The 135760-nt window shown below is 42.8% G+C and overlaps 2 protein-coding genes across 4 annotated transcripts; one reads left to right on the forward strand and one right to left on the reverse strand.

Annotated features, from left to right (window-relative positions):
* Nucleotides 1–3868: 3868 nt before the first annotated feature.
* Nucleotides 3869–4426, reverse strand: LOC147899038 (putative ripening-related protein 1). The gene has a single exon (XM_087378194.1). It carries the CDS (start codon nt 4424–4426, stop codon nt 3869–3871), a length of 558 nt encoding a protein of 185 aa, XP_087234320.1.
* Nucleotides 4427–51162: 46736 nt separating this feature from the next.
* LOC147899039 (uncharacterized) lies at nt 51163–113459 on the forward strand. Of its 3 annotated transcripts, none has more exons than XM_087378004.1 (11): nt 51163–51652; nt 63121–63396; nt 63919–63999; nt 64180–64419; nt 64518–64703; nt 64889–65024; nt 109610–109772; nt 110063–110188; nt 112043–112237; nt 112465–112587; nt 112826–113459. In XM_087378004.1, exons 2-11 carry the CDS (start codon nt 63150–63152, stop codon nt 113012–113014), a joined length of 1686 nt encoding a protein of 561 aa, XP_087234130.1. In that variant the 5' UTR covers nt 51163–51652; nt 63121–63149; the 3' UTR covers nt 113015–113459. The 3 variants fall into 3 exon arrangements, with proteins under 3 accessions (XP_087234130.1, XP_087234129.1, XP_087234131.1); XM_087378003.1 differs by having other exon boundaries at nt 51163–51588; XM_087378005.1 differs by having other exon boundaries at nt 51163–51588; nt 64530–64703.
* Nucleotides 113460–135760: the final 22301 nt, after the last annotated feature.

Here is a 135760-nt window from a genome sequence, read left to right on the forward strand (position 1 = left end):
ATCACTCTCTCTTACGTGGACTGCAATGCCTTAGCAGAAGGCAGAACCACACTCTGATACCATGACAAAATATGAAGAGGGGAGAGGAGGAGAGGAGAGAGGGCATAGCAAGAGAGCACACCACAAATGACTAACTGTACACTAGATTTAGTTGAAAACGTAGAGTATATATACAAATCCATTTAGGGTTAGGGTTAGGGCATCTAACCCTTTCCTTTATAGCACTCCATATGTGTTAGTGCTATGCACATGTAATCACATGATGTTGAGTGTGGTCTGTCAACAAATGCCCCATTATCACCATTACAATCAATGTAATGGTGATAACACCTTTATAATCCTCCAATAGCCTATCAATATTTAGACCATTATCATCGACCTATATATATTGTTACTACCTATATTGCCCAAAGCATTGGTGCTATATTTATTTGGCTCATTGGTAAAAGATTTGGGTAATTTTCATGATATTTTGTACCAAAAATGGCCATTAAGAATGATGTATTACTAAAAATGTGAAAGCATAAACAAAACCTTGGAGGAACCTCAATTCCAAAATTCCATTCCTTAGTGCTATTGAAATGAAATCTTTCAAAACATTTTTGATGACCTCACTTTCATTAGTTTTTTAAAAATGCTTAGTTTTCTATAGCATTCTTCCATAGAAATGTCATAAATATTGATCATGGCCTATAATACTCTTTGAACATCCATCACAAAACTATTTCTCTTTGTTATTTCAAACTTTTCTATCTCACCTTGTAGTTTCACAGCTAGTTCTTTGTTAATATGACAAGGAAGTCCTTCCAAATTGAAAGCATGGTGAGCTTTATCAATGTTAGTTAGCTTTGGGAGTAGTGCCTAACTATAGGTCCAATAGAAAGAAATGGTTTTTAAAATCTAGAATATGAGATGATATGACCTTGTACTTATGCTTGTAATGTCACACACTCCTTCTATGTGGTAGTTGCATTGAATTGTTCCATAAATTCATGCATTAACTCAAATGTTATTCTTGATCTAGTTAGATTAAATTAGAGACATGATATAACAAATTCTTGCATTTCCTTTGTGAATACTTCTCCCATAGCACTAGATCATTCATAATGGATAGAAATAAGTTTTTAAATAGTCCTATAAGTTCTTACTCGATGCTTACAATGCCCACATTCTATAGAAAATTCACCTATTGGGTGAAATTTCCTTTTGGATGATTGTGCAGTGTCATTGTGTATAGTAATTTCTTTGTAGCTTAACTATCCCCATTCAAAGCTATGTTTTGAATTTAAAGGTAACAGGATCTAGAAAACTCTCTATTGTGTGGGCATTAAATATTTAAATCTTTCTATGTAATTATTGATCTTCTTGTGTAGACTAGCATGTTGAGATGTAAACATTAGGATGATTGGAGGATATGGGTCTTGGATGGAATTTGCATTGGATGATTGGTTTCCTATAAGCTAGGTGGTACCTTGTGTGTTTTTTTTGTGGATCACAAGGAGCCTTTCATTTGTAAGGTTGATAGATAATGAAATTTCTTTATGCTTTGGCTTACCTTTATTCGTTGTTAGTGTCCTTCATTGCTTCCTCATCCCACATTCAAGTGTGTTGTTGCTATCTCTTCTCTCTCCTTAGTTTCAATGTGACTAAGGCTCTTCCCCCTTCTCCCTTCTTGCCATGTATAGTCTACTTTTTAGCTTGTCAAAGTACCTTTATCATCTTGTTGCTCTCAATTCTAGATGTCTAGGCCCTTTCAAAGGAATTTTCCTCCAATTCGAAGTAGCAAAAGAGCTATTGAAGGTTCTATTTATCAAGATGACTGAAAGGAGACATATGGTTGCTACAATTTTGTTTTTTGCAAGTGTCCCTAGAGATTGATAACAATACAAGTATGAAAGATTCAATTTTTAATTGGTTGAGTAACATTTTTTGCATGAAATATGCCCTTTGTATTTTGCCTCATGCACCTTAAACATATTGGTAACTCTGCTATATTGACAGGTGATGATGATTTATAAGTAGCCCTCCCTAATAGCCTGGGAAGCACACTGAAGAAGAAAGAACCTCTTGCCCAAAAACCTAACAATGTAGGCAGGTGCAAGGATTTTGCACTCAAATGACAAAAGCTCGTGCAACTCCTCAAGCTGTGGGATCCGACTAGTAAAGAAAAGGTACACACCACCAAACGCAAGCCTCTAAAGCTTAGGTTTACCCAATTCAAGTGAGATTTTGCAATCAGACCCATGCTTATGAGAAGACTCAAAGAAACCTCTCCTCTCCACTTCCCTAGCTCTTTTTTGCATCTTTTCTTAAAAAAGCCCCAATGCCTCTGTCTCCTTCAAAGAGTTGAGAAAATGAGGCTTTGTAAAATCTAGCATGGGCGTGTCTCTGGTAAGTGAGTTTCTTATATGGAATGTGTTTTTCATGGTTGCCAACGAGGGGGCATTTGGCAAAATACATCGATATCTGCCCCACATGTCCTCTATGTGGTAAGGCTTTGGAGAAAGTGGTTCATCTTGTCTGGGGTTGTTTGAGTGTCGAGGAATCCTTGGAGAAGAGTGCAAAATGTTGTTCAGCGTGTGGGCCTTATGGCCAAATTTTTGTTGTTTGCTAACTAGAGGATGACCCTGACAGGAGATACTAAAGTTTTTCTATCTAATATGTTGGTTGCTTGTTCGTGTATTTGTGGGTCTCAATTCTATTGGCTGTTTGGATGGGGCAGAATGAGGTAGTATTTGGTAATAGGTTTGGTTCGCGATATCACGAGGAGTTTTTTCTTGGTTTACTCAAAGAATACTTGAGGGACTTTGCCATGATCACGATGTTTAAAGACTTGGTAGTTCACCACTGTTTATCTCTGGTCTATTTGCAAGCTGGATAAGTTATAATCTTGCTGCGTTGGTAGCGTCGCCTAGGCGGTGTGCCCTGCTTGTTGGACCCCCCTTGTATTTTGATGTAATGGTTGTTGCCTTCCTAATAATACAAGCCGGCACAAACTTTAGCCAACAATACAAAAACCTTAGCATAAAGTTTAGCACATGAAATAAAAACCTCTATAAAGAACAAGTCACATATAAATGAAAACTCTTAATGAAGGTAATACATTACGTATCCATAGACAACATAATACTACAAAGGTAAATCAAGGGCATACAAAACTTTAAGAAATAGAGTGTAAATTGCAGGATAGAAAACATGAACTTAATGAAGGTATGAACTATTCTTGACCATATTTATTGTATATGGCATAAGTGTTTGTATCGATGGAAAAGCTATGCTTGGATGTGTAGGAGAAGCTTAAAGGGAACCAAAGCCTTTTTGTCTTAGACGCTATTTAATATCCTTATGTAATGAGGTGAAAGCATGCTGATGTCTCAATTGGCATTCACTGGACAACCCGTACTTCTACTTTTCTAAAACATATTGTATTTCATTGTTAACAAATACCATTGATCATGTTTAATGATACCGTCAACATAAACTAACATAAGTCATGGTCCTTCAAAATCTGGATATGGGTTTAAAATGAGTGATATTTCATAGTGCCTAAGAAGACAAATAGCTAACAATCAAAAAAGCATGCAACACAATGTGCGAGTCTTATTCTTGGTAGTCGTGTGCTTGTGATTACTGCTCTGAGGGGAGAAAGCTGAGTGAGCGAGGATATCATAGTGGAGAGTTTTATTCTGTTTTTGCGATTTTATGTAGTGACCACATCGAACTAGGTGTTGGGATCTACTTCAACATAAGATGTTGTGCGCAAATGAGACTCGACGTAGCGTTTTCAGTTGCTCGAAGGAAGAAGGGCTTTTCAAACTATAAGAAGGTGATGGAGGTTATGGTTAAGCTGAGATACATATGACCACGGTCAATTGTCGGTCCACGTTATCTCGAGGTTACCATAGTCATCACCTCCGGTGATGCCGAGGGCGTCCCAGACGGCAGGCGAGGCATCGACCACGTCGTTGGGGCAGGGGGGCTGGAAGTCATGGGACGCGTCGCAGCCATTCACCGAGTCACACTCGTCGATCACCTTGGCTCGCACGAGCTTGCCATTGCCATGTATCGTGATTTGCTTGAAGCAGCGTTTGCTTCCGTTATACCACCCCGTTGACAAGGCCACAATCAACTGGGAATCGCTGTGGTACCTGCCATCGCACTCTGCTGGCGACCCTCCATCGCCTCCTGCCTCGAAGCTGTTCACTGTCAATGTGGCCTTTGTCCCGGAGGGAGTCACCGGCGGTGAGCAAGTGTATTGGTTGTAGACCTCCCCTGACTTACAGCAGTCGCTGGAGTGCGCTTGGTTGCAGCCGTGGGAATGACCGATCAGGTGGCCGCTGGGTTGGCAGGCGGCGGGTTTCCCATGTCTCTTGGCAGCGACCATGGCAGCGAAGAGAAGCACGACAGCGAGTACGAAACGGACCATTTTGCGCCTCAGGGGTGTGAGAGAGAGAGACAATGGGTTATAGATATCGAGCAAAGTAATCGAGAGGGTGCAGCCTTCTGCAGGACCTCACTTTCGGCGAGAAATGTAGTGAAGCTTCTCTGAATCAATGTGCCCAAATAATGATCGAAGCTTGAATTGGCGAGTCTCATGAAGCAACGATTTATAGGGGCTGCTGCATCGATCTAAGGCTCAGCGCACCTAGCAACTAACGATATAATGTCTCGATCCATGTATATTGTATCGACCTAAGGCATCGCATTGCTCAGCACGGCTAACAGCTATCGATTATGTCCCTCCATTATGGAAGGCCATTACTAAATGTTCTATGAGATGGAATTGGGCAACCCGGTAACGACATCTAAGCCTAGATGAGACCGATGGATGACAGCAAGCACGACTCGCAAACATAACTCATTTTGGTATCGACATTCTCATTGGTATCAACATTTCTCATTGGTATCGACATTTGTATTATGTAGGTTCAAGCCACCTCACCAACATAGGAACTCATTATTGGTATCGATATTTTCAAGTTCATGTATTATTTTATTCTATGGATCACTTTGGATTCAACTCATTTAACATTTATAAATTACTTTGGTCGAGTTGATTTCTATTCTTTTAACATTTATAAATTACTTTGGTCGAGTTGATTTCTATTCTTTTAACATTTATAAATTACTTTGGTCGAGTTGATTTCTATTCTTTTTATCACTAATTTGTACTTCCAAAAAAGATAACTTTAGATAAGCAATTCAAAATTTTCAAAACTTTGGTTGAGTTGATTTCTATTCTTTTTATCACTAATTTGTACTTCCAAAAAAGATAACTTTAGATAAGCAATTCAAAATTTTCAATAATTCATCAAGACTTAGATCACGCTTATAGGATTGTTTCATAGGGACATTCAAAACCTCCTAACAGAATGAGAGAGCTAAGAATCAAGTTATCGACATCAAGGAAGCAAGAGAATATGTACACACATTGATGTCTCCAATTGGCTTTGAGGTTCACTTTGTGATGATCGTATATGGCATCCATTTCAAGAGGGGTTTTTTTAACCCATATGTGTAAAATTTTAGCACTAATTTCAAGTTTCAAAGAAACTTTTGAGAAATTTTGAATCACCATGGTTTCAAGTAAGTACATATGACATCATGCAGCCACTACAAAGGATTTTACTCATTTGCTTTTTAAAAAAAAGTAAATTGTTTAGCATAAAGATATTATGAAAACCTAATAACTTGGGGTCTTTAAAATCAACACATTGTATGGGGTGTTTCCATGGTAATGATGCACTCCTTAACTTCCTCGATATGGAACTGTATATGCCATAGTTCCACTTAGGTACATATGACCATGCTAACTTTGGTGCCCAACTTTACAAAATTTTAGATGTATAAAAACTACCCACTATTGGTTTCCTACACACAAAAGGTGACACCCAAAATACAGAGTAAATGAAGAAACACACAAAGATAACATGATCTCAATTGAAGTATTTCAATCAATTAGGACCTGACACATGGTAGGCAACCGTCAAGGTTTATATGTCCAAGGTGGTGTACCTAAATACTTTGATTCAGGTATGGAGGGTTACATGGTAGGTAAGGTCTCAACTAGATAGCAAATGGGATCCATTAAATGGGTGACGTGGTAGCCTCCACATTAATAATAAATACCTAGGCCAAGGTACATGGGAGAGGTGCAATTGGCATCCCATGTGGCTCCCTACACCTTGACCAAGGTATTTTGAGAGATGATAGCTTTTGTGATGGTGTATATGAAGTGCATTAGATGTCATTAGCAAACATTATCAATTTAGAAAGTACATCTCATGATCACTTGGATAGGTAGGGAATCAGAGAACTTATAAAATAGGCATAAAGCCAATTCTCCCCATTGCAAATGGACCTGTGGATGCAGTAGCCATCTCATTGGTGTGCTTCTTAATGAGTTTTAAGTTCCATTTGAGCTCCTTTTGCTTCCAATTTCAATTAGTTTGCCTACATGAGGCTAGAGTTTGTAGACAAGCTTTTGTGGCTACTATTTGAAAGACCTCCTCTCTATTGTTTAAAAGTTTCATGTTAGTCAGCATCCACTTTTACTCGAAGAAAATTCTTGAGACATAGGGAATTCCTTCTTTAAGCGAGTTACAATTCTTGAGATATAGGAAATTCCTTCTCAAATTGATTTGCACAAGTGCATGTGTGTGCATGTGCACACACACACATGCATGCACACAAGGAAACATGCATGCATGCATGCACACATATGTGCACACATGCACGCACGCACACACACATGCGTGCTTGCAAAAATGTCTAACACATCTTTGAATTCAGTCACGTGGAGAGTGCACATTTGAGTCAAGATTGTCTTTTTTCATTTATCCTAGATTAGGCCCCATTGGAATCCACATAATAAAGGAGGGTCGTAAAATGATTGGTGGAGTTTTGGAAGGCCCTCATGCAAACCATAATGTCAATGAGCATGCATCTCATTAATTTCTCCTAGGGGGTTTAGGGGGGGGGAGTGAGAGGATGTGTGCATCTCATAACTCCTACCAACTCATCTATGGCCCCCAATGTGAGAGTCCATGCATTGCAAGTTATATAAAATTTATCCCGGGTCCTCTGCAACTCCATCATAGGGTCACAGGGGAGGAAGAGGGAGAGGGGAAGATAGGGTGAGAGGGAGAGGAAGAGGTAGAGGGGAAGGCCCAATGGGGTAAGGTACTATTCAAAATACAATAGGAAAGTGAGAGGGAGAGGGAGAGGGAGAGGGAGAGGGAGAGGGTAGGAGTGAGGGCCCTAAGGGAGATCAGACAACTATAGAAGACCACTGACAACCTGATCCTGCATGCTCCCTTCCAATGAGTGGTATGGGAGATAGCATAGGATACAAGGACGATGTGCCCTTTAGCATAGAAGCTATGGGGGTGCTCCAGGAGGCTACAGAGCAAGTCACCACTACTTTGCTCGAGGATGCCAACTTATGCACATTGAGAATAGGGGTCTTTGAGTCCCCTAGTGATGCACCACTATCAATGTACCAAGGATCCTAATTTGCATTGTCAACTTGATAACTGCATTTCCCCTTGGAATCACAATCAATGTCTAGAGAGACTGTGTTATTCTTTCAAGCATGTCCTCACTCACAAGATACATTGTGTTGGGTTCATTGGCATAATGACTGTGACTTTGATGTCCACCACAGTGATTTCCCCTTGCACAAAAATTCCCTCTATTGACCTCCTTGGTCATATTTGTTCTTGTAGCAATCTCATGCATAATGTCCAAACTTTTAACAAGAGTTGCATTGAATGTTCCTAACATGTTGGTGGATGCATTCCCTCTTCCTTGAAATCCCCCTCTATTGGAATGATTTCCTCTTGGATGCTGATTTTTCTCTTGATGTGGAAGCTGATGCTGATGCTATTGTTGTTGATGTGATGTCCAGTTCTTTGAGATTTTCTACCTCTGCCTTTGTCTCTTCCTCTCTCTAGGGTTGCAAATTCTTGATCAATGGAATTACCTTTCCATGCTTGAATGGCTTGCGTCCTGAGTCCCTTCGCAAGTAACAATGATTTTATCTCTTCTACTGTTAGAACTTTCCTTTGAATGGCAATACTTTGGATTAGATTATCATATCCCTCTCCTAGTCCATTTAGTATGACTTGAACCATCTTTGCAAGCTTCATAGTCTTTCCCATTGCTACAAGTTGATTGTTGTAATCCTTGATCCTAATTTACGTAATTGTGACCAGATTCATTTATAGTTATTGCAAAAACCCTGATTGATCTAGATTCTATGTGTTATAATCTTGGAAGTGTTCTTGGACTGATAAAGAGTTGCCAGCACATCCATGATTCTTTTGATGTCTTGATTGTACTAAGCTATCCTTGACTAAATGAAATGCATACTTGCCTTCCTTGTCCTAATCTGTATGTGCTTGGGCAATGGCACGATCTACTATAGATGTGGATCCAGTTTATGTAAGCATAGACCCTTTTGCTTATGCTCTAGCAATGGTGGGAGTTTCTACAGGTTCACTAGATGGTATAGGAGTAGACCCATCCACATACTCCCATTTATCTTGAAGTACAATATGGTCTCCATTCGATACTTCCATGTTACATAATTGGATTTGTCTAACTTAGTAGATGCCTCCAAATTGAGGTTGCTAGTGGTAGATAGGATGTAAAAAAATGCATTCAATGTGCCTTGCAAAAAACTCCATCTATCAACTGCAATTGGAACGGCTAGTGAAGGTAGAGCTACAATATATAACCAATCTATTATAAGGCTCATGTGACAATAAATGCTGGGAATAGCTGTGAAGGCTTTGCAAGGCTCACATAAATGCCAAAAAATAGCCAATAAGGCTTTATAATGGTGGCATGAAAAGTGCAAAAGGAAATGATGTGTGTGCGATCTACCCAATGAACAATTTGCTAATATCTCTAAACACTTTGGAATTTTCTCATTGATCTGTTGAGCTGTTGTTGACTAAATCATCGTACATGACAATCATCGGAAAATTGGATGCGAAGTCACATAAATGCATCATGGTTGGCCACAGTGAAGAAAGCAAAGCATAGAAGTTGTATGATCCCATCAACCAAAAGGTAATTATCTCTAGAGATGTAATCTTTGATGAGGAATCAGAATGGAAAACTTCAAATACACAGGAGATAGATACACCGATTACTCGGTCATCTACAGAAAAGGTTGGTGAAGAAGAGCAAGAATTGCTAGAGACACTATGAGAAGAGCAACATCAACTCAGGTGGTCTACCTATTAGATGTCAATGCTCCACTCTCGTGTAACTACACGGGAACCAGCTAACTCTACTTGTAAGCCCCCCATATGAGGAGAAGGCATTTGAGTAGCTCGGTTATCCAGTAGGTCTTGGTTTGGACACCAAATGGGAGCCATGTGTGGCCTGATGGCTGGACGGCTTTAGATAGAGTTGGCACACTGCCAACTAGGCTACATGCAAGTGTGAGAAGGCATCCCTTAACTGACCGCACTGAGGGTAGATGAAGCATTTCTCGGGGCAGCCCACTCTCGGGTTGCGGGGCCCGATTGGAGCCTCAGATGATCCCGGATGGCTCTGGGCCGAATAGAAACCGTAGGTGAGTTGCTTTGTTTTGCGCATTGGTTCTATCGTATGGTCGGTGGCCTATTTCGCGACCAACCTCCAGTCGACCGTTTTGGGCAGACTGGGTCGGTCACCCAATTGAGCCTAATTGACTACGACTGGTGGCTATATAAGAACAAGCCCGTGAAGCCCATTTCATCACTGGCTACAGCAACCCTAATTCCTTAGCATCTAGCCTCTGTCTTCTACTATTTCCAGCATGCCATCGAAGCTCCTTTCACAAGAGCACACGGTTGGGAGGCAGCGCCATCTATTGTATCAGTTCTACAGTAATCAAATTTTTTATTCTCCATACTATCTTGTTTTCTCTCTTGCATATGAGATCCTATTATCTGTTGAGCACAGATGTTGTATTATTTTCTTACATGGTATCAGAGCCTGGACTCTAGTAAGAAGATTTGGTAGTGTGTTTTTGTTTGCGAGCAGATTGTGAGAGATGGCCCAGCTTGCAAGACTGTGAATCCCACCATTTGGCGAAAGCAGAAAGTTGGATGGCTCTAACTATCCACTCTGGAAGTTCAAGATGAAGACCATCCTAAGTGCATATGAGCTTTGGGACACTATTACTAGGGTGGACGTGAGGCCGGTTGCGAGATCGGATCCCGCCAGGACAACAGATAGTACCAACTGCCGATGAGATTCTCGTGTGGACAAGAAGAAATGCAGATGCACTGTTCTATTGTCTGCAGTGTTAGTGATTTCGTCATGGCATTAATTCAACATGTCACCACAGCGGAGGAGGCATGGACGGTCTTGAAAAATCAGTACGAGACCACAAATTAGACACGGATTCAGATTCTGGAGACTCAACTTGCGAACAAGAAGTTGTCTAAGTTTGAAGCGGCAAAGAAGTTCATCACCACGGTGAAGAATCTGCGCGATCAGATGACTGCGATTGGCATCACCATCACCAGCGAGAATCTAGCATAAAGGTGCATACAAATTCTCCCACCAAAGTACGACTGTCTTGTTACAGCACTGAATACGCAGAACAAAAATCCACCCCTCAACTTTAAGGATTTCAGCGCGATGCTTCTGGAGGAGGAGATGCGTCAAAAGATGAGGACTGGAGAAGATTCGGCTTTTTAGACCGGATAAAAGAAAGGTAAGGGTAAGGACTCTTGTAACCCATCTTCTTCTAATGATAAAAAGAGAAAGAAGAAGATTAAGTGCTTCTATTGCAACAAGGCAGGGCACAAGCAAAATGAGTGCCGAAAGAAGATTGCAGATGAGAAGAACGTAGTAAAGAAAGAGTCCAGCAACAGCGCGTAGGCAGTACCAATAGATCTGTTCGTCACAATTGAGGAGATTTGCACAGAGACAGTTCATGTACCTATGGATGAACCATAGATCATGGACAGTGGTGCATCGTGCCACATGACCAGTCGGAAGGATTGGTATACCTCTCTACAGCCGGTAGGGAATGACATCCTAGTAGCAGTCGGCAATGATGCAAAATGTCTAGCAAAAGGAAAAGGTACGATTGCTCTCAAGTCAGATGGAGTTGTAAAACAATTTTCGATGTTCTTTATGTGCCAGATATCAAGAGGAACTTGTTGTTCATTTCCACGATCATAAATTGGGACCTCAAAGTTCAATTCGATAAGAATGGTGCACAGATTTTGGATCTTCAAGGGAAGATCGTTGGTAAAGGTACACAGTGCAACAAGATTTACGAACTCTCAGCTTTCAGTGCTCAAGCAGATGTGAAGAACACTAAGCTGTGGCATGAGAGGTTTGGTCATCTAAACCTTAGTTCTTTGAAGGAGATGCACAAAAGTGGAATGATTGTAGACATACCAGAAATTTCAGATCTGCTCGATGTATGTGAAGCTTGCATGATGGGCAAGCAGCATCAGCATCCCTTTCCTAAAGAGGCCAACAGGGCAAAGGCTCCTCTAGAGCTCGTTCACACAGACCTCTGCGGAAAGATGGAGATGGAAGCTTTGGGTGGTTCCTACTACTTCATGACGCTGATCGATGACTATAGCAGAAGGATATGGATATACTTCCTAAAGACTAAAGACGAGGCTTTTAGTAGGTTCAAGGAATGGCATGTAATGGTCGAGAAAGAAACAAGGAGGAAGGTAAAGAAGTTGAGATCAGACAGATGTGGAGAGTTCACATCAACTAAATTCAAAAGTTACTACAAAAGTCATGGAATCAAGAGGCAGAAACCCCCACCACATACATCACAACAAAATGGAGTAGCAAAATGCAAGATGCGCGTCATCTGCGAAATGGGCCAGAGTATGATGAAAGGGAAAGACTTGCCAAAGACTTTCTAGGCTGAAGCATGTAACACTGCAGTTTACATCCTGAATCGTAGCTACACGAAGGCTGTGAATGGGATGACTCCACTACAAGCCTTTTTTGGTAAGAAACCTTCAGTTGCACATTTCAGAGTTTTTGGATGTGATTGTTTTGTGCATGTCCCTGATGCTACCAGGACCAAATGGGAACCAAAGAGTCGGAAGTGTATTTTCTTGGGCTACAGTGAAGAGGCGAAGGGTTACCATCTCTATAACCTTGTTACCAAGAAGGTAATTATAAGTCACGATGTGGTCTTCTCAAAACAACCGCATCAATTGGAGGAGGATGCTTCCTTCCCAGACAACGAGGACCAGGATATCCATCCAGTACCACCACCAATAGCAGACCAAACTCCCCCAACGGTGCTTGGGAGGATTCAAGACAAAGAAGATGAAGAAGAGCCTACAGAACCACAACGGCAACGGCCATTCCCAAAGTGGGTAAATCCTTTGTAGCATAACAAGACATTGCTTTATGTTTTGGCTTTTCACATATTTTGCATAAGCAAGCCATGAGAGGCTCTAACCCAGGTATTGGGTAGTGTCTTCTCTCTTACAAGGCTTAGAATAACAACTGAAATGCTTCAAAATATAAGCATTTAATGTAGCAAAGTCTTGTGACCAAATTTTAAACAATGATGCTTTCACTTACATGCTTCATAGAAGTGGCTAAAATGAATACTTTCCAGTCAAAACCAGGTCTAGCAATTCAAAACAAAACTAAAGCCACACTTGTACTGAAGTTATTGAAAGCTTCAAAAAACCAGAAATGCTAGAGTAGCATTTTATGTAGCATCATTTTCAAAAGCTTGTCAAAACTGTCAAAACTCGAGAGCTGAACTTGGAGGGCTTATAGCTCACTCTTCAAAGCAAAAGAAAGGGGGCTTTCTGAGGCAAAACCCCTATCCAGACAAGAAAAAGATTCAGCTAGCAGCAGGGTTTATGTCAGGTAAAGCCTTGCTTTGGTGGAAAGAACTTCAGCCTAAGCCTGCTTTTGGACAGCAGAGAACCTCCAGCCATTGAGGAGGAACCATCTGAACACCGCCGATCCAAGAGATTAGAGGAGCAAAGAAGGGCGCAGGAACACTTGGTCAACTATGCTTTGATGACAGAAGTGATCTGTGCTGATGAACCCAAGTGTCTTGAAGAGGCACAGGGCGATGATAGGTGGATGGAGGCTATGCAGTCAGAGTATGGCTCCATAATGAAGAACAACACTTGGGACCTTGTGGATCGACCACCAAAACATAAGGTAATCAGAACCAAGTGGGTGTACAAGACCAAGTACAAGTCCAACGGCACGTTGGATAAGTACAAGGCTCGGCTCGTGGCAAAAGGATTTACACAGGTACATGGTTTTGATTATCAAGATACTTTTACTCCCACAACTCGACTAACCACAATTCGTAGTGTTTTGTCTTTAGCTTCCCAGGGAAGTTGGCCCGTGTTTCAGATGGATGTGAAATTCGCCTTTCTGAATGGAGATCTCAAGGAGGAGGTATACATGGAGCAACCACCAGGTTTTGAGATCCCCGGTTCAGAAGGTAAAGTCTGCAAACTGAAGAAGGCACTTTACGGGCTGAAACAAGCCCCACGAGCGTGGTACCAGTGAATTGATGCCTACTTTCTGCAAAACGGGTTCAGGAGGAGCCCATCTGATATAGTGAGTTGGGAAAAACTAATCCTTGAGGAGGCCATTCATCTTAGTTGCATTTGTGCTTTGTTGTGTGGTTGACTTTTGGGCATTGTGTCCTATTCTGGACAGAATATGTTCTAAAGAAAAGCTCACTATTGTGTTATTATTTTTTGAATCATGTGTACTTGTATTGTTAGGCTTGTGTTGCAATCTGCGTGCATGTATTTTTCAATAATAATATTTATATAGGGCCACATGTGAAGCCAATAGAGAGGCTTTCAAATTATACATTGGTAACTCGAGAGAGAAGATTGTTGACTGCTACTAGGTCTCAGGTATGCAATGTTTACAGTGTGAGCTCTTCACACTTTCTGAAACATATTTTTACAAATTACCCCAGGACGGAGGACAGAAGAAACTTTAGTCTAGTCTGATATGGAGAAAGTTTTATCTCCATTGAAGCTATAAACAAGCTTCGTATAGAGACCAAGGATTTAATCATATAGATTACCATTTACTGAAATTTAGAAATAGACATCCAGTGGTCCTGATACATGTCTATAGGAATATGACAATAATATGCTTAGTGAAAAAATCATCATACCTTTAGAGTAAGAGACAACAAGGAAGTAGAGTATGAATTTCCTGAGTCTCCGCCAAATCACGTCTAAGATCCAAGTGAATCCCTGATTATTTTCCCTTTTCAGAACAAGAAAATTGCATTTATGTATATACCCATGAAAAAATGGTGTATGTTTAAGAGGTATATTGGCATTATACTCACTATTACCATGCTATAAATGGTGTAAAGTACTGAGTGCTCCACCCTATCATTAGTGTTTAAAATTCAAGTCATTTGAGATAGTAGTTACCTCTTACTAGCTTGAGTGCTCCAACTAAAGTACGAAAATTTTGACCACCATCTAGCCCTTATAAAGCTTCAGCAGGGCCCAAATATTAGTGCTTCATTGATGTCAATTTGTTGCCAATGCCTCTTGAATTTTGTGATTGAACTGTTTCTCCTTCGTAACTCAAGATTCTCCCATCTATATTCTCTGGCATGCTAGCAACAATATTACGAACAACATGACAAGTCTAAGATTCTCTGCCCCTTTTGCCTTGTGTTCGAGTGGTAACATCATGATCATTGTCACTAATATATCAATTCCTATTATTGCATCACTTATCCCATCGATCTTTGCGTGTATTTTTCTTTGTGGTCCCATCTTATTATTCTCAACACAAGACAAGTCTTTTATATCAATAAGCATGTTTGAGTCACTTGCAGCACAAGACAAGTCTTCTATACCAGTGAGCCTGTTCGAGTCACTTGCAACACAGGACAAGTCTTCTATACCAGTGAGCCTGTTCGAGTCACTTGCAACACATCACAAGTCTTCTATACCAGTGAGCCTGTTCGAGTCACTTGCAACACAAGACAAGTCTTCTATACCAGTGAGTATATTGGAGTCACTTGCAACACAAGAGACCTTTTCTACATCAACATCTGTTACTATAATGTCCTCAATACCTGTGAGCATGCCACTATGATACTCTTGATTACTACTATAGCTTCTTATCAATTTGGATTCCATTTGTGTTATAGTCTTTTTCTTCTGATAATATTCCGTTGTATCTTCCATGACATTGAAGGAAACTGTCTTGGGCAAACTTGATTTCAAGAAAGCTAACCCCCATTTACAAGTACTATGAACTTGTAGTTGAGACATAGTATAATGGATGTCGAAATGTGAAGTACTATCCATTGCATTTTGAATGACACCTGGACTAGTCAACTTAATTATCTCCACTATACAAGAAAACTCTGAGCATAGCCCTTAAAGTTGCCAATTGCTAAAACTTCTCCGGAGCAAGATAACATCTCTACTTTTTCCCCCTCAAAATAAGTTTTCTTGATATCTTGAAAGTATGTCTTTGGAATAATTTTGTCTTGGTCCCAGAGTATTCTGTGTGCTTGCATATCAAATATGTCACATTGTAAGATATCTCCCAATGTTTCAAAGTCTCCATGTGGATATTTTAAATGTACTTCAGGATTTACAATGTTGGTGATTATCACTACACATCTTCTCTCACCGCAACGTTGGAAATGACACACATTCATAGGATCAAGACTATGAATTCGTCCAAAAGCCACCACTTCATTCTTTTTATATAACACCACATCCATACCCTCTGTTAGGGTGAATACCTATTTTATGTACAAAAATAGAGTAGCAACTCAAAATTAACATGATAAATAATCATTGAGCTTATTATTACTTAATAACTTCTATATCAAAACTAGCAGAGAAGGCATTAAACCTAAACCCTACATCCTAAACTTTAAATAATTAATACCAAAACATCTTAACCACCGTAAATCCTAAACTTTAAACATTTAATTCCTAAGCCCTAAACCCTAAATCCTAAACTCCTAAACAATAAATCCTAAACCTTAAACCCTAAACTCTAAATCCTAAATCTTAAATCCTAAACTCTAAATCTTAAATCTTAAACCCTAAACCTTAGCCCTAAAATACAACCAAAATTTAATGAATTTTTTTAATTTGTGCAATAGGTTGGATATATCCCCCAACCTGTTGCTTGATATATCCAACCTATTGCACAAATCAAGAATTTTTTTTATTTGTGCAACAATTTGATACACAATTGGGGAATATATCCAACCTACAACTCAAAAATTTTCTTGATTTGTGCAAGGTTGGATATACCCCCAACCTGTTGCTCGAGCAACAGGTTGGGAGGTATATCCAACCTGTTGCACAAATCAAGAATTTTCTTGATTTATGCAATAGGTTAGGGGTACCCCCCAACCTGTTGCTTGAGCATTAGGTTGGAGGCCTTTGTTGGATATATCCCCCAACCTATTGCTTGAGCAACGGGTTGGGGGGTATATCCAATCTATTGCACAAATCAAGAAAATTCTCGATTTGTGCAACACGTTGCATATACCCCCCAACCTGTTGCTCAAGCAATAGATTGGGGGGTATATCCAACCTGTTGCAAAAATCAAGAAAATTCCTTGATATTTGCAATAGGTTGAGTGCACCATTAACCTATTCGACTTGCAACAGTTTGGAGGATATATCAAACCTATTGCACAAATTGAAAAAAATCATAAAATTTTGATTGTATTTTAGGGTTAGGGTTTAGGGTTTAGTATTTAGGGTTAAGGATTTAGGGCTTAGGATTTGAGATTTAGTGTTTAGGGTTTTGTGTTTATGATTATGTTTTTAGGGTTTAGGGTTTAGGATTTAGGGTTTAGGGTTTAGGGTTTAAAATCTAGGGTTAGGATTTAGCATTTAGGGTTTATGATTATTGTTTTAGGGTTTAGGATTTAGGATTTAGGTTTTAGGTTTTAGGGTTTAGTATATAAGATCATGAGCTTAGAGTCTAGAATCTAGGATTTAGAATTGAAAAGTAGGTTTTAGAATTTAAGTTATAGGAGTTAGGGTTTAAGATTTAGGGATTATAATTGTTATATAAGTTTAAGAGCTTAGATTGTATAACCTAAGATTTAGGGAACTTTAGGATTTAAGATTTAGGGTGTGAGATTTAAGATATATAGATTATATAAAATATGCATTCTAAAGTATTTAGTTTAGATATATATAGACTATATCTTATATGCTTTCCAACGTGTTTTGTTTATAGGTATGATCCATTGCAAAGGCTTTACTTTAAGTAAGTATAAGTCTACCTAAAGTATCCTACTGATTAGGGACAAGCACATAGGCTAAAAGCACACCGATTCATATTTTCTTACATTCATGCTGCATGGTGTATCAGAAGGTACGATCCTTTGCAAAGGCTTTACTTTAAGTAGTTATAAGTCTACCTAGTCAAAGTATCCTACTGATTAGGGACAAGTACATAGGGGCTAAAAGCACACCAATTCATATTTTCTTACATTCGTGCTGCATGGTGTATCAGAAGAAATGAAAAAGTATGTGATAAGAAATATTCAGAAGAAATATGTATTCCATATCATGGATACCATGGAGGTACGATCCTTTGCAAAGGCTTTACTTTAAGTAGTTATAAGTCTACCTAGTCAAAGTATCCTACTGATTAGGGATAAGTACATAGGCTAAAAGCACACCGATTCATATTTTCTTACATTCATGATGCATGGTGTATCAGAAGAAATGAAAAAGTATGCGATAAGAAATATTCAGAAGAAATATGTATTCCATATCATGGATACCATGGATATCTTGTGGTTGCTAAAGTTAAAAAATGATATGGATGCAATGATACTGTAGTCTTCTAGATTCTATGGTTTTAAATACCTACCTTATAAATACATTATCTAATTTTTCATTCTTCGACTAACTAACAAGTATTATACACATGGAATAAAAGCATACATGCTAAAAGTAAGTGTGTAAAATTTAATATTTTCTTATTTTTTAAATTAATTCAATTCTTTTATTGACTACTTTTTGAAATTGAAAGGTTATTAGTATATAATCTACATAATTTTAAATGTTATTAATGTATAATATTAATTTTTTATATATTTATTTAAATTTATATAATAATTGATTTATATTTATATTAGTTTTTAAGTTAATAATGTATAGAATAGCAATATATTCACTAATTCTTCATTGTTTTAAGAGTAAGTATTATATAAAGCACATATGCTAGAAGACCTCCCTTTCAAGTTATATTTTTTTAATTAATGTACGTATATATTTATTTATATAATAATCATATAATATTTATATTAATTTATAGATTAATAATATATATTTTTAGCAAAATTATATTTTAACATTAGTTAATAAAAAATTATTATATTATGGAGTAAAAATATTATAAATGGATTTCTTATATTAATAAAGTGTCATGAGAAGAGTTTTTTGGAAAGATTTATGATTAAATTTTGTTTTGAAGTTGTTGCATACGCAATAGGTAGGGACATTTGAGTGGTTTTGAGGTTGAGAGAGAAATTTGTAATAAAGTGTCGTGAGAAGAGTTTTTTGGAGAGATTTATGATTAATTTTTGTTTTGAAGTTGTTGCGTATGCAATAGGTAGGGAGGTTTGAGTGGTTTTGAGGTTGAGAGAGAAATGTGTAATAGATTGTTTTTTTTTTTTGAGGAGTTTTTTGGAGAGATTTATGATTAAATTTTGTTTTGAAGTTGTTGCGTACGCAATAGGTAGGGAGGTTTGAGTTGTTTAAAGATTGAGACAAAAATTTGTAATAGATTGTTTTTTTTTTTTAATGAGTTTTTTGAAGAGATTTATGATTAAATTTTGTTTTAAAGTTGTTGCGTACGCAATAGGTAGGGTTTGAGTGGTTTTGAGGTTGAGAGAGAAATTTGTGATAGATTGTTTTTTTTTTTTCAAAGGAGTTTTTTGGAGAGATTTATGATTAAATTTTGTTTTGAAGTTGTTGCGTACGCAATAGGTAGGGAGGTTTGAGTGGTTTTGAGGTTGAGAGACAAATTTGTAATAGAATAGGTTAGGAGAGAAATTTTGAAAATAGATTGTGAGAGTTTGAGGTAAAGAGGAAAATTTATGGGAAAAAAGATTTAATGCAAAAATGGTTTTTTAAGTTATTGTGTACACACAAGTTTTTGAGAAAAGGATCGGATTTGAAAAAAATTTCAAATTTATAAAAACTTGATTCTTAGAAGTTCTTGCGTACACAATAGGTTAGAAATGAACTCGCCTCTTGCAACATTTTGAAAATTTTTGAGAATCCTGCAACAGGTTAATGAGAGGAGAGAAGCGTGGAGTGTAAACGAATCATCTTTGAATAAAAGAGAGAATGAAGAATGTTCTACTTATAGTGAACCTAAAAGAACTAAAAAAACCTTAAAAACTAAAAAAAACTGACTTGACCTAAAAGCTACCCATTTCCTATAAAACTCTACTTCTCCTCATTCTCTCTCACAACTCTCCTCATTCTCTCTCACAACTTTCCTGGAGCTCCATCACCTCTCCACCCAGGTACTCCCTCCCTCCCTCCCTCCCTCTCATCCCTCCCCTCCTGCTTCCCATCCCCTCTTCTCCCGCTTCCTCTCTCCCCTCCCTTCCCCTCTCCTCCCTCCCCTCCCTTGCCCTCCCCTCCCCCTCCCTTCCCCTCTCCTCCCTCTTCTTCTCCTGCTTCCTCTCTCCCCCTCCCTTCCCCTCTCCTCCCGCTTCTCCCCTCCCTCCTCCGGCTTCCTCTCCTCCCCTCCCTTCCCCTCTCCTACCCCTTCCCCTCTCCTCCCTTCCCCCTTCCCCTCTCCTCCTTGCCTTCCCTTCCACTCCCCCTCCCTTCCCCTCCTCTCCCTCCCCGCTGGCCCTTCCCCCTCCCTTTCTCTCCCTCCGCCTCCCCGTAGGCCCCTCCCTCCCCGCTGTCCCTCCCTTCCTCCCCCCTCCCCGTGGCCCCTCGCTCCCCTTCCCCACCATCCCTACCTTCCCCCCCTCCCCCGCCCTCGCCCCTCCCCCGCACCCCCCCTCCCCCTCCCCCACCCCGCCCCCTTCCCCTCCCCCACACCCCCCCTCCCCCTCCCCCTTCCCCCCCCTCCCCGTCGAGCTGACAGGAAGGGGGGGGGAAGGGGAGGGGCGCGGGGGAGGGGCAGGGGTAGGGGAAGGGGAGGGGCAGGGGCAAGGGAAGGGGAGGGGGTGGGGGTGGGGCGGGGGTAGGGGTGAGGGGAGGGGGCGGGGCGGGGCGGTGCGGGGGCGGGGGCGAGGGGAGGGGGCGAGGCACAGGAAGGGGAGGGAGCCGAGGCGGGGCGGGGCCCAAGGGAGGGGGCGGGGCAAGCGAGGGCAGGGGGAGGGGAGGCGCAGGGGCAGGGGAAGGGGAGGGGCAGGGGTAGGGGCAGGGGAGGGGACGGGGGTGGGGCGAGGCGAGGGTGGGGATGGCGGCAAGGGGAGGGGGAGGGGGCGGGGCGGGCGAGGGGAGGGGGAGGGGGGGCCCCCCTCCCCGCCCTGCCCCCTCCTGCTCCCCGCACCCTCCCCCTCCCCCCACCCCTTTCCCTCCCTCTCCTCCGTGCCCCTCCCGCGCGCCCCTCGCCCCTCCCCTCCCTCCCCTGGCGGGGCGCGGGGCGGGGCGAGGGAGGGGGCAGGGCGGGGAGGGGGAGGGGGAGGGCGAGGGGCCCCCCCTATTGCATGCGCAACAGGGGGGAGGGAGGGGAGGGCGAGGGGCACGGGGGAGGGGGAGGGGGAGCCGACAGGGAGGGGGAGAGGGGAGGGGTGCAAGGGAGGGGGAGGGGGAGCCGACGGGGAGGGGGGGAGGGGAGGGGCACGGGGAAGGGGGAGGGGGAGGGGCATGGGGAGGCGGGGAGGCGGGGAGGCGGGGAGGGGGGCCCCCCTGTTGCATGTGCAACAGGTGGGGGGGGCCCTCCCCACCTATTGCGCATGCAACAGGGTGGAGGGGGGAGGGCGAGGGGTGTGGGGAGGTGGAAGGGAGGGGGGCGCAGGGAGGGGGGGCAAGGGCGCGGGGGAGGGGGAGGGGGAGGGGGAGGAAAAGGGGCGAGGGAGGGGGAGCAGCCGGGGTAGGGAGGGGGGTTAACCCCCCCACCCACCTGTTGTGCACGCAATAGGTGGGGGGACCCCCCACCTATTGCGCATGCAATAGGAGGGAGGGGGGGCATGGAAGGCGGGGGGAGAGGGAAGGGAGGGGAGGGGGGGCGGGGAAGGCGAGGGGAGGGGGAAGGCGGGAGGGGGAAGGGAGGGGAGGGGGGTTAAGGGGGAAATTCCCCCCCACCCACTTGTTGCAAACGCAACAGGGGGGAGGGGAGGCGTGGGAGTGGGAGGGGAAGGGGAGGGGCACGGGGAAGGGGTGGGGGCGGGGGAGGGGAGGCGGGGAGGGGAGGTTGGGGGGGTTGGGAAGGGGAGGGGCAGGGGAAGGGGCGGGGACGAGGGAGGAGAGGGGGGTTAACCCCCCACTTGTTGCGCACGCAACAGGGGGAAGGGGGGTGGGGGAGGGGAGGGGAAGGGGAAGGGCACGAGGAAGGGACGGGGGCAAGGAGGCGAATGAAAAAAATTAATTAACTTAATTTATTTTAAAAAAATAAAAAAGTTAAAATAAATAAACCTTAAAAAAATTAAAAATTAAATTAAATTTTAAATATAAAAATAAACTAATTAATTAAAATAAAATTATTAAAAAAGAAAAAAAATAAATTAATTTATTTTATTTTAAAAATTAAAAATAAATAAAACTTAAAATAATATTTAATTTAAATTTTATTTAATATTTTGAGTTTGAAAATCATTGTAATTCTCATTTTTTATTTTTGATTGTTTTTCAGAAAACTATGGCTTCCAGTTTTGGTTCCAAGGTGTCTTTCAAATACCTTGAACATGCTTGGTATTTTATGGAGTGCAAATCAAAGTATTTTTTGGTGATCACTGCAGAGAATGTATCAAGCGTGAAATATTATACAGAGGCAGTAAGAAATGGTGGCATGGTCTCAAACATCAACATTAAAGAAAACAATTTGATAGAAGTTGTGTGCAAAGGAAAGAATGATGAGGTGGTTTACAAGTTACGAGTTACTCACAAGCACTTCTTAAAGCCCTTACCAGATACAATTGAGGGATCCCAAGAATTACTTAGTGCCTTAGAAGCATTGAAGAAAATGTGGGATGCATTTCCAAGTGGTGGTGTTGTACCTTCAGTAGCAGTAAGTGCAGCAGTAAGTACGCCATCTATAACATATAATCCTCAAGTACTACCAATATCTATGGAGATAACTACGGTAACTCTGGCAAGAGTAACTACAGTATCTCCAACTATACCTACACCATCGACTACTATAACTACAGGAACAAGAAGGAGTGATCGTGGAGTACATTCAAGTTCTACAGCTATTCCCAGAAAGAGAGCAAAAATAACTCCTACTCCATGTGCAGATCGTTCAAGTGCAAGTTATTTAAAACCAGGCGAAAAATTGGATAGCGATGAAGAGGAGGATCCGCAAGAAGAAGATACAAGTCTCGAAGACTTTTCTATAAGTGTGGCAGACTTACATCCTCCAGAGGATGAGGGATACATTTGAGGATTTTCACAATTCAGCATGGCCACAATCCTTATTGATCGAGCTTCGTTGTTCACAAATCAAAGAAAGCTAGATAAGACATTTGCACGCAAATTGTAAGAAGATACGAGGAAAACAACAACTCCAGTTGCCACTAATATCACTCTTCATCCTATGGCATTTAAGAGACTTCAAGAAGATGATCCTACATTGCTTGATGTCACATTTCAAAAGCGCGTGGACTTTCTTGATGCTTTTGAGAACTTTAGAAGGAGTGACTTTGTTCGTGGAGAGGCTTTGTACCAAAGCTGATATGGGACTGACATCGAGAAGAGATACATGCTGGCAAAGAATAGATTCTTGGAAAGATGCAGGTTTGAGCCCATTGATGGGCAACACTTTTGTGAATCTTGCAGGATCGCCCTTGATGAGGGAAGAAAAGGAAACTTGCCACAGATTGAGTGGATGGAAAAGTTTCAATGGGTCATTTGTCATATATGCATATTTAACGATGACTCAAAGTACATTCTAGAATCAGAAAGGCTGAATTTTGCTCCACTTAGGTTGACAAAAAGCTCTTCTCTTTCTGAGATCTTGATAAAGGCAAGGGAGTTATGGATGGGCTATGGAAAGCCACAAACAGTGAAGGGCAGGAGACCTACATCTGAGTACATGGCAAAGAGGACTTGGTTCTATAGATGCTTGAAAGGTGTTGTAAGCAATACACAAGGCATACCAAGTAATAAGGTTGAGGCAAAGGATTTGAACACCGATGTTGCAAGATACAGGGATGTTACTTGCATTGTCTTCCACGAGGACTCAGTGTTTCAGAGCATCGTGGATGTTTGCCAAGCATATGAAACAGGGAAGATATCCTTTGAGGCACCATAGCACATTGCAACTCAGAGGAAAGAAATAAAGAAACCGATGTCTATTGTTTGGTGGAGAGCATTAAGGTTTGTTCCAGATGCAATAACAGAAGAAGTATGCAAGAAGATCCTCAGTGGTGACTGCTTCTTTGGAAAGAAGAGCAAGCATAGCAACTTAGATGAAGTGGTCACCCGAATGATTCAAAGTGAGGCTGCTCTCTTGGCACTATTATTTTTATTGAAATCTGATGATGAGTTAGCTGGCAAGTCAATTGATGTGGATAAGCAGAAAGCACTTAGCCTAGGTCAACTCCTTGATAAGACATGGGCTAGAAAGTGGTTGGTTTCAATGGATGCAGATGCCACACCAACAAAGGATCTAAGAGCTAAAATGCCAAAGGTTGTTGAGACATAATATATGGACATCAAGAAAAAGGCCTTGCAGTCCACTACCCAAGGTAGAGCAATTGGTGGTTTAGATGATGGTTCTCCATTCAGCTTCTCCTATGATATCCTGCTATCAAAGAATGATATAAAATTTGCACACATCAATGGCATTGATACAGAGCATTTCATAACAATGAGCGGTCATGCTTGGGAGAAGCCATGCGTATTTTTCATAGATGAATTGCAAGACCTTGCAGTGTCACGGATAGTTGAACTTGTGCGGTTTATCATAGAAGGTCCTATGGTAGATAAGAAAAGATCAACGTTGGTCCTGTTCGTGACAGAATCACAAAGGTATGCCTTGTATGTGAGTTTGACATCTGCATTTGGGTATTTACTTTCAAAAGTATACCATGGTATAGTCCTACATAATCATATTACTATCTTGGAAGGCACTGCCATTCATGTCTTGCAGCCTTTCTTGATGTGCTTCTTATCCAGGGGTGGTGGCAATCTAATCCAAATTCCTTTAAGGACTCTCAAGCTTCATTACTTTGAGGACAATAAGGTTAAGCTTGATGCAACAATGGTGGATTACAGAAAGCCGATGGATCCTGATGTGATACTAGAGATGACAAAGAATTTATTGAATGATGAGTGGGAATTAGCATTGTATCGAATGGGTTTTGCTACTGAGAAATTGCTACACCAAGGTAGAAATGTAAATGTCATTGATACCCCCCATCAAATTGAGTTCTTTGATACATATTACAGTTGCACTACCTTCTTTGAAGAGGAAAATGTCAAAGAAGAGGGTAGTGAGTCTGAGGTGATGATTCTAGCTCAGGTGATGATGAGGATGAAAGCTCTGCATCCGATGACTTACGACAAGAAGAAATCCACACAAAGAATAAGGGTGATCAATTGTCAACTAGAGTCAAGGAGGTTCCACTCATCATACAGGAAGGCTCGCGGCAGCAAGAAGTTACAGTAGTACAACACGTCACAAGAAAAGGTAAGGCTAAAGAGGTGGAAGCACTTCCCTTGAAATTAAAAGTGAGGAAGGCACCCTTGATCTTGGGTGAAGGATAGGCAAGTGGATCAAGCAAGGAAGCCTTACTCAAAGAAGGTATGGACGAGGCAAAGCATGACCAGGAGGAGTTACCAGGAGGCATAGATGGTTCTTCAACGGTCATGACCTTACAAACTCCAGAGCAGCCTACTAGTCAGGAACCTAGTAGCCAGGTCCCTACTCACCAAGAACTTGGTCATGAGACTCTAGAGTAGCTTACTAGTCAGGTGCTTGGAACTGAAGAGCAAACTACTGAGGACCTTGCTACTGAGACTCCAGTCTTAGAGCAGCCTATTAGTCAGGACCCTCGTAGTCAAGGGCCTGGCATTGAGGACATTGGTACTGAGTAACATGATGGCTGACGGCTTTGTAATCACAAGTTTTGAACTTCTATGTAAAGCGAATATCTAATAAAAAGTTTACTGCTTTTTTTATTTCTTTACTCTCATTATTGTGTATAAAGATTGTTTATGAGGGCCATTTTATACTTAATGGTGTATTTTAAACTTTATGTCAAATGTATTTTTATAGTTAAGGGTGTTTTTTAATACCAAGTGTCGTGTATATGTACACCACTTACACATAAAAGGATTTATCTACACTACCTTTCTAAGGGCTTTATGTACACCAGCTTTCTAAAAGAAATGGTCATAAAGGTATGTGCACACCACTTATACATAAAGGTGTTTATTTACACCACCTTTCTAAGAGAATTGGTCATCTATCGATGTTCTTAGGTGATAGTAGCTCAATTCACAAGTTATGAAGATGTTTATGTAGACCACTTTGTAACTTTCTAAAAGAAATGGTCATAAAGGTTTGTGCACACCACTTATACATAAAGGTGTTTATTTACACCACCTTTCTAAGAGAATTGGTCATCTATCGATGTTCTTAGGTGATGGTAGCTCAATTCACAAGAAGTTATGAAGATGTTTATGTAGACCACTTTGTAAGAGATTTTTGTGAAGTTATGAAGATGTTTATGTAAACCGCCTTTGTAAGAGATTTGGTTATGCATTGATGTTTTTAGTACTTAATCATCAAATCTTTTGTTTTGAGTTGGCAAATCTAGTTCAAAAAACAACATTACTAGTATATTGAAAATTTTTGGACTATTTTTTAGTCCATTTCTCAAATTGGACTTTATACAAGTCCAAAAATTTTGAATAGTGTGTTTGAAGAGGTTTCTCATTGTTTTCGGAGGCTTCTCTGCAAATTCCACCAAAGCAACATTGTCTTCCTCCATCAATTGGTCCAAAAATAGAGATAACTGATTGATTACCTCCAAAATTTTCTCTGTATTTCACTTTCCAATCACTAAAATCCTACAACAATCATGAATGGACAGTTGCATGACCAGCAGTTTATTAGTTTCAGGATGCTCCTTGATTTCTTGCATATCAATGGTAATGATTCTGTCATGGATTCTTTTATTTAGCATAGTCATAATGGCCTGGCATCCAAGTGATGGGGCAAGTAGTGGATCCACATATCCAAGAGCCATCAAATTCTTGTGCCACAAAGAGGCCTGCTAACCAAATCCAAGTCCAACAATTAGTCATGTGATTTCTCCTACCTTACAATGGTTAGAGGCTAGTGTGTGTTTCAACCTATATTTCTACCACCCTATTTCTCAGCTCTTTCCAACATACTTGATCCATTCAGTTTCATATAACTTTAATGTCTTTGAATCCTTCATCTTAGTATTTCATTAGAAACCTTCAATTTTACTGTTTCTCATTAAAGGAAACACACCCTCAAATCCCAAGTCCTACTATTCCCCATTTAATCGGATCAAAGAATATTATATATCATGAGATTGGCATTGCTGAAAGTAAAGGTTCCATAAAGCAACTAAATATAATTTTGAAAGGGGGGTTCAAGATGTTCCAATTCCCCCATTATCAGTCCTGCTTCATTTTTGTAGAAATCCTACACCATCAAATCTAATGGAAGGTGTTAAGGTAAAAACTACAGTCTTCCCCAAGGACTTGTAAAATAACAGCAATAGCTATACATGACTGAGTTGACTTAAAATTCCATGTTTATAACTGACTCATACAAAGGACAATGTACTCCCAAAATTCTCAGATTAGCCAAAAGTTGCATCCAAAATATCCACCATTATCATAAGATGAGCATATGCATCCATCTATTCCACCGGTGTGCAAGTGTCATCTTCAGCAAACGTCATTAGCAAATCTAGTTGAGAAGTGTGCCAACTCACCTGCATCCATCCACAAAAAGGGCAAGTTAGAATGATGACCTTTTAATGTGGGACTGTAGGCTTCCATGCCAGCACACGGTTGTTATCCCTATCACCCAACGTGACTTCCATTTGATCTCATTATGGCACTTGTATCTCAAGAATGTTTTAGATATGTCAATAAGATTCCTCATTAAATAATAATAATAACCTTTAGTAAATGGTCAAATTTTCGTCAATGATAGTAAAAAATGGAGCTAAAAACAAAAGTAAATCCTTCAGTATATTATGTCCATTCTGTGAATAATCAATAAATGGCATTAAAAGATGCAGTACATGCCAGTAAATAATTCTTGGTAATAAAGATCATAAACATGAATGAATCCATCATTAATATAATTTCAGCAATGGGACGCATTCTCTTTATTAATTGGGGATATGCTAACTAATTGTATCCCTTGCATATTAGTTTAATATTGCAACACGCAAAACTATAACTACAATATATAAAGTATATATGATGATAATAGCTCCACACTTTCCCATATAATGTAATAGCTCAATCACTGAATGTAAGAAAGATTTTAAACTAATTATTTCCAATATCTAATTAAAAACTCATTGATATAAAGTATTGCATGTCAACAACAAAATAAAATAGATTACATTCATTATACAAGGACAATGAGTTTCTCTCCTTCTTGGAGTCTCCTTTAGTAGTCAGCTGGAGAAAGTACAGTAGCGAACTTCTGGTTTGAATGTGTTCAGAATGAAAGTAATCTTGTGGCCAACACTGGGTCAGCCTATCCTCCACTACTCCAAATATTAACGGTCACGTATTGTTAGTCTTACTGATGATATAAACAACAAAGTGAAAGTATCCCGTCTACATATCCAACCATGGTCTCGATACAAAAGATCCATCAATTACAATGTGGATCTGTGTGCATGAAAAAATACGTAATGCTTCTACTTCCTATGCATGAATGCTTCCCGCTGGTTCTGAATTCTTCCCTATATCCCTCAGGAACACTCAGCCGGCTTCACCAAGTGGGTAGTCACGATGCTTTGCTTCTCACTCAGTTTCTCTACTAGACACGTAAGCCATGATTTCGTCCAGAACTCGTATATATTCTATTTCTCAAAGAAGGGCATGATGAAATATAACAAATCACAACATGTGGGTCGATGTATCTCTCCTACCATCCATAGAGGAGCTCACTGCTATGAAACACAGATCGTATGTTATGCATTTTTGTACTTTCATTGTCTACTCTGTCGCATATACTCCAAGCTTTCCTTCGGCTAGTAACACCCTCAACCATCACAGAGTCTAATATGTGCCAAGCTCTCTGCAGTCGACTTCTTATCAGGCCCATCGAGTTTTCGTGGAGAGCATATTGTGGACCTATAAACCTGTGACACACATAAAAGAGGAAGCCTCTTTATTAGTATTTGTGAAAAGGGATTATATCATAAGTGTTTCTAAGTGGTTATTTTTGTGATTATCAAGGTGTTCAATGTAATTTGACCCATACTGAAATTACCATACCTATCTTGAAAACAATCACACACCAGGCACAGTGATTGCGTAGTTATGACAATTTCCCACAAAGTATAACCTAAAGGGGATAGGTCTTATCTCAATAAGAGTTATACAAGAACCTCATCCCTATATAACCTGACAAAGGTTTAGCGAGCAACGTAGCGTGTGGCATTTACTAAGTGGCAACCCAACCAAGGGTTACCAATGTGGCCCATGGTTAACTTGACCAAAGGTTAACAAGGTTTGGGTGTGTGTGTGTGTGTTTAAAATAAAAAACCTTTTAACAACACGGCACACGAAGCTCAGATAAGGGTGGATTAAAAAATATCTATTACATGTTTATTCATACAACCAAAAGTTGGTACAAAAGTGTAAAAAATAGTAACGCTAGTGTAGCCCTAACAAGAATTTCATTTACTAAAGAGGAGAATCTGCATACGTGCCACCATCCAATAAGAAAGCACGAAAAGAACTAGGTTAACTTAAGTTGGGAAGACAAGTGTCATAAACCCTTCTCCCTTGTTATCAGGGTCACAATAAACTAGAAGCTTAGCCATAAACTTAATCAGCATGGTGTAACCAATTAAGTGAAAACAAATGGGTTTGTTCAAGTGTGGATTGGGTAGAGTGTATTAGGTGAGGAACCCTGTATGAAAAGGCTATTTTTAATCATAAACAATGAGCAAATGGAAGGTAGGAATAGTAACTTGGGGTGACTAATAAAGGAAAAAACTAAATGGGTATGTAGAAACACCCGAGGTGATCAAAGTTAGGAGGGGGATACTCTTAACGTAGTTAGAAAGAATAGATGAACCTTGGTTTATAAGGGGTGATCCTTGGTTTATAAATAGCTTGGCCTTTAGAAGGGGTAAAAAAGAGGAAAAAATGGGAGGGAAGAGGGGGTGGATTAGAAGGTGAAAAAAAGAAGGGGAATTTAGCAGGGAAATTGAAGTGTAAATAATAGAGACGGGGGAGGGACAAAGAGATGAGAATAAAAGAAAATAACTTTTTAGAAAAAAAGGGGAAAGTTATATATATAGAGAGGAGGGGGTGGAAAAAAACGTGTATATAAAGAGAGTGGGAGGGGGGGCTTTTTTATAAATATTAGTGAGGGGAGAACTTTTAGAAATAAATATAACAAAAAAAGGGGGAATTTACATATTAATATTGAGAAGGGGGGAATTAGATGTGCATATATGGAAATATTGAGAAGAGGGGAGAAAAAGCAAATATATAGAACGGGGGAATATTTAGAAAGGGGGAAACATAATTAGAAGAGGGGACTTAGATGTAAATAGTAAATATATCAGAAAAAAGGGGGGGTAAAAAGAGGTGAGTAGAATTATATAAAAAAGGGGGGGTTAACAAGAGGTGAATTGCATTATAAATTTGAAAAAAAGGAAGACTGTCACTATGGACTATACTTGTCAGTCTATGGAGCTGGAGGGTTGTGCGACCTTGGCAAACATGAACTAAGAGCATAAAGAGTCGAGGGAGTCCTGCCAAACATGCATAAGAGGGACACTTAAGGATCCACAGTGATCACTGAGGCGACCGGGCAATGCAGTCGAGGATGTAAGGAGGCTTGGAGAGTCAATGACAATGGAGACTACTGAGCGCAATCAGGTGGGAGCTTTTATCCCTTAAAGATCTATAGCGGGGCGAGTGCCAGCGGTACAGCATGTGGGGCAGAGAGCAAGATCACCGCGAGGGAGGCAAGGAGTGTAGCACTATGGAAGCCAAGGGCGAGCGTGCAGAGTGAATTAGACCATGTGAGGGAGGGGCTTAAATAGGGAGAGATAGAGGTAGTCAGGAGGGTTGGGTAGGAGAGGGAAGCCACAAGGTGGGGAGCCCAAAAATTTTATACAGTCCATAGTATGCCTCGAGGTGCGCAAAGGGAGAACAGTCAGGGAGTCCAGACTTCGGGAGGTCTGTTGTTGTGTGCATTAGAGAGATAGGCTGGGGAAGCATAAAGGATGGGGAGTGAATAGCCGTGCAGGCAAAATGGCAAGGTGGCCTAAGAAGGCTCAAGTGGGACTCTTGGATTTTTTGGTTAGAAGCCCGAGATAAATGGCAGGGTGGTAGGTTAGTTAAGAAGGCAGGGGTACCTATCCTAAAGCCACCTGTTGAAGTGACAAAGAGTCGTGGGAAACTTAGGAGTAACTAATCTAGGGGAATTAGTTTACTAGAGCTTGATGAGGTTAGGGAACTAGGAATTTTATTAAGCCATTATAAGGTAGAGTTAGTAAAAAGAATTAGGATAATTAGAAAGCAAGAAATAAGCATAAGTATATCTATATACATAGAAGGTAGACTAGGATATAACTAGAGTAACTTAATATATATATATATATATATAAATTAAGGAAAGGGGGTCTTAGAAGAAAATATTGAAAGAGAAAAAGGGAAGGTCATAATACTAAACACATACCTTAAAGAAAATTAAAAGGAAAGAATGAAGATTTAACAATTTACTTTAAAGAAAACCAAAAAGGAAAATTGAAGCAAAATTAAGGAATATTAAAATTTTTTTAAAAACCAAGAGAGAGAGGGAAAGAGAGAGAGAGAGAGAGAGAGAGAGGTAGCAAGATAGAGAGAGATAGGGGGCCAGGGTCTGCTGGCCAACAGAGAGGAATGTGAACAAGAATGTGCATGTGTGTGTGTGTGTGTGTGTGTGTGTGTGTGCGCGCGCGCGCTTGTGTGTGTGTGTGTGTGTGTGTGTGTGTGTGTGGAGAGAAGGTGTGTGTGTGTGCGGAGCGCTGAGGAGCACGATCGTGCCGTCCCCGCGAGCTTGTTAAGGTCCGGTGCCTTCTAGCCATCGTCGTGACCTTTGCGGCCTCCCATACCACCTATATGGCTACCCGTACAGGTCGTACGGCTGTTCCGTATAGGTTCCAGCTTGCCTCAGCATTTCTGTATAGGCCCGCATCTACTACTGCTCTTCCGTACCTATTCTATAGTCTCCTAGGTGTGTGTGCACTGCTCGCGGTGTGTTTGTGTGATCCAAGTGAGGTGTACACCGCTCTGTTTTTTCATCCTCGCCAGGAACCCTGTGCAGCCCCGTTCGTACATCTGTACGGTCGCCGTACGGTGTCCATATGTTCGTACGATTCTGTACGTCCGTACACATATCTACGTCAGTTCTGGCCCCCCTCTGCAAAGTCATGTACATAGCCCCATACCTTTTACTTTTGTCATCCTCTTTCCTGCAGGTCTTTCCGTACACTTATCAGTCAGACTTCTCTCCGTGCAGCCCGTGTATACCTCAGTACAGCTCAGCGTCATCCGTACAGTCTTGTACTTCCTGCTATACAACTCTTTGGGTTTTTGGCTCCGGTGTCTTCCCTAACAGTCCTGTGTTCCAGCCAAAATCTTATATTTCCCTCTGCTATCTCCTTACCAACTATACTCTTCTTCTCCTCTCTTGTGGGCTTCTTGTGGAGATTTCTTTGGGACTGGTTTTGTTTTTTGGCTTCCACTACCCTTTTACAGGTACTTCATTCCTGAGCTCCCTTTCATACAATCATGGCAGAATATTCATATGAAAAAACGTTTCAAAAGGAGCGCTCGGTTCCCTGCAAGAAGCAAAAGCAGGTTGAGGGTCAGCATGACCCGATGCATGATACTCTTGAGGCTCAACCGGTATATGATGTCATGCATGAAGGATTTGCAGATACGAGGAAAGACTGGAAAGACTCGGTTCCTTCAGTTGGCCTCATGGTTGAGGTCGATGAAATTGTGGATCCAGTCAGAGAATATGCTAAGAATGCAGTCATATTATTTTTTCCAGGCCGGATGCCACCTGCTACAGAGATAGGTAACTGGTTGACATGCACTTTGGCTGGCTCGTTTGTTCGTAAAGTACACTATGCAGCCAGGGGCTTTTTTGAGGTTATCATGGTGGATGAGATACATAGACAAATGCTTTTGGAACATTCACCTCTCTTTTTTGGGCAGCAAATGGTGCATGTATTGCCATGGTCTCCCACAAGGGACTTTCAGGCTTTAATCCGACACAAATGCCCGGTTTGGGTTGAAGTTGTCGATTTCCCACAATGTATGGCCTCACTTTTGCCTAAAATTGCAGCATCTTTAGGTAAAGTGGTCTACCCACCACGGCCAAATGGCAACTCAAACAGATTTTGCATTCTTTGGGATACTGATAATCCCACACCGGATTCTTATTCAATCACGGTGAATAATGTGAACATGGGAAGTGCTTTTTATAAACTCAAATCGGGTTTATTTGCAGGGGCTTGTTTTGAGTGCAAAAATTTTGGACACATGGCTTCACAGTGTCCAATGAATCAGCATAAAATGCCTCGTACCACTTTGCTAGTTCAAATGCTTACCAAGGATGCTCCTACTCCAGTTGCCAATAAAAATAAAAGCAGTAGACAGCCTTTTGGGAGTCAGGATAAAGGCAAAGCTCCAGTGGCTCCCAATGGGAATCTCACTTCACATTCACCTCCTGCTATTCAATCCATGACCAAAGGATAGCAACCTCCAACTGATGGCTGGCAAAGTCCAAGAAAAGTTATTTTTGCTTAAAGAATTCCGCCCCCCCCGCACTTGGAATGGTGCATCTTCTAGCGAAAATACCCCAGAGATAAATACAGGATTTGGGATTACATGGGCTGCAGTAACAGCCAGCAGAACACTCTTCCCTGAAGAAGAGGTTGCTACTTTGCTGTCTACTTCTCATGTGGCTACTTCTTCTCAGGGGCGAGGCCTTGACCGTGAGATAGAAATGCAAGGCTGACCTCATAAATTTTGCTGATGTACATAGTTGTTATATTACTATAAATACCTATACATATGACTGCTCACATCAAATGTTTTACACTCAATGTCCAGGGCATGTGTGACAGTAGGAAATGGAAATCTATGTGGCTGTACATCAACAGATTTCAACCTGACATAGTGGCATTACAAGAACACAACCAACATATCTATGCAGGCAAGACAGGACACTACTATGGATATGATATTTTCTATGCTGGGGAGCACTCTTTCTCAAGGGTAGTCCTTCTGATCAAACATGAGTTTCAACCAATCATTGCTTTAAATGACAACAAAGGCAGATGGCTTGTTCTCCAATGCATTATTAGAGGAAAGGTGTTTGAATTTGCTTCTGTTTATGCACCTCAGTCCTCTAGAGAAAGAACTGCAATTTGGGATGCCATGCAACAATATCTGTGGAGATATCATGCCTACAGATGTGGGGATTTCAATAATGCTCCACAACAGGGAGACAACACCTCCAGACATGACCATATGTTATCTCCTGAAAGGCATGCATGGTCTCAACTACTATTGCATCTGGATTTGGTTGACCTTTCGAAGGAATTGCAGCCTTTGTCACCGGGCTACACTTTTCAACATAATGTTTTTTCCGCTTATCAGGCACGTCTGGATCGATGGTATAGTGTAGCTCCCCAACAAAATGGGGATTTTACATGCAAAATGTGGATTGACTATGCCTTTGTGCATTTAGACCATGAACCTCTATGGTTGAGGTTATCTTTTCATAATATGCCAGATGATAGATTGCCACAAAGGAGACATCTAATCATAAACAATAGCTATTTGAAACATGCTGATTTCAAGGCAATGGTTACTGAAGCATCTCATTGTCTATCCTCTAGCAGCCATATTCACGTTGATGGTGCCTGGGATTCTTTTATTTCCAAAATGCAAGTTGTGATTAGAGCTTATGGCAAGTCTTACATGAAGACTCTAAGGGAAACCATTGCTTAGCCCAAATCCACTTGTCAAGATCTCACTGAACTCAGCGATCGCAAGACAACGAGCCTTTACAAATAAAGGTTGCTCTTCCAAAGAATTTTTCAAAAGTTTACATTAGGGGAGAATCAAAACAGAAATTTGCAGAGTGCTTCTGCCTGATGGATCATGGACTACTTCATGGTCACAGCTTGCTTCTATTTGTGTGCATCATTTCTCTCAGCAATTTGGCTCTGCAGCTCCTCCCTTGATTTTGCTTGCACGAAATTTACTGTTGCAACATGTTTCTCCTATCATTTCCCCTACTCAAGCTTTGGAATTGGAGGAACCCTTTACCGAGAGGAACTATCCGATGCGATCAAATCATGTGGCAGATGGAAATCTCCAGGATGGGATGGTTTAACAGTCGAGTTTTTTCTAGAATATTGGCCTCTTTTGAAGCATACATTGCTATATATGGTGAATGTTGCATGGCAAAATCAGAAAATGCCGGACACATGGAAGAGAGGTCTTGTTAAACTCCTTCCCAAAAAACAAATTTGTGAGTCTTTGGCAGATTGGAGACCTATCACTCTTATGCCCGTAATTTACAAAGTCACTACCAAAATGATTGTTGATCGGCTAAAGGGGTTTTTACATGATGGGTTGTATCCTGCTCAATATGGCTTTGTCCCCCGTAGGCATATCACAGATAACATTGCTAATGCCTACATTGGAATTGAATATGCCAAATACACACAGCAGGATGTTTTGTTATTGCAAGTTGATATTGCCAAAGCCTTTGATACTGTTCAATGGGATTTTATTTCATCGACTATGCAGGCATTGGGTTTTGGCACAAAAATGCAGCAACTCATCACATGGCTATATCAAGATAGTAAAGCTGCCTGCATACTTTCAGGGGATATTTCTCCATCCTGGACTCTTGGTTGTTCTATCAGGCAAGGATGTCCCCTGAGTGCTTTACTTTTTGCCATAGCCACTCATCCACTACTTCAATATCTGGATCACCTCTTGGACACTGACCAGCTGCACGGTTTGGAGATTCTTGGCAGTCATAGCATGATTGCTCAGGCATATGCTGATGATTCATTCTTTACTCCAAAAAATACTCGGGCTGATCTGTCCATGATTATGCACGCTCTTTCTACATATGGATTGGCTATTGGCCTTCGGGTAAATTTTCAGAAATCAAAATTGCTGCCGTTACATGGACAGGAATGGCACAACCTTCTGTGGCCTAGGGAAATTGTCCCCGCTTCTTAATTCATTCGACATCTCGGTTATCCTCTAGGCTAGGGACTCACCCGTTCATAACAAACTGATTGGGTGCTAGTAAAGTTAAGGGCAAAACTTGAATATTGGAAGCTTGCAACTTGGCCATTACATGTTCGTTTGTGAATCACACAATCCATTTTGATAGCATACATACAATTTTATCTGCCTCTCACTATGTTCACTAAGGCAGATCTGGTTTCATTTATGTAAGCTATCATGGAAATTTTTTGGTGTTCAAAACATGGCAAGAAAAGGCTCAGATTACTCTCTATGCATTGTCTCTATTCTCCAAAGATGCACGGGGGTCTGAACATTCTCAATATTCAAATGCATTTACTTGCTCACAGAGGGAAAATCATGATACAATTTATGCAAGGAGATCAGCCTTGGGCTTTCATGATCCACTCTCTCTTATTACATCTTCATACATCTGCCTTTGGGAATTGGCAGCCTACTCAGTGGGATTTTTTATTTGGCTCTATCCAAGGCAAGATCAGAGGCTGTGCCCTTTTGTCTCTCATCTGCTTCTTGATTGGAAACACATCTTATGCCACTTGGAATGGCATGGCAGGGACTCTCTGTCGGGCAACTCTTTGAGGGTAGAGAATATTTTTTGGTCTACAGTATTCCACCCTCCTTTGGCCATACAAGAACCCAGACGTTCTTATTTTCTCTCCTTCAAAGGCATTTCATCTATGGCGGATGTACTTCAGGATGATGGCACAATTTTATCTTTTTCTATGGCTGCTCGCAAATATGGCTTGGGAGCTCATTATCGTCCTTTATGGCATAAAATTTTAGCTCCAACTGTACTTGCCGGTACCTCATTTGGAACTTCAGAATCGGCTTGAGGATTGGATTTTACGCTCTCCTTCCTTATACGCCCATCCTTTGAAGCTCTCACATATCACAGTGTCATCTCTGTATAAAGTGTTATTAGCTCCACCTTGGATTTCTCACCAAGCAAATATTGTTTGGCATATGGATCGTTCAATGAAGTGGTGGAGAAAAAGGCTGCATCTCCTTTGGCATTACAAAATCCCTCTTCGACAACAGCTTTTCCTATGGCGAGTTCTCCTTGGCATTTTTCCATCCGGATAGTTACTCGCACATAGACATATTGCTTCAGCTGTTTGTCACATATGCCAGCACTCTACTGAATCGGTGCTTCACATTTTTTGGTTCTGTCCACATTGCTCTCATCCGACAGAGGCTTCGAGCGTGATTTCCTACTGTTACTTTTGGCAGATTTTTCTGGTTGTTTGGTTTTCATCCACAAAGACAGAGTTTTGATTTATTTTTTGTATGGGTGTGCTATTGGACCCTATGGACTTTATGGATGGACAGAAATCATAGAGTCTTTGGTGATCCACTATTTTCATCCTTTCTTTTTTTCAAACGCTCTCTGCAATAATCATTCTATGATTGTTTTCAGACTCGTTTCATTGATCAGGATGTGTATACAGCTTATACTGAGATCTTTAATTGAGTAGTAGCTACTTCGTTTTTGAAGTAACTATGAATGTAATTATTTTCCAGCAATAAAAGATTTCTTCCCACACAAAAAAAAAAAAGTGTGTGTGTGTGTGTGTGTGAAGAGAGAGAGAGAGAGAGAGAGAGAGAGAAGTGGGCCAGGGTCTAAACAAAAGGGAGGAGGTGTAGGAAGTGTGTGTGTATGTGTGTGTGTGTGGGGAGAGAAACATAGGAATTGTGTGTGTGTGTGTGTGTGTGTGTGTGTGTGTGTGTGTGTGTGTGTAGAAGGCATTACAACACCCGTTTCCATAGTGAAGAGAAAATAATTTAAAGTAGGAATGAGAAATGTTTAATGACAAACTTTAAAATAAATAGAAAATCCACTATGAATGAAGTAGCATCACTAGAGGGTGAACATTTTTTTATGAAAAAAGGAAATGTGAGAAGTAGAGCTTTGATAAGTCGTTGTGGTAGCATCATTTTTATTGAAGAGGGGGATCTACCTACTTGCCACCATCCAACAAGCAAAATAGTAAGAACTAGTTTTGACTTTAGTTGGGAAGACAGGTGTCATAAACACCCCTCCCTTGTTATTGGAGTCACAATAAAAATCAACACTTGGCCATACACTTATCAAGCTTAAATGTAAAAACAAGATTTTGTTAGGGTAACACGATCAATATAGCGGTTAAAGAGAGAAATTAAGAACCTTTGTAGGGGGGGGAAATAATTAATGTAAAATAAAGGGGGTTAAAAAAAGGGGGGAAGGGGGGGGGTTAATACAATTTAATAGAAAAAGAGGGGGGGGTTAATGTAAAGGGGTGTGGAGGGTGAGTAAAGATGGAAAGTTTAAAAGTATGGTTTAAGGAGAAAGGGATTTAAATAAGGGGGTTTAGAAGAGGTTAAAAAGAGAAAAAACTAAATAAAGGTAAGCTAAAAGAAGAAAGAATGATTAAAAAGGGATAAGGGAAGAAAGAAGAAGGGGTTAGAAGTGTTAGACAAGCCTTACGACCATGGAAAAATTACAATTAAACAAGCATTTGAACCATGGAAGGTGGGAGGTACCATATTAAACTAAGCATTAGAAGAAGGTTTAGATTATTTAGAGTGATATAGGTAGTAGAGGTAAAGAGTAGTGGAAGGGATACATAGAATGAGGGAAGTATGATAGAGTAATAGGTGGGGGAGAAGAAAAAATATATATGATAGGAAGGGGAGGGGTAGATAGTTTAAAGAGATAAAAATAAGGGGTTAAGTGAAAAAGAGAGGGGGGGGGGGGGGGGGGAATAACGTAATGAGAGAGTTTTAAAAGAGAAAAAAAGGGGGGGTTTGAGAGGTGTTTAAAGGAGTAGGGGGGTGTTAGAGTTTAAAAAGGTAGAAGAAGAAAAGGACATGCGAGTCATGGTTTAAGAAGGTCGTGGAAGGTGCACGAGGGCTGAGATGTATTGGCGAGAGTGACTGGATGACCGCAAATCAAAGGGAAGATGTTGGCCAACAATGTGACACAACAACAAAGGTAGCGGCCCATGGGCACGGCACAGCAGCAGAGGTAGCAGTCGCCGTAGCACAGAGCGAAGGATAGTATGTACTAGGTACCTTGAAAGGATTGTGAGGGGGCCCGTAAAGGGTTTAAATACATTCACGATAGTAGTCGTTGGTATGTCAGGGAGGTCAAGGGTTATTAATGAAGTCAGGAGACCGAGGGCGTGACAGTCAAGGAAGCGTGGGAGATCAAGGATTTTGAGAGGTCTTGAAAAAAGCATGGTGTGAATTGCGTGAGTCAAACTGCGAATTGTGGATTAGTTTTGTAAGTAGCTAGGGGTTAGTTTAGGGTTGAAGTAAGGGATTAGTTTAGGGGAAGTAGTTACTTCTCCAAAAGGGGGTTTGCATTCCAAACGATCTCTTGTAAAAGGCGGAGGTTCAACAAGTAGAAGATAGTAGTTAGGGGGTTGGAGAGAGAGAGAGAGAGAGAGAGAGAGAGAGAGAGAGAGAGAGAGAGAGAGAGAGAAGCGAGGGAGAGAATAGAACATAGTTTTTTAGAAAGCGAGTAAAGAGGGGAGTTTAGGGAGAGTTTGGCTAGTTGGGGACTCTATTATGTAGAAAGGAGAGTACTTATAGTTTTTAGGGAGTGTAGTTAGGGTAATGGAGTGTGAAAGTAGAGAGCAAATTGGTATGATTACATGGTTGGGAGATCGAGTAGAGAGAGATAAAGAGGGAGATAGCATAGAAAGAGATAGAGAGAGGTTAGAGAGAGGAATAGTGAGGGGGGAGAGAGAGAGAGAGAGAGAGAGAGAGAGATGAGGGGGGTGGGGGGGTTAGAGAGAGGAAAAAGTAAAGATAAATAAGAGAAAATTAAGAGAAATTAAGAAAAAATAATTGAGAAAAACAAAAAAACAAATTAGAGAATAAGAGAAAAATTAGGAGAAAGTTTAAGAACTTAGGAGAAAATTTTAAGAGGAAACTAGATACTTAGAACAAATTAGAGAAAAAGAGGAAATTTTAAGAAGAAATTAGGGGAAAATAGGGGATAATTAGGAAAATTTAAGGAAATGAAAACTAGGAAAAAAGGGGGGGGATTAGGCAAAATGTAAACAAGGTGGGGATCCCACTATGGCCCTGCCTTTTGGAGTGTCATTATAAGTTCAAGTTTAAATAGCTCAATAAATATTTTGAATAACTTGTGAAAGGAAACGATAGGTGCAAATTGGAAGGAAAGGAAAAGAGAAAAAGCAAGTGAAGGTGAAGGAATATCAGGAAAGGTACATGAGTGAAAGAGAGGAGAGAAAAGAGGTGAAAAGGTGTATGTGTGTGTGTGTGTGGTGGATGGGCCATTAAATAAAAGTGGGGATGAGTGCCTATTTTGGCAAAAGTAATATAAATGTGGTGTCATACAAGAGACAAAGAGAGCCTCCATCTTTAGAGAGAGATACCTAACAAAAGACAAAAGATTTAGGATAAAAGACAAAAAAACATTTAGCACCTCCACAAGCAAACAAAAACCTTAAACCCTAAACACATTAGAAGTTGTTAAACTTCTACTAACCCACATTTAAGCCTCATACTAACCATAATTTAAAAGGTCAGATTGAACATATGAACTAACTTCAAAACTATGGCCCTAATTAGCAACTCACTAACCAAGTCATCCCATAGGACCCTTGCAAGGCCAAAAATTAGGTGAAAACTTTAAGAAGAAAATTAGAAAAAGTAGGAAAAATAAAGGAGAGAATTGGGCAGAAAATAGGAAAAATGGGGAAATTAGGAAATAGTAGGGAAAATTAGGAGGGAGAAAAGAAGGGAACTTAGGGGGAGGGATAATAGAAACAATTATGAGAAACCAATGAAAACTAAAGAGGTGGTAGAGTGGGACAAATTGGGAGGTTTTAGGGGGGGGAATTTAGGAGAAAGAGAGGGGAGAGAAGGGTAAAGAGAGTGAGAAAAAAAATTCTAGAGAGAGAAAAAGGGGGAAAGGCAGTTTTAAAGGAATTTCAAAGGAATATAAAGGGCAGAAAGAATAATTAGTGTGGTCAAGAGGAAAAAAGGAAAAGTGTGTGTGTGTGTGTGTGTACCCACCTTTGCCCCAGTAGGATACAATAGACTAGGTGAGACAATAAATCATCACCTAGTGTGATGACCTACTATCTACCCAAAAAGGTAAAGAAGTAATGAGAAGTGCCAATTTAAGGAATGGAAAATATGTACTTGAGTAAGGTAGGTAAAAATTTAGCAGTGTGGAAGCAAATAGATTAAGTTAAGGTTTTAATAAAAGCAATAATAAACAAGGAGAGGAAAGTGGGCAATTCTGGCATTTGTTTAGGTTTGAAGAGTCCTTAAAAAGGTAAAAATAAAAAAGGTAAGTGGAGTGAAATAGTGTTTACTCATAAGAGCAATAAAAAAGGCCAGGGCCATGATGCCTTAAATGTATTGGTTAGGAGACGGGAGTGAGTGTCGGAGTGGGTCCTTGATTCGGAGTGGGAGTTAGAGTTGTTGAGGGTCTTTGATTGGAGGGAGACATCCTAAGAATGTTTCTGAAAGGAAAAAGGGAGAAAAGGACAACCAAGTTAGATCAGGGAGTCAAAAGGCCAAAAAAAGGCCTTGATGACTTCAAGGTCCTATGTGCAACCGTCCAAAGTTGTAGGGGAAAGCGTGTGTGTGTAGAAGACATTACAACACCCCTTTCCATAATGAAGAGAAAACAATTTAAAGTAGGAATGAGAAATTTTTAATGACAAACTTTAAAATAAATAGAAAATCCACTATGAATGAAGTAGCATCACTAAGGGTGAACATTTTTTAATGAAAAAAGAAAATGTGAGAAGTCAAGCTTTGATAAGTCTTTGGTAGCATCATTTTTATTGAAGAGGGGAATCTGCCTGCCTGCGAGTCATGGTTTGAAGAAGGTCGTGGAAGGTGCACGAGGGCCGAGATGTACTGGGTGAGAGTGACTAGTCGACCACAAATCAAAGGGAAGAGGTTGGCCAACAATGTGACACAACAACAATGGTAGCGGCTCATGGGCACAACACAACACAGAGGGGGCAGTAGCCTCAGCATAGAGCGAAGGACAATAGGTACTAGGTAGCTTGAGAGGATTGTAGGGGGTCCGTAAAGGGTTTAAATAGATTCGTGGTAGTAGTCGACAGTACGTTAGGGAGGCAAGGGTTATTAATGAAGTGAGGAATTCGAGGGCGTGACAGTCGGGGAAGCATGGGAGATCAAGGATTCCGAGAGGTCTTGAAAAAAGCGTGGCCTAAATTGCAGGAGTCAAACTACGAATTGCGAGTTAGTTTTGTAAGTAGTTAGGGTTAGTTTGGGGTTGAAGTTAGGGATTAGTTTAGGGGAAGTAGTTAGATAGTAGTTAGGGTGTTAGAGAGAGAGAGAGAGAGAGAGCAGCGAGGGAGAGAATAGAACATAGTTTTTGAGAAAGCGAGTAAAGAGGGGAGTTTAGGGAGAGTTTGGTTCGTTGGGGACTCTAATATGGGGAAAGGAGAGTACTTATAGTTTTCAAGGAGTGTAGTTAGGGTAATGGAGTGTGAAAATAGAGAGCAAATTGGTATGATTAGATGGTTGGGAGATAGGGTAGAGAGAGATAAAGAGGGAGATAGCATAGAAAAAGATAGAGAGGGATTAGAGAGAGGAATAGTGAGGGTAGAGAGAGAGAGGAGAGGGGGTTAGAGAGAGAAAAAAGTAAAGATTAATAAGAGAAAATTAAGAGAGATTAAGAAAAAATAACTGAAAAAAATAAAAAGACAAAATAGAGAATAAGAGAAAAATTAGAAGAAAATTAGAAACTGGGAGAAAATAACTTAGGAGAAAATTTTAAGAGGAAACTAGATACTTAGAACAAATTAGAGAAAAAGAATAAAATTTAAGAAGAAATTAGGGAAAAATAGCAGATAACTATGAAATTTTAAGGAAAAGAAAACTAGGAAAAAAGGGGGGGGAGATTAGGCAAAATGTAAAAAATTGTGAGAAAACTTTAAGAAGAAAATTAGAAAAAGCAGGAAAAATAAAGGAGAGAATTGGGTGGAAAAATGGGGGAATTAGGAAAGAGTAGGGAAAATTAGGAGGGAGAAAATAAGGGAACTTCGGGGGAGGGAGAATAGAAACAATTAGGAGAAACCAGTGAAAACTAAAGAGGTGGTAGGGTGGGACAAATTGGGAGGTTTTAGGGGGGGAAATTTAGGAGAAAGAGAGGGGAGAGAAGGGTAAAAGAGAAAAAAAAAATTATAGAGAGAGAGAAAGGGGGAAAGGCAGTTTTGAAGGAATTTCAAAGGAATATAAAGGGCATAAATAATCATTAGTATGGTTAAGAGGAAAAAAGGAAAAGTGTGTGTGTGTGTGTGTGTGTGTGTGTGTGGAAGACTTGACAACACCCCTTTGCATATTGAAATGGCTAGAGAGTGAAGCTGGAGAATGGAATAGAAAGAGAAACTTATTGCATTAAAGGAAAAGCTTGAACAAGTAGGTGAACCCCTAAATTTTACCAAGCAATGGGCAAATTTATAAAAATGATTTTGCACAAACTGCATAAAAGCAGAGCTTGGACAAGTCCTAGCAAGCATCACTTTTATTGAAGACGGGAGTCTGCATACCTGCCACCATCCAACAAGCAAAACAGTAAGAACCAATTTTAACTTTAGTTGGGAAGACAGATGTCATAAACAGTCCTCGCTTGTTATCAGAGTCACAATAAATTTTAACACTTGGCCATACACTTATCAAGCTTAATGTAAATACAAGATTGTTTTGGTAGAAGAATGAGTTTAGAGGTTATAGAGAGAGAAATATTGAACCTTTGTAGAAGGAGGGGGGGTTGGGGGGGGGTAGGTGAGAAGAGTATGGAAGGGGAGGGGTTTATGGAAGAAGTATGGAGGAGGTATAGTGATGCTAGAAGGTATAGTTATTAAACAACCAAGCCAAATTGAGTTTAAAATAGAGGGAATTTTAATTAATAGAAAGAAAAAGGGAAAAAAAGGGGGGAATTAATGTAAAATAATGGGGGGGGAAGGGGGGAATTAAGGTAAAAGATGTGGAGGGAAATTGAACTAATGAAGAAGGAAGTTTAAGTGTAAAGGTAATTAAGAAGAAAGGAATTTAAACAAAAGAGGGGGGGGGTAGAAGAGGACAATATAATTGATTAAAAAGAAATAATCTAAATAAAGGTAAGCCAAAAAGAAAAAATAAAAATAATTAAATGGGCTAAGGAAGTAAAAGAGAGTTAATTGAAAGTGGGGAAAGGGGGTTTAATTTAAAAAGGTTAAAGAAAGAAATTAAGCAAGGATATAAGAATGAAACTGGGGGGTTAACATAGGGATATGAGAGGGGGAATGGTATAGGTGCTTGGAGAGAGGGAGGGGGGAGAGGGCAGGGGGGGAGAGAATAACACATGGCAAAAAGGTAACAATGACCTCAAAGTCCATAACGTGCTGGTTGGAGAAATTGCAAGACAGTTCGATGGTGAAATGGAGGCAACCCGAATAACAAGAAAACAACCAAACGTCAAGGAGTGCTCAAGGAGTAGTCCATAAAAATCATAGAAGCTTGTGAGAAGAGAAGAGCAAGGCACACTACAATTGAGGCACCAAGACTTAGAACACAAGAAGGACGTCCGAACACACGAGTAGGGGGAACGAAGGTCGATGAGTTGATGGCGGACTAAGCACCTTGTGCAGAGGAGGGAGCCAGAAGCAGAGACTGCTCTTGTTGCATAGTATAGACACTATAGAGGCCAGGGGAGTTTGCACCATTGAGGAGGTGACAATAAAGCATGTGGGGAGCAAGGTTGCACCAATGTGCAATAAAGGAGGCAAACGAGCAGTAAAGTGTGAGGAAAGGGGGCAATAGACAAGTATTGTGAATAGGGGAGTAAGGGGATTTTAGAGGTTTGTGAGGGGTACGTAAGGCGAGCGAGGGTTTAAATAGAAGGGAAGTAAGAAGGAAGGTCATATGGGAAAATAGATGGAGCGGCAATCCCATGGGGATTTAGACAGCCAGGGTCGAGAGGTCAGGTGGGATTGGTAGAGTTAGGTTTAGGGAGAGCCATAGTGAATATATTGTGTAATTAAGGAAACAGTTGTAATAATATGAAATATTTTTACAAATTAGGAGAAAATAGCAATTTTTTTAGGAAGATAAGGAGAAAATAAGGAAACTGAGAAAATTTAAGAAAAGAAAATAACAAGAAATAAATAAGGAAAATTTAAAGAAATAAATAATAAATTGAGTAATTAGGGGAAGAGAAGGGAAAAAGTAGAAAAAAATAAGAAAGTTAAAATAAAGAATATGAAAAAATAAGGGAAATTTAAGAAAATAAAGAGATTGAGAAAAAATTAATAATGAAAATTTTAAAAATTAAGGAAAATAACTGGAGAGTAAGAACAAATAAGGGTAGTTAGGGAAAATTTAGAAAAACATTAGAGTGAGAAACAAAGAGAGAGGGGGAAGGCGGGAGAGAGACAGAGAGAGAGACAGAGAGAGACATTTACATGATTTGAAAACCCATGCTTCTAGAGGTTTGTATGATTTAAAAACCTATGATTCCAAGGCTTTTACTCAAGATACTTGAATTCAATTTATGCTCCTAACTTGGAAATTGTGTAAAATAAATGAAAAGCCCAAAGTATGGTTGTCCTCTTTCCTTCTTGTACTTTACAATATCACATGTAAAGATAGCTTCAAGATACTTGTGGTTGCCTTTGATACCGTCTTGATACCATTCAATATACCTAAATCAGTGAGTTGATTGAAAAATATTAAAGTATACGAGAATCTCAAAAAAGACAATGATTGGGGCTTTTGGGAGACATTCTTTCAATTATTCTGGTTTGTGATGTTGGGTGGATAGACTACAATCCACGAGTTGCTTCTAGATTATTATTCTTGATGTCACTAATCAACTAATGTGTACTTTAGTGTCACATTTTATAGTTGTTGGTCTTTTTAAGCTATAGAGCATAATTATCAAACATATAGAGCTTTTAGTGCTTTTTCTTTGCCAACAAAAGTAGTTTTTTAAGATGGGAAGATCACCCTCTTATCAACCTTTTCTTTGAATAGCAATAGCTTGCTTCATAGTACATGTGGGGGAAAAAAAAGCGTTTTGCTTGCTCTATTGGAAATTTTTGTTATGACATACTTGATTTCTTAGGAACACAATGTGACTTATGCACATAGATATAGGTGTACATACAGACGTTTACAACACACATACATACATACGTAAGTGCGTACGTATGAATGTACATACATATCTATAAGCATGCATACATACACACACACATACATATATACACACATGCATACATTCATACGTACATATGTACATACATAAATACATGCATGCGCACACATGCTCATTCATACATATATAAATACACACATACATGCATATGTGCATGCACGTGCACGTGTGCACAAACACACACACACTTCACACACATATATGTAGAGTGAGAGAGAGAAAGAGAGAGAGAGAGAGAGAGAGAGAGAGAGAGAGGGAGGGAGGGAGGGAGGGAGGGAGGGGGAGAGAGAGAGAGAGAGAGAGAGAGAGAGAGAGAGAGAGAGAGAGAGAAGAAGAAGAAGAAGAAGAAGAAGAATATATTATCGTCCTCTGAAGACCAAAACCGGCCTATGGGACCTGAGCAATACAATATCACAAGTACATGAAAGCTCCTCCCGAAGATGGGAGGGTGGAAAGAGAAACCACCTTCTAGGATTCAGGTGGATTCCTATGCTTGAAGAGCTTATACACAAATGTTCCTAAAGCTGAAGGTGACCCTTTATGCAGCAAATCAGCCAGTTTGTTATGTCCCTCAAGGAGGTGATTGAACTCTTCCCTAATGTGTGCATAGTGAGGGCATATCATTACCATGTGTTCTTCTGTTTCAACCATACCTTGATCACATAGTTGGCATATTCTACTCTCCCTTGGCATCTTTTTCCATCCCCCTGTTTCTATTTGCAGCTGGTGTGATCAAGGTATGGTTGAAACAGAAGAACACATGGTAATGATATGCCCTCACTATGCACACATTAGGGAAGAGTTCAATCACCTCCTTGAGGGACATAACAAACTGGCTGATTTGCTGCATAAAGGGTCACCTTCAGCTTTAGGAACATTTGTGTATAAGCTCTTCAAGCATAGGAATCCACCTGAATCCTAGAAGGTGGTTTCTCTTTCCACCCTCCCATCTTCGGGCGGAGCTTTCATGTACTTGTGATATTGTATTGCTCAGGTCCCATAGGCCGGTTTTGGTCTTCAGAGGACGATAATATATTCTTCTTCTTCTTCTTCTTCTCTCTCTCTCTCTCTCTCTCTCTCTCTCTCTCTCTCTCTCTCTCTTCTTCAGAGAGAGAGACAGAGAGAGAGAGATTAACTCTATGAAGAACAAGTTGGGGTTAAGGAGAATGTCCTTGGTGAATGCCTTTTATATAGGCATTCATCATCATAAGAGCCAAAATAGATAAGACCTAAGCAGCATGGACGATAAAAGGGAGCCCCTTTAGGGCCAAAGATCATTCCACTAATACAAATTTTTAGGAGATTAGGAGTATGGAACACAATCACAACTCTAGAGTTAGGAAGCATTTTGGTTATAATGTACCAATTTGTAGCATTTTTACTCCATTAAAACCAGGGAGGATGCATTAGTGCAAATGTTGTTGTGTAGGATTTTGGTTATTAATAATGCTTTTACTCCATGAAAACCAAGATCCACATGTTATTTACTGTATCATTCACGGTCTATTCATATCCCCATAAATTTTAGTGAATGAATTCTAGTACATCTCTAGATCTTGTTGTCTTGTTGTAGAATCTAGCTCTTCCCTATTTGCTAAAACAATATGCTTAACAAAGGTTTCCATGAATTTGAGTTGGGTTACAACAATGCCCATGTTGATTCGTGGTATGAATTCTTGGTGAAAGCCTTATATACATATTCATTAAAAGGCGACCTTTTAGTGGCGATATATAGTTTGATTGTACCAATTAATAATGTTATGAAGTTATTTAAACAAAGGAGAATGCATGAATGCAAATGTTGTTGATGAAATTCAAAAATGATGTGTCACGTAAGATTTTGGGTTCTCCTATGCACAATGCTTGATTTTAAAGTAAACTCCTACTTAAAGCTTGCACAAAAGGAAATGAAGAGATTGGCATCATTTTGGTATGACCATTCTTGTATCTTTAGAGATTTCATTTATGCTTGAACACAAAAACTCATCCAAATTCTTTGAATTTAATTGCTAAATGTATCTTTGAATTTAATTGCTAAAGGCATCTTTTTCTAAGCGTTTAATTTTGACAATTCAAGCCCTTCGCATCTTACTTTTAAAAAGTGTAAGAGATTAAGGTGTCCTAATTCATTATATCCCTTGTAGCACATGGAACAAAAAATATTTGGTCTAAGATATTTACCCTTTCTATGAACACGAATCTTAATAAAAAAAGGACTCCCAAAGTCATAGTGGACATCATGACCACAACACGTGTTTGGATGTTGTAGTTCCAAATATTGGAACATGGAGTCATGTGAAAAATGCGAATGAGATTGCCCCTTTACTAGGATCATTGTGAAGGACTAGCATATAAGAAAACAAGTCTACAATGATTTGTGCAAATGTGTGTGCGTATGTGTGCAAACATGTGCATGTGCACATACATGTGCATGCATGTATGTTTGCACAAACACGTGCATACATCCATGTATGTGCATGAGATAGCCCCGCTCTTGAGATCATTGTCGAGGATGGTGGGGGACTTCAATATAAGAGCATAAGTGCATAATAAATCATTCTAGTGTGTTTGTGCGTGCACGTGCACACGTGTGTGTATGCATGTGCACACACGCGAGGGGGTGTGCCCATGCACATGAATGCTTGCGCATAAGTGTGCACACACACATGTGCACGAGCATAATTGCATGCCTACAAGCATGTGTGCACGTGCACATGTAAATGCATACATTTGTGCATATGCAACACACACATGTGGCATGCATGCATGCGTGTGTGCACACATGTGCACGTGCATATGCCTAGGCATGCACACATTAACATACGCACGTGAGCCTGCACATGCATGCTTGTTTGGTTGTCCATGTGCGAGATAGAGAGAGAGAGAGAGAGAGAGAGAGAGGCTTCATATGTGACCTTGGAAATATGCCTTTATGAACAAAATGTAGTTGAAGATAGAAACTTGACATGTGTATCATATATACAAAAGTCACACACACAGTTTTCCTCTTCCCCTTGACTTAAAAATATATTATTTTCAAGGTACTCTTGGTATCTTAAGATAGCGTTGATGCTTGAGGTACTCAAAAATAACAATAAGGTATGGGTACATGAGAATATTGAAAATGCAATGATTGGGGTATATGGGGACATGCCGGTATCAATTTCTGTTATAGTTCAGTCCATCATTTTCTTGTAGTTTATCATTGTTGACAATTTAAAATATTTTTTGAGTACTTTAGTATCCCATCTCACAAGTTAAGACTTGCTTAATTACTTACATTACAAAGCATCACATTAGATATGCGGTGTTTCTAATGTCTTTTAGGGAGCAAGTGAATCATGATTTTCAATAAACTCATAGAGTGTCTTCTTTCAACAACGTTTGCTAGGGAACACCCTTTTATGAAGCTCAATTCTTTCTTTAATATCTATAGTGTGACTTAAAGTGAGGTCATGGTAGTTGGTTTGCTTTGCCAGGAGCACTTCTAAGTGCTATATTAATGGTGTGCTTTGCTAAGGGCTTCCTCATTATGAGACCTTGGAGGTAAATAATGATTAGGCAATTCTTCTCAAATCATCACAAATCAAGTGACAAATATCAACTGGTCAAATTTACACGCCACCACTTGCAAAAGCACCCTCACTATGGATGTCAACCAACATGGATCTATATCAAATTTTGACCATTGTTTGACCCTTGTAGCAAAGCAAGAATCCATATCAAGGCCAACACACCAAACCAAACATATTAGTAGAAGACAAAGTGGTTTATTAGTAGCCATGATGAGGAGAATGAGATACAAGGGTCTCTTGATTTTGATTTAAACAAGTCACCAATGCCACATGATAAATTGTCAATAGTTGACAACTAATTTTTCTTGGTGTGGGATTCACCCCTTTTGCCCCATTTCATATTTATATTGTGGCATCTCGAACAAAAGCATACGTGAGCTTTTTTGTAGGCTCGTGCTAGTTTCCGTTCTCATTGATTTTTAGAATGTCATATGACTCATCTATGAATCTCTCCCTAGATTGAGCCAAGTTTATATCGCATTCATTCAAGGTAACACCATCTTCTCAATGATAAGGAACAAACTATTGTGTGAGCTACCCCCCCCCCCCCCCCTCTCTCTCTCTCTATCTATATCTATCTATATATCTACTTTGGATTTATGTCCAGATACTTGGTTGAGCTTCTCCAAATATTACAATACTTGAACACGGATTGGGCTCCCTTGTATAAATCCTAATGGTGAAGTGTTAGTATTTGAAACCCTATTACTAAGTGTATATAGCTTATTCACAAAGACAAGGATCAACCTAACTTGATCCTTTTATTTTTATAGTTTTGCAAGAGTGGTGTATTCACCCCCAAAATAAGAAAATAAAAATGGAAAAAAGAACAATATATTTTTAACAATGAACATCCTCTTCTAAAACCGTCATTCTTCCAAGACCATCATGTATTTAAATAGCATAAAGCCCCTCCAACAACATCATCATCTTACCTCCTATCTTTCTCTTATACCAATTGCTGTAGGCATTTTATAGTCACATCTCTTACCTTTCTTTTAGATTAAATGTTCATGAAAACCTTGATTCTTTTTGTTCTCATTCATTTGTTCCTTACAAATAGAAGACATATTTATTGTTTTCTTGGTGTAAACCATGTTTTCTATCTACTATAGTTGGTCTCTGAAGATATTTGGTTCCATAGAATAATGAGTATCATGCTTTTGGAAATTAAAGTGCACCTCATAACCATAATTAAGCATAGAACAAGAAACAAGCCATATACTTCTAGAGTAGTTACGACAAAACCACTGCCAATTGCTAAGAGAATTGGTGATGCATTGGTGTCCATGCTGGGTATCTTGCAAAAATGTGCTATGGCTTATGGCACGAGTCTGAAGTTGTAGTACTATGGCCCGAATTGCTTCGTAGATCTTTGCCATTCATGAAAAGGGCTGCAAAACTAAAATTCACAATGGAGAATTTGATATTTATCCTTAGTTGTGCGAGACTAGAGAGTTTATGCAATTGTGTACGTTAGATTGAATTCTGGAAAAATCGATCGAATTGAAATAGCAGTGGGCGTTTGGGCTGTTAGAGAGGTAGTGACCCAAGATGCGAGAGAGTGTGTGGTAAGGTAATGCAGAATGTAATGTGATGGTGCATGCATGGAGGGGAAGGGGTGTGACGTGGAGGGGTTAGCAATATGATTAAGCTTTCAAAGCCATCGCCATAGCCAAACCTTCCAGCAGACTTCTTCTTCTTCTTGTGCTTGTTTTGGGAAGGTCGACCGTCTTTGATTCAGCCCTCGCTTTTTCCTCGCCCTCTCCACGCGTTTTCCCTTCCTTCTCCCCATTGATGCGTTACTGTGAACCGCGACGCGGAGGCTATTCTTTGGTGCGCGCGTCATCGTATCAGCATTGCGATTTCCGCGCCCTGGATGAACTGACGGCGAAGGATTCACGATCCACGGGAGCCCAGCGTTCTGCTACCTTTAAGGCAGCGGTTCATACCTCCCCGCCCCCTTTGATCGTTCAATACATTTGTCGAATACCCGGTTGGTGACTCTTGTAAGGAACGAATAGTGCGGAGGTTTCGGTGTATGGCAAGCCCAGCAATTCTGTGAGCAAAGAATTGAAGGAGGATCAAGACTTTCATTCGAACGTAGAAGGAGCAGAAACAGGTGCAATCGTGGTCTAAAGTTTTGCTAGAAGGAAGCCTTTTGTTCATTCTCTGCTGATCACTAGGTACACCTGCCAGTAATCATTCCCACATCTCTTCTGTCAGAATAAACGAATTTACAGCTGTTGAGTCCTGAAAACATCTCGATTGACTGTTCGAGCGTTCGTTGGGCCTGTGTGAACTCCAGATCGTGTTAGGCCAGCAGCCCTTGACCTGAGAATTGGTGTTTAAATGCCTTCAGAATGGTCACTTTAGCCATTACTGCCGGGACATTTTCTGTTAGAGTTAGTTTCATAGACTCCTCGAGAAAGACTGCAGCTCCGGCAAAGGATTTCTAAGTCTTTCCTCTAATGGGTTCAGCACGTAATGCCAAGGTCGTGGTCGACGCTTTCGCAGCCTATTGTCACTAAAACGTAGCGTACCGTGAAGCAGCTACTGTTTGTAATCTGTATTATAGTTTACAAAATGTTTTAGTCTTTTTCTCTACGTGTCCTCTGGTCTCCCTTGCTTTTGACAGATAATGGTATTGTGCTGTTCATTAAATTTGCCCTGCTGAGATCACATTAACCTGCAACATAAATGCAAGTCTAGCAATATTTTGAAGACGTAAATCTTCTATTCTTGTATGCAGCACTCTGGTGAGGCTTGCTTTCCCCTGTTGCTCGATGCGTCGTTTAGAGTCTCTACTGGTCCAGTATGGCACAAAATGCTTTTGTACTCCTCGGCTGGATTGACCAGCCTCCGGGTCTCAAGATCCTCCTCCTCTGTTCAATGCTATGAGATACGGTTGTTCTGTCCTATTCACACTTAAGGTTTCTGGATGGCATAATTCGCTGCATGTGATCCACGCTCTCGTAACTTTTATCACACCCTTTAAAATGTCATGCTTGATGCTTTTCATGACGGTGCCTACAAAGGGACGATGATCTAAAAGATGGGTTCTCTTGTACGATGCTTTCTGGTAAGTACCTTTTGACCCTCATGTGGTTTCAATAATGACACTTGAAACGCACTTGGGTGGGAGCTCCATCTGACATGCGACTCACTTTCTGGATATTTTTGTGGAGATTATAATACCTATTGGCCAGTTATGTGTTGGTGTTACCCTCCAACGAGGCATAGTGTGCTTGTGGAGACACTAACACTCCTTTAATTTCGTTGCTTCGCTTGGGCATACCGCATGTTCTTGTGGGCCAATTGCAAAAAGAGCTTCTAACTTCTCCAGGGCATGTCTTGTTTGCTGATTTTTTAACAGCCTCAGCTGGTGCTGAAGGCATCTCTAGCTTGTATCCATACATGACCTCAAACGGGCTCATCCCCATATGTATAATCTATTATAACAAATTATGCTAGTCCAGGCCATTTATCTCAAGGTCTCTGTTTGCCTTGCCCCATTTGTGTATCCTCTTAGACTTTTCGTCAACTTAGGATGCTATGCTGTACTTGGAGTGTAATACTCTGCCCAATGTTTTATATTTCATGCAGAAAAGGATCCATGAACTTGCACGAGGAGACCCACGGTGCTTAAACATGTGAACAATGAATTTCCAGACAAGCTGGGAAGTTGGCCACCGTAATGAGATTGATTGATAAGCATGTCAACCACCACGTATCTTTGGCCCTCTTTGTCGAAGGTAGCATTGTGATGAAAGTCCATTGTCCCCTCCCCTTTTGGATGGGCAACAACTGTGACAAACCAGCCGGAGGTTTGTTATCTACTTAGGTTTTTGGCAGGTATTTTGAGACCTTCACCACATTTCTTCCGACATGTTCCCAATGAAAAAACTCTTCTTCAAAACAAACAAGCCTCACTTTGTGAGATTGGGTGTATTTGGCTTTTGAAGATTATAGACTCTACTTGACCTGGCTGTATGTTGTCCTGACTCCGGTGTATCTTGCCATCAGAGAAGAATGCATTCTGTGAAAACCAACAGGATAATTCTAACACTTGGATGCTGCAATTCTGAAAATATGGCTGTTGCCCTCAAATTGTAACATGCGGGGATCTTCCTAACTATAGTACACTGCTTTATATATACTGCTGGCATAAATGCCCTGACTACTGTTGTACATGGGTGCCAAATCGGCATACAAACTGAACTGTACTACTCCCCTAACTGCGACGAGGGAGATGGAGCTATGCGGCTGAACCACGACACCAAAACCTCGACCATAGGATGGCTGAAAATGCTGCTGGAGGCTGGGATCTGTGTGCTGAAATGAGGGCCAAGGCTCCCTTTACATAGGGGCTGGAAGGGCCTGTTTTGGCCGACCCAACCAGCACTAACTGGCCGACCAGCCAGCCGACCTGGAGGGTGTTGAGGCTGCCTATAAAATGCACCTCCGGCAGCCCACTTACAATGCCTGTTGCTTCCCTTTGGAGGCCCCAAAACCTGCCACATATGGTGTAGGGAGCTGCGATTGGCAGACAACGTAGCCAGTTGTCACTGCAACCTGGGCTTGACCTCTGGTGCATGTGACACAAATTCTACATGTACTCATAAATGTGCCTAAATGGAAATCAAGGCTTACCACACAATTCTTAAGATGCTTTCTCATGCAACCTGACTTGTCACTCAACGTAAGCAAATGCATGTAATAGAAGATAATTACTGCCAGAAAGAGAAAGTGGAAGTGTTGTTAGAGGCAAATAAATTGTCGAGGCATATCAAAATAGTGCTAATGAATCTAATGCAAGCTCCAGTTGTCTCATATTTAATCTCAAAATCGGATCACCTTTATTTGTTGTGCAAAGTCTGCTGACAAGGTTAAGCAAAAATTCAAGACTTTGGTTTTGACAATTCCAAATTTTAGTCAAAAGAATGGGTTACTAAGATTTGTTGAAATCTGCTTTGGAGTCTACACTCAGATGTGATCTGGAGGTCCAGAAGTTTTTGTGATAATGGAGGATAGCAAAGGTTCCTTAGATTGTGCTGACCAGCTACACTGAGAGGGATGAGGATGTAAGGAGCCACTCTGAGACAGAATGTGGAGCAGTTGAAAACACTGACTGGCATGTTAGCATAGAAATTCAATGGACACTGATTTGGTTGGTACTTTCTGGCTTGTTGCAGCAGTAAGCATCATGAGGAAACAAAACTAGGGTACATTTTTTCTTTGCATATGCATGTTGAATCAGCTGCACGGTTTGGTGACATACTTTGTTCGGGTGGAGGGTTAAACCCTTCTGAACAAACAAAAGGGCAGTTATTGTGGCAGAGGCATTTGGAGCATTTTGCTTCTGTTGAAGATGTTGGTAGAAAGGACCCCTTGGCGATTGAGACATTGACTAAAGCTATTGGCTTGATGAGCCTTTCCAAGAAGGATCATAGACATGATGCTAAACAATTTTGTCAAACTTTGTGTAAGGGACTAGGAGATTAGGAGAACAGGAGGGATTACGGATGACTTGGTTAATTCAGGAGTCAAACCTGCATGGAGCTCTATACGAGCTTGTTTTTGGAGACAGCTGGGAGTTATTCTAGAGTTTCTTGAATAAGCCAATGTGTGGAGATCTAAGTGGAGAAGCGACAGGGATTTTAAGGATTGAAGTTGTGAATATTGTTGGATGTTGAACGAGTCGAAAATGGGTTGAAACCAACCCATGATGCTTAGTGCTTTGCCGGTATTTGGTATGCTCCTAGCTCTTGAGGGGGTGATGGGATGGACTTTGGGAAACTGACGAGGCTCCCCCTTCTGCGGAGCTTCAAGCTCCTGGATGACTACTGAGGTTGTCCCTGTAGTTTGTTGTTCATCAAGCTCCTCAATGACTACTGAGGTTGTTGAAGCTGTTGTTGAGCCACTTGACGTGGCTCCTGCTGTTAGAAGCTTCTGGTAATGCGGGCAATCTTTCTTATTATGGCCCGGCACATGACAATGGAAGCATCGATTCTCCTTGGCATAGAGTGCTCGTGTGGCTGTATCCAAGTACCCGCCATAGCCATTGCTATCTTTCGCCATCCAGCTCTTCTTCTGCTGCCCATTCCCACCATCACCTAGTGTGGAATCTTGGGACTTCTTACTGTTGACCTGCTTGGATCCTTGACCCTTGTGCATGAGCTCAAATTCTGAGCAAGCTCATATGAACACTCGTAATCCTGTGGCCTGAAACTTCTGACATACAACTGGATGTGTGTACACAGCCCATGGAGAAATTTGCTCAGCTTCAGACTGTCCTCCAACTGCAACTGTATAAACACCTGAGTGAACTTATTGGCATAATGATTCACCGTCTCGGTGTCTCCCTGGCGTAGCTCGTAGAACTGACTTTGGAGCCTGTCCAAGTACTGCGGTGGCAGGAACCGTGATCGAAGATCTTTCACGAATTCCGTCCAGCTATAGAGAGGTGTCTCCTCGTCTGCATCATAGTGGTCCTTCTGCCACTTGAGCCACCTGGTGATTGCCTCGTCTGTGAGGTGCATGGATGCTAGGATGCACCGCTCATTGTCCTTCGTAGGCATCACTGAAAAATAACTTTCGAACTGATTGAGCCATGAAGTCAACACTAAAGGTTCTTGCTTACCATCGTACCGTGTGAAGTTGAGATTCCCTGGAAAAGAAGGCTTGGCTGGAGGTGGAAGTCTCTCCTTTTCTCCCCCCTCTGGTCGAAGTAGAGAAATGAGAAGCTGCCGATCCCGTTCTTCCTTCTCTTCTCGAGCAATACGTTCTTGGAGCTCCTTGGCCTCTTGAGCCTCGTGGTCTCGGAGTTCCCTGGCTTCTCGAGCCTCTCGATCGCGTTCTTCTTTGGCTTCTCGAGCCTCTTGATCGCGTTCTTCTTTGGCCTCTCGAGCTAGCCTTTCGTGCTCTCTGGCGGCCTGCTCATGATCTTCCCACATCGCCTGAAGCTGGGTCACGTGGGTGAAGAGAGCCTCGGATTGTTGTTGCTGCATCTGCATCATAGCCTGCAACATGGTTGTCATCGCAGACATGGAAGTGTCTACAGGATTTTGTGGTGGGGGTGGTGGTTGAGGCATTGAACCCTCACCTCCCCCGGTGTTGGACTGCTCACTAGTGCTCATGGTGTCCTTGCTGGATCTTGTTTGGACCATAAAACAATAGAGCTGTCGCTAAATTGACCCTCCCTATCTCAGGAAAGAAAACTAAAGCTCTGATACCAATGTAGCGGAAGATAGACTATCCTCACTCTCTCTCCTGCCCAATACTAACTGCAACTGTAAGATGATGCACTCAATACACAAAGTGAGCTGTGGATGTGAGTGAGAGAATCAGAGGGAGAGAATGTAGTGGACCTCCGAAGAGGAAAATGATGCAACTGAATAATGAATGCCCAAAGGGCTGAAAACAACTGTATGGAGGGACTGAAACCCTCAATTCAAAACTAGAAGACTAGACTACCTAGAGGAGGTGAATCCTCACTAGATCCCTGAAGAGGTTGAGGCTACCCTGCTGGTCTGCTGCGGGGAGGCGTGACTCTTGTTGCTATGAAGGCTTGAAGGCGTGAGGAGTGGATGATGAATGAGGGCCAAAGGCTGCCCTTTTATAGGCTGATAGGTCAGCTTGGCCGACTTGGTCAATGCCGACCGTTGACCTGGTCGGCTGGTCAACGCCTACCGTTGACCAGGTCCGTAAAAAAAGCCAACGTTGACAAAAAGACAAAAAGTCAACGCGTTGACTTTTAGCCAAAAAGTCAACTCTGTGTTCTTAGACCTGCGATGACGTGGCGCTGACTGCCTGTTGATTGTGTGCTGATTGCTGATTGCACAGGGCTGCCTGAATGGTTGTATGGACGTCTACTGGCCGTTGACTTGGCTACTTGCGCTAGCACTAGCTAGCATGGCCACGGGCGTGTGGATGTTCGTGACACACAATGTGTTGTTGAGAGGGGGTGTTGGTGTAGACTAAGGGATGCTTGCTGTAGCAACCTCATGCAGCAGAAGGATTACTCAGTTCTCTCCAATTTCTCACTCAGATAGTGTGCAGTTAAGCTTAGATATGAACCCACAATAAATTGAAATGAACAACAGAAAATGATGGCAAAGTACCTTAGCCAATCTCTTTATGTGTAAGGAAAACTTGCCCAAAAGGGCTTGCAAACATCTAGTAGATACTGGTCAAAGATTAGCCTGGAATGGCTTTGTCAAACAGAGCACAATGGGGCGTGATTTGTACTCTTGTCTTGCCTTAAGGGCTTTAGTGGGATGTGGATGAGGGCCAAAGGGCCTCTATTTACTTCTAAGTGTACCCCTCCTTCATAAGGCAGGCCAACCTAGATAGGGCCGACCCTGGTCTGTACAGACCCGACTTGGGTATGTTGTGGCCAACCTGTAGGCTGACCAGTTCTATCATGATCTAGGGTGGCTGAACCCCCTTGCTGCCTCTGCCATGCTTATAAATAGGCCCATAGACTGACCAAATCTGGCTGCCATTTGTCAGCAGCAGGTTCTTCAAAGAGTCCTTTCCTTCCTTGGGCTTGTTGTCTTTGCTCGTTTTCTTCTTTTGGTCAACCTTCTTAGTTCTAGTCCTTGCCTGTGTGTCTAGGTTTTCTGCAGTAGAAACAAGTCCTCTTCGTTTTCTCCACTGTCGTTAGATTGCCCTTGGAATTGCTATTTCCTTTCGGCTTCCCCTTGCTGGATTTTCCCTTACCACCTTTCGCTTTAGCCGTAAATGCCTTTGGTGAAACATTTCCAGGATGACCACATTTCTACAATAAAGCTCTCATGTCTCACCACTAGTGGTCAATTTTCCAAATGAATGTGAAGTTTACTTTGTCGAACGGAGAGTTACAAGAAGGTCTACGTGGAGTAGCCACTAGCCACGTGGAGCTTTGTGGGGGCTGAAACAGGCCCAAAGAGCATGGTACCAAAGACTTGATGACTACTTTTATTTGATTGGTTTATGTCATAACCCATTAGGCACTATCTTGTACAAGGGACAAGATCTTGCTCATTACCTTGTAAGTTGAGATGATAGATTTGGGGTGAGTCCACTATTTTCTTAGAATAGAAGTTTGGCCGAAGCACAACAGCATGTTCATTTCCTAGGATAAGTATTGTGAGGAGCTCTACTCGGCTCGACAAGAGAGGCACCAACAGCTATGGATGTTGGGTTCAAGGTGAGCAACGAGGATACATCTCAGCTGATCGTTGCAACTTTGTATCCAAGGTTGCTTGGTAGTTACCTTCACCGAACCAATACCTGACCTGATATTCAAATTGGATTACTTTGTCAATTTTCTTTAGAGTCAAGGGATAGCGCTGCAAAGTAGGATTGAGAGTAGTGATGACGTCGGCGGGGATATCAGTAGCCAGTCCGTGCTATGCTTGATGGAGTTTATGGTTTTCAACCTTTGGAGTGACTATCAAGAGATTGAAATGGCACTATATGTTGTGTTTTTAGAGGATGAGTTTGGGCATATTCCTGGATTCATATAAATATATGTTCCCACAGTACTTTAGATTCTTTCCATCTTAAGTGTCCTATGAACTAGATTGTCTAAGCATTTTTGCCTAGAAATGCTTGTTTGGGGGGGTCTAAAATGAAATCGTATAGTCTTTACAAGTAAGAGAATGTGGATAAGTTTTTAATTAGCCTTCTCCTTTAGTGCTAGCCTTTGTCACCACTGAGTTTGCCCTTCACCTCTGGAGTGGTGGTGGAAGCTCAGTACAAAGAGCTTTGTATAAATTGATGCTCAAGGATGTTTGGGTGTGTGGATATGTAAATGTGAGCATATATGCACCATTGGGCATTGGTGACATTGGTGGGAATGTCATAGTAGCTTGTCCCTGCTATGCGTGATGGAGTTTATGGTTTTCAATCTTATGAGTGACTATTGTGAAATTGAAACTGCACTATGTTGTGTTTTTAGAGGATGAGTTTGGGAATGTTCCCGGATTCATCTAGGTATATGCTTCTGCCGTATTAGCGGACATGCAAATTTCACCTTGTGAAGTTTTCGTCCAAGTGCGGTCTATTGGTATTGCGATAATTCTTTCTATCTTAAATGGTGCGTTGCCCTATCAGCTAGATTTAGAGTTAGATGCTCATTTGGGAGAGACTAAAATGAAATCATTTAGACTTCACAAGAAGTTGTAGCTTGAATGAAGAGATTTGGACTACTTTATGATTAGACTTCTGCTTTAGTGCCAGCCTTCGTCATGGCTGAGTTTGCCCTTCACCTTCGGAGTGCCGACAGAAACTCAGTACGAAGACTTTGTATAAATGGATGCTCAAGTATGTGTGGGTGTGTGGATTTGTATGTGTGAGAGCATACTTTTATACTATGGTCTACACCCACTGTTGGGCGCTGATGACGTCAGTGGGGATGTCATAGTAGCTAGTCCCTGCTATGCGTGATGGAGTTTATGGTTTTCAATCTTATGAGTGACTATCATGAGATTGAAACTGCACTATGTTGTGTTTTTAGAGGATGAGTTTGGGGATGTTTCTGGATTCATCTAGGTATATAGTAGCTTGTCCCTGTGTGATGGAGTTTATGGTTTTCAACATTGATATTGAAACAGTACTATGTGTTGGGTTTCAGAGGATGAGTTTGGGCATGTTCCTGGATCATCTAGATATATATTGAGAGTAGTGGGGCATTTGAAGGATAAATGCAATGATGGTATCAGTTATAGCTAAAGTCTGGAACTGGTCGATCTTGTGCCTTGCATTGAGATGGGGATTGAGATTCACGACATTCAACTTCGGGTCATTGTCTCATAAGTGTTGTTTGATGGCTCAGGAAGAAACAGCCTTTAGTAGCGTTTTCTTTCATAGAGGCAGTATACAGAGCAGCATATATGGCTGGATGTGAATTCTCTAGCTTAGATGGATACTTGAGGATATGGATGTTTCCAGGAGAATGCTATGGCAATCATGTCGACAATCAGAGCAAATAACCTGGTGTACCATGCATAGACCGAGCACATTGATGTACATGACCATTTTATCTAGGAGCCGATCAAGGACAAAGAGGTGGAGCAGATTTATTGCCCATCTTCAGAGAAAGTTTCCAATATGTTCACCAAGGCTCTTCACAAAAAGCAAATGGAGCACCTCATACAACACTTGAGCATGGGCCCAGAGTTGAGTCAATGAGAGAGGGTGTTGGAAGTCAATGTCCCACCTATGGGGCACAACGGCAGTAGATTAGGGTAGAGAATGGGTAGAAGAATAAGGCAGAAGCCTGGTTCATTGTCCTCATCATGGGGCTGTTTAAAGGGACTGCTGCTGACAAATCGTGGCCAGATATGGTCAGCCTATGGGCCTATTTATAAATCCCAGACTAGGCTTATGCTGCCCATGCCACACCGAGGCCAACCTGGTTGGTCTGCTGGTCAGCTGGGACACAGGCTATTCAGGCCATATATATATATATAGAGAGAGAGAGAGAGAGAGAGAGAGAGAGAGAGAGAGAGAGAGAGAGAGAGACACACACACACACACACACACACACACACACACACACACACGCACGCACACATTTTTGTGTGGAATCTTCGAGTCATTATATTACAAAAAAAGCTATCCCAGAAAGGGAGAGCTATAATACATCAAGAGAAAATCTCACTGTAGGACAAATATACATCATGATCAAAGACACGAGATTGCAAGCAATCAAAAAGTGATTGCTGCAAAGAGACACACACACACACACACACACACACACACACACACACGCACGCGTGCACATTGAAGCCCTTCTGCAGGACCTGTTTTGTTCAGTATGACATAGCCATTCCAGGTGAATCTTTGCCTAGCATCTACTGGATGTTTGCAGGCCCTTTTGGGCAGGTTTTTCCCACATCTTGTGGAAGAATAGATTGTGTTTTTTTGCCCTCATTCTCTGTTGTTCATCTCAGCTTATTGTGGTTCATATCTTTTAGATGCAAGCAAATTTGGAGGACTCTTCAAACCTTATGAGGGTTAGTTCCAATATAGAGTACACATAACATTGCACTCATTTCGCCATAAGCATTTAGGTCCTTAACTATGGGTAGTTGGTTTGGCCTACTTGGGCCTTTGTTAACATTCTAGTCACACAGGGCTTCTTCCATGTACGTAGGGAAGATAGTTTCAGCTTTGTTGATCATGTTCGACCATGTTGACCAGAGTTGACTTTGGTTGCCTTTTCGCTGACTTGGTTTGATGAGTCTAAATGAGTAGTTACTTGTTACCTTAAGTCTTGCTAAAAGCTTATCCATGGTTATTTAGACCTAGTTTGAGTAGAGTTGTAACTTGTATTTTCTCAACCTTTAGTATACACATTTTGTCATGTCATATAGTGAAATTGCTTAATTTACTGAACAGTATCATGATAATTAGAGTGAGTGTGGGAGAAACCACTTGAGGCTTTATGAAGAAGTTATCGTGTGCCCTCCCATGTGTACCAATATAGTCTAATGCACACAGGTGAGAAGTCACACCTGGTTCAATGCCCAAGGCTGTGTGGAGTGTTGGGAGCGTGTCCATGTGACATGTGCCAAACCCACCTAAGACCAACCAATGATTTGGTGCCATGTGCCACTTGTCTCTTCCATGGGACCATAGCATGTGGTCCCTTAATAATCTCTAACCCTGCCAATGAGCTAGAGTCATCCATGGTCTATCCTACCATTCTAGGAACGCTTTGATAGTTCTAATTTTGAAAGGCAAATGTGCATCAGACTTTCCAGGAAAGTTATGGGAGACATGCCCTTTTTTCTCGGAGTAGAAATGTGTAGATCAGAAGAACGTGATACTAACTCAAAGCAAATATGCCAAAAAGATCCTACACCAGGCTTGGATGTATGGTTGCAAAACCATGTGATACACCCCTGGAAAGCAATGGGGACACATGTAGATCGTATAGCAGGCTTCTTGGGTATATGGTTGCAAAACCATTTGCAGAAAGCAACGTCAAATTGTCACAGGTTGATCGGACACACATTTGACAGTGGTACTTTCTCCAGTCATGTTATACCCTCCAGTCTGATGTACATGTTAGTGTGGCATTTCCGGGTGCATTTGCAATTTTGCATGACAGCATTGGAATGTTTTACGTTGGATGTTTTCACACCGTATCGGGATAGGAAATTTGAAATGAAATAGAGAATTATGATTTTACTGATTCAGGTGTGGTATAAGATCAGCAGGAACTCACAGTGGTCTCCTAAAGCTTGTGATCTTTTGAGCAAAATTGAAACTCTCTCTCTCTCTCTCTCTCTCTCTTTCAATTGGCACTCCTCTGTGCCAGGCAGAAAGTGTTGTTCTTTTGACATTTTGTTACACTAGCCTCGAGTATAGTTTTGCTCAATTTCAATTGAGTAGCAGAATTTTTTATCTTTGCAATACGTGAATTATTTGAGGTCACGTAAATGTATATGGCAGCCACAAAGGACATGACTAAAGTGTTTTTAGGCTTTTCATCCTCTTTAGAAGGGTTGCTGCATTTTATGCGACTTGCTTTTTAGAAAACACACTTGCAGATATGTGCAGTTAAGAGGCTGTTCATGTAATATGTAGCTCTCTTATCAGCTACTAGGGCCTTGCTTTGATGTAATTGAAACTCATACAAGTTATATGATTTTTTCAGATCATTGCTTATGAGAAAAGAAGTGACAAATGGGAGGATGTCTTTCAGCTCACAGTAGAAAAAGAGCAAGACAGACATCATTTGAAGACACCACCATCACGACAGGCATTTCAAATGTGTCGAAAGAGGTGAAAGATAAGGGCACCTGGGTAACAAGGAATGGCATTGGCAGGTTTCTGCAGACAGAACAAGGGACTGCACCTAGAAGAAGGCAAATTAATGATGAGGTCTGCAAGCAGCCTAAGCACAAGGATGATCCACAAGTTAGCTTGCATGGTATGCTCTGGTTTTGAATTTTCAAACTCTTACTGTCATTTAGGTAGCTGGGCATTCCTCAACATGGTTTTGGAAAAAGGAAAACCTGAGCAGCACTCTAGGCACTCTTAACACTTGCCTATTGGAAAGGACTGTATACTTTTCACACAGGCCAACTCTTGGGTGTGTTGGGTACAAGCTTGGATGGACTCCATAATCAGAAGTCGCATTTCAAAATTATTGATTGGTATTACATGTTTGGTATGCACTCCAGTTCGTAGGGTAGATGATTTAATAACCTTTTATATACCAATTATGTGCTAGCAAAGATAGTCATTCATTGAGGTGGTTAATCAACAGTTGTAAAGTCGATTGCTGTAATAACCTCTTCTAATTCCATTTACGTGTAGTAAGGCTATCATGCTTTAACCCAGTCCATTCAGAGTTTGTACATGGAATGCTCTTCTGTTGTTAATTGAAGTTGAGAACTTAGTGTGTGTTTAAGGTTGGTTGACATCTTTTGTCTCCGGTGCTGTGGGGCAGCAACCAAGGATGAAGTCTGGTTTGACTCACACCTCTGGCTGGACTCAGATTCTGATGACGATTTCAAGAGCGTGTACGGTGGTAAGCAGTTTACTCTGTGGGTTCATTTTATTTCGAACTGTCTGATAGATTTATGGTGCTGTGTGCACAATCCAGTATCTTCCTTGTATTTCTAGGAATATTACTGTGTGCTTCATATCAATCATTAGATGGAGCCACAAAGATGGCTAAAATTTGTTTTCTGGCATTTGATACTCGCAGATTCTTTACCTGCTATGGGCAACAGCCTTAGTCACCCTGGCAGCACTGAAGGAACTCCACGGCCCACATTTGCAGTACTAAAAGAGAGAATGCAAAACTTGCAGCCAGAGGTTATTCTGACTTCTGAACAGCAAAGTGGGCCAGCTAGCCCGAAGAAATTGGCAGAAAAGCTTGTGTACACATCACCTCTAGACGATTCACAGTCAGGAAGAGTAGAGCAGCATGTCACTGCTGATAAAGGTAACCAGTTTGTATTCTCATCTTGAGGATTGAACAATGTAAGTTTTAAACAACTTCTGAAATATATCTAAATATACTTCTGAAATTCCTTCTCAAAGCGCATATAGCAGGTGATCAGCAGGAAAAGTCTTCTCAAAAATCTTGTTTACCTCGAGTACTTCCATCGGTCAGCTTCAATGACAGAAAATCACCTGCTAGCCCCGGTGGACAAAAGATGAAAAACAACCTGCTTCGGTTTTCTTTCAAGCGGCGTTTGAATGATTTCCCTGAGAACCTTGATCCTTGTATGCTCTTCGGCCTTTCCCTTTGCACTTGTTATGACCAAAGTATCTATCTGAATTGAAAATAGGAAGGTTGTATTTATGTGCTGAATTTTGTTTTTGTTGTACTAAACGTCTCTTCTGTATGGATGGTGCAGCTCTTTTTTAACGGGTCATCCACTTTTGTATTGTTTTGTGTGTCTACATAGTTATGTCAAACAGCTTTGTAGAGCGGCCTGTTGCTGGATCCCAGATTCCCTTCTGTCCTGCAGGCAAATCTAGTGAAGGGTGCTGGTCTGTAGTCAGCCCTTCAACATTTAAGATTCGAGGTCACAGTTATTTGAGGTACTACACTCTTGTGGACGCTAAAGATTGCAAATTGCTGAAATTTTCTTGTACACCATATTTTATTTTGTCCAAATTTACAGCTGAACATATTTATCTGTCAAACATCAATAAGAAAAGGATTTTTCATGAATTTCTTTGAGGCATGCATCTCCCAGGTTTGCATAGAATAACTGCTGACACTTAGCTGACAGTCTCTGCTGAATCATTGTGCCCTTCCTTAACCTTTGGCAGCCATAAGAAATAATATATCCATGATAACACACTGGCATCTCATGGGAGTGATGCAAACACAAGAACCTTAATTTGAGAGCATGATTTCATGTTGATTGGAGTGTGTGATCACAAATTCCTTCAATTGTAGAATCAAATTTTATTATGAACAACAACAGGTGGATAACTGGGTTTCTCAATTGTTAGCTAATTCAAGGAATGAAAGAGTAATGATGGAGCCTTTTGAGGACATCCAATAGACTGGAACGAGCCAGGTGACTGTTCTCAGAGCTGCCATGATAGCAGCCACATAAGTACACTATGGGTTTTTCAAAGTACTCTCAATCTCTAGAACTCTCTACAACCCAATGACGTGTATGCAAGTCTTTTGAGGTGTCAAAGGCACTGTCCAAATAAATGACAGAAATTTCTTCAGCCTTGCAGCAGATAGCAATATGCCCAAGGTTTTGCCAGGCATGCAGAAGCAAAGCTAAGCTAAGAGTTTTGTACAAGGAGGCGGATATGTCCCATTGATGCCATGCCTAAATATAGATCATACACGTGCCTACGATGCTTTTGATAGTGTGCACATTTTACAAGCAGAAAAGAATCATAAGATTTCATTAATGATGCTTTGTAAAAGAACTTGCTCCGTCCCCCAACAACCTCCCCCTCCCCCCCCCCCCCCCCAAAAAAAAAAGAAGAAAGAAAAAGAAAACAAGAAAACCCTCTAGAAAATCGAGAAAGCCATACAGATCAGCAATTGTAAAAGAACTTTAAGCATGGTTCATTCTATCTTTGAAATTAACATTTCATAATTAAATAATAAGGCTATGGCCCATGGGATAGAAAATACTTCTACAAGCATCATCAAGAAATGTAATAAAGGGAAAAAATTGGCTATGTCAGCAAGGGATTAGCGCTACTGATGGAACCCTTATCCACTCTATCAAAAGCCATTTCAAAGTCTAAAATGAGAATGGCAAGGCTGTTGCTGCACCCAGTCCACGGTCTGCTAGAAGGTGAACTTGTGAAGATGTTTTCTAATATGCCGTGTTCTTGGATGTGTGGTGAATCAGGTCTAGAAGAAGCATTTGGAGGCTAAAACTGAAGACCTTGGCTAAGATCTTCCAAGCTACATTAAAAATTATGATGGGTTGCCACTAGTGGATATCTGCTTTGTGTCTCCTGTTGAAGATGAGATGATGAGACATATTCACCCTTGGCAAAGAGGTAAAGGCATAGCCTTAAGAGTAAAAGATCTCTGAGAAGGCCAAATAGAGTGGAGCACAACGTATGTCCCCAAAATGGTGGGCGAAGGTTGGTGTGACTTCTTTACTCCTGAGTTGTGCGGATGGGTTGGCAAGGGACATGTAACAGCTCCTAATGGCCCTTCGATGTTCATAGAATCCTTGGAGGAGATTGCCGACTAGGTCTCTTCCTAGGCTTCGACAACTTGGGTCTGGGCATTGGCATACTCCATCCTATCCCACTGAAGCCTGATTCTAGGCAACGCAGGGGTGAGTGAGAGCATCTTGGCTACCTATAGATTTCAGTATATCAATCACTTTTGATTGTAGTTTTACCCAGCACCTTGCTTGATGTTTGTAGCTCCTCTTCCCTTTTGAAGAAGAACAACTCCTACCACAATGCACTTGTGTCCCTACATAAAAGAAACTTTATCTGAGGTCAGCTCAGTCAAAGGCAACACTATCTCAGAATATCCTTGTCATATGCCTTCCATAAAACTAGACAAATCCCAAGAATGACTGCCACACAATCACATTTTGAGGAATTGGCCACACTAATATCGTGACCACTTTCTTTGGATCCATTTCAACCATGTCAGGTGTAATAACGAATTCTTGATATTCAAGTTTAACCATGTAGAGCACCAGTTTTCTTATATTAACAAATAGATTAGCTTTTTTCAAAGTATTGAATACTTTTCTTAAGTGTTAACGACATATATAGCGTAGTAATAGTCATTTATAAGCATTGGTAAGCCCAACCGGCATTACCTAAAATTTGTAATGCCCAAACCTGCTCCTGAAAGCTGTCTTTTGTAGTTCCTCGGCTGTAGGCCGGATCTGGTGATAGTCACTCCTAAGATCTTGTTGAAGAGTATGGCTCAATGTAATGCATCTAATCCGAGCCATCAGATACGTGTGCTAAATAGTGATATTGTTCATTCTTCTGTATTCTATACAGAGACTAACGGTATCATCTTTTCTTGCTCAATCTCACTGGCAAAACAAAAGGCGAGAAACTGGGCTGAATCTGCTCTGGCTTGAGGTATTCTTTCAATTGCCTTTGCACCTTAGCTTCTTTAGTAAACTGCTTAATGTGTAGGGAGGCCTTGGAGTAAGTTCAATCTTGTTTAAACATTCTGCTCTAGAGATAACCCGTAAGGCAACTCATCTCCAAAAGCATTAGAGAACTTCTCCTGCAACCTGATCAGCTAACTTGGCCATTTTTCCATCTTGGATAGCCTCAGTGCTAGTTGACACACCCTCGATTGACCTAAAGAGTTGACAGCTATAAAAAGAAATAAAAATTCTTTTTGAGCTTTGCGAACTTTACTTACGAAGACCAACAGTCCTTGAGGTAAATCCTTTTCGCCTCGCAGATCGTATTGCACATTGTTCATCTTGGACTAATAAATGTGTTTTTTGAATAAATGCATGGATTCTTCTTAGAATGCCATGCCTTTCCTAAGGCTATATCTTCATGTACAAAGCTCTAACTGGATTATCGTCTGTTCCATACTTTAGTGGAACTTCTAGTTGCTAATTTGACTGTATACGCATAGCTAGATGGACTAGTTTTCAGTTTCACATCTTCACGAGCTTGAGTTAATTACATTGTGTGTCGATACTGAGTGAGACATCATGGTTGGCTACTTGCCCTTATTGTTGTGAGCTTAGATAAGATGTTATCAGGTACACTATTTACTAATTTAGCAACATATGCACACAATCACATGGTACTGAGCTTTCTTCGGGTACTCATATTGAGCCCCTGCTTGCCCAAACACACTAGGCTCAACAGAAAAATAGCTACGTGTGCAGCCGCACCTACCACTAGGAAACCATAGATCCACACGTGATCTGTAAACAGGGATGGTTGCCTAGCATAATCAGTAGTTAGGTATGGATGGGGAGGCATAGCATACATATGATGGGCCTAGCATAATCAGTAGCTAGGTATGGATGGGGAGGCATAGCATACATATGATGGGCCACTACAATTATTAGGGAACCCAACGTAGCAATATCAATAGCTAATTGACATGCTGTGAAGTAGTTAGGATCTCATAAAGACCCTTGTGACCCTCACCTATGAAGGAACCTTTATGAGCTTCCAGAATCTCTTTCGTACTATGCTCGATGCCCCAATTTGTTCGATACATGTGACCAGCTATCAGGAAAAGAAATGCATTAGCTAGATGGTGATGCGCAGTATCTTCCTAGTTCAGGTCTATAGCTATTGTGCTTTTCATCTCGTTGACCTTTTGTTTGCTACTGGAAACAAAGATACAGAAAACAACACATGCAGAACTTCCCAGAAATCACAATAGCAAAGGAAGATAAACAAGCTCCAGAAGCAAGATTCTGCCACAGTGCACTGCGTTATATCTGTAGCTCCATAATGTGAATTTTAAAAATTTTCAACATACGCATGCAAGAACAAACAAGCCATCAAAAAATGGCTTCGACCAGAACAGGGGGAAGAATGAGGAAAAGAGATCCAACAACTTGCAAATGCATGAAGAAAGCTTCCCTGATAACACCATTGTACAGTTGTCAAAGCATGTTCCTTGTTTTTCCACTTTGCTCCTAAGCATTCAAACTCTCCATCCAACATGTTTGCATTCTTAGCTCAAACTTCCATCTTGATCCTGTCGTCAATAAAAAATTATAGTCTTTTACTTGCGCCGACTGAGGAAGAGGTTCAGAAATCTTCATAACTATTTCCCTTAATGTATTCGTGTACTTAGTCATTGACAATTTTTTCACGAACTCATCCCAAGATCGGGATACTTTGTTATAGGTAGGAAATGCTTTCTTAGTTGTCTCTTGAACCCTTCCCAGGTGGTAGATGCTATTTCATCCCTTTGTTGTTTAATCCACCATCTCTCCGTTGCCTCAATAAACATGTGGGTGGGCTCGCAGATATTCTTAATCATTCTTGATTTTACAAATGGCGAATGCTTCGTCCCATTTGTATACCTTCCCTGGGCACTAGTCCAGCACCCTCCTAACTTGCTCATCTACTTCACATTAGGCGGGCTCACCCTCAAAGAAACCCTCACTCCCTACTGTACATACAGGAGATGTGCTCAGCTTTTGGATGTGTGATCAACTCAAGGGAGTTGGAATGCTGTCCAAGCAGCTGTTGTGGAGTAGGCTTGGTAGACAAGTGTGCTGCGTTGACCTTCGTTGAATAGAAGGTCAATGGATAACCCCATCAACAACCTTTTCACGGACAGAGTGGTACTATATCTTAATGTGCTTGGTCCGAGCAGTGAACTCTGGATTGCTTGCAATTGCTATGCAACTCTGGTTGTGGCGCTTGATGACTGTCATATCTCTTTGTGGGAACCCAACTTCTCCAAGCAATTGCTATACAACTCTGGTTGTGGCACTTGATGAATGTCAGATCTCTCTATGGGAACCCAATTTGTCCTAGCAATCTTCGAAGCCAGAGACCACCTCACAAGTTGCTGAACACGCGGCCCGGTATTTGGAAGACAAGGCCACAATGGGTTGCTTCTAACTACTCTAAAGGAGCTCAACAGCCCCACTGGAAAACTAAGATCCCCTCTTATGTTGAGGAGCTAGATCAAGGAACCAATCAGCTTCTTGTACAATGTTTGCATCCACTTGCTCTCTGGGTGAGAAGTGCAGTGGAAATGAACGGGAGTGAAGAGGGAGAGAGAGCCAATGTCACACACCAAACAAGAAAGGAGAGAAAGATGAGAGAAACTAGTGATCTCAGGCCAAAACCCGGCTAACTGTTGGGGGAAAACCTCTGCTATAGATGCTCAACACTGCTCCACAATGAGATGGAAAACAAGGAGTGAGGGGGGGCCTATATATAGCCCCTCACCCTCCTCCAGTCGGCTGGAGCATGCTGGCTGACTCACTGCCCTACAGACTGACTCAGCCTCCTAGGGGACCGACCTCCTCAGCCCCTCTATAAGGGCTGTCACTCAGCCCTAGAGGGCTGCCTCAAGGGCCGACTACTGGGCCAGCAGCAGCCCTAGGTGGCCGACCACCTGCTGCTCCATACAGCCCTATAAAGGGCTGGCCCCCTCTGCCCATAGGCCGACTCAGCAGCCTGGTACAAGGCCTTCTCACTGCCCTCCATAGTGCGCAGCAGAGGACACACCTCCAAGAGCTGCCATGCAGCACATAGGCTAACCCAGAGAGCCTGTCCCGTGCTTGGAAACAGTGCACCTGTACATGGGACTGAAACGTGGGCCCTGAAGGACCTCTCTATCCTACTCTATCCTCATGGGGGCGAGCACACCCACAACAAGGCCCTCTCTTTGTACCCTAATCTATCCTCTCTCTGGGCAGGCACACCCACAACAAAGGCCCTCTCTCTCTATGGTGACATCGGGAGATGTTGACCTCCAACACTGGGATCATGTTGGGATAACTTTGTATTAGGATCCATCGGAGAGGAGATGGGCTTACAGTTCTCCACCTTAAATGCTTCCAACAGCTCATGAACATACCTCTGTTGGGAGACAAAGAACTCCCTCTCAGTCTGCCGAATCTCCAAGCTCAAGAAGAAACGGAGGAAACTAGATTTGTCATCTCGAACTCCTTCGATAGGGTAGCCTTTGCCTCGGCAATGTGTGCCATATAACTTACCAGTCAAATCCCTCTGTCTGCTAGATCTCCAAGCTCAAGAAGAAACGGAGGAAACATAGATTTGTCATCTCGAACTCCTTTGATAGGGTAGCCTTTGTCTCGGCAATCTATGCCACATAACTTACCGGTCAAGTTGAGATTGCCAACAGAGGATAATGAGGGTACCAGACCTTTCTCTCGGAAGATGTGTAGCTTTGGATTTGCTCTTGACCTTCGAAATCCCTTCCAAGAAAGAACGCATCAATCTTTTGATTCCATGCCTGTGGAAGCGACCGTTAGTCATCCGTGTGGTGGGGGCAAAGTATCTTCATAATCGATTCCTGGGCAATGTGCATATCCTTTGGCCACAAGTCGGGCTTTATGTTTGTCCACAACTCCATTCGAAGTATACTTGGTCTCTTATATATGTGTGTGTGTGTACACACACACACACAGATACACTTTTTTTTGTGGGAAGAAATCTTTTATTGCTGTAAAATAATTGCATTCATAGTTACTTCGAAAGTGGAGTAACTACTACTCAATTGAAAATCTCAGTATAAGCTGTATATACATCCTGATCAATCAAACGAGTTTGAACGCAATCATAGAATGATTGCTGCAGAGATCGTTTGAAAAAAACAAAAGATGAAAATAGGGGATCACCAAAGACTCTATGATTTCTGTCCATCCATAGAGTCCACAGTGCCCAGTAGCGTACCCATACAAAAAATAGGTCAAAACCCTATCTAGCTGGATGAAAACCAAACAACCAGATAAACCTGCCAAAAGTAACAGTAGGAAATCTCGCTCGAAGCCTCTGTTGGATGAGAGCGATGAAATCACAAGTGTGTGGACAGTGCCAGAAGATGTGAAGCACAGATTCAGCATAGTGTAGACATCTGTGGCAAACAGCTGGAGCAATATGTCTAAGTGCAAGTAACTGGCCAGATGGAAAAATGCCAAGTAGGACTCGCCAAAGGAAAAGCTGTTGCCAAAGAGGGACTTTATAATGCCAAAGGAGACGCAGTCGCTTTCTCCACCACTTTAGTGGGCGATCCATATGCCAAACAGAATTTGCTCTGTCAGAAATCCAAGGCGGAAATAATAACACTTTATACAGAGATGACACTGTGATATGTGAGAGCTTCAAAGGACGGGCTGAAGAGGAAGAAGAATGTAAAATCCAATCCTCAAGCCTATTCTGAAGTTCCAAACGAGGTACCGGCAAGAACTTTTATTGCTGAAATCCGATGCCATAAAGGACGATAATGAGCTCCCAAACCGTATTTGCTAGTGCCATAGAAAAGGATAAAAGAGTGCCATCATCCTGAAGTACATCGGCCACAGAAGAAATGCCTTTGAAAGAGAGAAAATAAGAACGTCTGGGTTCTTGTATGGCCAAAGGAGGGTGGAATACTTTAGACCAATAAATATTCTCAGCCCTCAAAGAATTTCCCGACAAAGAAATTCCATTCCAAGTGGGATAAAATATGTTTCCAATCAAGAAGCAGATGAGAGACAAAAGGGCAGCCTTTGATCTTGCCTTGGATAGAGCCAAATAGGAAATCCCACTGGGTAGGCTGCCAATGCCCAAAGGCAGAAGTATGAATATGTAATAAGAGAGAGCGGATCATGAAAGCCCACGGCTGATCTCCTTGCATAAACTGCAACATCATTTTTCCTCTGTGAGCAAGTAAATGCATGTGAATATTGAGAATGTTCAGACCCCCGTGCATCTTTGGAGAGCAGAGATGATGCATAGAGAGTAATCTGAGACTTTTCTTGCCATTTTTTGCACACCAGAAAATTTCCATGATAGCAGACATAAAGGAAACCAGATCTGCCTTAGTGAACATGATGAGAGGCAGATAAAATTGTATGTATGCTATCAAAATGGATTGTGTTATTTGCAAACGAACATGTAATGGCCAAGTTGCAAGCTTCCAATATTCAAGTTTTGCCCTCAACTTTGTGAGCACCCAATCAGTTTGTTGAGAACGGGTGAGTCCCCAACTTAGAGGAAGCCAAGATGTCGAATCAATTGAGAAGTGGTAACAATTTCCCCAGGCCACAAAAGACTATGCCATTCATGAGCATGCAACGGCAACAATTTTGATTTCTGAATATTGACTCGAAGACCAGTAGCCAATCCATATGTAGAAAGAGCCTGCATAATCATGGACAGATCACTCCGAGTATTTTTTGGGGTAAAGAAAGAATCATCAGCATATGCTTGAGCGATCATGCTACGGCTGCCAGGAATCTCCAAGCCGTGCAACTGGCTAGTGTCCAAAAGGTGGTCTAGATATTGAAGCATTGGATGAGTGGCTATGGCAAAAAGTAAAGCACTTAGGGGACATCCTTGCCGAATAGAACAACCAAGAGTCCAGGTTGTAGAAATATCCCCTGAAAGTATGCAGGGAGCTTTACTATCTTGATATAGCCAAGTGATAACTTGCTGCATTTTTGTGCCAAATCCCAATGCCTGCATAGTCGATGAAATAAAATCCCACTTAACAGTATCAAAAGCTTTGGCAATATCAACTTGCAATAATAAAACATCCTGCTGCATGTATTTGGCATATTCAATTCCAACATAGGCATTAGCAATGTTATCTGTGATATGCCTACGCGGAACAAAACCATATTGCGCAGGATGCAACCCATCATGTAAAAACCCCTTTAGCCGGTCGACAATCATTTTGGTAGTAACTTTGTAAATGACTGGCATAAGGGTGATAGGTCTCCAGTCAGCCAAAGATTCACAAATTTGCTTTTTTGGAAGGAGTTTAACAAGACCTCTCTTCCATGTGTTTGGCATTTTCTGATTTTGCCAAGCAGCGTTCACCATATGCAGCAATGTATGCTTCAAAAGAGGCCAATATTCTAGAAAAAACTCAACTGTAAGACCATCCCATCCTGGAGATTTCCATCTACCACAGGATTTGATTGCATCTGACAATTCCCTCTCAGTAAAAGGTTCCTCCAATTCCAAAGCTTGAGTAGTGAAAATAATAGGAGAAACATGCTGTAACAGTAAATTTCTTGTAGACAGAACCTGCTAAGAGGGAGGAACTGCAGAACCAAACTGCTGAGAGAAATGATGCACACAAACAGAAGCAAGCTGTGACCGTCCATGAACCATCAGGCAGAAGAACCCTGCAAATTTCTGTTTTTAATCTCCTCTGATGCAAGCTTTTGAAATTTTTTTTGGAAGAGCAGCCTTTATCTGTAAAGGCTCTTTGTCTTGCTCTAGTCTCCCATTTAGCCAGTTTCCTATGATCATTGAGTTGAAGACAATGTCTAGCTTGGCATAGTGTTGTTTGCTCATGCAGGGACAACGAACGAAGATGACTGAGTTCGGTGAGGTCCTGACAAGTGAATTTGGCTTGAGCAATAGTTTCCCTTAGAGTCTTCATGTAAGACTTGCCATAACCTTTAATCACAACTTGCATTTTGGAAACAAAAGAATCCCATGCATTATTAATATCAATATGGCTGTGAGAAGACAGAGAATGAGATGCTTCAGTAACCATGGCCTTGAAAGCAGCATGCTGCAAATAGCTGTTGTTCACGATCAGATGTCGCCTTTGTGGCAATCTATCATCTGGCATATCATAAAAGGATAACCTCAACCATAGAGGTGCATGATCTGAATGCACAAAGGCATAGTCAATCCACATTTTGCATGTAACATCACCATTTTGTTGTGGAGCTACACTATACCATCGATCCAGACGTGCCTGATAAGAAGAAAGGGCATTATGTTGGAAGGTGTATCCAGGTGACAAAGGCTGCAATTCCTTCCAAAGATCAACCAAATCAAGATGCATCAATAATTGAGACCATGCATGCCTTTGAGGGGTTAACATATGAATTTAGCCAGTTGTCTGTGATCATTGAGTTGAAGACAATGTCTGGCCTGGCATAGTGTTGTTTGCTCATGCAGGGACAACGAACGAAGATGGCTGAGTTCAGTGAGATCCTGACAAGTAAGTTTGGCCTGAGCAATAGTTTCCCTCAGAGTCTTCATGTAAGACTTGCCATAACCTCTTATCACAACTTGCATTTTGGAAACAAAAGAATCCCAGGCATCATCAATATGAATATGGCTGCGAGAAGACAGAGAATGAGATGCTTCAGTAACCATGGCCTTGAAAGCAGCATGTTGCAAGTAGCTATTGTTCACGATCAGATGTCGCCTTTCTGGCAATCTATCATCTGGCATATCATGAAAGGATAACCACAACCATAGAGATGCATGATCGGAATGCACAAAGGCATAGTCAATCCACATTTTGCATGTAAAATCCCCATTTTGTTGCGGAGCTACACTATACCATTGATCCAGACGTGCCTGATAAGAAGAAAGAGCATTATGTTGGAATGTGTATCCAGGTGACAAAGGCTGCAATTCCTTCCAAAGGTCCACCAAATCCAAATGCATCAGTAATTTAGACCATGCATGCCTTTCAGGGGTTAACATATGAGTATGTCTGGAGGTATTGTCACCCTGTTGAGGAGCATTATTGAAATCTCCACATATAAAGGCATGATATCTCCATGGATATTGTTGCATGGCATCCCAAATTGCAGTTCTTTCTCTAGAGGATTGAAAAGGCAAATTCAAACACCTTTCCTCGAATAATGCATTGAAGAACAAGCCATCTGCCTTTGTTGTCATTTAAAGCAATAACTAGTTGAAGCTCATGTTTGATTAAAATGACCACCCCTGAGAAAGAGTGCTCTCCAGCATAGAAAATGTCATAGCCACAGTAGTGTCCTGTCTTTCCTGCATAGACATGTTGGTTATGTTCTTGTAATGCCACTATGTCAGGCTGAAATCTATTGATGTACAGCCACTCTGTTTTCCATTTCCTACTGTCACACATCCCCTGGACATTGAGTGTAAAACATTTGATATGAGCAGTCATATTTACAGATATTTATAGCAATATAACAACTATGTACAACAGCAAATTTCATGATGTCAACCCTGCATTTGTATCTCAGGGTCAATGCTTCTCCCCTGAGAAGAAATATCCACCTGAGGAGTAGACGGCAAAGTAGGAACCTCTTCTTCAGGGAAGAGTGTTGTGCTAGCTGTCACTGCAGCCCATGTGATCCCAATTCCTGTATTGACCTCTGGGGTGTTTCCACTAGAAGCCGCACCATTCCAAGTACGAGGGGGTGGAAGTCTTCTAGCAGAAATAACTTTTCTTGACTTTGCCATCCATCGGTTGGAGGTTTCTGTCCTTTTGTAGAGGGTTGAATAGTAGGAGGTGAATGTGAAGAAACATTCCCATTTGAAAGCATTGGAGCTTTGCCTTTATCCTGAATTCCAGAAAGCTGTCTACTACCTTTGTTTTTATTTGCAATAGAAGTAGGAGCATCTTTAGTAGGCATTTGAACCGGTAAAGCTGTAGGAGGCATTTTATGCTGATTCATTGGACACTGTGAAGCCATGTGTCCAAATTTTTTGCAGTCAAAACAAGCCCCTGCAAATAGTCCCCATTTCAGTTTGTAAAAAGCACTTCCCATGTCCACATTATTCACCGTGACTGAATAAGAGTCTGGTGTGGGATTATTAGTATCCCAAAGAATGCAAAATCGATTTGAATTGCCATTAGGCCGTGGTGGGCAGACCACTTTGCCTAAAGAAGCTGCAATTTTAGGCAAGAGTGAGGCCATGCATTGTGGGAAGTCTACAACTTCAACCCAGACCGGGCATCTGTGTCGGATTAAAGCCTGATAATCCCTTGTGGGAGACCATGGCAATACATGCACCATTTGTTGCCCGAAAAAAAGAGGCGAATGTTCCAAAAGCGTTTGTTTGTGTATCTCATCCACCATAATAACCTCAAAAACACCCCTGGCTGCATAGTGCACTTTGTGAACAAACGAGCCAGCCAATGTATGAGTCAACCAGTTGCCTATCTCTACAGCAAGTGGCCTGGAAAAAATAAAATGACTGCATTTTTAGCATATTCTCTGACTGGATCCACAATTTCATCTACTTCCACCATGAGGCCAACTGATGGAACGGAGTCTTTCCACTCTTTCCTTGTGTCTGCAAATCCTTCATGCATGACATCATAGACCAGTTGGGCCTCAAGAGTATCATGTACCGGGTCATGCTGACCCTCAGTGTTATGCTCTAGCCGAGATAGCATGACCTCGGATAGATCGGTGGGCATTTTCTCTAAGATGACCAACTTTTGTAATAATTAATGCGCGTAATTAAATGGTCAAGAGAAGTAACTGCCAAGGTCCTAGGTGAGGGCGTAATGGCATTGACTAGATAGTTCTAATAGGGCTAGGGCCTAGGTGCATCTAAATGTGCAAATTGCCAAGGGGCAATTGTTTTAAAAGGGAACCCCAAGAGAGGGGTGAAAAAGGATGCATCTAAGTAAGGGCCTAGAATGTGAACATGTGGCCAGGAACTATCTAGGGAGATGTGGGTCTCAAGGATAAGGATGAGGAAAAATAACGAAAAAAAAAATGGACGTAATGAGACGAATCCTATCCTGAGAGTATGGCTGGGTGGATTAAAGAGTTGCCATCGCCCGTGACTGCACTTGCGTAGGAATTAACCTTGGAAGGGTGTTACATTTGGTATCAGAGCACAGGAATTCAGAGAGGGTTCGACGGACTTATGACCTACGACGGACAGACGGGATCCATGCTGACCTGCGACGTGTTCGACGAATAGTATAGGGGTGATTACGAAATACGACGGTAGGGTGGTTGTTGCCACTGCCGTGATTGCGACGTAGAGATTGGCGCTACTCGTGGACTACGGAGGGAAGCCATTCGTGAACGGGGAGACCTTCGACGAAGATGGTCCGTGACTGACGCCAGCAAGGGAGAGTCGACGGGCAGCAAGAAATTGATCGACGAAAAAACGGGCAGCAAGAAATTGATCAACGAAAAAACTGACGGGCTCATCCTCACCTAGACCAAGGCTGTGCGGGAAAGGAAGTCGTTGAGACTGGAGCGATGGGAAATAATCAGGTGCAGCTTCTAGAATAGACCAGCGTTGGAATTGACGATCTAAATGGTTTAACACTTGGTATCATCACGACGAATCAGATGAAGACATGGGATAATCGGAACTGACGAAAAGCCCAGGGAGCATCTTTTCCGTTCGCTTGAGTTTATCGTTTTTCGCAGAGTGGAAATAAAAAAAAAACTGTATATATATTTTCCTTTAAAAAAAAAAAAACCAGAAAAAGGAGGCAGTATATATTTTCCTTTAAAAAAAAAAAAAAAAAAAAAAAATTTTCCCTTTCAACAAAATGGAAGCAGAAGGGCAGAGTTCAAGGGTGAATCCTAGTGAGTCTAGAGCTCAATCTACACAACAGATGTCACATCACGCAGCACCTACATTGATTGGTAGGATCTCAATATTAGAGGATGCTTTACAGCAGATTATGAACCAGCAGCTTCAGGTGAATGCTGGTCAAAATGAGATTAGGGAGATGGTGCAAGCCTTGTCGGCTAGACCGTCTAGGATTGACAAGGGCAAAGCTCCAGCAGAGCCAGAGCCCAGTGTACATTCCTTAGAGCGCGCAAGGGTCAAAGTGCCTAATATCGCTAATTATAGACCGGAGAAGTACGTTGGTCGGATGACCGAGCGCAGCTCTGATGTGATCGAGGTTTGGTTGCACAAGTGGGAAGAAGCCTTCGCCATTTGTGAGATTAGATCCGATCTAAAGAAGATCCGCGAGGCCACACATCTGTTTATTGAGGCAGCGGATAGATGGTGGATAAAGCAACAGAAGGATCAAGTTGCTCCAACCACCTGGGAAGGGTTCAAAACTGAATTCAAGAAACACTTTCTCCCACCTGATGAAGAATCCCGAGCTTGGGATGCTTATAGAAATCTTCGTCAGAGGAGCTCGTCAGTGGCAGAGTACACTGACAAATTCAGGGAATGTGTTATGAAAATAACAGACCCTCTCTCTATGTCGGTTCAGTTAAAAGACTATATCTATGGACTGAACGACAAGATAAAAATGGAAGTTCGGGCTAAATATGTGACCACACTAGATGAATCTATAGCAGTAGCCCTGAACTATGAGGATGCCAGAGGTAGGTCTGGTGGATTTGTGCAGGCAGGGACTCAGTATGAGCACCCGAGAAAAGGGGGATTTCAGAGGAAATGGGTTTCAAAGACAAGTGTCTCGCAGCCAAGTGGCCAAACCAAGCAGGTGAAGCCGGTTGAGGGACCAGTAAAGACAAGTACCACCGTTGGGGTGAAAAGGAAAATAACTCCAATGGCAGCCCGGGCTTGGTCAAAGTCCTCATTGACCCCTGAACAAAAAGAGAAAGCTAGGAAAGAAGGATTGTGCTTCGGCTGCCTTCAGCGACATCAGTGGAAGGATTGTCCACTGAATAAAGACCGTCGCACGGCTAATATGATAATATCTGAATGCGACGTAGAAATGCAGGAGAGTCCCAGTGCGGAACATATGCAGATGCAACTGGCGGGACCTTCTCAGAGGTTAGTACCTTGTTTGTTATGTGTATCTGTTGCTAAGTTAGTGACGAGTGCACCTGATAACATCCTATCTAAGCCCGCAGCAACGGGGTATACAGCCTTCAATGATACGGAGCTAATCAAAATGAAAGGGCAAGTGGCCAGTCATGATGTCATTGTGTTGTTTGACTCAGCGTCAACTCACAATGTGATTAACTCCAAGCTCGTGAAGAGGCTGAAATTAAAGACAAGTCCATCTGACTATGCGTATACAGTCAGGATGGCAGATGGAAGTTCAACTGAAGTATGGGACCAAAGGGTTACCCAGTTGGAGCTTCGAATTCAGGACTATGCTGAGAAGCTTGATTTTGAAATGACCAAGCTTGCTCATGCAGATATAGCCCTGGGAATGGCGTGGCATTCTAGGAAAAATCCAGCCATTGATTGGAAAAAGCACGTATATCAATTCAAGATGAATGATGTGCTTTATGTCTTGCGAGGTGAAAGAGATATACCTCAGGGACCGTTGGTTTCCGTGATGGAAATCAGAAAGGCTCAAGTTGAGTTTTTATACCTTTGCACAGCATCGGTAGAGTCGGTAGATGATTCTTCGACTAGCACTGATGTTACGCAAAGTGGTGAGATGGCCAAGCTGGCTAACCTTATAACAGAGGAGTTCTCTGAATGCTTTAGGGATGAACTACCATATGGGTTACCTCCAGTGCGGAAAGTTCAGCATAAGATTGAACTGATCCCGGGGGCAGAACCTGTAAATAGACCTCCCTATAGAATGAGTTTTACTGAAGAAGCGGAGGTGCGTAGGCAACTGGAAGAATACCTCAAGTTGAGGCAGATTCAACCAAGTTTCTCACCTTTTGCTTCACCAGTGATATTAAAGAGGAAAAAGGATGATACGTTTCGCCTCTGTATAGATTACAGAGCATTGAATAATATCACTGTTAAGCACAGGTATCCGATGGCTCGGATTGATGATTTGCTAGATGCATTACATGGAGCCGTGATTTTCAGCAAGATAGATCTTAAGTGCGGCTATCATCAGATCCGGATTAGAGCCGAGGATGTGCATAAAACCGCTTTTAGAAGCAGGTTTGGTCATTATGAGTTTTTGGTAATGCCCTTCGGACTTACCAATGCTCCAGCGACCTTTGTCATGCTTATGAACGATTTACTACGTCCGTATATCGGAAAGTTCGTAGTACATTTTATTGACGATATCTTGATATTCAGTAAAAGTATTACTGAGCATCGTGAACACTTAAGGATAGTGTTCAGTACTTTGAGAAAAGCCAGTCTTTACGTGAATAAAAAGAAAACTATACTGTGTATGGTTAGGCTTGAGTATTTAGGGTTCATAATTACTCCACAGGGGGTAGAGATGGATCCGAAGAAAGTGGCTGCGATACTAACTTGGCCAATCCCTCAGAGTCTGACCGCGTTGCGATCATTCTTGGGATTTGTCCAGTTTTATAGAAGGCATATCAAAGGATATTCCGGAATAGTATCGCCATTGACTGATCTGACCTCAGATAAAGTACCTTTTGTTTGGGGACAGAATCAACAGGAAAGTTTTAACACCATAAAACAAGCTGTGGTCTCAGGACCGGTGTTAAAAATAGTTGATCCCCAGAAACCGTTGTTCCTAGAAACCGATGCAAGTGGCATTGCGGTAGGAGCAGTCCTCCTTCAAGAGGGAAGGCCAGTAGCCTTCGAAAGCAAGAAGCTTTCTCCCTCTCAAAGGAATTGGCCAACTCATGAATTGGAGTTGTATGCAGTTATCCATGCTTTGAAAACATGGAGGCATTATCTGTATGGTTCAGAGTTTTATGTGGATGTAGATCATGATACTCTGAAACATTTTTGTAAACAACCTGACTTGAGGGGCCGCCAAGCTAGGTGGGCAGAGCTCATGCAGGAGTTTAATCTAACGATTCGGTACCGAAGAGGAAAAGACAATAAGGTAGCTGATGCGTTGTCTCGCATTATGCATAACCTGAGTTTCACGGTATTAGAGAATGCTCTAATGACCGAGATTAGAGAAACTCAGAAGGTGGACGAGTTTGTCCAGAGCTTATGGCCTAAGGCTCATGTGTTAAAACCCGGGGAAAATGAAAAGGATGACCTGGCATTCAGAAAAGGCCAAACTTATGCAAGATATGCCATAAGGGATGGTATGCTAGTTAGAAATGGCAAGGTTGTAGTACCTGGTCAGAATGATCTCAGGCAGAGAGTCATTCGACAATGCCATGATAGCCCGTGTGCGGGACATCCAGGAGTCGAGAAGACATATGATCTCGTGAAGCGAGATTTCTTTTGGCCAAAGATGAAAAAGCATATTCATGAATATGTGACATGGTGTTTCTCGTGTCAGGTAAGTAAGGCCGAGCGGGTGAAGCCACCCGGACTTTTACAGCCCTTGAAAATACCACTAAGTAAGTGGGAGAGCATTTCCATGGATTTTATTGTAGGGCTACCTGCAACACAAGGAGGGTATAATTCTATCCTTGTGGTGGTTGATCGTCTAACCAAGATGGCTCACTTCATTCCGACTAGAGAGTCTGTTAGTGCCCCGCAAGTGGCGGATTTGTTTATTAGACATATATTTCGTCTGCATGGATTGCCTAGATCCATAGTGTCAGACAGAGATGTAAGGTTTACCGGTCACTTTTGGACAGCGGTATTTGAGACACTAAGGACTGAGTTGGGAATGAGTAGTGGGGATCATCCTGAGATGGATGGTCAGACGGAGAGAGTCAACCAGACTTTAGAGGATATGCTGAGAGCATATGTGTCATTGAGGCAACATACATGGGACAAGTGGTTGCCATTGTTAGAGTTTGCCTACAATGATAGGAAACATTCATCTACTGGGTTCAGTCGGTTTGAGCTGAACTATGGTTATAGACCAGCTAATCCAACTATAGTTGGAGTACCTCAGAAAGTGCCTAGTGCCGCGAACTTTGTAGTTCAGATGCGGGAGATGCTAGCACTTGCGAGAGCTAACATCCGCCAGGCTATGGATAGAGCCAAGGTGTATGCGGATGAAAATCGGTCTATAAGAGTATTTGAAGAAGGAGAAAAAGTTTTTCTCAGAATTCCTTCGCACTCGAAGTCGTTGGCTTCAGGAGAGTGTGCTAAGTTATCACCTCGATACTGTGGGCCGTGGTTAATTCTAAAGAGAATAGGCAGTGTAGCCTATAAATTAGAATTGCCACAGGGGTGTAAGGTGCACCCGGTTTTTCATGTTTCACGCTTAAAGAAATTTTTGCATATAGGTGACTCACTAATCGAAGGTGTGGTTTTGTTTCAGGAAATAGAGGATATTGCAAGGCGCAAACCAACAAGAATCCTGGACCGAGGAACAATGCAAATACGAAATCGGAAGATACCCACGGTGTTGGTTGCATGGCATGGTCAGCCTCTATCGGAAGCTACCTGGGAATCCGTGTACCAGTTACGGAGAGCATTCCCAGATTTCATCATCGAGGACGCTGATGCTTGAAGAGGGAAGGAATGTTATGCTCTAGCCGAGATAGCATGACCTCGGATAGATCGGTGGGCATTTTCTCTAAGATGACCAACTTTTGTAATAATTAATGCGCGTAATTAAATGGTCAAGAGAAGTAACTGCCAAGGTCCTAGGTGAGGGCGTAATGGCATTGACTAGATAGTTCTAATAGGGCTAGGGCCTAGGTGCATCTAAATGTGCAAATTGCCAAGGGGCAATTGTTTTAAAAGGGAACCCCAAGAGAGGGGTGAAAAAGGATGCATCTAAGTAAGGGCCTAGAATGTGAACATGTGGCCAGGAACTATCTAGGGAGATGTGGGTCTCAAGGATAAGGATGAGGAAAAATAACGAAAAAAAAAATGGACGTAATGAGACGAATCCTATCCTGAGAGTATGGCTGGGTGGATTAAAGAGTTGCCATCGCCCGTGACTGCACTTGCGTAGGAATTAACCTTGGAAGGGTGTTACACTCAGCCTGCTTTTGCTTCTTGCAGTGAACCCACACACACACCTCACCTCTCCACACACACACACACACACACACACACACACACACACACACACACACACACCCCACACACACAGACACACACATACACACCACTTGCTGTCCCAAAGGCCATGCAACTAGTTTCTAGACCTTGTTCTTCTCAATGGACTCAATCTTTACTTGCATGGTTCTCTTCCATGTCTCCCGAGAGAGCGCTTCCTTTAACGATGTTCCTTGTATCGCATGATCTGAGACATCAAGGCATAATTCATCTGCAGGAGTGCCTTCAGGACTTTGTTCTCTTTCATGTCTCCTGAGAGAGCGCTTCCTTTAACGATGTTCCTTGTATCGTATGATCTGAGACATCAAGGCATAATTCATCTGCAGGTGTGCCTTCAGGACTTTCTCCTTACCACGTTGTGATGTGAATGGACCTTCCTAAAGAAAACACTTGAAGAAGTCTACCAATGTGTTTTTAAAGTCTGGGAAACGCTCCTGCGAGCTTCCCTCTCCCCATCGCTAAGCTACCTCCACTCCCTAGCCCCCCCCCCCCCCCCCCCCGCCCCCTGTCTCTCCGCCCTCGCCTCCCGCTCGCTATCCCCCTCACCCGCCGCCTCGCTCACCCGCCCCCCATCCCTCCGCCTCGCTCGCCGCCTCCCATCCCCCGCCCCCTGCCTCTCCGCCCTCGCCCCCCCGCCCGCCCTCGCTCACCCGCCCCCCTCGCTCACCCGACCCGCCCCTCGCTCACCCGCTTCGCTCACCCCACCCGACCCCCTCGCTCTCCCGCCTCCATCTCGCTCCCCCCCGTCCCCCGCGCCCTCACCCGCCTCTCCGCCACTCCGCTTCGCGCCCCCCCTCGCCTCCATTCCGCCCCCCCCGCTTCCTTCCGCTCCACTCCCCCCCTTTTCGCCCCCCCCCCCCCCTCCACTCCGTTCCCCCGCCCTCCGATTCACCCCTCCGCCCCCGCCACATCACCCCCGCCCCCCCCCGCCCTCCCGCGCCACCCGCCTGCCCTGTACCCTTCACCCCGCCTCGCCCGACCCCCCCCCCCCCGTTCACCCACCTCGCTTCGCCCGCCCCTCTGCTTCAGTTCCCCACCCCGCCTCCACCCTTCGCCTCCGCCACCATCCCTTCCACACCCAGGCGCCACCCTCCCGCTTCGTCCCCCTTTTGGGGTGGCAGCCTGTTCTTCATCGGAAGCTTGCAGTTAGTCTTGGCGGTATGGCGGCCCCCTGCCCGGATCCGGAGGCCCAGTCGGACCCTCCCTCTCCAGATGCCTACCGCGTTATCCTGACAGAGCAACAATCATCTCGTGTGCAGAAGGTTGCCACTGACTTTGCCCGTACCTCTCTCTGCCAAAAAATTTTCTGCAAGTCTACAGAAACCTGATAATTCTCCGAATGAGGAGGTCTGGTGGGCGGTAGAGTCATTGGACACTCTCCCTCCAGAGTAGCCATCAGGGACTGGCTCCAGTCCACTCTCCTGCTAGAGGATGGCCATATTGAGGAGGTGGCCCTTATGGGAAGGGGCATCTTCTGGCTCAAACTCTCCAATGAGAAAGCTGCGAGCAACCTGATTGCCGGTTCCCCCACATCGGTGGATGGAAAGATTATCATGATAGTCCCGTGGTACCGTGGATTCAGCGCAGCAGATTTCGATGTTCGGTTCCGTATACCTCGCCACCCAGTGACACTAGTTTTTCCAGGGCTTGCTGCTGAGCTGCGGCCGATTGTCAGGGACTTGGGCTCCCATTTTGGATGGGTTATGCACGACACCTTCGCCGATGCGGTGACCACGGCGGAGCCCCCCGTGTCCGAGTGGCTGTGGCAGACCCTGCGCCCCTCCCCGCAGTGATCGAGATTGTGACAGATGCCGGCAGCATCACCCAGAGCATGATAGTCACCGGACAGCCAGGTCAGTGCCTGAGGTGCCACGGCTTTGGGCACTTGGCGGCTGCGTGCCCACGCTTCGCCAGTTCATCTCGACCCCCCCGTCCCCGCCTCCGCCGCCCCCGCCCCCCCCGGACAGTCACGTCAGGAGGAGCCGAGGCCGGCGGAGCCCGGTCCAGAGTTAGTGGGTGGCTGGACCGAGGTTAGAAGGAAAAGAGGAAGGAACAAGAAGATCTCGGATAAAGGCAAGGAGGCAAAGGTTACCCTTCCGGCAGCAGCACCCCAGAGACCTGACAGGCAGCCGCCCCAGGGACCTGGGAGAGCTTCTTCGTCGACGGCAGGCCGCCCTTCACAGCCTCAGATCCCCCCCTCTCCCGCTCCCCCGCCCCTTTCCACTCAGTCCCAGTCCCTCCCCCAGTTTCCCCTCCCTTCGCCCGACCCGCAGCCTCAGCCTCCGTCTCTTCCTCCTCAGTCTCCTCCTCCTCCCTCTCAGCCCCAGCTCCAGAGGCGTCCCCATCCCCCCCCTCCCTCCGCTCCCCTCGACTCCTCTACAATGTTAGCTGCACCCTCGGCTTCCCAGTCGAGGGCAGCCCCCGCTCCGCCTCCTCCACTTGCTCCGCCAGTCGCCTCCGTGGAGCTCGAGTCGCCTACCCCTCAGCCTCCTCCCCCTCCCCCCCCGCTGGCAGGACACCCGGAGTCTACACCACCACCGGAGCAGGCTTCCATGGCCGCTAGCCCCTCAGTGGCAGACTCTGATGGGTCTCAGCCTCAGGAGAGAGCGCTTCCTCGAGACTTTTACAGATCAGGCCCCTGGGACTACTTGGACGTGGCCGACCTTGGGACCTTTCCGACTTATCTCGACATCAGCATCTTCTTGCTCCGCAAAGGGGCGGATGGGAAGATTGTCGCCTTGGCCCCTAGGGATGGCCCTAGCTTCGCCTTCACGTTCCTCAGCGATGGCACCGAGACCTGGACAGACGACTCGGTTTGGGAGGCGCTCAGAGAGCAGACACACGCCCAGGTCTGTTCCTGGATAGGCCCGTCCGGTGGGCAGCTTCTCGAGACTCAGTGGTTTGAGGGCGATGTGCGCTTGCGGTGGCGCTGCGCCGCCAAACGCTTCCGACTGATTGTGATCCTTAGACCTACCCTGTCATGGCCTCTCCCCCAGGATGTCAGAGCTTGGTCCCCTCAGAAACTCCGCACCTTCTATGGGATGACCACTTCAGAGATCTCGAGCTGGCTCGAGAAAGCATTTGTTCAGGCACCAAAGGCCTCTCGCCTTTGTTGAAGGTGTTGAAGGACGGGCAGGACGATCCCGTCTCCCCCTCCAAACCTTCTCATAAGCGGCAGTGCCTCCATTCCGACATGCCTGATTCTTCATCGACTTCGACCGCGAGCAGACAGTTGTTCGCAGCTCCCCATCCCTCGCCATGAGCCTACACCTCGTATCCTGGAATGTGAACGGGTTTCACTCTTCTGGCACCCGTGGTCCCAGGAAGCTCATTTTGCGACAGGAACTTCAGCCTGCAGTGATTGGTCGTTTGGATGTACTTCTGCTCCAGGAGCACAAGCTCTCTGCGGCTCATTCCCGTAGCTGCGGTAAGGTTCTCCCTGGACGTTCCTACACTTATTGGGAGCCCTCGATCGGCGCACAGGGGAGGAGTGGGGGTGTCTGTACCTCCGTGTGCGAGCAGTTAGCCCAGGGAGTTTTCGATCATGGCACGTTGATCCCAGGCCGAGCCCTTTGGGTAGGCCTGGATTTGGAGGGATCCAAAGTTGGAATACTCAACATCTACGCTCCTACAGACCTCCGTTGCCGAGCCACTTTCTGGAGGACACTTACAGGGATTCTTCCAGTCATGGATTCCTGGATTGTTGGTGGTGACTTCAACAATCTGGAGACATTGGAGGACCAGCAGGGCAGAGGTCCGGAGTTCACAGGTATGGCTCAGGCAGAGCAGTCAGCTTGGGACTCCTTCATCTTCGCGACAGGAGGTAGGGACAGTTGGAGAGACCCGTCCTTCCGGCGTTGGCACGGGAGCCTGGACTTCTCTTGGGGCTTCCGCAGGGAAGGAGGCAGACTTTTGGAGAGGCTTGATAGATTCTATGTCAGTGATTGGACCATCAGTAGAGGCGGTCAGGCGGGTATAGTTCCAGGGACGACACTGCGACCATGCGCCGGTACTCCTCTCATTAGATTCGGCAGCCCAGACCCTTCCCCCCCGGTCATGCAGGATTCCCGATTCTATTTTCTCGAGGGAGGACGTGCGTAGCAGTATTTGCAGTCTTTGGGACAGAGATTGGGGGGAGTGCACGGATTTGGTGGACTTAGTTGCGCAGGCTCTGCAGGAGTCCAGCCAGATCTGCCAGCTAGCAGCCCTACAGGTTCGACAGGAGTGGTGGAGTAGAGAGAGAGCTCTTCGGAGGGACCTCGCATCCATTCAGCGACTCCAGCAGGCTTCCCCGGGCTCGGAGGAGCTTCGGATCTAGGCCCTTCGAGCCAGAGCCCTCCTGGAGGAGACACTCCAGCGCCGCTGAGAGTTTTCCTATCACGCCTCTCTCTCCTTCTGGGCCCGGAAGGGTGATCGGATGTGCAGGGAGTTCTTCAGGACGCATGGCCAGAGAGCTGCAGGTGATCAGCTTCGGAGTCTCAGGACAGCGGATGGTCACATCGTTACGGATTCGGGGGAGGTCCTGGGGTTGGCCACTGACTTCTACAGGACCCTCTTCCAGCAGGAGCCGCTTGCCCCTCGTGCTAGTCGTGCCCGTGAGGAGGTGTGGAGGCACATTCCATCCCTGGTCCAGCCTAGCATGCAGGCGATGTTGTTGGCGCCGTTTACCTCGGATGAGTTGCTGGAGGCCTTGATGGCTATCGACGGACAGAAATGCCCAGGAGAGGATGGGCTTCCCCGAGCTTTCTTCACTTCCTTCTGGGACCAGATCCATCAGCCCCTCCTTGCAGCTCTGCAGGGGATTTTCAGCAGCGGTTTGATGCCAGAGAGCCTCTCTTCGGGACTGATTTGCCACATCCCGAAGGGAGGAAATAGACAGGAGATCCGCCAGTGGCGTCCGATCACTCTCCTTACTACCGCCTACAAAATCCTTGCCAAGATGATCAGTGCCAGAGTTCGGCCTCTACTCCCAGATCTCATTCATGACACTCAGACAGGCTTTGTCCAGGATCGCAGTATCTTGGATAATGTCTTCACCTTTTCAGAGGCGGCGGAGTGGGCTCAGCACAGTGGATCACACCTTGCCATTCTACTTCTCGACTTTGAGAAGGCCTACGATCGCATGGACTGGGCCTTTTTGGAGGGGACTCTGGAGCGGCTAGGTTTCCCGGCAGGATGGATTCAGGGTATCTCAGCTTTGTACAGGACAGCGTCTAGCAGGATCATCATTGGAGGCAGGATGGGTGAGCGCTTTAGCCTGGAGAGATCAGTGCATCAGGGATGCCCCCTTGCTCCTTACCTGTTTCTTTTCTTCGCCGAGGCCATGACTTACTACCTTCGGGCGAGGTCTACTGGGATCCGGGGGGTTCGCCTTCCACTTCGGGAGGACACGGAGCTTCTGGACTCGGAGTACGCAGATGATACAGCTCTTTATGTCCAGGACGATGAGAGGATGCTAGAGAGGGTGCGGATGGCCTTGGAGGTCTTCTGCTCGGCCGCTGGTGCGAAAATCAACTGGAACAAGTCAGTTGGTTTTCTCACAGACCCTGGGGCGTGCTCTCAGTGGGGGCGATTTCTGGGTTTCAGATGGATTCCACGAGGACAGACAGCTAGATACCTTGGCTTCCAGGTTGGCCTAGACATCACGCCAGCTCAGCAGTTTCTCCCGGTGCTAGACTCCATCCGACGGAAGCTGGCTTTCTGGAGTACTGCTAAGCTGTCTCTTGCAGGTCGTGCCCTGGTAGTTAACCAGGTCCTTCTAGCCACGGCTTGGTATGTGGCTTCATGCTGGTGCTTCTCGAGATCCAGCGTGGCACAGCTCAGGAGGTTGGTTCGGAACTTCCTTTGGTCAGGGGAGGATGGTCTTAGAGATACCAGAGCCAGGGTTGCTTGGCAGACAGTCATTCTTCCGCAGGCTGAGGGTGGCCTGGGGGTTATCGATCCAGAGCTTCAGAGTCAGGCCTTGTTAGGCAAGCTGGTCATCCGCGGTTTGACCCCGGGGGGGCAGACGTGGAAGATGTTACTTCAGCAGGGAGTAGGATCTTGTGTCCCGCGCCGAGGTGGAGAGTGGCCACCGTCCCTCAGGTGGATCTTCACTTCTGCCCCGCTCACTCAGCCCCGCTCTCCACTCGTCCGTAGCCTCCTCATGGTTTGGAGGCGGCTCCGTCTCAGTCTCATACAGTCCCAGCCCAGCTGTCAGGAGGAGATCGATCGCCAGCCGCTCATCTGGAATGGGCAGGTCAGAGACGTCGAGGGCCTTCAGTTGGGGGAGAGATCACATATCAGGTGGGACGGCTGGATGAGGGGGCCAGCCCGGTCCCTTCGAGTTTGGAGGGATACGTACAGACATCTGGAGATGACCGATCTTGCAGTCGCAGCTGGAGGTGCACGTGGAGTCCAGGCGAGACGCACGGAGATTGACGGAGCGATACCAGCCGCTTGGTTGGCTCCACCTGAGCCTCAGGTCCTCATGCCTGGAGACACCCGTTGGCTGGGACAGTTCACCCCCCGTGGCATCCCACTGGTGGTCGCAGGACGTTTGGATGACTCCTCTATCGCCTTCTTCGCGGTTTCAGGGGATGGACGACTCAAGAGAGAGGATGCGCTCATCGACCCCCTACTCCCGTGGCAAAGGGTTAGGGTCGTAGGCCTTCTGGGGAAGGTCTGGCGTACCGACCCTAGTATCGAGCAGGACCAGTTGCAGCTTTGGTGTCTTTGGCTTTGGGAGGGGCGGGCTTTGTCAGAGCTTGAGTGGGACCCAGGAGAGTGGTGGTGGCCAGAGATTGTGACAGGACAGGGGCCGACTTCCTTCTTCGCTTACAGCACGACTCTGGGCAGGCGAGTTCTCGGGAGGATGCAGAGCTGCCCCCCCACCCAGCGACCTAGCTGGTACGCACAGGGTATTTCCAAGTTCTTTTTGCAGGCATTCTGGAAGGCCTTGTGGGAGAGCTGGTGGCCGCGGAAGATCTCATACTTCCTGTGGCTTCTTGCCCACAAAGGTCTTCCAGTGGGGAGCTGGTTGAGGCAGATAGGCCAGGACGGTTGCTGTCAGATTTGCCATGCGGACGAGGAGTCACCAAAACACTGCCTGTGGAGCTGCACGCGCGCCCAGGAAGTGTGGAGGTGGACCTTCGGGCTTCTTACCCGCGCAGCACCAGAGCTAGGTGTGATCACTTGGGGCGCGTTCTGTTGGTGCAGCACCGCACCTGGTCTTCATCACTTGTTCGAGGCATGCCAGCAGGACCCCACCTTCCTTATCACACAGGGGACGTGGGGGCCGCTCGAGGGTATCCCACAGCACCTAGCAGAGGCTGATACAGGAGTTCGGGAGAGGCAGCCAGTCTGGGAGATTATCAGCAGCATTACAGGATGGCACATCTGGACCTCGCGCTGCGCGCAGATCCTCGGTGGCACTTCCTTATCGACTGCCCAGATCATGGCGGAGATATGGAGTGAGATTATTCATACCCTCAGAGGCCAGTGGGACCAGATTCAGGGAGACTCCCGGGCTGGTCAGGAGAAGCGGAGACGCTTCCTCCAGGCTTGGGATACACAGAGCCTCTTCTTCGAGCAGACTACGCAGGGCCTTCGGTGGCACTACTCACCACCCCGATGGCTGTTCATTCACACTCAGCATATCCCTCCGTGAGAGTATGATTGATTATGCTACCTTTTAGGGCTGCGTCCGGTTTGTGAACGCAGCCCGTCAGCTATAAGCTGACCTCTTGTATTTTGTTCTCGAAGTAATATAATTAGCACTGTTTTTTCGGCAAAAAAGAATGGACCTTCCTCTCCCTTGAGCTGCTCGAAAGGAATGCCTGTCTCTGCAGAATCTGGCAAGGTCTCTATCAACCACTTGGGTACACGGTGAGAACTCGAACCCTCCTCATCCTGCAGGGGGTCCTCAGCAACGTCTAGATCTTCTTTCCGATCATCTTTTAGTACCCGCTCTAGCATAGGAACAGAAACAATAGCTTGGTCTTCCTTGTCACCTGGCTCTCAAAGGATTGGTGGCTCTTCAACCATTGTTGGTACCTGCTCATGAAAGAACACATCTTTGCTGATCAGAATTGCTCTCCTCACTAGGTCGTATAAGCTCTAACCTGTCCACCGAGAGTTTTACCCAACAAAGACTAGCTTCTGGGATATTGCATCCATCTTCCTCCTTTGCTTCTTGGGAATATGGACAAGCATCGCAGCCAAACACTCATAAATAAGACACATCAAGATTTATACCAAAATATGCCTTGCTACCTTCGGGACAGGAGTCGTTGGAGAACGATTGATGATGTGAACTGCCAGTGCTGTAGCCTCCCCCTCCCACCCATAGAAAATGGGAAACTTCATGGTGCTCCAACATGGTCCGTGCCATCTCCACCACTGCTTTGTTTTTCCTTTCAACCACCCCATTCTCGGATGAGGTCCCTGCATTTGCAAGCTCTCTTTTGATGCACAAAACCTTTGAAAGGCATTCGAGCAAAATTCACCTCCTTTATCATCGCGGATCAATTTCACGGGTAGCTCGGATTCTCTCTCAACTAGCACACCATGCTGAAAAACCAAATCTTTCTGAGCCGAGAAATATACCCATGCAGACCAGCTAAAATCATCAATCAGCAGCATGGAGTAAAGAGCTCCACCTAGGATTGGGATCTGCATAGGACCACAGAGATCTGTTGTATTATTTCTAGGGGTTTCGAAGACCACCTATCAGTCTGCTTTGGAAAGGCTTCTTTGTGCTGCTGCCCTTGAACACATGAAATGCAATCCCGTGCTTGCTGCCCACATCAGGCAAACCATCAACTATGTGCTCCCGGGTAGCCTACCGTAATGCATCCACATTCAGGTGAGCATACCTAAAATGCCATAGGTCACTGAGAAGGTTCGAGTGATGGAAGAGAGAGCGGTGAGCTTGTAGAGCCTATTTTCCACCGAGCCATTACACACAACTTGGCTGGTTGTTTTATCTTTGATGAACACATCAAATTCCACACGGTTGCCAAGTTTACACACCTCGTGGAACTGAGAGCAAATAAAGCCCAAGGATGGACAAATAATATCACGGAGGAGTGCTTCCCCCCTTTGCCATCTAGGATGATCTCGAGCCTGCCCTCCATGAACTTTGATTGTGGAAGTGCCGACGTAAAAGTCTCATGCCTTGGTCTTGAAGTCTTGGAACCTGCTAGCAATGGAGACATGTGCCGAGAGGCACCCCTATCAAGGATCCACTCCTTGGAATCACCAACCTTCAGGGTGACCCCCTCTCTGCGGAAGAAGTTGAAGGATCCAAAATCTGCAGATGTACAAAGGTTGGAGTGATAGATGTAGCCAAGGAACCGGGTACCCTTTCCTCGTGAACTATGAGGGCACTTCCTCTAGTAGTGACATTTCTGGCCACAATGGTTGCAAGTATGTTCCGCCCTCAATGCATCCTTCCTTGCATCATCACTTCCATTTATCTTTGTGCCGTCCTTAGTTCTACGGGCAGCCAAAGCCTCCGCAGCTCTTCCTATGGAGGACTCTGACACTGCTCCTTCTGATCAAGCACTATTGGCACGAGCTCTTCCCATGTGAGAGTGTTCAATCTCCCACTAGTGATAAGAGAAGAGTAGAAAGTTGAGTACTGGGATGAAAGTCGAGATAATAGCGTGATGGCCATGTCCTTGTTGGGCTTAAGGCCCTGTGCCACCTCATGTACACCTTTTTGTTATAGGTTACAGTGTGAACACGGTTCACTCCGAACCGGTTTCACCCAAGTGTCTATCCTAATATAGGGTTGTGGTGTGCCCTCGCTTCTTGATTCACACCCACCACTCTTGTGGTCTTGGTCTTGCTCTCCTCCACTCGCTTTCGCTTCAACTGGTATCAGAGCTTTAGCTCATCATCTCTATCCTGCGTCCTCACCCTCAGCCCAGAAGTTCCCCGTCTGCTTCCTGTATCAGACTGGTGGCTTCGTCCGTATAGTGTCAAGGCCCGTACGTTCCGTACAACGTGCACGACGAGGAAGTTCTGATACGGACGCTATAGCGTCAAGGTCCGTACGTTCCGTACAGCGTGCACAACGAGGAAGTTCTGATACGGACGCGTTTTATTCTGACTGCCCTACGCGTTCTTTTTTTTCGTTGGGTCGCGTTCCGCTGCTGTTCTACGCCCTTCGTGGGTCGTGACCTTGCTAATCTCGTGCGTGGGAACATCCTTCTTCGAGGTATTTAAGACGTGGTTCGTAGGTACACTTGACATTTGTCAAGTGGGCAGTTGGATTGTGTGACATTTGGTCACATTGGGCAGAAATTTGAGGATTTGGTGCACATCGTGGTGCATTCTCGGAAATTGCAGAAATTGCATGCAAGAAATTTGGGGCTTTTGACGCTAGAGTGCTTGTACGCACTTGTGGATGCCTATTCGACGAAATTTCTCTTCAATAGACGCCAAAACAAGGGGCTTTTGCTCAAATTGTTGTCATTGGCTGTTGTAGACAGTTTTGGAAGGGGATTCACATGTCTATGTGTCAAATGCATCGACAAAAGAGGAGATTTTGCAATCAGGTCAGTTTTGGGTAAATGCTTCTTGTTGTGGACAGCGCATTTGTACACTCTTGGAGAGTGTGAAAACTCAGTTCAGTTCTGAGTTTAGCCTTGTGACAGTGTTCATATGCCTATTTGAGGTGGGAGAGTTTGCCCAAACACCTGCTAAACAATCTGGGATATTTGTGTCACTTGATCATTCATTCTACAGTGACATTTGGTCACTTGTCAAGGCTCGGGGACCTTTGTGACAGTTTTTGTACAAGTGCAGGCCAATTTTGGAAGAGATTTGGGGACTTTTAGAGTTTTTTCTTTTACTGTTTTTTTTTACAGTTTTGGAGAGTGGACAACATTGCATTTAGTCACAGCACGTGACTTTGAGGCTCTCTGTGCCTTAGGTGTATTTATTTGCTTCTATTTGGGCTTATCATCATGTCTTCAAGCAACGAAGGCAACTATTGGAACATCGAGAAGTTGGAGGGGAATGCAAATTTCTCTTATTGGAAGAAGCAAATATACAATGTGTTGGTTCAGAAAGATCAAAATATGCCTATCAAGTATAAAGGGATCAAGTCCGATGAAGTTAGTGACCTTCAGTGGGAAACCATGAATGAGTGAGTACCATTCTTTTGACCATCTCTAAGAAGATCTACTTCAATGTAGAGAATGAAGCCACCGCTTACAGCATATGGAAAAAACTTGAGTCCCTTTTCGAGAGTCAGAGTGCAGCTAGTAAAGTGTTTTGGTTGAAGAGGCTCATGAAACTAAGCATGAAAGAGGGGACAGCCCTCTCACTTCACCTCAATGAGTTTCACTCTATATTCAGCCAACTCACAAATCAGAAAATGAATTTTGATGATGAGGTGAAGGCCATTTTTCTCTTGAGTACCCTCCTTGACAGTTGGGATACTTTTGCTACAGCCATAAGCAATTCAGCCCCTGCCTTCATAGGATTGTCATGCCAAGATGTGGAAAGCGCTCTTCTGCAGGAAGAGGTGAGTCGTAAGAATAGCAGTGAAAATAAGAATGCAAGTGCATTGGCTGTGGGCAGAGGTAGGCAGCAAAATAGAGGGGAAAACCAAAGTAAAGGGAAATCTCGCAGTCAGTCCCGTCCTAGGAAGGACCTTGAATGCCACTACTGCCATAAGAAGGGGCATATTAAAAGGGACTGTTTTCAGCTGAAAAACAAAGGCAAGGATAAGGAAAGAAAAGAAGAGGACAAAGATGCGAAAAGAGATGCCAAAGACACCAAGGGCAAGGCTAAACTTGAGGAGCTCAATGCAGTGATTAGCAGTGATGAAGATAATGACGATGTCATACTTGTTGCCTCCTTTGGTGATAGTTCTTTTCTTGTGGCCAATGATGGCTCGTATGCACAGGATTGGCTATTAGACTCAGGTGCATCCTATCATCAAGCACATTGATGTTAAGTACCACTTTATTCGTGAGGTATTGCATGACAAGTTGTTAGAACTTGTCAAAATCCATACTGATGATAACCCTGCGGATCTTTTCACCAAGATCTTGCCAGCAGAGCGGTTTGCACATTGCAGGGCACTGATGGGTGTTGGATAGGCCATATCTCATGTTTTGGCCTTGTACATTCTATATGTACTTGCTGTAATTTCTGATTTTTTGAGGCACATTGCCTTCAGGTGGGAGGTTGTTGGGGTTAAGGCCCTGTGCCACCTCATGTACACCTTTTTGTTACAGGTTACAGTGTGAACACGGTTCACTCCGAACCGGTTCCACCCAAGTGTCTATCCTAATGTAGGGTTGTGGTGTGCCCTCGCTTCTCGATTCACACCCACCACTCTTGTGGTCTTGGTCTTGCTCTCCTCCACTCGCTTTCGCTTCAGTCCTTGGATGGGATCTCCTGCAACAGGGAGATGGCCTAACTCACTCTCTCTTCGGGCTACTTTCTCGCTTCCTCGCCTTTCTAGACCATAGATGCTTGGCCGCTTTCATCCATGAGGTAGGTAGACATCGAGATTGCTTACTCAGATTACCGAGACAGGGATGAGATACAGTGGCAAACTCCTCTCAGAGCATGATCAGAGAGTTCTTCCAGGTAGACTGGGCGGCAAGTTACCACCAACGAGACCAGGTTCCAGCGACACGTCACACATATTAAACTTGGAGACATCCCCTCCATGTTCACGGTAGGGGTACGACTGACTGGGGTCATTGTAGCCCTGGTCCGACGTAGAGCTTTTGCCAAGAGACCACGTCCAGCAGAGCCCAGGATAGCACTCTATTTGTGACTTTATGCTACCATTGTCCCATTGGGCTCTGGGTCCTTCATGTTGTGGAGTTGGATACTGCTTGTACCCTGATGACATTTGATGATCACGGTGATGAGGAGGGTCATACTGATATGGACATTATGCTTTGGCTTTGTATTGATATGGGTGTTGATGCTCAGTTAGTAGCTCCACCTTTTAAGCTTGTTTTGTATCTGGCCTCTTACAGTCTCTTCCAAGACTTTAATAATCTTTCTTTCTGCTCACAATAATTGAACTGAAATGGAATATGCAAACATATGTGGAACTGTGGAGTGACTGTGAGACTCTGAGGGAGGAATGTAAATGGCCTCCGAAGAGGGAAACAATAACTGAATAACTGTTTTCCCAATAGGACTGAATACAACTGAAAGAATAAGTACTGTATGGAGGGAAGAACCCTCACTGCAAAAGAGGAAAGTGAATACTGTAGAGAGGGAGATCCCTCACTGTAGAGCTGCAACTGAGGGCTGCTGAAGGGTAGTCCCTGATCTGCTGCTGTATGGGACTGAACTGGGCTGAAGGCTAACCGAAGAAGGGCTGTAACGGACTGCTGGACTGCTGCAGACTCTGCTACCCTGACCCAGACCCTTAGAGCTGCTGCTGGCTGCTTGGAGGAGTGATGAAGAATGAGGGCCAAGGGGCTGCCTTTTACAGGTCCCCTTGGGCCCTAGAAATGGCCGACTGGCTGCTGCAATCCCACCGACCAGTCTTTTGCCAATACCCGACTGTTGATGTCACCCGATTGCCACGTGGCAGTCCGGATCTTGCTGACGTCAACTGTTGATGTGGTGCTGACTTGGTGCCTTCTGTCTGCCTGTGTGTACTTGTCTGTACCCTGTGGCAGTCCATGTGGCTGTTGCATACACTGCTTGGCAGCCCTTCGTGGCAGCCTACGTAGTCTACCAGTAAGACATCCTCTAAAACGACAATCCTACCAGTCAGTGTATAGGCCATAAGGCACAGCATCTGCTGTGCTGGCCGGATGCTCGATTCCACGAGATCCACTCAGAAGGTTCTCCTTCGTCTTCCGTTTCTACACAAAGCTGTAAATTCACAATAACTAAACCGAATTCCCTTTCCCTATACTAGGCAACTCTAAATAAACTGCAAAACCTGAAGCTGTACCTTGGAAAAAAAAGGAACCACAAAATTCAACAAATTTAATTCTAAAAGAATAGAAAGCTCCCTGGCTGATTTTCTCCTTTGTAGCCTCTATGGTTATTTTTTATGCAACACCATTTGCTCATCAACCACTTCCCACTAGACTGCCGCTTGCTCCTAGCAAAGCAAAGGCCCTTTATCCAAAGACTGCGTCAGCCTTCATCAACCATCACCCAGCAATCTAATACCCTATAAAACTGCCATTTAAAATTGTGCCCATCAAACGCCATCCTTGCAAATGACCCTTTGTCATTGTATTGCACTGTGTTCCCTTGAACTGATGAACATTAGAAGGCTTAATGCAGCTCCTAATCTTCCTCTGTAGAGTGACTCACAGCTGCACCAAGATTTGTTGTGTAAATTTACACAACAGTGATCCTGTAAAGCGACAATGACAAATCTCTGCAGTCAAATCGCTACTGCGTCGTTGCTGTTAACACCTATTCCATTTGCTTCCACTAGTCGTTGATCTCACTTCTCTATTTTGTGGTGGTTACTATAGGCTCAAAGTGTTACTATTGATGCGATGACAGTAGTGGCAAATTCTCATCCAATCACCAACGGCATATTTACAAGATAGCAAACGACCAATTTATTGCTTTCTTCTTCCTCTGTCTTGCGATAGTGGTAGTGACGCTTCTTGCGATAGTGGTAGCGACGCTTTCAATATAATGATAGTTGCTTAGGATCCTTACAACCCACAAGCCACGTGTCATCGCCCCTTTGATTGTACAATTGAAGCACGATCTACTATGAGATCACGATTGTGATGAGGGGGTCAAGCAATCATATGTTGTATTAATGCATTTGCTCAACCATTCAGCTTGAATTCCAGCATATGCGTGGCTCTAATACCAATTGAAACATAAAACCAATTTGATGTACTTCCTATCAAAGTATCACGGGTGATGGTAGACTATCCTCCCAGCCAACCTGTACAACCAATGTCAATAATCGATCAAAACATTATGTTTCTACATTTAGTTGTAGAGCGCCATCTCCCTAGATGAACCTAGATGCCACATGTCCAATACTTAAGGTCTTGCTTTGATGCATCCTTTTATCCCTTCTTGGGATACACTATTTATCCACTTGACCCCAGGCACGTTTTCACAATTAGGTGCACCATGGCCTTTGGCCTCAGATCTATCTAGTCCGTGCCATTCTTCTTGACCAACGACCTTGGCGTTAAACCTTTTGACCATATATTGAAAGCACAACCCTATAAATGTCGGCACTCTAAAGGATGATGCTGACCGACCCTTACGTGGTTATGCTATCTCAACTTGAGCATGACACTTCTCTAAGTAGGTTGACGCACACTTGTCGATGAATATAATGAGTTCTCCTTCCCTATCTTCTGCTTCAGTTTTTTGAGTGTGGATGAGCGTGTGTGTGCACCAACAGTGTGAGAGATTGTTTGTATTCTACTGCTTTAGGTTAAATCACTTATCAAATGTGGATTTTCAGTTAGCCATTGGATAGGAATTTACAATTACACTTATGAATTCACACAAGAGATAAATAGAGAAAAGAGAATGCACCGACACTCGATGGGGTGTAAATGAGGTACAACCCCTACCTAAGGCTAATCCCATGTATAATTCTTTTGTTCCCATGTTGCCTGACTTTAATTTCAATAGTAAAACAGGTCCGAAGACTGAAATCAATGTGGACCTAGAAGTCCTACATAGGCTGAAGTATTACATGATGTTCTTTTTAGCTCTTAGGTTTGTTCTATTTTTGGAGGTCATCCGCTCTTAGGTACCCACTTCTTTTTGGTTTTTCCCCACCCTCTTATTTTATTATTTATTATCATTTATTAAATTTAAACAAACAAATATATAAATGGCTAATTAAAAAGGAATGATAATAATTGTGTCCTTATGTTTGGGTTGGTGTTTCATTTGTTTTCTTATGTGCACATGTTTATCTTTGCTTCCTTGTGTTAGCATTAGTGTTTCTTTTGTTTTTGATATTTAACCTAACTCTCTCTCTCTCTCTCTCTCTCTCTCGTACACACACCTCGCCCCACCACTTGCACGTTGTTCACCAGAGGGGGAGTCAAGGACGTGACATTGAAACTGCACAATGGCCGAGCTAAGGATCACGAGGGTCTAGTTGCGTTGGCTTCCCCTGCATTTGGACACTCAATACCATCACCCCCATCCACAAGGCAGGGGATCACTCAGTCTGGCCTGCATCGCTAGTCTCATTGTGAAGATCGGGCCGGAGAAGATGACCCCCAAGTAAGTGTATGAGGATATGATCTCAACTGGTGACCCACCGAAAGTGAACTGCTTCCGTTGCATGTTTGCTCGAGAGGTGTTAAAGATCATGACCTTAGTCTTGCTAAGGTTAACCTCCAAATCATGGGATAAACAAAAAGCCTGCAGTGCATCCAGGTGTCGCTGGAGCCCCTCGGGTGTGGACGACAAGAGTGCCACGCCATCTGCATAAAGAAGAATCCTGGTGATGATCCCGGCAAGTGAGCAACTGGTCCCTCCGAAAGCCCCCATGAAAGTCTCAAGCTCATTGATGTAGAGGCCAAACATGGTTGGTGATAAGGAACAACCCTGTTTGACCCCTATGATACTCATGATCTCATCTGTCCAACTTGCGCCTGTCCGAACTCGGCCTAAGACTCTCATAAAGTGCCATGACTGCCCAAATGATCTCCTGATCAAATCCTAGTGTCTATAGGCGTGTGATGAGACGAGCTCGAGGTACTGTGTCAAAGGCTTTGCAAAAATCCACAAAGCAGCAATATACCCTCTCCTTCCGTGATCTTGTTAGCACCTATGTGTTGGGAGTGTAGGGTGACACCTTAGGTGTAGGCCCGAGGCACTTTTTACTCCAACTAGTGGAGGTTTTTTCCCCCGAGCTTGGCAGGAACACTTCCATGGGACCTGCAGGGTGTGCTTAGCAAGCGCAACCCTATCCATGTATATGATGTGACTTTAGTCACATCTTCTCTATCAATCATTGCTATTGCACTTGCTCACTCCTCGTGTGTCTTGTCTCTGCACCAACAAATGGTATCAGAGCACAACCTTGAGACCACTGCTCTACGTGCAGTCATCTTCTTCCAGCCGCCCCCGCCAAGCTCGTGGACGTCGCTATCACCTTGCAGCCCTGTGCCTTTGCTGTTGCTGCTCGTGAAGCTGCTAAGCGTGGAGCCTGATGCTCGGCTTTGCCTTGCCTGTGGTGATAATCGCCTGTGCATAGCCGCCCCAGCCCAGCTCTACAGCCCAGCTCTACGCTGCTGGCTGCACATCGTAGGGACCTGTATCATCCCGTTTGGAGGTAGCCGCTCCATCCAGACCTGCGCCATCACTTGCCGTTGCTGTCGCATCTGCCCAGCCTGTGAACCAGAGCTCCTGCCGTGGAGCTGTCGCTGCTGCTCCGTGGACGTGAAAGCACAGAATAGACGCTGCCTACCTCTCTGTCGAAAAGCCGTCGTCTGCTCCAGTTGCCTTGCCGTCCCCCTGGCTGTCGCCTGTGCATAGTAGCTCTAGCCTGAACAGGCCGTCGCCCGTCTTCCAGTCGTAGCTGCCTGCGTGGAAGCGCCGTCACACGTTGCTGTGCGCCATCGCCTGCCTCGTGACCTGCATCGTCGCCCTTCTGCTCAAGCGTGACCTGCAGCTGCCCTTCATTGCCTGAGAGCTGTGCCTGGATACCTGTTCGTGGTGCTGCGAGATTTGATCGTGTTGCTGCTATCCAGCCAGGCATGTTGCGGGGAGCTGTCTGCACGTGAAGCTCCGCCATTGATTTGCGTCGTCACTCTTGTGGAAGCGCCTGAGCGCTCCGCCATGGAACTGCTCCAACCCGCTCAGTGCCAATGCCACGTGACCTGCGCCGTCGACGTGCTGCCTACACCTGGCCGTTTGCCTCAGACACGTTGCCCACGTCGAGCTACCTACATGGCGACCACAGAGGGATTGTTTTGGTACGGGGAGTTCTCTATCCGTGCGATACGTGCTGGTGTTTTTTCTTTAGCCCGCGTGCCTCGGGGTATTTCTTTTTATTTCAGGTACACAGTCTTTCAGGGCAGAATTAGTGAATTCTGAGCAGAAAGCACATGTCTTATTGGTCTTGAGATCTTTGCCTTGGGATTTGTGCATTTTGGGGAAATTCAGTGCAATTATACCTACTGCAATGGCAGAAAAGGATGTATTTGGATTGCTATCTGCAGAAGATAAGTTGGATGGGACCAACTATCCTCTCTGGTCGTACATGATGCGACATGTGCTTGTGGCCAAAGGCTTTTGGGGAATTGTGGATGGCACTCAGTTGCGTCCACATGCACCTGCTCCTTCACCCAGTTCAGAGGGTGAGTCGTCTCGAATTACAGAGATATCTCATGCACCTACTCCAGAGCAGAGTCGATGGGATGGCCGAGATGCCAATGCACATGCCTTGATAGCATTATCTGTTAACAGAAGCATTATTCCTCACATCCGCTCATGCAAAACAGCAAGGGCAGCTTGGGAAAGTTTGGCAAACTTGTACCAAGTCAAGAATGAAGCCCGTGTGGCATACTTGAAGAGGAAATTGGAGACTCTTCCTATGCTTGATGGTGATATTATGGATGATTATCTCACGAAGGTAAAGGATTTACGGGAGCAATTAGCATCTGTGGATGAGATTATTCCGGATGCCTCGTTGGTTTCTACAGTGTTGCAGGCCATCCCCGACACGTATCAAAATGTGTCCACTACTATGCGGCTCTTGATGAAGGGTAATCCCAATTCGATTACCTTCGATGAGCTTGTTTCTATACTCTTGCAAGAGGAGCAGTCCAGACATAACACGATCGTGATGCGTGTGGCTGATCAGGCTTTTATTGCCAGCCAGAAAGGCAAAGGTAAGGCTGCGTTTCAGGGGGGCAGCAAGCCCAAGAAAGATGCAGGCCAGCCATGTGGCAAGTATGAAAAAGAGGGTGATAAACCCAAGAAAAAGGGGAAGTGCAACTATTGCAGGAAGCCAGGACATTACATTAATGAATGTTGCAAGAGGCTTGAGAAGGAAAAGAGCAAAGAGGCAAGCATGGTAGTGACGGATAATGTCCCCAAGTCGGATAACAAAGAGGCTGCAAATTACACTTATACATCCTCCCATGATGAGGAATGGGCTTTTACAGTGTTATGCAGTTACAATCCGTCTGTTCATGATGCATGCCTATCTGTGAGTGATGCCAATGTATGGTATTTTGACAGTGGTGCTAGCAAGCACATTACCTCATAGAAGGATTTGTTTACATCTTATGCAGCTGGTTCTCATGGAGGCACGGTGACATGTGCCAACAACTCCTCCCATCTTGTGCAAGGAGTGGGAAAGATTGTACTTACCGCAGCAAATGGTGGTGCATTTACACTCTCTGATGTGCTATGGGTGCCTGGCATAAAAAAGAATTTGCTTTCAGTTTCAGCCATTGCCTGTGGTGGCTTAATGGTGAAGTTTTTGGATGACAGATGCACCGTACATGACATTAGTGATGGTGATACAATTGTGGCTTCTGGAACTTTATGCCATGGTCTTTACAGACTTGATCACTATGAGAGTGCTTTGCATGATGCTTTGTTCACCACCACCCCATCACAGTTGGCAAATGCTGAATTATGGCATGCTCGATTTGGCCATCTCAATTTCAGAAGTTTGCTGCGTTTACACAGCCATGAAATGGTGTCTGAGATGCCACACATACATACTCCGACTCGCCATGTATGCGAGGGATGTATCTTGGGGAAGATGTATCGCACACCGATTCCCAAAGATGGGACTGTCAGAGCTGTCCGAAGATTACAGCTTATACACAGTGATGTTTGTGGTCCTATGAGGACTCCATCTATTGGGGGATATCTGTATTTTGTCACTTTCATTGATGATTTCTCTCGTGACACGTGGCTCTACCCATTGAAGGAGAAGTCAGAGGTGTTTACAAAATTCAGACATTTTATTACTCAGGCTGAGAATTATGCCTCAGAAAAAGTGGGGACACTTCGCGCTGATCGAGGGGGGGAATACATGTCCAAGGAATTTCATGCATATCTTGCAGAGAGAGGCATCATCCATCAGTGTACCACTCCATACACCCCAGAGCAAAATGGGCTGGCTGAAAGGAAAAACAGGTCGGAAATGGAGATGGGTAGATGTATGCTCAAAGGCAAAGGTTTGCCCAACAGGTTCTGGATGGAAGCTCTCATGTGTGCAAATTATGTGCTTAACAGATGTCCCACAAAGGCCTTGCATAATCTCACCCCGTATGAGGCATGGCATGGTAGAAAGCCTTCTGTTGCTCATCTCAGAGTATTTGATTGCTTGGCCTATGCACATGTGCCACAGCAATATCGTACTAAACTTGATGATAAGGCTCTCAAATGCATTTTCGTGGGGTACATTGTTGAAAGCAAAGGGTATCGGCTGTATCATCCCTCCAGCAGGAGGATTATTACAAGCAGAGATGTCATTTTTGCTGAGGATTCCACTCAGCCGTTGCTGTCCTGTCAAAAACAGCCTGATGTCTACTCCAGGGATGTGTTTGAACAAATGCTGCCCATGACAACTGAAGGTCCCTCATTTTCAGAACATTCCAGTTTGATTCCCCATGCTGTTACGCAGGCTGGCACAGCACCTAATCAGCCTATTGTGGCTGAACCACATATGCCTATGGATGAGGCAAATATTGACCAGGCAGTTGATGAGGAAAGGACAGCCATTCAGTCATCCAAACGGGTGCCCAGGTGGCTGATTGAAACATTACGGGACAGCAGGTTACATACTCCTTTACCTGTGAGGACTCGTGCAAAATCTCATCATGCATCTGGGTTGTTTACTGATTATGCCTTTCAGAGCACATGCAGTGATGAAGAACCTCTGACATTTGAGGATGCTGCAGAGGATAGTGATTGGATGGCAGCCATGCATTCAGAATATGATTCTATCATGCAAAATGAAACGTGGCACTTGGCTGAATTGCCTCCAGGCAAAAAGGCCATATGTACTAAGTAGGTTTACAAGATTAAGCGGAAGGCTGATGGTTCAGTAGACCGCTTCAAAGCAAGACTCGTTGCGAAAGGGTATGCTCAGCAAAAGGGTATTGATTTTGATGAAACCTTTGCCCCTACCTCTCGCATGACCACTATCAGATGCAGGATTGCCATGGCAGCCCATCATGGATGGCAAGTACATCAGTTGGACATCAAAACAGGGTTCCTACATGGAGACTTGCATGAGGAGGTTTATGTTACACAGCCTCGTGGATTTGTGCAGGATGGTCAGGAACACTTGGTGTGCAGGCTTCGCAAAGCTCTATATGGCCTTAAGCAGGCACCTAGAGCTTGGTATGAAAAGATACACACTTATTTGGTTGCCCAGGGATTCTGCGACAGTCCAACTGAGAGTACCCTCTATGTTAAGAGGACTCAGGATATTTTATTGGTCATTGTTTTATATGTTGATGACATGCTGCTCACAGGCCCCAATGAGCAAGATATTGCAGCCGTCAAGGCTGAATTACATTCCTCATTTGAGATGAGTGATCTGGGCCCTTTACATTCTTATTTGGGCATTCAGTTTATACAGCGGGATGATGGTATTGTTCTGAAACAAACTAAATACATCCAGAAGTTGCTTCAGCGGTTCTCTTTCCAGGATTGCAAGCCAGTTGCAACTCCTGTGGAGCCTAGCAGGCTGTGGGCTGTTTGATTTATTTGTGCAATACACGGCCAGATATTCAGTTTGGGGTCTCCTTATTGAGCAGATTCATGCATTGCCCAGGAACTAAGCATTGGCAGGCTGTTAAGCGGGTGTTCCGCTATTTGCACGGTACTATGCACCTTGGTTTATTCTTTCCCAGGGGGGCTGATCCACAGCTGCATGCTTTCTGTGACTCCGATTGGGCAGGATGCTTTGACACAAGAGTGTCCACTTCAGGTTTTTGCTTCTACTTTGGGCAGTCATGCATCTCTTGGTTGAGTAAAAAGCAACCTTCCGTGGCCACTTCTAGTTGTGAAGCTGAGTACAGGGCAGCTTTCACAACCACCGTTGAGTGTGTTTGGCTCAGGCAATTATTTGCTGATTTGGGTATAAGACAGGAGTCTGCTACCTCTATTTTTACAGATAGTCAGAGTGCTTTGGCAGTTGCGAAGAATCCCGTCTTCCATGCTCGCACAAAGCATATTGAGGTTCATTATCATTATGTCAGAGAGAGATTGTCTGCCTCAGAAATCAGCATGATCTATGTGCCTACACATGACAATGTGGCAGATATATGCACCAAAGCATTGTCTCGTGAGAAGTTCGAAGGCTTTCGCAAACTTCTGAACTTACTTCCTTTTGGTGATTGATATCACATTTGCGTTGTACATTGTCACCACTTCACTCCAGGGGGGTTTGTTAGCACCTATGTGTTGGGAGTGTAGGGTGACACCTTAGGTGTAGGCCCGGGGCACTTTTTACTCCAGCTAGTGGAGGTTTTTTCCCCCGAGCTTGGCAGGCACACTTCCATGTGACCTGCAGGGTGTGCTTAGCAAGTGCAACCCTATCCATGTATATGATGTGACTTTAGTCACATCTTCTCTATCAATCATTGCTATTGCACTTGCTCACTCCTCGTGTGTCTTGTCTCTGCACCAACAGATCTGGCCTCCTGAATGACACTCCTGAGTGTGAGTATGTGATCCATAGTCCCATGGTCTCACTTGAAACCGGCCTGACCGTCTGCTCTGAGCCCTCTCATCTCTGCGAACAGGTTGACCGACGCATCCAATACTGCTGCATAGATCTTGGACATCACATGTCCAATCATGATAGTCCTGTAGTTACTCGGGTCCATGGAGGGGATACGCCTCACTGGCTCGTCTAGAGAGACAGTGCTTCCACTCCCACTTTCAAGACCCTCAGACCAAGGGTCTTCTCTTGGACTTCTTGGTCCGACCAGCCGGTATATGGTAGCCCTTGTTGGGGACGTGACATGTCAGAGATAGAGTGGACACGGGTGAAGCGCCTGCATATCCTCATGCTCTCACGGATGATCCGGGGGAAACCATCTGTACCACATCACATCATTCAGGCCGAGTTTGGTGCTTCTCCACTCCAGCTAGATGTAGCCTTTCAGACCATCACATATCTACACCGGGTTAGATCATATGGAGACTGCACATCAGGGAGACAGAGGTTGCCAAAGTTGGCTTTTGATTCCTCCATGAGGTTGGCAGCAGAGGAAGACGAGCGATACTGGTATGCGCGGACTCACAGATGGTTTGTGAGACTAGGGTTTCACATCGATAGGATACCTCCTTTTCAGTACAGTTTAGATGCCCCTCCGGTACTCCCACCCACCATCCCGATCGGGCCATACACCAATCAGGTCATTCAAGAGGATCTCCTGCAGCTACACACCTTTAGGACCTGGTTGGAGCCGAGGGAGCTTCCAGTGAAGCTGAGTTTCTACAGAGATTATTGTCTTCGTATTTCGGAGGAGGGATTCATCACACCACCGGGGTACACTGAGCTTCATATGCCTCACTCACTACGGATCTCCATCGGACAGTTTTGGGTATCATCACACCGCCTCCACATAGAGAGCAGTAGAGCAGAGGGGATTCCTAGGGAGCATCGCATATGCATATTGTGCGACTGTCAGGAGGTTGAGTCGGAGGAGCATTTTATTTTCAAGTGCCCAGTGTACTACGAGATCCGAGGTCGCTACCATTGTCTCTTTAGAGACGGCTCCGAACTCCTTTCCAGATTCCTCGCCTACCCAGATCAGAGATGCCTCGCGGCCTTCATTCACGAGGTGGTTCGACACAGAGAGTACTTACTTAGGCGACAGGGCTTGGCCACACCATCAGCCACCTCTCAGAGCAGGATCACAGAATTCTTCCCATCGAGTGACATTGATTGTCCAGTCTCTAGCCGTAGACGTGACAGAGACTCCGACCTGACGATCGCAGCATGACACACGAGACATCGAGGGGACACAGATCACTCTGGGGGACCTCCCGTCATTGTTTAGATCCGGGATACGTCCCACGAGAGTCATGGTGGCTCTGGTCTTGCGGCGAGCCTCCTCCAGGAGATCGAGACGCATGGCACCCCTTGAAAGACGCTAGCGTCCCATCATCGGCTATGCACCAGCCAGGGCGACATGACATACGGAGGATTCTGCTCCGCTCGAGTCTTTTTTCTTTTCATTGTCACACCCAGATGTATTTGATTATGTATGATCAGACTTAGGATTTATCACCGGTGATGATGCTCGTTTTAGTAGCTCCACCCTTACTGTGATTTGTATCAGGTTTTCTTTCAGTCTAATAGACCCATCGGTCTTCCGAAGACACTAATAAAATTTCTTTCTTTCTTTCTTTCTCTCTCTTTCATTTCTTTTTCTTGTTTTTAGCTTTGTAGCTATCAAAGTTTTTATTGTTTGGACTGGGATCTCAAAGCTGGGTTTACCCTAGAGAATTTGGAATCTTTCAAAACCTAGATGGCAGCTAATGCTTGGGTACTGATGTGTATGCCTAGTTGTTCTATGCCTCAAAAGCATTGTGATTTTGAAACACCAAAATATATTAAGTCTTTTGGGTTTATTGTAACCCAAGTCTTCCTTATGGTTGTGCAGCTTGGAAATTTCATCAAAACCCTAAGAAACCTAGATTCATCGGAGTGGCTTGTAAGAATTTTTTAATTGATGCATGAAAGTGGTTGAGTTAATGCTTCAAGGTCATATTTCTAATTGATGTGTTGAAGTGGTTGAGTTATTGCTTCAAGGCCATATTACCAGTTGTCCATGAACTTTGGAGAAACCTATTGAGAGAGGCTGATGTTCTAGTAGATTTGAGTTGGATTATTTTCACAACTTACAATCTGGCCAAGCATTCTAGTTTCTTTTTGCAGCTTTTCAAAGCTGCTTTAGTGAATCTTTTGGAGCTTTCTGCTTTCAATTTCAGGGAAAATGTAAAACTGTAATTAGTTTTCTAGCCTTTGATGGTCTAAACAAGTAAAGGTAATTGTGATTTACAGTTTCAGCCAATTCTTGAATTGCGATTTGATCTCAGGCAGTTTTTCTTTCAGATTTCGTTTTCTATCTGAAAGCACTCTGGAAGGTAATTTTATCTATTTCTAAACTATTATATCTAAGTTCTGAGAGTGCTTGGAAATATGTAAATAGCAGGACTGTAGCAGAATATGAGAGTTTTCAGCAAATCATCAGGCCAGGAAGAAGCAAGAGCAACCGTAGAGTATTTGCAAGCAGGAGTGCCCCACAATGCTAGCGCTGAGTAGCAGGAGAGGAAACTCAAATTGAATTCATCTCGAAAGTGTTCTGCTGCTGCGATTTATTACCAGCTAATAATAGGCCAGTTGATCTAACGGCTTAGAATGTGCCACATGGCTTCGTAGGATTTTAGAGTTTCTTAAAACACTCTAGTGCTGGCCAAGTAAAAAACGACTTTTCTAATTTAATAGATCCTAACTTTAATATTTAATCACCTATTCTAGATTAGAATAATATTTAAGTAATTAGTTTAATTTTTAATTATGTCTTTTTAATAATCTGCGCCCCACAAAGTTAATCAAACAAATAGGCCTAGAATAAATACAGCCTTAGGCTTCTAGGGTCATAACTTGTGCACACATGGTTATGGATTCCAAGTTGTGGGGTATGCATACCTTACTACTACTATCTTTTCAGATGACGTGATTGTGTTTGCAAAAGAATAAAAGAACATGCAGGTGCGCCTGAATGCATTGTGTAGATTCTACAAACACTCGGGCATGCAATTAAACATTGCAAGACAAAAGTCATGGTAATTGGGACACGAAACAAGCACATGTCCTTCACACCCGAAGGCGAACCACTAGAAGCAATTGCATTTTATAAATACCTAGGGAATACTATCATATCATATCATATGAGAGAGAGAGAGAGAGAGAGAGAGAGAGAGAGGTGACATTGTGACTTTTCTACATGCAGGGATAAAAAAAAGATATTTGCCTCAGAGCATGCAGTGTATGAACCATTTGGCGTGGATGTATTTCTGTCACCTAAGAAAATTAACCATATTGCTCAGTATGTTGAACTCCCAATGTGCCATGCAAATGGAAAGCTACCGTCACTTCTTATTCTTAACATTCAGGTACGTTGCATGTTCCTGAATATTGGAGGAGTTGAAACGTTTACGATTTCACTTAGATTTTTTGCCGAAATATAGCTTATTTGAGGATTTTCATCTGAGAATTCTGCCAAATCTTCAACCTTGTCGATTTTAAAGGTTGTTGCCTTTTCGTCTATAACTGATTTAGGAGCTGGGTGGGGGAGTGCAGCAAGGATTGATAAAACTAGAATTGGACTGAATTTAAGAAAATAAGATATGATCAATTAAGCAATTGCAAACTAGTTTTATTCATGTTTTATTGTTTGCCGCAGATACCCCTGTACCCAGCAGCTATCTTTTTAAATGAAACTGATGGAGAGGGGATGAACTTGGTTTTATATCATCAGCTTTCAGAAAGCTATTCAAAAGTTCCTTCTTATTTTCAAGATATGTTTATGGTAAGATCATTGCATTATTAATAACAATGCATGTACCCTGTCTCTTATATATCGCCCGTTTGGTTGCATGTGACCATCTAACTTGTTGAACTTCTGAGGCCGAAGTTGTTCAGGGGATTGTTTCAAATTTTTGCATGACCAACTTTAATATGCCATTTTCCATATGCATGCTAAGTTTAAATCCATTTCCAGTGCTCACAGGAGAGTTATCTAAAAAAGGTGCTTAAATATTTTGATAACTACTTTTACAGTAAGGGATTTTTAGTTAGTCAATAGCATGGGTATTCAACGAACGATAGTCCTTTGTTGTGTAACTTATAGTCTTTTGTTGAGCTTATTAAGTCGGGATACCTGAAGCAGAGAATGGTAGAGTCATCCCAAAAAGTTCAAGTTGGGAACGAACAGGCTCATCCACTACCGTAGTGGAGCCTGGAGGACTTGGTGGGAGTTCTATAAGTCAGAAGTTTAAGTCCTTGGAATGCAGAAGCAAGTTGAAGTCTGGATGAACAGGCTCACATACTATTGTAGTGGAGCCTGGAGGACTTTGTGGGAGTTTTATAAGTCAGAGGTTTTAAGTCGCTGGAGTGCAGAAACAAGTTATATATGGGTCCCTCTTAAAACTTATAACTTAATAGACTCTTCGTTGGAATATTAGTGTCACCTCGCCACTTCTGAGCCCCCATATGAGGAGGACATGGGGGTGGATGACTTAACCATATAGGATGGAGAGAGAGAGGTTCAGGGCTGCCATGTAGGCGCCAAACTGGCTGTCACATGGACAGTACATAGGTCTCCTTCGTGTATTGAATGTAGGGAAGCCTCAAGGGCCACCCTAGCCAGCATCAGTGGCTGGCAATAGACCCTTGGCGAGGCACAGGGGCAGACATATGGGGACCAGCAGAAGGGCTGCAGAAGAGAGAGAGGTCTGGCTGGGAGGCTGCAGAAGGGCTGGAGTAGGGCTTGCAGATGCAGAGCCAATAAAAGGCGCCTGCAATGGACCTTCAACAGATCCCACATCCAGGGACCTTAAACAGATCCCACATCTGGGGACCTTAAACAGATCCCACATCGGTCCAGTCTGAGGGCTGTTGGTGGCTGGCTCACAGACCAGTCGGCCAGTCTGAGAGCAGGTCGGCACCAGGTCTGAAGGGCAGCAAAGATATAAAAGGGTCCCTTGGGGGGTATTCTGCAGTTCAGTCTCTGGGCAGATCAGTCCACTCTGTGTGCAGACCAACCAGTTGGTGGGATGCAGAGGAGCAGCAGAAGAGGTTCTCACAGTCAGTGCAAAGAAGGCCCATTGTTGCCATGTTTTAATGTTGTAGGTATTTTGATTGTCAAAAAGGGAATTTGACATTGTGTCCATGCTTGCACAAGGTCCAAATTGCAGGCTCCAGAATGTAACCGTCTCCGCTTCTAGAAATATTGCGGAGTGAGCTCCCAATGGAGCATCGCCCCTTATGCATCCATTCAGTCCCCATCTTGATGAGGGGAGAGACTATTTGCATGGCCAGTTTTGAGATACGTGCCTCTGCTTTGGAGAAGTCCTAGCTTAATCCCATCTCTGTATTTAGGACAATCATGATGTAGCTCGTTAACTAACAGAGATGTAATTGTAATTTTATTCTCAATATGATGTGCCTATAGTAATTTTAGGATGGCCTTTTAGGTATACAACTTGTACAATCCTTTGAGTTTGCTGGTGCTTCTGTGTCATACAGTTTTTTGATAGCATGGATCAAAGCAGCAATTTGGTGGATATTATGTGACTGATATACGATTAGTTCTTCAAGTTTCTTTTTAATCTCTCTTTCAATGTATTAGTAACCTAACCTGATTGTTAATCGGCTGAAACAGAAATTACTTGATGATGAGGTTGAAAAAGTCAAGGGTTTTGCGGTAGACTCTACAATACAATTTCGGGAAAGACTAAAGATCCTAGGTCGTGTTGTAAATCCTGATGAGATCCACCTCAGTGTGGCTGAAAGAAAGGTCGTTTACACTTACAATGAGAAGCCGGTTCTGTCCCGACCACAGCACAGTTTTTATCAGGTGTGAAAATGGAATTGATATCTCTGATTAAGCTCTTGCTGCCTGGAAGGTCTAATTCAAATTTTTTCAATCCATACAAAATGAACTACTTTGGTCTTGATTGTTAATAATGTCAAGCTCCTATCATTCTTCATAATAGTCCCGAATCTTACATGAAATTTTGCCCATATTTAAAACATGGGGGGTTTAACGACAGTCATAAGTTAATGCTCTTTGCTGATTTTTAGGGTCAAAACTACCTTGAAGTAGACCTTGACATGCATCGCTTCAGCTACCTTGCAAGGAAGGGTGTGGAAGCATTTCGTGAAAGACTGAAGCTGTGCATTTTGGATCTTGGTCTGACGATACAGGTGAAGTAAAAAAAGAAGACTTGTTTATCATTGCATGTGTGGATGTGGAAGCATGCATGCATGCAAGCAGTGAATTGGCACCTCACAGAGTTTGCATATTCTCACTCTCATGCCTGCATATTCTCACTCTCATGCCTGCATATCTGCACTCCCACCATAAGAAGGTGGTACGTCTACAGGAGAAACAGTTTAAAAAGTGTGCTTAGTCTAACGTGCTGAATTTTGTTTGTCAAACCAGGGAAATAGACCTGAAGAACTGCCAGAACACGTTCTTTGCTGTGTGCGCATCAACAAAATTGACTTCACTACCTGTAAACAATTGTCCACAACATTGTCCTCTCATTCAAAGACTGAGAAACATCACATAACTGCTGTTAATGGAGCTGATGATAACATTGAGTCTGTTATGAATGGAGATCTCTCTTGAAGGAGAGTACACTGTTTCAAGTACACATTTTGTTATCCAATAACCATACTGGATGATTGGTTGAACAGATGGCTTGACATTAATAAGTCAGTTCACATGAGAATTCTTTCGCAAGCAAGGTTCAAACAGACCCACCCTATTGCAAGTTTGCAAATTTTGAAGCTTCATGTAAAGCTATGGTGAAGAAAGCATGGCCGAAGCTAAGATACTTCTCCTTGCTTGGATAGGGATATTTTCTTCAAATTCTTCATTCTCTTCGATTGGAATATGACCACCTGTAATTTGGGACAGTGAATGCTTGTATTAATAAATTTCCGTGCATGCCAAAAAGGGCACCCCTTAAACTTTGTTCTTTCTCAACTTTAATTTATTGCTACTACAAAGATTAACACACAATCTGGCCATTACTCTTTTTTAGAGGCAAGTTGTCTTACCTGTAATTTGCGACTGCGAATACTTTGTATTAATAAATTTCCGTGTGTGCCAAAAGGGCATCCCTTAAACTTTGTTCTTGCAGTCTTTATTTTCAGCTTTAATTTATTGCTGCTACAAAGATTAAGACACAATCTGGCCAATAATCTTTTTTAGAGGCAAGCTGCCTTTGCAAAGCTGTTGGTGCTGTGTTCGGTTGTATTTGTTGCTGGTATTTGAAGCTCTTCTATTATTTTTGATATTGTCAAAGGCCTGCATTCTTGATTTTGATAAAGTTTTTTCTCACAGCAAAGAAATGCAGTGAGAGAGAGAGAGAGAGAGAGAGAGAGAGAGAGAGAATATTAACGTCCACGGGAGACCTCACGGGCCTATGGGACAAAGTGCACAGAAAAGCGAACTCATACAAGCCTCAGTGGGCTGAAGCAAAGGGTACTCTAGGACCCCTGCTGAGTACTAGTCTATGCTAAGAGAATCATAATCATAGACAAAAAAGTCAACTACGGTTGTAGAGTGGGCCATATCAATCAATCTCTCCAGGCGCAGTGTGTGTGTGTGTGTGTGAGAGAGAGAGAGAGAGAGAATATTAACGTCCACGGGAGACTTCACGGGCCTATGGGACAAAGTGCACAGAAAAGTGAACTCATACAAGCCTCAGTGGGCTGAAGCAAAGGGTACTCTAGGACCCTTGCTGAGTACTAGTCTATGCTAAGAGAATCATAATCATAGACAAAAAAAGTCAACTACGGTTGCAGAGTGGGCCATATCAATCAATCTATCCAGGCGTTGGGACGAAACTGAAGCTTGGTACAGTGATGGCTCTTTGGTGGGCTGCGAAGATGTCTTGTATTTGCGTTTGTCGAGCTGTCTCATGCTGCGGTGGGGGATGCGGTCTCCTCGCTCTCTGGACTCTCTAGGCTGTCTAGAGTGCCTCGTCTCTGTCGGTCTCCCTTGAGGAAAGTTGTGATAGGTTGGACCTCAATAGAGTATACTTCGGGGGCTCTCTGTTGCACATGTGGCTTCTGCGTCCCTCTCTCGGTGGTACTGTGCCGGCTTCTCATTTAGATTGCTCTCATATTGGCTAGCTCCTCTTCCTCCACTCCACTGTGTCTAGGGGTTGACTCAAATGTATAGAAGTCTGTGATGTGCCGCTGTGCTCGGTCACCCTCTGTCTTGTAGTGGTATGACCATCCCCTGCTACTCTGATTTGTCGTAGAAGTGTCTCCTTGTGTCTTATCTCCATCAGATAGAGCCCGATACAGACCTGGTCATGGATATGGATCAGTCATGACAAAGGATTGAAGCCACTCCCCTCTAGGTAGAGACAGTGGTAGCGTCCTCGAATCTCGTAGTAGGTTAGACAAATATAAAGAAAATGCTCTGTCTCAATCGCCCCCAACGTGCATGGCGTGTAGGCCCGTTGCTCTCTAGGTATACCCGTTGCTCTCCTTGTCTCGATCCTCAGCTGATGGGATGAAACCCGCATTTGACCAATGGCAATCCTAAGTGCATGAGAGACTCCTCTATCCTCAAGATATTGGGGTCTGATAATGAATCTGTCCTTGATACTCTTACGAAGTGGTTGCGATAAAATTGGGTCTTAGTGGTGAGCTCCTGGTCCCCCCCTTAAGTCTGGGATGTGTGAAGCTAGAGGAGGTCTAACTGTATGATACGGTTGATCTCATCTCGCGGGATCGACTCAGGAGGTGCATCCATGCTATACTGAAAGGAGGGAAGCTTGTCCATCTGGATATCGTGTCTGGCAAGCCATGTAGATATGCGTGCATACCATGTGTCTGCCCCGCTCTCTGCGAGTCGTATGGATGACTCTAGGGCCAATCTCGGAAGTCTCCAATGGGGTAATCATCCTGGATCCCATCGTCACCTGTAGTCGCTCAAAGCTCCTCCAGTTTGTCCTCAGAAGATCGCACCCCCAAAAAGGTGCTGCATACATGACAGTCGGCCGCACTAGTGTGTTGAAAAGTCAACCCTTCGTCGGTGGATCCTGGAAGTGCGCCTGGAAACACTGTCGCTCTAGTCTAGCCAAAGCACTACGTCCTTGTGTGAGTCGTCCCTGGGCTGCATGTTTCATCGTGAAGATGGGTCCTGTGAAGACTACTCCCAAATATGTGTATGATTGCACTATCTCCACTGGCTCACCCCGATAGGTGAAACTAAGTCGGTGAGTCATTACTTGTGAGGTGTGGAAGATCATAACCTTAGTTTTCCCAAGGTTGACCGTCAGATTTCTCTCTCTGCAAAAAACCTCTAGTGCCTCCAGATCTCTCTACAGCCCCTCGGCTGAAGAGGATATAAGGATTATATCATCAGCATATAACAATATTTGTATGAGGAGATCCCCTAGTAGTGAGCCCTCACAACCTAGATGATCTATGAAAGATGTGATCTCATCAATGTAGAGTCCAAAGAGAGTCGGTGAGAGAGGGCAGCCTTGCTTCACCCCAGTGGTGCTCTCAATCCAATCCGATAGACCGCCTGGGGCACGGACCCTACCTTTGACTGAGTCATATAAGCTCATCACACCCTAAATCAGCTTTGGGAGACAGAGAGAGAGAACTTCTCTACTGTGTGTTCTCATCCATTCTTCTAGGTCATGATGAAAAGAACAAAAAGAGTTGGTCCGAGAGGACAACCTTCTTTGACACCTATGTCACTGCTTATGACCACTTTCCGTTTTGGTGAGGACTGACTACAGGATGGCATAGCGATCCAGCTGCCTTGATGTGAGGTGAGCGAGGTACATCCACAAGTGGTCGTGCTAGCGTAGCTAATACTTTCTATGTAGACGGTATTTGGCTTGTCTGAGTGTGTTGGGGAGTTTGAGTTTTTCCAATCTTTCCCATAATTTTTTGCATGTAATTGTGTCAAAGCTTTCTTAAAATCTACAAAGCAGCAAAATGGAGCCTCTTTTTTATGCTTTGCCCCTTCCGATATAGTCCTTATGGTGACCAAGTGGTCTATTGTCGAATCCTTGGGAAGGAATATTGCTTAGGATGGTGCTCGGACTCGTGTCTCTGCCTATTTGCAGATTTTTTGCTCAAGAATAGTTCCATACAAGTTGGCCATTAGGTTGCTAGTTTTTTGCCATTTTGCTAATGCTGTCCCCCTCCCTCTTGTGGATCGTACAATTCTGCTGAGTTGTCATTCAAGGGGAAACCCTTCTTCTAGGGCCATATTCAAAAGCTTGGTGAGCACTTTACCCCTACCCCCATGTGAGCATCTTTGCTACCATCCTTGTGTGTCTGGAGCCTTTCCATTTGCTAGCTTTTTAAGCCTCTTCCCTGTGTCTTCTTCTGTTGTGATGTTGTTTGCTTCTCTCCATCCCTTTTTAGAGATCTCTGAAAACTTTCAAGCTGCTTGCTTTTAAGAAACAATGTTTTGGAATTTCTCACCATATGTTTGTATGTGTGAGCTTTGTCCTCTTTCTTGGCTTCCTTTCTTGCTTTCCAGACCTTATTTATGTTTTTGCGTTCTTAGTCGTACCAGTGATTGCATGGCATCCCAATGCTCCTTCCCTTGCTTTTACCAAAGCATTTTTTGGTGGTTCTCAGCAACACATCTGTTATGTATTGTTCATCTCATGGCAAGTAGATGGCATTTGACCTTGTTATGCTACTTCAATGTCCATCTCATAGATATGGGCCTTTTTGTAATCCATTCACAGCCTTGGTTGTGCATAAATTCTCTGTTTTTTGACAACATTCCCCGTACCTACAATGCCTAGAGAGATTGCTCTATGGTCGGACTTGAGAGACTCTCTTTTGGACTTGAGGTATTGGAGTATGTGCCTTTTGTCCGGGATCATGATCATATAGTCAGGTTCCTTAGCCAAGTCTGATGGCATAGTAGGATGTTGCAGCACCTCATGGCGGATGTAGCCGCACCCCTCAATGTACAAGTCAACAAGGTACCATTTGTTTGGACCTCGGAGTGCGACCATTCCTTTTGGTATTTGGAGCTCATGTTGGCTAAAGTCCCAATTGTCCAACCCGGACTGGACACTACCATTCCATGTGTTTGTCGATGTGTCTAATGCGGCTATTGGTATAGTTTTGATGTAGCAGAAGATGAAGGGGTGGTGCCAACCACTCTACTATGCTAGTTGCGAGGGTCCAAGGCCAAGAAGAACTACTGCACAATGGATCCTTGGGAAGTCTTGCATGTTTATCCTTCTGTTTCTTGGAAATATGTAGTGCCATTACAATCCAAAACACCCGCAGAATGTGATTTCATTCTTCATCATCCTCTTCTATTTCTTCCATCCATATGGGGTCCCTCCCCTCCTTTGTATTGACACCGTGCATGTAGCGCGTTCTCGCATTAAAGTCTCTTGCCAAGAAAATTGCATTCTCTTTAGAATGTCCTCCCCCAAATGCATAACGGGGTCTTCTTGAGATAGACAAGTGTTGTGCGTGGGTCTTCTTTTATGACCTTGGTTGTATTTACAAATGCAATGCTGATATAGCATACTATCCCACCAAACCCTCTCCATCCTACTTGTGTTTTTGTGGTCCATATTTCTTATTTTTTTGGGACTCATTTCCATCATGTTCCCATGACTCCAATATTATAAGTATATTTGTTCTGATATTTCATCTTCCAATGCTATGACCTTGTCTAAAGTCCAACCTCCCGCATTCCATAGTTTGATCCTGAGGGTCTTGAATCCCTATGTGCTTTCCTCCTACCTTGCTCTTCGTTGTAACTATCGGTTTTCCATCATGTATGCAAAATTTCCTTCTTTCTTTGCATTTCTAATTATTATCTAAGGATAATGTATGCCAGCTACCTTAATACATGTTGGGTGAACAGTCAACATGATGAACTTTGAGACTCGTGAGAAATTAGGTCTCAAATTACGAGGTCAAGTGTTCTAGACTCTGCGAATGGCAAGTAATAATACCAACATAGTCTTGAAAAGGATGCTTAGCCAAGTCTTAGCTAGGGTTTCCTTATTGCTTTTTTCATGGATTGGGAGGTCAAGTTGATTACTTTGGCAAACCCTTTTTCTATCTTGCCATCCATAGAGAGCAGTTTCTGAGCCATTTCATTCATGCTATCCTTTAGCTTCTTGACCTCTTCTGCTAGCGCATTATTTTCATTCTACATCCTTACTATTGCCTCATACAGATATTTACTAGATGTCATGTAAAAGTTGGAGTATGGAGCCATAATTTTTAGGGCCATTTTTTGGGGTCACATTTGCGGATCTACTCCTCTTTTTGTTGTTTGTGGTGAACATATATGCAAAATGCTATTATCCTTTTGTCTATTTTATGCTAAAATTTAGTTGAGTAATTCCAACCTTTCTCAGTGCTTTTGAGCCTCAGATTCTAATAATTGCATTATTGTCATCTTTGTGGTTATGGAATTTACCAAACTGATTTTGATCACTGTCTTACTGTGTTTGTTTGCAGTTCAAAAATCATCACAACTATCCAATTTCTAGCAGAGTGTGTTCTCATAGGTTGATTTTTGATGTGATTAGTACAATTAGGCTCCTTGAGAGCAACTGGGTGTTCTATTCTTGAGATTGTATTGTGTTCTTACCACATTAGGGAAATTTTGGACCCAAAAAGGCCCTCATAAGGAGTGGATTAGCAAAATGGATTATGAACGAACAAGGCATATAGAGGGTCCCATCACCTCCATATGAGTCCAAAAAGGTACATCTCCCTAAGCTTTGGTGGTCCCAAAAAGTGCACCCCCCCCCCCCCCCCCCCCCCCCGCCACTTGCAAGAAGTTCACCCTCTTTATACCCCAAGGTGGTTCTCATTCCCAAAAATTCTCTCCCGAGTACCACTCTCCCCAAAATTCAAACTTTTTCAAAAGTGCAAAAAATGACATGAAACCCTTCCAAACCTTCCCCCACACCATGCCTATGCATCCAAATCACTTTTTAACCACTAAATCTTTCTTCTTCAAGCATGAAATCTTTCCTCAGCCACTAAATCTTTCTTCTTCTCACCATAATCACTTTCCAAACCTTGAATCCATCTTCTTCTCACCATAATCACTTTTCAACTCTTGAATCCTTCATCTTCTCACCATAATCACTGTTCTTCTTATCATCATAATTTGCAAAGCTATTTTTCAAACCTCTCATGCTCCATTGCAAGCTTCCCCTATGACGTGGTGCTTGGTAGTTGGTAGTGTGGCAACAAAGCATAGGATGCAAGCTACATGGTGCATGCTCATTGTGATGCTATTTGTAATGTAAAATTTTTTTGTTGCTTTAACTCCCTACCTCCAATCTTGTTTCTCACATCCTCTCACTATTCCTTTTCATGATAGTTACAAATAAGAAATAGAAGTTATCCCTCAGTTATAAGCATATGTGATGAAATGTATGCTTTGCAAGTCGTGGTGGAGTAAGAAGGCATGGGGTGCAAGCTACATGGTACATAAGGGACAACTAATAGATATTCTCAACTACCTTCTCCCCACAACTTGTTGGATATACATCATTCAAAACTTTCCAAACATGTGGGACCAATCTGAAGTGGATGTCAAGGATATTGAAGCATTGAAGGACAAACACATTTAGGCAATCAAAGATAGAGGAAAAAATCTTATATGTTATTCATTTTCTAAAGGAGGATTGAATGGAAGCGGTAATTCTTTAGCATGTACCACTAAAACCATTAATATTATATCTAGCTTATAGGTATTGTTGTCCTTTCGAGGACACCTATTGTATTATTGTGTGCCCTTTTGTAGACACTATATTTTGGCTCCCCAGTGGAGGTTTCTTGTACTTGCCCTTCTTAATGCAATTGATTTCTCTTTCATTCCAAAAAGGAGAACTCTTACCATTTTCATGAGATAAAGTAAAATCATAATCTATGTTGTCTTATTCATGCTTTCTTATTCTTGTTGCTTATTGATGTTTACCAAAGAATAATTTAAAAATAAACCTCTTGGCCCCAACGTGTGTGTGGGTGTGCATTTGGGTCAAATGGTGTCACCAATGTGAGTTTGGCCCATTAATGGGTATGCGTATGGGGTGTATGTATGTTAATTAAAAATATTCTGATAAAAGGCTCATTTATGGGATTTTGATTGATACAAAATAAAAAAGATGTGTAAGTGTGAGTGAGTGAATGAGTGTGTGTGTGTGTGTGTGGAGATGTCTAGGGTTTGTGCATGAGTGAAAGAATTGGTGGTAAAGCTATAGAACAAAACAAAATTGAAGCACCAATCTAATGCTTAACCAGATAATTCTTTTCTATTTTCAAAATTTTTGGAAAAATATCCAATCAAAAGTTGTGAAAAGAATCTTCATCTTGCGCTGTGTGCAATTCCACTATGAAATCAACCATTGCCCTACATAGGAATTCCTTTGTAAAAAAAGGCCATTCAAATAGCCATTCAAAATGGTCCTCCATATAGCTGCTCAAATGGCCTTTCTTTTTTGAAATTGTCTTGGGGCAAGGTCTCTCCATGGTTCCAAATAGAGATTCCTCAAAAGTATTTTTGAAAAAAAGGCTATTTGGCTCTTATGTGTGAGTAGGAGTGAATTTTGGGCAAATGGCAGCGTCGTTTGCCCCAAGTTGCTCCTGCTCACGCATAGGGCCAAACGGTAATTTTTTTCCAAAATATTTTTGAGGCAATTTCTCTCCATGGCCCCAATGAGACATTCTCCAAATTTTTTTTGAAAAAAAAGGCCATTCAATCCTATGTGCGAGGAGGAGTGAATTTGGGCCAGATGGTGATGCCATCTGGGCCAAATTCACTCCTAATCGCAAATAGGCCCAATTGGCCATCTTTTTTCAAAATGTTTTTTGGGGCAATATCTCTCCATGGCTCCAATGAGACATCACTCAAAAATATTTTTGAAAAAAACAGGCCAGTTGTCCCTGTGCACAAGAAAAGCGAATTTGGGCTAGACGAAAAACATATGTGTACGTAGGAGAAAATTTGGGCTAGATGGCATTGCCGTTAGGCCCAAATTTGTTTGTGCTTGCACATAGAGCCAAATGGCCCAAATTTGCTACAGAATAAAACAAAACTAAAGCACCAACCTAATTCTTAATCAGATAATGTTTCTCTCTTTTCAAAATTTTGGAAAACACATCCGATCAAAAGTTTTAAAGTGTAAGCTTCGCAGGTCATGGTGGAGCAAGCCTAGGCTACCAGCTACATAGTATATAAGGGATAACTTATAGATATTCTTAACTACCTTCTCCCCACAACTTGTTGGATATACATCATTCAAAACTTTTCAAACATCTGGGATGATTTCAAGGATATTGAGCATTGAAGGATGAAAAAATTTAGGCAATCAAATATAGAGGAAAGAATCTTATATGGTATTTATTTTTTTAATGCGGATGTAATGGAAGTGGTAATTATTTAGCATTTACCACTAAAACCATTAAAATTATATCTAGCTTATAGGTGTTGTTGTTCTTTAGAGGACACCTATTGTATTATTGTATGCCCTTTTGTAGACAGTATAGTTTGTCTCCCCAATGGAGGTTTCTTGTACTTGCCCTTTTTAATGCCATTTATCTTCTTTCATTCCAAAAAGGAGAACTCTCACCATTTCCATGAGATAAAGTAAAATCATAATCTATGTTGTTTTATTCATGCTTTCTTATTCTTGTTGCTTATTGGTGTTTACCAAAGAATTATTTAAAAATAAGCCTCTTGGCCCTAATTTGCATGTGGGTGCGCATTTGGGTCAAATGGTGTCACCAGTGTGTGTTTGGCCCATTAATGAGTATGTGTATGGGGTGTATGTGTGTTAATTAAAAACATTTTGATAAGAATCTCATTTATGTTTTGATTGACACAAAATAAAAACTGTGTGTAAGTGTGAGTGAGTGTGAGCATCAGTTTGTGTGCATGTGTGTATGTAGATGTCTAGGGTTTGTGTACGAGTGAAAGAATTACTGGTAAAGCTATAGAACAAGAAAAAGTTGAAGCACCAACCTAATGATTAGCTAGATAATTATTTTTCTCTTTTCAAAAATTTTGGAAAAACATTCGATCAAAAGTTGTGAAAAGAATCTTCATTTGGTCCTATGCAATTTCACTATGAAATCAGTCATGGCCCTACATACGATTTCCTTTTAGAAAAAGGCCATTCAAATAGCCATTCAAAATAGTATGTCAAATAGGCGGTCAAATGGTGTTCTTTTTTTTTGGGGGGAAATGTCTCTCCATGGTCCCAAATAGAGATTCCTCAAAAGTATTTTTGAAAAAAAACCCTATTTGGCCCTTATGTGTGAGCAGGAGTGAAGTTCGGCCAAACAGCGACGTCGTCTGCTCCAATTCGCTCCTACCCACACATAGGGCCAAATGGCCATTTTTTCCAAAATCTTTTTGAAGCAATTAAAAGACTTTGAGAAAAAAAGGCCATTTGGTCCTATGTGAGAGGAGGAGAGAATTTAGGCGAGACGGTGATGCCATCTTTGCCAAATTCTCTCTTCTCGCACATAGGGCCAAATGGCCATCTTTCTTCACATTTTTTTGGGGGTAATTTCTCTCCATGGCTCCAATGAGACATTCCTAAAAAATGTTTTTGAAAAAAAAAGGTCATCTGGCCTTATGCACAAGTAAGAGAGAATTTGGGCGAGCCGAAAAATGTATATGCAAGCAGGAGCAAGTTTGGGCTAGATGTCATTCCTATCAGGCCCAAATTTGCCCCTACTTGCACATAGAGCCAAATGGCACAAATTTGCTACAAAATAAAACAAAACTAAAACACCAACCTAATGCTTAATTAGATAATGTTTTTCTCTTTTTAGATTTTTTGAAAACGTATCCAATAAAAAGTTTTAAAATGTATGCTTTGCAGGTCGTGGTGGAGCAAGCAAGCCTAGGGTGCAAGCTACATGGTACATAAGGGACAACTTATCGATATTCTTAACTACCTTCTCCCCACAGGTTGTTGGATATACATCATTCAAACTTTCCAAACATGTGGGAGAAATCTCAAATGGATTTCAAGCATATTGTGCATTGAAGGACAAACAACATTCACGAAATCAAAGATAGAGGAAATAATCTTATATGGTATTCATTTTTTGACGGCGGATGTAATGGAAGTGGTAATTTGTTAGCATTACCACTAAAACCATTAATATTATATCTAGCTTATAGGTGTTGTTGTCTTTTAGAGGAAACCTATTGTATTATTGTGTGCCCTTTTGTAGACACTATAGAGCTCCCCAATGGAGGTTTCTTGAATTTTCCTTTTTTAATGCAATTGATCTTCTTTCATTCCAAAAAAAAAAACCCATACCATTTTCATGACATAAAGTGAAACCATAATCTATATTGTTTTCTTCATGCTTTCTTATTCTTGTTGTTTATTGGTGTTTCCAAAGAATAAATAAAAAAGAAGCCTATTGGCCCCAATGTGTGTGTGGGTGTGCATTTGGGTCAAATGGTATCATCAATGTGCATTTAGCCCATTAATGGGTATGTGTATGGGTTGTATGTGTGTTAATAAACAAGATTTTGATAAAAAGTTCAATTCTGGGATTTTGATTGATACAAAATAAAAAATATGTGTAAGTATGTGTGTGAAGATGTCTAGGGTTTGTGCATGAGTGAAAGAATTGGTGGTGAAGCTATAGAGCAAAACAAAATTGAAGCGCCAACGTAATGCTTAACCAAGTAATTCTAATCTCTTTTCAAAATTTTTGGAAAAACATCCAATCAAAAGTTGTGAAAAGAATCTTCATCTGGTCCTATGCACTTTCACTATGAAATCAGTCATTGCCCTACATAGCCATTACTTTAAAAAAGAAAGCCATTCAAATAGTCCTTTAAATGGCCATTCAAATGGCCTTTCTTTTTTGGAAAATGTTTTGGGGTAGTGTCTCTCCATGGTCCAAAATAGACATTCCTCAAATTGTTTTGGAAGAAAAAGGCTATTTGGCCCTTATAAGTGAGCAAGAGTGAATTTGGGTCAAACTGCAATTCGCTCCTACTCACGCATAAGGCCAAATGGCCATTTTTGTCCAAAATCTTTTTGAGGAAATTTCTCTCCATGGCCTCAATGAGACTTTCACCAAAAACATTTTGCAAAAGAAAGGCCATTTGGTCCTATTTGCGAGGAGGAGCTAGACCGTGATGCCATCTTGGTCAAATTTTCTCCTGCTCGCACATAGGGCTAGATGGCTATCTTTTTCAAAAAAAAAAAGGGTCGATTGCTCTCCATGGCTCAATTAGACATTCCTCAAAATTGTTTTTGAAACAAAAAGGCCATTTGGCCCTATGCACAAGCAGGAGCAAAGGTGGGCAAGACGGAAATGTATGTGCAAGCAGGATCTGATTTGGGCTAGATGGCATTGCCATCAAGCCCAAATTTGCTATAGAATAAAACAAAATTGAAGCACCAACCTAATGCTTAATCAGATACAGTTTTTCTCTTTTCAATTTTTTGGAAAATGCATCCAATCAAAAGTTTTGAAATGTATGCTTTGGAGGTCATGGGGAAGCAAGCAAGCATAGGGTGCAAGCTACATGGTACATAAGGGATTATTCATAGATATTCTTAACTACCTTCTCCCCATAGCTTGTTGGATATACATCATTTAAAACTTTCCAAACATGTGGGAGAAATCTCGAATAGATTTCAAGGATATTGAGCATTGAAGGACAAAAACATTTAGGCAATCAAAGATAGAGGAAAGAATTATATGGTATTCATTTTTAAAATGTGGATGTAATGGAAGTGGTAATTCTTTAGCATTTACCACTTAAACCATTAAAATTATATTTAGCTTATAGGTGTTGTTGTCCTTTGGAGAACACCTATTGTATTATTGTCTGCCCTTTTGTAAAAACTATAGTTTGGCTCCCCAATGGAGATTTCTTGTGCTTGCCCTTTTTCATGCAATTGATCTCCTTTCATTCCAAAAAGGAAAACTCTTACCATTTTCATGAGATAAAGTAAAATCATAATCTACATTGTCTTATTCATGCTTTCTTATTCTTGTCGCTTATGATATTTACCAAAAAATAATTTAAAAATAAGCCTCTTGCCCCAATGTGCATGTGGGTGTGAATTTGAGTCAAATGGTGTCACCAGTGTGCTTTTGGCCCATTAATGGGTATGTGTATGGGGTGTATGTGTGTTAATTAATAAGATTTTGATTGATAAAAAATAAAAAAGATGTTCAAATTGAGGGGAGCAATCTCAAATGGATTTCAATGATATTGAGCATTGAAGGAAAAAAACATTCAAGCAATCAAAGATAGAGGAAATAATCTGGTATTCATTTTTTACAGGCAGATGTAATGGAAGTGGTAATTTTGGAGCATTTACCACTAAAATTATATCTAGCTTATAGATGTTGTCCTTTAGAGGACACCTATTATATTATTGTGTGCCCTTTTGTAAAAACTATTGTTTGGCTCCCCAATGGAGGTTTCATGTACTTGCCCTTTTTAATGCAATTGGTATTCTTTCATTCCAAAAAGGAAAACTCTTACCATTGTCATGAGATAAAGTAAAATCATAATCTATGTTGTTTTATTCATGCTTTTTCATTCTTGTTTCTTATTGGTGTTTACCAAAGAATAATTTAAAAGTAACCCTCTTGGCCCAAATGTGTGTGTGGGTGTGCATTTCTATCAAATGGTGTCACTAGTGTGCATTTTGCCCAGTAATGGCTATGTGTATGGGATGTATGTGTGTGTGATTTTTATTGATACAGAATAAAAAATATGTGTGTGTGTGTGTGGGTGTAGATGTCTAGGGTTTGTGCATGAGTGAAAGAATTGGTGGTAAAGCTGTGCATTTTGCCCAGTAATGGCTATGTGTATGGGATGTATGTGTGTTTGATTTTTATTGATACAGAATAAAAAATATGTGTGTGTGTGTGTGGGTGTAGATGTCTAGGGTTTGTGCATGAGTGAAAGAATTGGTGGTAAAGCTATAGAACAAAAAAAAATTAAATCACCAAACTAAAGCTTAACTAGATAATTATTTTCTATTTTCAAAAATTTAAAAAATAATGCAATCAAAAGTTGTGAAAAGAATCTTCATCTGATCTTATCCAATTTCACTATGAAATTAGTCATTGCCCTACGTAGGCATTCTTTAAAAAAAAAGGCCATTCAAATAGCCATTGAAAATAGTCCTTCAAATAGCCATGCAAATGGCCTTTATTTTTTGAATTTTCTTTTGGGAAATGTCTCTCAATGGTCTCGAATAGACATTCCTCTTTTTTTTTTGGGGGAAAAAAAAAAGCTATTTGGACCTTATGTGCGAGTAGGTGTGAATTCGGGCCAAAGGGCAATATTGTTTGTCCCAATTTGCTCCTACTCACACGTAGGGCCAAATGGCCATTGTTTTCCAAAATCTTTTGCAATGTATCTCCATGGCCCCAGTGAGACATTCCCCAAAAAAACTTTGAAAGAAAAAGGCCATTTGGTCATATGTGCAAGGAGGAGTGAATTTGGGCCAGGTGGTGATGCTATTTGGGCCAAATTTGCTCTTATTCGCACATAGGGCCAAGTGGCCATCTTTTTTCAAAAATTTTTTGATGCAATTTCTCTCCATGGTTCCAATGAGACGTTCCTCATTTTTGTGTGTGAAAAAAAGGGCCATTTGGCCCTATGCCTTAGCAAGCGTGAATTTGGGCCAGACGAAAATGTTTGTTCAGAATTTGGACTAGATGGCATTGCCGTCACGCCCAAATTTTCCTTTGCTTGCACATAGAGCCAATGGCCCAAATTTGCTATAGAATGAAATAAAAGTGAAGCACAAACCTAATGCTTAATCAGATAATATTTTTCTATTTTCAATTTTTTGAAAACGTATCCAATTAAAAGTTTTGAAATGTATGCTTTGGAGGTCATGGTGGAGTAAGCAAGCATAGGGGGCAAGCTATGTGGTATGTAAGGGATACTTATAGATATTCTTAACTACCTTCTCCCCACAGCTTGTTGGATATACCTCATTCAAAACTTTCCAAACATGTTGTAGCAATCGCGAATGGATTTCAAGAATATTGAAGCATTGAAGGACGAAAACATTTAGGCAATCAAAGTTAGAGGAAATAATCTTACATGGTAGTTATTTTTTTAAGGCGGATGTAATGGAAGTGGTAATTCTTTAGCATTTACCACTAAAACCATTAATATTATATCTAGCTTATAGGTGTTATTGTTCTTTAGAGGACACCTATTGTATTATTGTGTGCCCTTTTGTAGACACTATAGTTTGGCTCCCCTATGGAGGTTTCTTTTACTTGCCCCTTTTAATGTAATTGATCTTCTTTTTAATGCAATGTATCTTCTTTCGTTCCAAAAAGTAAAACTCTTACCACTTTCATGAGATAAAAAGAAAGCATAATCTATGTTGTCATGCTTTGTTATTCTTGTTTCTTATTGGTGGTTACCAAAGAATAATTTAAAAATAAGCCTCTTGGCCCTATGTGCATGTGGGTGTGCATTTGGGTCCATGGTGTCAACTCTGTGCGTTTGGCCCATTAATGGTTATGCGTATGGGGTGCATATGTGTTAATTAAAAAGATTTTGATAAAAAGCTCATTTATGGGATTTTTATTGATACAAAATAAAATCCACAATCCTCTCTCTCTCTCTCTCTCTCTCTCTCTCTCTCTGTCTCTCACGTACGTGCCTACTCAAACACGCACGCATGCACATGCACACACACACACACACACACACACACACACACTTCCTATTCATTTTTTCCTTAACATTTACTTTACATTTTTCCCTTCTCCTCCCCCCCCCTCTTACAGTTACACTCTAAGTTCCTTCCCTCTCATTTACACTCCCTAATTTCCCTAATTCCCCCTAAAATTTCCCCTAACTTCCTACCCGCTATTAATTTTCCCTATATTCCTTTCTTCCCTATTCTCCTATTTTTTCTATTTACCCCACTTTTCTAATTTTCCTATTTATCCCTTTTCTCTTATTTCCATAATCTCCCTAATTTCCTATTTTTCTAACCCTTTTTTCTTATTTTTCCCTATTTTTCCTATTTCTCTAATTTTCCCTATTTATTTCCTTAGATTCCCCTAAATTTCCCCTAAACCTCCGTAGATTTCCCTATCTTTTCTACTTTCCTAATTTCCCTAATTTCCTAATTTCTATTTCCCTATGTTTTCCTAAATTTCCCCTCATCCCTCTCCCCCCTATTTTACCCTATGTTCCCTTAATTTTCCCATAATCCCTAAAAATTTCCCTAGTTAAATCACCCTAGTCCCTAATTCAATCACCCCTAGTCCCCCTCATGTACACACCATTACTAAAGCCTCCCTCTTTAATTTCCCTCACTATGTGACCCTATCCATTCCCCTCGGTTCATGTGCCTCTCACCTCACCCGACTCCTATGCTTCCTAGCCCTTCACCTATCTGACTCCTGACTTCCCACTTCCCAACTGACCTGTAGCCCTATATAAACCCCCTCCACTTAGTCACCAAGCAACTCCCTGCTGTGGTGAACCTTCTACTATATCTCATCGCTCCCCAAAGTCCCTCTGCACCTCATTATCTTGCTTTTTGCTCTTGCTCCTGCCTGTCTAAAGCTCCATGCCCGCCTTTCCCCTATAGCTCTGCCAACTCCTCTACCCTTCAAGCCTCTTCACTAAATCCTCTTTACTCTATCCCAATGCCTCGTGTTTTGCTTTTCTCCCCACGATTGTCTGAGGCAACTCTACTACTGCTATCTACCCCTGTCGTCTTTCTCCCATTACTAATTCCTCGACTACGACTGCTCTGATCCTCTCCACTCTGTCTGCCCCACTCTCTTTTGCACCTCACATTACCTCTGCACGGGCGGCACGGCTTCCCCCTTCGAAGGTTCTCTATATGTGCAGCACGGCCATGGACTCATGGGTCCTTCTAGGCTTCTTTATTCATTCTGTTTTTCATTTTTTATTTTTTTGTTTAATCCAAACCCCCCCCCCCCTTTTTTTCCCCTTTTTTCTTTCTCCTCACCTACGCTAAGTCTCTTTATATTAATCATTTTTATCTCTTACATTAGTCTTTAAATTTCCTTTTTTTAGTTATTCTCCCCTCTTAAAATTAGTCCTTCTTCTTAATCTCCTATGCCAACCCTTCCCTTTTAATTCCCGCTATAATCATTTTGCATTGTTTTTTGTTTTTCTCTTAACACCCCATAAAATTGCTTTTCCTTTAGTTCCTCTTTATACTTCTAATTTGTTACAAAAAATATCTTTCTTTAAATCTTCAAATTTTACTGCTAAACTTTATCACGGGTTTTTTTATCCCTTCTCTTTCTTTTGCTCTATATTGTAAAACTTTTTCTTAGCCTAAATCTCTTCTTAAAAGTCTCTCCAAATAAACTTCCCTTCTCCCCCTATTTTCTATATTTTCATAACTATCCATTTGTCCACTTAATCTTAATTTATGTCTATTTTTTCATTGTACCCTCACTTTACCACCCCCTTAACATAATAACTTCTTCACACCACTAATAGTCACACCATTACTCCTTACAATTTTGCACTTATTTTTTCAACTGCTTTATAAGTCAATGGTTTAGTGTTTATTTCTATTGTGACTCCGATAACAAGGGAGGGGTGTTTATGACACCTGTCTTCCCAACTAAGGTTTAGCTGGTTCTCACCATGTTTTTCTTGTTGGATGGTGGCAGGTAGGTAGACTCCCCTCTTCAATAAAAGTGATACTGCCAACGACTTTTCAAAGTGCTACTGCTCACTTTATCTCTTTTAAAAAGATTGTTCTTCCTTTAATGATGTCACTTCCTTTTTTGTGGATATTTATTGCAAAGTATTTCTATTAAAACATTTCTCTTTTTTCACTCCAAATTTGTCTACTTTTCACTATAAAAGGGGTGTGTTAATGTCTACTACACAGACACACTTTCCCCTCCAACTTTGGTCAGATGCACATAGTTCCTTTAAGTCATCAAGACTGCTTTTTGGCTTTTTGACTCCTTTATCTAACTTTTTTTTTTCCTCTTCTCCTCTCCTTTACAGAAACATTTTTGGGATGTCTCGCTATAGGCAAAGACTCTCAACAACCCACTGCTTGCTCCCTCTCCCACTTCTTAGGCAATACTCTCATGCTTTCAAGTGTTTGAGTTCTTTTCGTTTATCAGGACTCATGATCTTAACGCTTTGGCAAAAAACTCCCCTCTACTCATCAAAACCCTCTCCTTCAATGATTGGGTTAAACTTCTCAAATTCTCTCGCTCTAAAACTGATGGCACTCTAGCAAGATATCAAAGAGTTGCTGTGATAATCTTTCTGCAATTGATCTCGGTGATACCACTACTCTTAGTGAGTATCACTCCATCATCCCCGGCCTCTCCAATGACATACTCATCCTCAATGGTGCTTTCTCGCTCCACATCCCCGTCGGCCTTGCTCCTCCCAACAACACCCTTCATTCCTTCATCAACCTTGACCTCCTCTCCCCTGAGGACAAAGCTTCTTTTGAGACCCTCTCCCAGTCTCACTCCCAGCCTCCTCAACCCCTTGAAGGAAAAGAATTTTGCCTCATGTGTTCCCTTACTCCCCTCTAGACACATTGAAATGAAATCCCCTTTGCTTGACAACAAAATATGGTGCCTCGACAATCTCAACTTCCTTGCCCCTTTCACCATCCAGTCTCTTGCCTTCCTTTGCAACCTCTCTTCCAAGGAGGTAGAACAATGTAAAAATGATGCCTACCATGGTCATCAACATTTGAATTCTAATTACTTTCTCAACATCCCCTTCTTTCTTAAGACTGTTGTCACTCCAAGTGTGGTCTCACTAAGGAAATATTTCTCCACTCCAAAGGCTCCAACCGACAGGATTTCTGGCTTCTCAAACAAAGATGACAATTACTATGTTAAAAATTGTAGGAATGTGTTTCATCCTTACATTAAATGTACCTGCCTTATCAAGAAGACCAATCTCTCCTATCAAAAACTGCTAGAATGTGTCTCATCCTTACATTAAATGTACCTGCCTTATCAAGAAAACCAATATCTCCTATAAATCCTCCATCTTGTGGCTTGACTATGTTTTATGGTACATGCTTAATTACTTAGACATCTTCTTTCCTCTTGGCTCCCTTCAAGCTAAGTTCTTCTCCTTTCTCAGTTGGGCTTCTCAGTTACCAAAAGAAGTCATTTTTTCCCTTATCACCTTTTATCATTTTCGAGTCATACTTATCGAAACTGCCAAATCCCTTGTACCCTCCATTGACTTTACCTTCCCCTCCTCCTTCCAAAACCTTGCCAGACATTCTCTTGCTCTCAGCATTCTCTCCCTTCCCTCATCTTCAAAAACCAACCTCTCACTCAAACGCAGACACAGTTCCCCTCCTAAGTATACACCCAAACTTCAGAAGACTTCCCCTCTTGCTCTTGAGATTAATCTTTTGCAAGCCTCCCTAGTTAAAAACTCCTTGTCAACCTCCTCCACTGCTTCAGTTCCCAAGGTAGTATTCTCCCAAGTCGGCACCAGTAAAAGGAGTAGGTGTTTTTCATGACAGTTTGACCCCCTATCAGTATTTTGCTCATAACTTTTTGCTCAGTGGTTCAATTTGGACGAAAATTATATCAATGTGAAGCTCTCTTCAAGAATCATCATTATATGTCTTCAGTTATTTTATTAGATGTTAAACCAAAATCCTATGACTCTCTATGTGTGATTGTTTCTTTTTTAGATAGTTTTTACCCCCATCCAATAAACTGCCCATATCTTTCCGGCTGCTTCTCTATTTCTTATGAAACTTTTATCAGAGTGAAGCCCATTTCAAGGCACATTTTGATATGTATTTAAATATTTGATATCATGTCTCTACTGAAAGTTATGGGTCTCTGTGTCTAATGATATTTTGCAAAGTGATTTGAGCTAATTGTAAAGGTATCTATGAAGGAGGTGCAATGTTTCCCTGAAACCTACCCATCCGACCCAATCAACCCCTTCAAACTCCTTGATATATATCAGTTCATGTCATGTTGAGCTGCAAGATCTTCTTTCAATAACGTATTGCTCTTCTCTTTGGCACAGACCGGCTTGCTGAGATTATGGCCTCCACTGATCCTTTCCTTCTCCCTATGCTTGAGTACAACATCACTTGCCCGATGTTACCATCTTCATTCTCATTTAAGGGAGGAAAGTATGGTGTGGTCTCTTGGTATAAAAGCTTTTTTTTAATGTCCCTTTCCCAGTGATAAATATCTCTATCACTCAGCTCGAAAAAGCAGTAGAAAGTGAAGAGGTGTGTGAAGTTTATTACCCCTAACTTCATGTCACGACACCCATTGATATACATTTTTATTTAATGAAACCTTGTTATAATTAGTTTGCAAGAATACAATTGCGATGTGGTTTATGGTATTTTCGACCATCACCACCTAAATCATCTCATTAAACCCCTCTTCTTGCTTCAATATTTCTAGTTTTAGCTCTCAATACAGTTCTTATTTTCAAGTTGAATCTCTGAGTTAGATGTGTATGGGAGTTCCTAAGTGTGATAACAAGTAGTCAAGGATGATGACACCTACAGTCCCAAGAAGAAGTTTTGTCTGTATTAACATCTCCTCTCTTGGTTGGACGCAAGTAATAGTCCTTGACATTGGAATTCTTCTCATCCCAATCGCTATAAGATCCGTTGTTTTAGAAATGGCCCTTTATGAATGTATATTTTGTTATTAATAAAAGTCATTTTTTCAAATACATTGCAAGTTCAAATTCTCTATTAAATAGGACAAAACCACTACCTGTTTCCAGGAGTGAATTCCTAGTCCACACACACACACACACACACACACACACACATGAATACTTCCCTAACTATGAGTTATTCTTTTATGTACTCCCATGAAATCTTCCCTTTACACTTTCTTTTTAACCACCCCACATACCAAGCCCACTAATCGTCCCATACCTCCTCTAATCCCTTCTTAATCCATGCGCTCATTCGCTCCTTACTCCACTTGTGACTTAAACTTCACTTGTGGCTAAATTATTTTTTCAATTATCTAAGAATCCATATGGTTGTCTATATTCCTAGGTAAAGCGATAAGAAGGCGGAGAAAACAGGCATTACCTATCTACCCAAACTAACACCTAGTTTGTTTGGATGGTAGCAGGTAAGTGGACCCCGACCTCTGAACTTGGATTGCATGAGCATTCGACATCTTTTTTCAATATTATGTTTGTCAAACTCAATATTATTTAAAATTTTTAATTTTGATCAAAATTTTTGCAAACTCTAGTGCATTTTTCAACTTAGATTCTCAAACGTTTTTTCCTTATACGTTTCCATTTTTAAAGTTTTTATCCGATTGATGAAATTAATTGTATGGCTCAAATATTGATGGGACTTTTTAATCTAAACACACACTTTGATTTCCCAACTAGCCTTTGGTCAAGCTAGTGCCATACAGTTAATTCACATCCATTGGATAATTCCTAGTCATGTTGTGATCCACCTTATTTTTTACTAACTTTTATATCTATTTTGTAGAAGTGGTTTACGCATTTACTATTGGCATTATTTTTTCATTTTGACACTTATCATATAGATCCAATTTTATTCACTTATTATTCATAGGTGGGGAGTAAGTTCCACATGGTGGGCTTACTCCCCACCATGTGGTCTTACTTTTTGGGTTGGGGGTGGGACACACACACACACACACATGAATACTTCCCTAACTATGAATTATTCTTTTATGTACCCTCGTGAAATCTTCCCTTTACACTTTCTTTTTAACCACCCCACATACCAAGCCCACTAATCATCCCATACCTCCTCTAATCCCTTCTTAATCCATGCACTCATTCGCTCCTTACTCCATTTGTGACTTAAACTTCACTTGTGGCTAAATTGTTTTTTCAATCATCTAAGAATCCATATGGTTGTCTATATTCCTAGGTAAAGCAATAACAAGCCGAGGAAAATAGGTATTACCTATCTACCCAAACGTAACTATGATGTTCTAATACCTAGTTTGTTTGGATGGTGGCAGGTAAGTGGATCCTAACCTTGGAATCTGGATTGCGTGAGGATTCGACATCTTTTTTAAATATTATGTTTGTCAAACTCAATATTATTTAAAATTATTAATTTTGATCGAAATTTTTGCAAACTCTAGTTGCATTTTTCAACTTAGATTCTCAAACATTTTTTTCTTATATGTTTCCATTTTTTAACTTTTTATTCAATTGATGGAATTAATTGTATGGCTCAATTATTGATGGGACTTTTTAGTCTACACACACACACACACATAAATTTGATTAGTAAATGTATCTCACACACACAAACAATTATTACTTCACACACACACACACACACACACACACATTTCCCATGGGCCTTGGAGAGTTAAAATGGGAAGACGGTGTAAAACATGGGACATGGATATTCTATGTGGGATAACCATGTACCTAGGTAAGATATGTTTTACAAATCATAAATACAGAGATTTTTGGAGGAAGGAGAAGAAAGGGAGATATAACTAACAGCGGTAAACAAATATGAGATACACCCTAGTTATCAAACTCCTTGATAATGGGTCGAAAATACGGTTGTTTGTTTAATAAAAACAAATGGCGATATATGTTATGGGACTATAGATTGACATCAGCAATTGGGCTACCCAAGCATGGCAGAGCCAGTCACCCCTTAGTGATCATTACATGGACCCACTACTTTTACCATGGGAATGATTGGAGGACATGTAGTCTAAAAATGGTAAAAAGGGAGGACTAATCCTATCAAGGATTAGTTTCGATGTTAGGAAAAGCAAAATATTCTAGTTATGAATACCAAAAGCATATACACAATTTGCCAAGGGGTGGGGAGTAGTCACATGTGCTTAGGGAATGATAAACCCCTACCAACTAGTATATGCCCTAACTACATGGTTTGTAGTTGTACTTGTTAGTTTACATTGAAAATAGAAACACACCTACATGTGAAAAAAAGAGAAAATTGACCATTATTGATAACGTAGTACATATCAATGGGGCAAACTAGCATCGGACCGATGGGAAATTGACCCCAGTGTCTCCTTAGGACTAATAAATTTTACACCATACCTTGAGACTAAAGAGGAGGTATAGGGAGTAACCCTTGAACTTGTGAGAAAACCCTTCACTCATTGAGATGAAGAAAAAGATTACAATGTAACCAGGGTGGATTGTGCAGGACTTTTTGGTCTTGCAAAGTACTGTATGGATTCAAAGAGAAGTACGAAGGTGGCAAGAACCATTGGAGGCAATTAGTGCCCCATTAACAACCCTGGCACGCCCAACAAGCACACCATGACCGATTGGAATTGGTGCCAAACCATGGAGCCATTT

The sequence above is a fragment of the Dipteris shenzhenensis genome, chromosome 8 (genome assembly GCF_047967505.1).
Source record: "Dipteris shenzhenensis isolate YYH24624 ecotype China chromosome 8, Dip_SZ_1.0, whole genome shotgun sequence".
Classification (NCBI taxonomy): Eukaryota; Viridiplantae; Streptophyta; class Polypodiopsida; order Gleicheniales; family Dipteridaceae; genus Dipteris; species Dipteris shenzhenensis.

Bases quoted from the DNA above. Each gene is read 5' to 3' on its own strand.
- LOC147899039 (XM_087378004.1), top strand. From the start codon at position 63,150: ATGGGAGGATGTCTTTCAGCTCACAGTAGAAAAAGAGCAAGACAGACA. The intron at 109,773-110,062 runs GTACGTTGCATG...TGTTTGCCGCAG, and splicing joins TTCTTATTCTTAACATTCAG to ATACCCCTGTACCCAGCAGC. The intron at 110,189-112,042 runs GTAAGATCATTG...CGGCTGAAACAG, and splicing joins ATTTTCAAGATATGTTTATG to AAATTACTTGATGATGAGGT.
- LOC147899038 (XM_087378194.1), bottom strand. From the start codon at position 4,426: ATGGTCCGTTTCGTACTCGCTGTCGTGCTTCTCTTCGCTGCCATGGTC.